The sequence below is a fragment of the Chenopodium quinoa genome, unplaced genomic scaffold (assembly GCF_001683475.1).
Source record: "Chenopodium quinoa cultivar QQ74 unplaced genomic scaffold, ASM168347v1, whole genome shotgun sequence".
In the NCBI taxonomy this organism is placed as follows: Eukaryota; Viridiplantae; Streptophyta; class Magnoliopsida; order Caryophyllales; family Amaranthaceae; genus Chenopodium; species Chenopodium quinoa.
The window spans coordinates 3,648,598-3,792,776 of NW_018745177.1; the positions used below are offsets into that span (position 1 = coordinate 3,648,598).

At 34.5% G+C, this 144,179-nt stretch overlaps 9 protein-coding genes and 1 long non-coding RNA gene across 14 annotated transcripts; 3 read left to right on the top strand and 7 right to left on the bottom strand.

Annotated features, from left to right (window-relative positions):
- Positions 1-10,194: 10,194 nt before the first annotated feature.
- On the bottom strand, positions 10,195-11,685 carry LOC110710694. Its single transcript, XM_021889025.1, has 4 exons — positions 11,152-11,685; positions 10,719-11,067; positions 10,391-10,616; positions 10,195-10,342 (listed from the first exon to the last, which is right to left on the bottom strand). Exons 1-4 carry the CDS (start codon positions 11,683-11,685, stop codon positions 10,195-10,197), a joined length of 1,257 nt encoding a protein of 418 aa, XP_021744717.1.
- Positions 11,686-11,694: 9 nt separating this feature from the next.
- On the bottom strand, positions 11,695-14,056 carry LOC110710695 (cell surface glycoprotein 1-like). The gene is made up of 4 exons (XM_021889026.1): positions 13,805-14,056; positions 13,104-13,762; positions 12,025-12,397; positions 11,695-11,937 (listed from the first exon to the last, which is right to left on the bottom strand). The coding sequence occupies exons 1-4, from the start codon at positions 14,054-14,056 to the stop codon at positions 11,695-11,697; spliced, it is 1,527 nt and encodes a 508-aa protein (XP_021744718.1).
- Positions 14,057-20,105: 6,049 nt separating this feature from the next.
- LOC110710880 (dehydration-responsive element-binding protein 2E-like) lies at positions 20,106-22,489 on the top strand. Its single transcript, XM_021889230.1, has 2 exons — positions 20,106-20,394; positions 21,409-22,489. The coding sequence occupies exons 1-2, from the start codon at positions 20,372-20,374 to the stop codon at positions 22,283-22,285; spliced, it is 900 nt and encodes a 299-aa protein (XP_021744922.1). The 5' UTR covers positions 20,106-20,371; the 3' UTR covers positions 22,286-22,489.
- Positions 22,400-34,023, bottom strand: LOC110710879. Of its 4 annotated transcripts, none has more exons than XM_021889228.1 (3): positions 33,017-34,023; positions 32,112-32,204; positions 22,400-22,773 (listed from the first exon to the last, which is right to left on the bottom strand). In XM_021889228.1, exons 1-2 carry the CDS (start codon positions 33,941-33,943, stop codon positions 32,157-32,159), a joined length of 975 nt encoding a protein of 324 aa, XP_021744920.1. In that variant the 5' UTR covers positions 33,944-34,023; the 3' UTR covers positions 22,400-22,773; positions 32,112-32,156. The 4 variants fall into 4 exon arrangements, with proteins under 4 accessions (XP_021744920.1, XP_021744919.1, XP_021744918.1 ...); XM_021889227.1 differs by having other exon boundaries at positions 22,400-22,813; XM_021889226.1 differs by lacking the exon at positions 22,400-22,773 and adding an exon at positions 22,843-23,359.
- A 4,706-nt stretch (positions 34,024-38,729) lies between these two features.
- On the bottom strand, positions 38,730-42,373 carry LOC110710722 (probably inactive leucine-rich repeat receptor-like protein kinase IMK2). The gene is made up of 2 exons (XM_021889061.1): positions 39,921-42,373; positions 38,730-39,569 (listed from the first exon to the last, which is right to left on the bottom strand). Exons 1-2 carry the CDS (start codon positions 41,632-41,634, stop codon positions 38,962-38,964), a joined length of 2,322 nt encoding a protein of 773 aa, XP_021744753.1. The 5' UTR covers positions 41,635-42,373; the 3' UTR covers positions 38,730-38,961.
- Positions 42,374-50,044: 7,671 nt separating this feature from the next.
- On the bottom strand, positions 50,045-51,116 carry LOC110710721 (PRA1 family protein B4-like). Its single transcript, XM_021889060.1, has one exon. The coding sequence runs from the start codon at positions 50,994-50,996 to the stop codon at positions 50,304-50,306; it is 693 nt and encodes a 230-aa protein (XP_021744752.1). The 5' UTR covers positions 50,997-51,116; the 3' UTR covers positions 50,045-50,303.
- A 1,669-nt stretch (positions 51,117-52,785) lies between these two features.
- LOC110710738 (macrophage migration inhibitory factor homolog) lies at positions 52,786-57,432 on the bottom strand. 2 transcript variants are annotated; one of them, XM_021889075.1, is made up of 3 exons: positions 57,202-57,421; positions 53,538-53,738; positions 52,786-53,154 (listed from the first exon to the last, which is right to left on the bottom strand). In XM_021889075.1, the coding sequence occupies exons 1-3, from the start codon at positions 57,310-57,312 to the stop codon at positions 53,119-53,121; spliced, it is 348 nt and encodes a 115-aa protein (XP_021744767.1). In that variant the 5' UTR covers positions 57,313-57,421; the 3' UTR covers positions 52,786-53,118. The 2 variants fall into 2 exon arrangements, with proteins under 2 accessions (XP_021744767.1, XP_021744768.1); XM_021889076.1 differs by lacking the exon at positions 52,786-53,154 and adding an exon at positions 53,386-53,451 and having other exon boundaries at positions 57,202-57,432.
- An 8,776-nt stretch (positions 57,433-66,208) lies between these two features.
- Positions 66,209-69,386, top strand: LOC110710778. Its single transcript, XR_002509210.1, has 2 exons — positions 66,209-66,564; positions 69,012-69,386. It is a non-coding gene; the product is annotated as an uncharacterized LOC110710778 (long non-coding RNA).
- A 16,704-nt stretch (positions 69,387-86,090) lies between these two features.
- On the top strand, positions 86,091-87,152 carry LOC110710696 (zinc finger BED domain-containing protein RICESLEEPER 2-like). The gene is made up of 2 exons (XM_021889027.1): positions 86,091-86,263; positions 86,453-87,152. Exons 1-2 carry the CDS (start codon positions 86,091-86,093, stop codon positions 87,150-87,152), a joined length of 873 nt encoding a protein of 290 aa, XP_021744719.1.
- Positions 87,153-94,684: 7,532 nt separating this feature from the next.
- LOC110710765 (macrophage migration inhibitory factor homolog) lies at positions 94,685-100,255 on the bottom strand. The gene is made up of 2 exons (XM_021889100.1): positions 99,894-100,255; positions 94,685-95,057 (listed from the first exon to the last, which is right to left on the bottom strand). Exons 1-2 carry the CDS (start codon positions 100,002-100,004, stop codon positions 94,830-94,832), a joined length of 339 nt encoding a protein of 112 aa, XP_021744792.1. The 5' UTR covers positions 100,005-100,255; the 3' UTR covers positions 94,685-94,829.
- Positions 100,256-144,179: the final 43,924 nt, after the last annotated feature.

Consider the following 144,179-nt stretch of genomic DNA (forward strand, 5'->3'; position numbering starts at 1 on the left):
ACTACACCACTATTGTACCCATACCATGGACCAACCAAACTGGATTGGCTGTTTTCTTAAAATAAAGTTTTCAAAAACAGAGAGAAGAGAAAAGAAATAAAAACTTTCCGCAACACTAGACCTTTCCACACTTTCGTTTCATTTGATTATGATTCGACGTGAAAGGTACTCATCACTGGGTTTGGTTTTGGGGAGACACAAATGGGTGTCTACAGTACCTATAAACTCCTACTGTGGTATCAGTTAGCCTATTGCATTTACGCATATTGACAATGAATCTTTGATGTCCACAAATTTTAATTCAATTAACTGGATGAATAATTTAATTGTGGGTCATATATTATTTTAAATGTGATTTAACATATAGTATCGTTAAATATGATTTTATTTCTCAATCTTCATTCTATGCCCTAGCCGAATTATTTAAAATTTAAAGCCCTAATTAATTTTCAAAATTTTGGTGTTATGAACCTTAATTTTTCGAATTTAAATGTGTTATTTTCATACAATTTGATTTAATTTTTCATACTTAAAATGTTTGGTGTGATTAATTAATCATGTAAAAATGTTTTATGTGATTTAAGGATTGAATTTTATGAAAGCCCCAAATTAATTGAAATAAAGATTTTGATTAATTTTGAGTAAGGCATAAAATTTTTATGTTTAATTTAATTTAATCACCAAATTAATTTTGCAAAAGTTGTAAATTTAATTTCATTTAAAAAAAAATTAATTAAAGGTTGAGTGGCAGAACCACCTGCTGGTGGGCCACGGTGGCTGCTCCGGTGGGCAGATAGGGCAAAGGGCAGCAGGGATGGCCGAGCTAAAGGAGGTGCAGTACGAAACTGCTGTTGGGGCTGGTGGCGTGGCTGGGCATTCTTCCTGGTTGTGCGACTGGTCGCGGCTTCGGCCTGGCTGCGGCTGAAGCTGCGTGTGGTTGGGCGGATTGCTCAGTCACAGAGAAGCAGCTCAGTGTTTTTGGGCTCCGTGGTGGCTAGAAGATGCAAGTGTTGCACGTCCTAGGTGATGCCTACTAGCAGTGTAGCTGGGCTTGTGGCCTGGCTGCGGCAGCAGGTGCTGTTGAGGCTGGGCTTCGGCCTGGTCTTGATGGCAGGGCTGCTGTTTTGGCTGTGCTGTGAGCTTGGCTGTGCAGCGGCAATAACCTGGATGGGCAGGCGGGCAGCTAGCTCAGCCACGGTTTAGCTTCTATTTTTCAAAAAAAAAAAAAGTTTACTTTAAAATTCAAAATTAAAATCAGATTTTATTTTGTAAGATATTATTGTAGGGAATATTTCAAGCATTAACCCAAACTTGAACCCCACTGTAATCATACACTAAAGTACGCTGGCGTCCAAAGGGAAGGAAGCTAGAGCAAAAGAGTCGCCAACAAGTTTTAGGAACTTGTAAACTGTTCACGAGGTGAAGGTTACACCCCTTAACGATCCAGGAGATCGTTAACTCCAATAGGTCTAGAACCATGACTGGTAGTTCGGGGATGAATGTACAAATCCAACCTAAAAGAGATTGAACCTGCCCTAATAATAGGCCTCTACTTGATTCTGATCGTATTCATGTGCGCTTTCTGACTAACATGCAATCAATAGGATTAACCCTAAACCTGTTTATCTATGTTGGTTGAATTTAATGCACAAATAAATCTATTATTGGCGATCACTTGAATTATAATCAAATTAACCCTAAAAAAGATTATTAATTATCTTATTAAGCGTGATTACAAGTACAAATTCCCTTTAAACATGCATAAAATGTGTGATCAAACAATTACAATAAAATCAAGCAACATAATAATCATAATCATAATAATAATAATTAAAATAATCATGTTAACAATAAAGCATAATAACAAGATCCTAGGCATGATACTAACAAGATTAATAACAAACTGTAGCATGTCACTAAACAATAAAAATCAAAGCTTTAACCCTAACATGATACTAACATGCTATTAGGAAAGAAAGTAGGAAACATCATAGAAATCATAATTGATTTATATTTGATATTAAAATTATAGTTGTTACCCTAAACATAATACTAGGAAGATCAAAACGCCCTAACATGACACTAGGAATCATAATAACAACCTAGACATGATTTCTATATCAAAATATCAATAAATCAATTAAAGCACTTACTTAGATGCCTCGTATCTATTTCTAATAACAAAATGCAGACGTTAGTAACTTCAAGGAAAATATAAAATCAAAGAATTAAATTAAATAATTGAAATAGAGAATTAAGAAAGTTTAGACTAGATTTGGGACCAAACCCTCATAAATATCAAACCTTTCACATCTAGGGCGAAGGCAACTTTGAACTTGGCTAGGTGTGTCTAGTGCTAATGTATGAGGAATTTTGTTTGTAAAAGGTTAGGCTAGAAAGAGAGAGAGAGAATCAAGAAATTATTAATGAGAGTTGGTTATTGAAAAAGGGGAGATTTGACCTCTATTTATAGAGAAAAAAGAGAGTCGAAGAATAAGAAAAGAATCATTCGAATCGAAATAAAACTCGATGGACATTAGTTTTTGCGGATTTTGTTTTTAATCATATATTTTGATCTAGAAGTCCAAATAAGGCATATTATATGTCGTTGGAAAGCTCTTGAAGTGTAACTTCCAACTAAATTAAAATTAGATTAAAATCTTTTGTAGATAAAAAGATAATGCCGAAATAATGGAAGGGTGTCAGTTTTGGATAGAGTTTCATATCTCATTCATATCTTTTTCGTTATAGCTCGGATTTAATATTATAATATATCATTGGAAAGATAATTTCAATATATATCCAACCATATAAAATTTTAATAAATATTATGAGGCACGAAAATAAAATTTGAATATATTCCACTTCGTACAAAACAAGGATTCTAAAAAGGAGTAGTTTTATTCAATTTTAAACTATTTAAAACATAATTATCAATCCTAACTCCATTAGAATTTAAAATAATCTTCTAGAGTATTCTAGAAGATTATAATCAATTCTAATTGCTTTAGGAATGATAATTAATAATAGGCCCTCCTCTAGATCATTGGGCCGCATCTAAAAACCAAACCGGGCCCAATTTAGTATTTTGGCCATAACTTCCTCATTATTCATCGAAATTCAGCTTATAATATATCGTTGGAAAGGTCTTTTCAATCCCCATCCAACTACACTATTATTGGACCGTTATCATGGATCAAACTAAATGGAATGCATGTTTTTCAAAAATATGGAAAGAAAAGAAATATTTTCAAAAACAGAAAGAAAAGATATTTTAATAAAAACATCCTCATCACTAGACTTTTCATTCTTTCGCTTTGTTCGATAATCAAAACACGTGAAAGGTATTCATCACTAGGTTTGGTTTTGGGGAGACACATTTGGGTGTCTACAATTATCTAATTTCAAAAGTTGTTATTTTGATAATTATCCTTAATTAAAGTTGTTGATTTTGGATAAGTTTGTTAAGATTTTGAGCAAAAGATTCTATATGGATAATAATTGATTAAATAGTAAGATTATCCCATAATTATTTTAGGATGTAATTGATTTAAAATTTTGTGATTGGCTAGTAATTAGGATAGAATTTCCTAAATTTGTTAGGATAATCTTTGAGGATAAATATGATTTATCTTTTAAGATTAAAATAAGGTTTGATTCTATCTCATGACTGTAGGAGTTTATAGGTACTACGCAGCGGAAATAATATGAATCATATTCAATTAAGCATCTAATCCCAAGAATCACATGCATAACACACAAGACACATAATCATACCTTTGAAGCGTGAATTCCACATAGCTATTCGACAGGCAAATCAGGGAGAGAATAGAGCCCGAAGTGTTGCTCCTCTACCTAGTCCACGAGATTCAAACGAGTCGTCTACCAATACTAGATTGGTTGAGTGATTGAGGAAAACCGCGATCACCACCTTTTTGAACAACCGACCACCGCACGAGCCACCACCACCACAAGACACCACCGTGCATCGAGGAGGAGGAGAGAGTCGTGTGAGAGAGGAGTATGAGAGGGGTTGGGTTTCGTGTTTGCTAATTAGGGTTTAATCAAAATGATTAGTTAATTGCTTACATACAAACCCTAGGAACCTAGTCTATTTATAATCCCATTATAATTAGACTAGGGCACGAAGCCCAAAAGCCCTCTTAATCCCCTACATGGTCGGCCACCTAGAGTGATGAGGCCCATGATGGGCCTCGTCCTCTAATGCTCGATCTAGCCCCTTTGTGTGACCTTATAGGATCCGTCCAATTGGGCTTTGGGCTATTTTACTAGTCCAAAGATCGTTAGTACCTCTAGCTATGGCAAAATGACGACCCAAATGTCCGGACTTAATTATCTCCATAATTTGATCCAATTATATATCTAGTAATTTCACACGACGAAGACATAACTCCTTCAATGACTAATTTAAAATATACGATATTTTATTGATAATCGTGAATAATATATGATATTATCTAATTGCATTAATTAAAATATCAGATATTAATATGTCATGTTTCCTTAATTGTGAACATTCGATGTTGTAGTTTAGGAAAGCATGATGAGTGATTTATTATGTGGCATTTTATAATATATGATGTTTATTGCTATATAATGACTAGTATGGCCTAGTAGATTACTAAATACGACCTGCGCATCGTGATATATTTTTGTAATCTTAGTACGGTCTACGTACCGATAAAGTATTTTTGTAATTTTATTTCATTTCATTTAAGTAGTAGATAGAATAGAGTAAAATTATAGGTTGCAGTTAATCCAAGAAGCTAATGGAGTGAAGGCTCAAAAGAGCAAGGTGGATGAGATCCATGAAGGTTCAAGTAGGAGCTTTTTGCTTTATTAGTTTAGGATTAAGGGGCCATACTATGTCATGTTTTTTTATTTATGCATCAGTAGATTATGCATGTTAGATTTTATTTATGTTGATTGATGATGCGCTAGAGTTCACTAAAATAATAACAACATAATAAATCTAGGTCCCGGTAATATTGAGGTAGCTTTTCCAATCAAAAATCTGATGAAACCTTTGATATTTATGATGGGTTATGCCAAAGCAGGGTGTCATATTATATCTTTGGAGAGTGGGGGTAAGACAAATTTTACAATTTTGATTGGTTATACTCAACAAGGTTACCTAAATAGTTTAGAACCTTGAAGCTAAGAGTAATAATTAAACATGTGATGGGTAATTATTCAACTAAGAATTACAAAGAGTTGTAATCAGTAAAGAGTTTACTCACCTTGAAAATGTAATACTTGATGGTAGGGCCAAAGTCCGGTCAATTATTGCATAAATAAAGGATCTTGGAATCATTTTATTCAATAGGGATCAATTAAAATTGAATAAATGTTTTAAAGTTAACAATTTAATTCGCTTATGGCACTTTAAATTTATATTAAACATAATTGAATTTTGCGTTTACTTATAAGTAACATGTCGTTCTGATTTAATTGTTATATATAATATCTCCTCGATTGAAAATATAGCTGAGAAACGTTCTCGAAAGGTTAAAAGATAATCCATAAACCTATATTCCAATTTTGCTAAGATGGTTCTAAAAGGCAAGTTTTAGAAAAACCATGTCACATGTCTAAGGTTGGTTTTATTCAAAATGTTTGAGTAAAATGCCAACACATCATCATTTTGAAAAGTGTATCAAGGATATGATGAGATAGGAGGTACAAACACTCTAAACGACGAGTATAGAAATCTAATAAAATCTCTTATCTTCAATATGATTTGATATAAGAAAATGATAGAAAATCTTTATGATCAAAAGTTGATCAAATGACGTTATTCTTCATCCATTTTATATAAAGAGTTAAATAGTTGATTAAACTCTAATATGAATAATGATTGAATATACTTAGCAAAATTATGAAAAGTGCTTAAACAAGTTAAGCAAAGCATCATTTTGAACCTAATAGAAATGTTCTAAATGGTTCAAATGGGAAAGGTTTAGGAATATATGAGGATTGCATTATGAAGTTATAGGCCAAGAAATGCAAATAAGTTACTACTTCTCAAACCTAGAACTACTTACATGCTAAAAGTTGTTATGAACAACAAATATTTCAAATTAAATGGACCAATTCCAATTAATTAGAAACTACCTCATATAGTTGGAAGGTAAAATAATGGAAAAGTTCCAATTTAAGAAGTATATTATAGAAATTGATTTAGCACATTGCTACTTTTTGGACATACGATGTCTTGTTTAGATCACTCATTGCACAATGTGGTTGAACTAAAGGAAACTTAGCTAAAGGAGGAATAAATCTACAAGTTTAGAAGCAAATTTTGCTACTTCACTAGTAGAATCTACAAGTCTGGAAGCAAAAGTTGCAACTTTACAAGTAGAACCTATATTTCAGCTTACCTTGTTATTGGCTATAATTAAGTAAATATTATTCATTCTTGCCAAATCAAAACACCATTCAATATTAGTAATGACTAAGCATCGGAGATTCAAAAACGGGGAATAAATGTTATTCTATGCTTTATTGAATCATAATATGTTTTGAATTGCTAAATAGGATTAAAGTTCTATATGATAGAAATAATTAAACCATTTCTATATATAAATTGTCTCTAATATGTCAATTAATTTGAATGAAAAATGAACATTGCATGCGGAAGATCCAAAGGGATGGACTTTCAAAATCATCAGATTATGAATCTATTGATTTATGTAAATATCATTCTAATTTGAAAGTTTTGACAAAGTCACCATTTAGAGAAATGATGATGTGAACTCAAGGTCGAATACATATCAATGTACAAAAACCAAAGGGTTCAAAGGCAAGAGACGGACAATGAAACTTCACTTGTGATATGATCAATACTTGTGCTTAGTTGAAGCATGGAAGTGAAGATTTTGAAAAGTTCAAAATATTCAATATGAAGTTCGCTATCAACTTGTCAAGATAATGATTACATTACAATATGATTGTAATTGTGAAAATTTAAGTCAAGACATGTACTTGGCAACACATTCAAAATATTGTGATATGATCGTAATAATGAGAATTTAAGCCAAGACATTGATAAACATCCAAGAGTTGTGAAATCGTTTTACAACAAACTCCGAAAGAAAAACCTTGTGAAGTGTTTATGAAAGGAGATATCAATCTATATGAGATACATTTTGATAATGGATGTAAATTACCTATCTTCCAACCATTGTTCAAGGGATATACTTTTAAGATAAGCTAAAAAACTAACCAAAAAACTACTTAGGTCAAATCAAAATGTAGCAAAGGTTTCATATGTGATATGGATAAGAAAAGTTCTTATTAAGTCTTTCTACAAAACAAGGAACACAAGTTGTATTAAATCGTTTGATGCACGTTTGATTCCTATATAGAGCACGGGGTACTACTACACAAACCATACTTAGGACAAAGTGTTTGTTGCTCAAGTAGGTGCCCTTATGGAAATTGTTCCAAAAGGTCAAGTGGGAGAAGTATAAATCTCGAAAGAGTTTGGGAATAGCAACAAACGAACATGGTTCAAACCATGATTGATTCACCCTATGCTAAAAGTACCTCCTCAAAAAGGCAAGTGGGAGTATAAGAATCTTGAAAAGTTCAAGAGCCTTGAAAGCAGTTTAAGAAAAGCTAATTCGAAAATCTTGAAGAAATTCGAGAATTATTTGAATTAAAGCAACAATATGAGCATGATTCACCTCATGTTACAAATGACAACACGTGGTCTCATTAAGTGTAATGGGAATAATAACCATGTGTCGAAGGTAGTACATTCCAAGTGCAAATCCTCTATTGTCGTTTCTCATTGAAAAATAAACAAAGTTGTTGTATGAGTTTCAATTGTTGCATAAAACCCACAATGATGACTAGAATATGTAAAACTTAGCCAAAGAAATATGATTTCATATTGACCAAGAGTTTTAAAATATTTATTTTGGAACATGACGATTATGCAAGTAATAAAGTTGATTTGACAAGTTATGACTGCAAGTGGTTTAAAACCATGAAATCTGAAATAGATTCTACGAAAATTTCACCAAATACCACTGAGTTTAAACAAAATTCACCAAATACCATCAACTTTTTTCAAATTCACCAATTACAACTCACACTATACAAAATTTCACAAAATGCCAAATTTGTTAATAGATGTTAGCATGTCGTTTGTGTTAGTTTACTAATTCACCATATACCATTACTTATAAACTTTAATTCACTATATACCACTCTGATAAAATTTATTTCACCATATACCCAAATGTAATAACGGCTTTTTTTTTTGAAAAAACTAGTCGTTGCCATTTTAACGGCTAGTTTGTGTATAAAAGAAGCATCCTACAGAGGTTTAAAGCACAACCACACCTTATTTAGTTTGCAAAGATGTTCACACACTCTAATTCTTCACCTTCTTGTTATGAATCTTCGTATGTGAGAGTGCCAAACAAAGTGTGCTCATGTGGAAGGAAATTTGCAATTAGGAGCTCCGATTCGGCAAAAAATCCTCAAAGATTGTATTACAAGTGTGATGTTTGTGATAAATTTAGATGGTGCAAGGGTCATATTGAGCAAAATGTTGTTTCGGTTTATGAATGTCAAAGTCGGCAAAGCATTGATGCACAATTTCATAGAGATGAGACTATGTTGAAGCAAGAGTTGAAACAAGTGAAGAGAAGACTAGTACAACAACAAAAACTAGTAAATGGAGAAATAAAAGTAGGAGTAATTATGTTTTTAATCATTGTATTTGTAGCGTTTAAATAAGTTTTTCTTGTACACAAAAAAAAAACTAGTGCTATATGCATCATCAATTCCTCTCATTTGTGCTTATCTAAGTTTGTTGTGCAAAAACAGATCAGATGTATGCCTAACAACCAAGCAATGTTTAACATAATTAGTTGTCCAAAAAAATAAAGGAAAATTTGTAAATATTAATCCCAACTTTGTTCCATTTTCTTTTAATAATCCCAACTTTGGATTATTCTAGAATAATCCCAACTTTAGGGGTTGTTTATTTTCTTCAATCCCAAACCGGTCAACAAAATTCAATGACCTGCTATCACATGTTACGTGACACGTGTCACATTGTGATTGGTCTAAAAAATTAAAAAAAATAAAAAAGAAAAAAAATTTAAAAAAAATGAAACCCCCACCCAGCCCCTCCACCACCGCCCACCGGTTTCCCAAACCCCAGCCGCCCCTATCCACCTTAACCCACCAGAAAACTTACCCAACCCCATTTACCCCACCGGCAAACCCAACCCAACCCTCCCATCGGCCAGCCGCCACCACCTGCCTTACCGTTCACCCCCTCTCTCTCCTCGAAACAACTAATAAAAACCTCCTTTGCGGCTTCAAATAGTTCAAAAGCCCACGAAACCCTTTCCCCCGCCCACGAAACACCTGTCTCAAGAGATTCGAGGGTTGAGGGAGGGGTTTCGTGGGCTTTTGGAGCGGCGGGGGAGGTTTTAAATGCTTGCATCAAGGAGAGAGTGGGGGTTTTCGGGGATGTGATTCAAGGGGAAGGAAGGGGAGGGGACGACGGGACAGGAGGAGTGGTGGCAAGGCGGCAACGGGAGGAGGGGATGTGGTTTTCCGGCGCGGGAAAGGATTGGGGTTGCTAGGGTTCCGGTGGACGGTGAGGGCTGGGGTGGTCAGGGAAAGGAAGAGGCTGGGATTTTTATTTTTTTAATTTTTTTTGCTTTTTTTTATTTTTTTGGCTAATTGGATCTCAACACGTGGAAATATAAAGAGAAAAAAAGAAAATAACCTTTTCAACCGGTAACCAGTAAAAGGGATTGAAGAAAATAAACAACCCCCAAAGTTGGGGTTATTCTAGAATAATCCAAAGTTGGGATTATTAAAAGAAAATGGAGCAAAGTTGGGATTAATATTTACAAATTTTCCAAAAATAAATTGTTAGGCAAAGACTTTCAAAAAAAGCAGCAGTAGTGAACTTCAAGGAGCTTGTGTGTAAGCCTTTCTCTTCCTCCCCCTTGTGTTAGGTTGCTCAGATCTGCAGTCAGCTTGTTGTTTCTTTTTTGCAGCTTCTTTCCTTGCGTTGCAGGTTAATGCATTATGTCCCAATTCCTTACATAGGCTGCACTTGTTGTTCTTATGCCTTTTTCCCTTCCTAGCTTCATTAGGGACCCTCCTTCTCTGTTTTGCTGGTCTCCCTGCACTTCTCTAGACTATAGGAGGAGCAATTTCTGAGACATCAAACCCTGGCCAGTGAGTAGGATCTGCCATGGGATGGATATGGTCTCCATAAGTCATTTTATATGCTGCCCCCTTGAAATATGCAGACACAAAATTAGTTGCTTGTAGTCTCTGGCTGTAAATCACCCTTAGACCATGTTTACAAGGTATCCCAGAACCTTACCATTTCCCACATCCACATGTCATGGTCTTAAGTGTGACAAGGAACTTCAGATGCCCATCCCTAACTTCAAACTCTCCACCCCCACAAGCTGTCACATGACAGAACCTAGAGTCTTCACTCCTTGACTCTAGAATACCTTTTGCATACTCTGTTAGTTGATTAAGCTCCATGTCAATAGCTTTGTCAAATCTAGCTCCAATCCTCTTCATACACCAGTTTCTCACAGCTGGTTTACACCACACATCAACACAAAAGCCAAACACCACAATTACTAACAAGCTACAGCATGCTATGTTGAGGAAATTAAAGCAGAGGAGAGGAAATTTACCTTCCAATAATGTCAAAACAGGCATATCTCTGTGTGGTTGTGTGCATGAATTGAATGATTCCACAAAGTTAGTTGTGTTATGATCACAACAAACCCTTCTGCCAAATGTATGGACTGACCATTGCTCCTCAATAGCTCTAAGGTACTTCTCTACTTCTTCATTATACTTCTTTATTTTGGACATTGCCTTTTCAAAGACATATTCATTGTAGGCATTGGCAGCAACCCAGAACAAGTTGTGAAAGGCATTCCCACTCCAGCCTTTGTTCTTGCAGTTTGAGTAAAGATGCTGGCAACAAATTCTCCTTGTTGCTCTTGGAAAAACCTCAAACACAGCTGAGTCAACACCCTTCCAAAAAAACATATTAAGTAGTTAGTTTTTGCTGGTAACATGTAAACAAAAAACAAGACAAAAGGATGTCTAGTTGCTTACCCTCATTCTGTCACTAATGAATGTCCAGTCATCTTTTTCACATCCATGTTGCTGAAACAAAATTTTGAGATTCCTGAAGAAATAGGCCCAGGTCTCTATGCTTTCTGTTGAAACCAAACCATATGCAATGACAAATATCTCATTGTTGCCATCAATTCCTACTGCAGTCAGCATTATGCCCTTATAATAGCCACTAAGATGTGCACCATCAATGCCTATTATGGGTCTATATCCACCCAAGAAACCCTTCACCTGAGCTGCAAATGAGATAAAACATGCCTTGAATCTAGATCCTTCATTACCATTGTCAGTCCAGGTAATTAGTGCATGGGATCCTATATTAGTTTCTTTAATCATCTCAACATACTTGGGTAAAAGTGCATATGATTCAGCAAAACCCCCATGAATTTGCACCCTAGCTAAGGCCTTGACTTTGTAGAATAACCTGAGCTTCACATTAATCCTGTATCTTTCCATGCAAACTCTTTGCAATGAATCCACTGGAATGTCAGGATTTGCTTCCAAGTCCTGCATCAAGTGTCTTCATAGCCATGCTGATGACACCATGGGATTTTCTTCAAGCCTCCCACAAGTGGTGTGCTCCTCTTCTAGCTTCTTGATAGCCCAACTGACTTTATCAGTCAGAACTGAGGCATGAATCCTCCATGTACAGGTATTAATCAGACAACTTGTTGTGTATCTTTGACTGTCAGCATAGTCAACTGAGACAGCAAAGCCCTCTTGTATACAATAGTCCCTAAACACCTCAAGGAACTGTTTTTTGCTCTAAAAAATCAGCCATGGCTCAAGGTGAATAGACCCAAATGGTAAATGAGACCATATTCTGCCATTCTTGTACATTTTGTCTAACACATGGCTGCCATCAAGATAATCCTCAAATGTCTTGGCTGGAATATTATCAGCAAGGTCTTCCTCTTCCACAATGAATTCATCATCATGGTCCAATTGCATATCCACTTCATCTTCTGTGTCTGATGCCACATAATCCTCATCTTCACTATCTTCTGAACCCATCCTATCAGAAGATTCATCACTCTCACAAACAGTCACCGGTTTCTTATTCCTAGTACCCACCACCCTCCCTGATCCAGCACCACTCCCCCCTTTCTTTTTCCCTACAAATGTACCATACTTATTGGTTGTACTCCTAGGCACCCTCCACTCACTTGGTTTAATTCTTGTATGGCCTTTGCTTGACCCACTCCCATCAGTAGGGATGGCAATTCTAAATGGATATCCGCAAATCCGATCCACCCGAAAAAAATAAATGGACGAAAATCCGCATTAAATGGATGAAGGGCGGGTGACGGATGAAGCGGGTGACGGATGAAGCGGGTGACGGATCGGGTCGGATTCGGGTGGGGCTCTATTTCATCCGTCACCCGATCCGTCATCCGTTTATCACCCGATCCGCAGTCTATTCGTATAAATATAAAAAAAAATCCCAATTTTCTTATATACTAGTATACTACACTATGTATGTACTGTATATTTCTAAAAAAAATAAAAAAAATATTCTAAAAATTCATTAATTTTTTTTAAAAAAAATATAAAACCTCCCTCAATTCCCAATTATGTAGTACCGAAATAAGTTCATGATTCCGTTAAAAAAAAAGTAAGTTCATGATTATTATTATTGCTATAGTTTTGAATGAAAATTTAATTAATGGTTTACTTTTTAAGTTTAAAATTGGCTAAAAGTTTTTTGTTTTTTTTTTATTCTAACGTATTAGATTTCATAGTTAGAGTAGGATTATAATTATCACCCGTTAAGCATCCGATCCACCCGTTTCATCCGCTAATGATGGATGGATCGGATGCGGGTGATGGGTTTTGCGGGTGACGGGTGGATCGGGTGGAGCGGATGATTAATTCGGGTGGATGCGGGTAGAGTTCCATCCGACTCGAATCCGGTCCGTTGTCATTCCTACCCATCAGTCCTGGGTGGATGTGAAGGTTGATGAGATGGGGTAGGTTCCCTGGGTTGAACTGAAGGTTGATGAGATGGGGTAGGTTCCCTGGTTGGAGAAGGTATTGGTGGGGTAGGTTCCCTGGTTGGAGAAGGTATTGGTGGTTTAGGATGTCTAACTGGAGTGCTTGGTGGATTTGGTATAAGGTTATTTGGTGAGTGAATAGGGGTTGGTGTTGGTGGTTGATATTGTTCTTGGTCAGGATTTGTAGGTGGTGGTGTAGGATCCCTAGGTGAAGAAGGTTGTTGTGGAGGCTGGGTAGACTTGTTCTTTTTCTTCCTAGGTGTCACTTTATTTCTCTTAGGAGTTTTTTTTGTTGGAGTTGGAGTAGGTTCTTTGGTTTTTTCAATTGGTGTTGGTGTAGGCTGTTTATGTGGGGGTAATTCTTTTTGTGATGGCTCAGGTTGTGATGCTCCAGGGAAGATCTCATCAGAGGCTGGAGTGTTAAAGATTCTAACATAATTAACCCTACTTTCCTCTACATCCAATACAGGAACTTCTACAGCTACAGTGAATTGCTCCTGTTCTCTAAGTTGTCTCTCAGCTTCTTCTTTCTCTGCCTCTCTCCTAAACCTATCAGCCTTTTCTTGTAACCTTTTTGCCAAATTAGCTTCATCAGACTTTAAAACCTATGATGGTTCATCTATTTCCTCAATAAAAACCTCAATCTCCTCTTTCCCTTCATTCCATTCCCACATTTTCAACATAGCCCCATCATCCACCAACTCTAGCCTACGGTTAGTTCTAGGTTTATTAACAACCATGGTGAATGATTTAGGAAGGTAAACATTGTGCTTAACTGATTCCTCTAACATGTACTCAAATAACTCCATCAAATTAGTCTTATCAGTGTCATCCACCCTAACATCAAAAGCATCACTCCTATAACGAGCTAACAGCCACAATGCACTCATCCTAAGAAACATAATAATCACATACAACAATTCGCATTAAATTACAGCAAAGCAAAACTAACACTATAGCAATTTCGCAAAATATACCCACCATCACATGCAAATACACACTTTCTAAAAAAACCCAAACCCTAAATCAATTTCGCAAAAAAAAAAAAACATAATCAGAACTCGAAATGAAGATAGAATAACAACATTTTACCTTATGTAAGCGAAATGTAACCCGCTTCCTGAGTTTGTTGGAGTTTCAGTCACAATCAACAAAAAAAAACTTCAGCCACCGACGCGATCTTGCGATTCTGGTTCAATCTCAAGCGCTCAAGTACTTTTCTCCGCCAATAACGCCTAAAATCTTCAAAAGATTGAAGCTTTTTTTTATCAATTTTAAGGGTTTAAGTGTAATGAATTACAGAGAGTGCGAGAATGGAGAAGATGAAGCTAAGGGTCAAGTTTTTCGAACTGTACTGTGCTTTTTTGGAAGAGTCAATGCTTTAAATGGCATCATTAAAGAAGTAAGGGCAATTTAGTAAACTAACACAAACGACATGCTAATGTCTGTTAAAAAAAATTTGGCATTTTGTGACATGATAAGTCGTATATTGAGCGTGTTTTTAGAGTTCATTTAGGTAGTTTTCAAGCTTAGATTAATTGTTCATAGCTTATTTTAGCTTGTTTTGATTTGGTTGTGTTCATGTTGTGCTTTTATGGGTAGTTTCGTTGTTTTTGATGTATTTCAGGATGAACGAGACTAATTTGGATGGTCACGAGAGTTTGTTAAGATGGAAGAGTGATGATACCCGTGTCCGCCCTGGCAGGGCAACATTGCCCTGGCAGCCAGGGCAAAGGAAGGAGAAGAGAAGAGCAAAGTAGTACATAGATGTATCTTACCCCCATCGCCTTGGAGGGCAACATTGCCCTGGAAGCCAGGGCGAAGAAGAAAAGGAGTGAAGAATTCAACTCCCATCCGCCCGGACCGGGCGGCATTGCCCTGGAAGACCGGGCGGGCAGAGTATTGTGCGAGGAGGCGAGTTTGTGTGTCGCGCCCGACCGGGCGGCTTTGCCCAGTCTGACCGGGTGGAGTTTCACGAGGCCCGTTTTCTTATTTTTCGGGATTTCTTAATTAAGGGATATAAATACCCATTGTAAACCCCGATAAAACATACTTAGTTATTATATTCTAGCTTTTAAACCTTCATTAGAACCCTAATATTCTCTCTAGATCTAGATTACATTTCACTTTCAAGTTTTAATCTTTATTCATCAACAATTGGTACTTTTCTTCATTCAAGCAATTAGTATTCATCTTTAATTCTTCTTTTACTTTTAATTGCTTATTAATCATGTTTTCTTCATTGAATATTGTTTTTTCTTTCGTTAATATGTGTGAGTAGTTTCTTTATTCCAAGATCTAGCGGATCCCGAATATGATTAATGCATGATTTAATTCTTTAAATTCTCTAATAATAATTGTAATTCATATGCTTAATTGATTATGCTTATGCCAATAATAGATTAGGGATAATTGGTATTGTTATTAATCCTTTGTTTTAATCGCAACGGGAGTTGGGTTTTGACGGATTTGGATAAATCAATTAAGGGTTTGAAGTTCATCACGGGAGCAGTTGAATGGATGATTAGGAAGTTAGAGTAATGTGCTCAAGTTCTTTAATTTACATGATTCCACGGAAGTAGGCATGATTGTGATTAGAGAAGCCATTGATAACTTGAGAGAGACCATTGGTATTATTCATGGATTACTTTTCCTCATTAATCAATTGAATTATGTGTTAGGGGTAGAACGACTATTGCATTAATTGTATTTGTGGTGAAGCTTGATCTTGGATGTTTTTAGCATTGATTTGTCATATTGTTTTGATTTAATCGTTTTAATTAGTTCTTTAGTTATTGATTCTCATTCATTTGATTTGGTTACTTGCTTAGTAATTGCTTGAGTCTATTTAATTAGTTGAACCATAGTCTCTTGGGATCCGACCCTTGCTTGCCTGTCTACATAGTAGTGGTCTAGTTAGGTTTATCTTTGTTAGGTAAGCGACACGCCTATCATGACATTTTGTATAAAGTGATTGGTAATTGGTGAATTTGAAAAAAGTTGATGGTATTTGGTGAATTTTGTTTAAACTTAGTGGTATTTGGTAAATTTCCGTAGATTCTAAGTCTGTAAGATAGTGTATGACACTTGATTAATTTGCCTAATTGGGTGAAACCCATTGTAAGCAAAACAGACAAGAAAGAAAAACGTTTTCTAACTAAAGTAAAGATTTGTTAGAGGATTCAACAAATTCATATTATGACTATGATTACGATAAAACCTTTACATTAGTCATGTTGCAAAGATCTATTAAAATACTCTAGTGATTTCTACCTTATAAGATTTGGTAGATGGATTTCAAAACGCTTTCTTGAAATTGTTCATGAAATAAGATTTGTATATGATACAATCAAAAGTTTGAAGATCCAATAATCCTAGGGATGCATGGCATCATGGAGTAGTGTTCTTAATTTTGTGATTTAATCAAATCGTTTGATGTTCTCGTAAAATGAAGGAAAGGTCTTGTATATACAAGTTGTTTAGTGGGAGCTATGAAATCTTCTTGGTTTAGTACAAAGAGCAATTATTCGTTGCTTGAATAGTCAAGTGATGGTTAATGCATTTTGTATGAAAAACCTTGGAGAGGATGATGAGTACATTAGGGTTTCAAGATCTATAGAGATAGATAGGTTTCGAAGGATGGTTGATCTTGGTTAAGAAGCTCATATTGATAATATTCTTATAAGGTTCAACATTATATTGAAAGGAGTTTCAATCCCGTAACATGGCATATTGATTAATGATTCAATGCTTTGAGAAAGGTTGGTGAAATTAAGGTTTTGAGTGATTCTCCTTATGAATTTTGCAAAGGATGCATCATGAATGTTGTGGACTATACTCGTCTATTTGATTCACGTGTTTTAAGAACAAGTGATTTCAATCGAAAACCAATGTGATGTTGGAATGCAAATTAGAAATTCCTAAGTTCTTTGCGAAAGAGGCAAAGGAAAATTCTTAGTGTATGGATGTGAATATTATTATAAATTTATAAATTGCAAAATTCATGTTTATGAGAATGTCTCATGAACTCTACTTACTAAACCCCTTCCATGACCAAGGTATGAGAGTCATACTAAGGTTCTTGGATTGAAGCAAGTTATGTAATTTAAGTTGTGTATGTTTTAAGAAAACATGTCACATAAATACATTAACTTGTAGAATTATATTTATCAATTGAAACAAAGTTTCAATCTTATTTAATTATGGTTTTGATATTAAATAAAATGTCCAAAATAATTATGAATTGATGGGCTCATCAGGTTGATGACCTGGTGAATGAAACCCCACAGGTGAACTAAATTCATACATTATTTAAGTTCCTAGTTCGGAATCATTAAAATGGACATAAATTATTTCTATTAATGGACTAGCATGTAAGATTGATTGGATAGCACAGTTTGATGGGCTAAAGGAGCGTAGTGATGCTCGGTTAATCACATGGATATGCATGAATGATGCATGATCGAACTATAGACCTACTTTGAAGTTCAAGTATAGAGCTTTCAGATATATTAGTGGATTCCTTTGACATGAATGGAACATTGATTTCATTCAATGGATGTTATGGCAGGTGCACTCAAACGTCTGCCCGTAACTGGATATTATAAAGGGTGTTTCCCGGTTATTTCAGAAGTTGAGTGGGAGCTCTGGTTGCCACAAGATTGGATTGAGTCTACCTATTTAATTAGGTGTGTCTTGGCCCCTTGAAGAGGGAGAATTCTGAAAAATGCATGGCCGTGCTCAAATGGATTACATAGTAATCATTTGTTTTGTGAATCTAACTCAGTTTTTCAAGAAAATATTTGTAGATTAATATGATCACGACATGAGATGCAATCATATTATCAAATCGACACACATTGACTTAAGGAAAATGAATATTGCGCACTTGTCTCAGACAAGTGAGCGATTGAAGGAATTGTGTATTCGATAAGTGCAATTACTAGATATATCAAGGATCCCTATTATGGAGATAATAAGTTCGTTCTCTTGGGTCGTCATCATCTGTTGCTAGACTATGAGCGATGATCTTTGGACTAGTCAAATAGTCCAAAGCCCGCTAGAATGGATCCTATCAGGTCACACACAAAGGTATTGGGTTAAGCAAATTAGAGGCCCATTAATGGGCCTCATGAGCAATTAACTAATCATGAAATGGGCTGGGCTAGCATAGTTAGATCAAAATTAGGTTTTGGGCTTTTGACATGGGCTCTTATTTAGAGATGAGATCTATAAATAAGACCCATGCCTAGGGTTGCAAAAAAGCAGTCATAATCAACTTACAGTAGATTTTGACATCAAGGCAACCAATCCCAAAACCCTAATTCTCTCTCTAACTTACGACCCTCACTCCCCTCTTCATCCGTACGGCCGTCCACCCCTAGATGGCGCGTATGGTGTTCGTGGTGGTTCATGGTTGGTTCGTTGCTCGCACTTCTCCATAGAAGGTCAATTGAAGGGTTCAATTGCAACTAACTAGCATTAGTGGAGGTCTTAATCCGTGACCGTGGACCAAGTAGAGGAATCACGCTTGAGGTTTTTTATCTCCCATTGTTCTTGCTCGATCGCACGTGAAATCACGCTTCAAAGGTATAATTACTTGTTCTTTATGTGTTGTGCATTAGATCTTTGGATTAGGTACTGTATGAGTATGATTCATGTTTTTCCGCAATTAGTACCTATAAACTCCTACATAAAGGTGGGATTATTAGATTTCATTTTTCCTAAAAGAAAACATAGGAATTATATTCCATTTAAATTACGAAGTATTTATCATGACTCAAATACCCATTATATTAAATCACCTTGTGCCCTTGTTCGTACATTTCACGCTTGATTTTTACTTGTTTAATTTTTTTTTACTAGGAATAGAAACAAAATTGATATTTTAGAATCTGTTAAACAATTAAGGCATGAGTCAGGACTTAGGCAGCATGCATATTCTTAATCCTTACATGAAATTGGTCCGCTTTGGCATGACTTTGTCGAAAGTCCGACACGACAAAAATTTGTCGATGAGTTTTGAGCCGTACATGAACATCATTTTTGACATATTACATAAACATACCACGAGTACATCGTTCCAATCCGCACCAGCCTAATTTTTAACTAATTAACAAAATGTCTAAAAACTGTCAAGGAATCTCATAGACACATTACTGGCTTACTGCACACAAACCAGGTTGTGCATTGGTCTTGTTTGTAAAAGATTGACATGACACAACTTTTTTCTTAACTCAGTTTCATTAAGAACAGGAAGAATCTAATTAAAAACATACCTCCCCCCCCCCCCCTCGCACAAAAGATGAGTGTTAGGCTGATGACAAACTTTGTAACAAACAACATCTACCCGATACCAAACGACACCTAACCCAAATCATACCGGAATCCAAAACTCTACAACCCTAATCCAACCCTAATATGACCAAGTCCATTGTTCGATTACGACAAAGCACCCTACAAGAAATTATTTTCCTCTTATAATTAGTTATGATAGACTCTAATAACGCTTTGTTAGCATTGATTTTTGCTTACATGATATCAAAATACTTTTTCATTAATACCGATAAAAGAAAACTGTTTTGTTCATATCATTAGATCTCTTTGGTGCCTTGCTGATATTAATAATACCATCTAAATAAAGTCTTACTTTAATTATTAGAGACTGAGAAATGCTCGTCATCATACACTCATCAACACCTTGAACTCGTTCACACACACACCCTAATTGGTGTATTGTCATTCGATCACTTAATTCTTTCATTCATTCATTACGAATACTAAAACCGAAAAAAGACGGCTTGGCCTTTCACAACAAGATTCTGACTAAAGAGGATTCTAGTCCAACAGAAGGACTCAGTGAAGAAATGAACACGTGAGGGTGGTGAGGTGTCGAAACAGGGATACGTTATAGTGTCCGATTAATCCTACAAACATGCCACGAATCATACCAGTTTTTTCAGAGGTTGTTAAAATCTTATACTTTTATGACATTTTTGCCCCTACACTATTTCTATAAATATCTTATTGCATTTCACCCTTTTCCTGCTGCCTTTTGCTTGCTATTCTAGGGACATCTCTTTGCATAAATAATATTTCTTATTTCTTGTGAGTAATTTAAATTAATTATTTTCAATTTAAAGGAAGATTTAGAAAAACAGGGAAATTTCAGATTTTTCCACCATTTCAATTCTTATCAGCTACAAATGGAGTCCCAACTTTCTGAAAGGTCAGTTTATCATCTTATATATGCACCCCATTTTTCTGTTATATATCTTCTTGTTTTTTTTTTAGTATATTGCTATATATCCATGTTGTTTAGTTCAAATTACAATATTAACATGACATGCTATTTAGCTATCTTCTTATAAAGATTGTCAAGGGTTTGGACATAGGTTAGAGAAGACTAAATTTGGTAATTTAGCAACAATATGTAAATTGTTCAATTCTTTAATGCAAAAAAAGTACCATTCAAGGTCAAATGGTCCTTTCCGTGAATATGATCCTGTTATAATTCAATTAGGATCAAATCTAAATTTTCTCCCCTTTTCTTTTGCGATTAAGTAGGTGAACCTGATCACATACTAGTTCTGTAGGGGTTAGTGGCGAATGCATGTAAGCAAGTAAGGTTCCTTGACCCCTGACCCCACTAGAACATGTAAAAAGAATTTATCACATTAATGTATTTTGACCCTGTTAAATATTTTTTTTTTTTTTTTTTTTTTTTTGGATCTGTTAGTAGTTGGATTCAATCTTAAATTTACTATTGTTAGGTGGATACCCTCTAGTGAATCTCGTCCCATACAACTTCAATTTGGATCCAATCTTTTTTTTTTTTTTTTTCTTATCATACGGGGCAACTCCTCACGCAAAGTTTTTTCCCATCTCCACGATAGTATACGTAGATATAGAAATTTTATTTGCTCAAAGTTGTTGCACTAAGTTGGTGCTTAGGAAAAATATGTAGCTTAATAAGTTTTGTGCTTGGATTTGAGCTAATGCTTGCTGTATAGGATAGAGTATTACTTTGCGTATTGTTAGAGTAACATAGTATTTGTACTACGTATTAAACTGAATCTTCATTTTCCTTTATCCGCAAATACTAGTATAATGGTATAAGTATGCTTCATACGAAACCCTTGAGCAGATTTCATGGAAAATTTTCTTTAAGAGTTTCATTTTTCATCAGTATGATTTGCCTTTTAAGATATGTGAATTGGTTGTTCTATATGGGTGCTTACAGGACATATATGAATGCACGAAGACGGCGCAATGGCTACAACTCTGTAGCAGAGATTATAGAAAAATGGAAAATCCAAAATCAACATTTTGGTTCAACCGTAGTAGAACTGAAGAAGAGCACCCGAAAGGGTCCAGCAAGAGGGTCAAGAAAAGGGTGTATGCCGGGGAAAGGCGGTCCTGAAAATTTGGGGTGTACATTCAGAGGAGTAAGACAGAGGACTTGGGGCAAATGGGTAGCAGAAATTCGTGAACCCATCAACAACAAATCTACAGGATATGGTAACAATCAACAAAGTAAGCGTAGTAAAAGGTTGTGGCTTGGTACTTTCTCTACCGCCGTAGAGGCAGCCTTGGCTTACGATGAAGCAGCCAAGGCTATGTATGGCCCTTCAGCGATCCTCAACTTTCCTCTTCAGAGTGAAGAGCATGAAGATCAAGTTTTGTACGGCTCAAATATGCAATCAACAGCTTCCGAGTCTACTGAAGGGTCAGAGCATTACAAAGGATTCAATGAAGAGCTCAAGTCGCCTTGTGTCTCCCAAGTGACAGATGGTGGTGGAGCTAAAGAAGAATCTGCGATGGGATCAAATTCGAGTGACGGGAGTTACTTGAATTTAGGGTTTGATTACACCCATGACTGGGTGATGGAGCCACTAGATGGGTTTGGGGGTGGTAATTATGGGCTGAAGCAAGAAGATGAGTATGAGTTTGGTCAGCAGGGATTATTTTTCAGCGACTTTTTGTTTCAACAAAGCAAGTCATCAGATGTAATGCCGAGCTACAAGATACAGCAGCCTTTGAGTGGACCTTTAGGAATTGATTTTATCAGTTCTTCAGATTTTTTAAGGCCTAATACCAATATTGATGGTCTACACTAGAAGGCAACAACACAGGCAAAATTGAGCTCATACCATGAGGAGCAACGTTCAATTACGGTTTTTTTCATGCTTAAGAGTTTTTTTGGGGCTGCTTCCCGCGATTGAGTAGAGGAGTTGACCAAAGTTTCACTTTTTAGGATCAATAGATTAAACTTGGTAATAAGGTTTGGTAATGCAAAGGATTGAAATGTGTTGGATTTTTACCCTTCTCTGAGTTGGAGAGGTTTTTTTACCACATAACTGGTCCTATTACATGAAGGGGTTATAACACCCGGCTTACTATTGTTCAACTATTCTCTTTAATTTCAAAGTTTGTATCTGATTTTGTAACATCAGCAACCTTTAGCGATTAGATCATGATAAACTTAAGTGTTGAATTAGCGATGTTTATAGAAGGCCACATTGAACATGAACAACGATAGCTAGAACTTGATCTCACGTCCTGATTCCTGAATACCACCACTGCCCGGAATTCCGAGCAGGCTGTTCTGCATCCACACACATTCTAATAAGTAATCTATATTATTCCTGAAACCAAAGACGACGAGGAGCATTAGTTACGAAGGAAGATGTGGCCATCTTAAATACGGCAATTAATTTTTTGAATGGATAGGACATAGGAGGTTAACCCACTAAAACGATGTACTGCATACATTAGCAGAACAGTATAATAGACATTAAAAGCATATATAACAAGTTGCATCTCAGTTCATATTTAGCAAATGGATAACCTACAAAAGCAGACCCCAAGAAGTGGATGTATCTGAGCTCGTCAACTGTACAATTGACCAAACCAAAATGTAATCTTCCACTTATACCCACAAAATATCAATGCTCTTTTCAATCCAATTGCAACTACAAAGTATCTGCCATTACTTTCGGCCAATCGAAGTACTGCTAGAATGCATCTGCACAAGCATTGGTAGAATGCTGGCGTTTCATTTACAACACGGTTGTCCTTCAACTGAAATAAGGGTGAAGAAATCAAATGCAGATCTCAATAATTACTGAACGGCACAAGGCAGCCATGATGGCTGCTGCCAAAACACAAATTGCCGCATATCCATGATTCATCTAGCATAAAAGATAAGGCACATCATCTTAACAGCTTGAAAGACGTACTTTGACCGATATATCTTTTTAAACATCCCAATGCTACACTCACATTAAGCATAAAGGACAATGTCCTGATTTCCAATGACCATTCAAACCTATTAGGGGAAAAGGGGGGAAGGGGAGGGGGGATAGACAAAAAAGGTACTGGCTGTAACTTGGTTATATGTAGGAATTATAAATTGCAAGACTTGTTCGGGTAGCATATAAAAGGAATTCTCAAATCCCAATGGAAGTTTCAATTATCTAAGGGGAGACTAGGTAAACGATATCCTCCATTTTGTGGAAAGTGGTTCCTGCGAAATTGCAAACCAAACAAATGCAAAAATACTACGTATTTACTTCCTTAAGTTGGGACTGTTAACTAACAATTAGCTTCTAGTGCAGTACAGGTGCATACATGCAGGTTATAAGTGTGGTTTGGACTACGGAGAATCCACTCATGATATACTGCTACTCTAAGCAATGATGACTACAAGTTTCCAGCATAGAGTGGAAAAGGCAGCCTGAAATCCTGAATACCAACTTACTTCAATAGTTTCAGCAACCCATCATTGCAGCACACTTAATTCAATTCTACAGCAAACAATGAGTTCCCAATCCGGAAGGATGTTACTAAATAAATAAATAAATAAAAAATAAAAAAATAAAAAAGAGAGAGAGAGAGAGAGAAGAGGATGTTCCCTTATCAGGAAGTCCGTAGCAACTTACAATCACTTTTGGCAATTTCCAAGTATCAAATACAAAGTTTATATGTTTAACTTTGGGATTATGATACATGTATGAATGATCATATGGAGATTGATGACTGCAAATAATCTAGTTTGGCCTACCCTCTTGATGCTTATTTCGTTAACTTCACTTACATTTAAATTCAATAGGGGTGTTTGGGAACCAGCTTTTCAGCAGGCTTTTGGCTTTTGGCTTCTTCAAATTGGTCAAACAGCCAAAAAACATGTTTGGTTAGTGGCTTTTTTAACTGGCTGAAAAGCTGGCTTTTAAGCCAAAAGCTAGTTGGAGCAGCTTTTGGCTTATGGCTTTTGGCTTGTTGACATATAATTAACTTTTGATAATTAATAATTAATAATTAGTAATTACTAATTAATAATTACTAATAATTAATAATTAATAATAATTAATATTTTTTTAAAACATAAATTATTAGTATTTAATAATTAATAATTAATTATTATCATTCAATAATTAGTTTTTAATAATTAGTATTAAAATGGAGTAATATAGAATTATTAGAATTTATAACCAATAATTAATTAATTTAAATTATAACTAATTATTATTAAATTATTGTAAACTTATTGTAACTAATTAATAATTAATTTACAATTATAATTACCAATAATTTATTATTTTAATTAATATTAAAGTACTATATTAGTTCATTAGTGTTGATATAGTTTAACAACAGCTAGACCCAACAGCCAATTTACCAAACACTACAACTCTAGTCAAACAGCCAACTCAAAAGCCAATCTAAACAGTCAGTCAAACCAGAAAACTAAAACAGCCAACAGCCAATTGCCAAACAGGGCCAATATCTACAAATTCTTGCTCACTTGACTAATTATATCTTCCCTTGCATATACCTTCAATCTCTCTAATCCTTTCTACCCTCTTGGACCTCAAATTCCCTTAAAATCAGCTAAATAGGACAAAAGCTCAGCTTTAAGAAACTGCCATGGAACTTTGCGAAGAACTACCATATAAATGACGAGTTTTGAGAACAACTAACATTTAAAACCTTTTTTTTTTTGAAAAAAACTACCACAAAAACATAAAAAGCTTGTGTAACACTACAAGGTTTTCGACTAAAATCTCCGATTATGGGGCCCTAATCTCTTCATTTCAATCAATTCAAGGTGAGCGAAGAAGAAAAATTGTTTGGCGAACTCGATTGAGATAATGTATATCTAATTTGCCTTGTAATTGACATAATTTCTCAAATGAATTTTCAAATTAGGGTTAATGGTAAAAAAATTGAAATTGGGGGTTTCTGAAATAGGGGATTTGAGACAGTTGTTCTTTATTATCTAATCTAGGGTTCATTACTCTTTTTTATTTTATGTATTCACAGCAATTAATTGACTTCAACCATGAGGAGATTAGGGTTTTAATTTTTTTTAACATTAGCAAAAAGGGAGAAACGAAGATTAGAAGTTATAAATAGAGGAGAGAAAAATAATTTTAGAAGGGAAATACTAATGGTGGGCCCCACAGCAGGAGATTCTAGCCGCAAAACTTAATAAGGGAGTGTTAATCAAACATTTTACTACCTCGGTTACATATTAGTTGCAACTTTCACCTTGGCACGGATTTTAAGACAAAATTTCATAATAGCTGATTAATGAATCAAACAATAGATAATTAAGGATAGGAGAGAGAAAGTGAAGGTAATTAAAAAATTAACCACCACCACCAACAACAGCCACCCCGCAACCGTCGCCCAACAGCAGCCACCCTGCCATCGTCGCCCAACGGCCTGAAAACACCTCCTCTCAGCCGGAACCACCCAGAAACCACCCACTCGCAACTTCTAACAACCTAGAAACCACCCACACGCACATTAAACAACCCAGAATCCATATTTAAGTGTAGATCTGAGGATTTTTTGAGGTTTTGAGAAGATTTCGTGACGAACTTGTGGGTTTTGTGAGGATTTCGTGGGTTTGAGAGCGATTGTGAGGAAATTCGTGACAAACTCGTGGGTTTTGTGAGGATTTCGTGGGTTTGAGAACAATTGTGATGAATTTCGTGGGTTAGATCAAAGTGCAATTGTAAGGAATTCGTGGGTTAGACGCTAGATTGAGGTATGAGAGTGAAATTCATGGAGGAAGGAAAGAGAAACTCTTGGAAGAAGAAGAACCACTCATGGAAGAAGAAGAACCCAGAAGAACTACGGTATTGAAATTTCACCAAATCTGGAAAATAGCAATGAATTGGTTTGATTCATTGAATGATGTTGGTTCCATTTTTTTTTTTTTTTTGAAGGGTGAATGAAGTTGGTTGGTGAATAATTAATTTGTTGAGAATCATTAATTTAATGACTTTGGGTTAATGGTTAAGGTGATCAGATTATAATAGGTAATTGAGATTATGATTTTTTTAGTAAGGGTAAAGTAGTAATTTTATATGAAAAAATTTACCAAAAAAAGAAAGAAATAGATAGTTGCAACTAATAGGTAGCACCCCTAAATGGCAAAAGTTGCAACTAATATGTAACGGAGGTAGTATGTTTTTTGTGGTAGTTTTTTCAGAAAAAAGTTTTAAATGGTAGTTGTTCTCAAAACTCGTCATTTAAATGGTAGTTCTTCGCAAAGTTTCCAAATTGCGGTCTACTCTAATGGTTTTTTCATATGTGGACTCCAGCTTCAGATGTCACATCAGAACTGGGCACGGGAATCTATTTCTGCAGAATGTTACAGAATTCTGTTACTACAGTTAAAAGCAGTACATCAAAAACTCCCTGTTCTGGAACATGAACAAAGTGGAACTAATTTGACAAAAAATGCAAGGTAATGTTGATAACTCCAACAGGCAACAGTAAAAGGTAGCAAGCCAGCAACAGAATGTCAGTCTCAGCAGAAGACGGTATAAAGAAACTTTAAAGAGATTTGGAAAACATGTTCATTAAGTAAACAAATTATCTTGGGCCTAAGTCATCCCTATTTGGTGGAACAATGCAAGTAGCAGAAGGCTATACTCAAAACTGTAATCAGGCAGATTAAGACATTCTGGTGAATGTCAGACAGAATCGGTATTTACACCTACAAAATACAAATGAGAAGCTAAATCCTCCTATTTGCCACATTCAGCGCCCATCATGGTCACAAAATAAATTCAAAAAAGAAAACTGCAAAAAAAAAAAAAAAAAAAAAAAAAAAAAAAAAAAAAAAACACTCACTAAGACTTTTTATACTTCCTCCGTTTTTTCTTTTATTGCACCATAAGGACTTTTACACTATTCATATAATCTTCTTTGACCATTTTTTGTCATTTATCTGTAAGGAAAAACATAATCATGTGGGAACTAGTGTGGTTCGTTTCGAAATCTACTTTTCATGTATCAATTTTTTTTATAAATTTTACAGAAGTATTATTAAAGATGTTAATAGGCAAAGTAATGCATTGGCAAGCCTGAAATCACTCATTGTCAAGTGAAATCCACGACACTTAACACGGGCAAAGACAATGAATTCTCTCAATGTTCAAAGACACTAATTTATATCCCACCAAAATACTGATTTCAACTTTATTTATTTTTTTTTTAAAAAATGATTAATAAAGAAAGGGGGTAAGGATCCAAGGATAAAAAAAGCCTTACCTTTATAGTTGGAGCCATTTTGCTCATAAAGTGTTTAATGAGATTTCCAAACTTCACATTCCAACCCTCCTTAATAACCTCGATGAGACTATGACCCCTTGCTTTCTATCTGCAACTAGGGGTGAGCAAAATATCGCGAGTATCCAATTTTGGAGATGGAACCGTTTTGGACCCAACAATTCCAAACCTAGAATTGGTTCTCTCGGATTTGGTTCTCGCTCCAAACCAGACCTTAGATTTTGGAACTGGTTACAAAAACGGTCTTTACTTTTTTACAAATACAATATATGAGCCCATGTTAAAAAAATAAAAAATAAATAAATAAAGGCCAATCTAATTCTATAAAGTTGTATCTTTAAAAAACCATATATATATATATATAATCCTTTAAAGTTGTATCTTTAAAAAAACCATTAAAAAAAAATCACTTTCAATCCCCAAGCCAGTTGTCACACATCACCCAACCCCCTCAAATTCTTTCTCTTCATTTTCGATACTCCACAATATACTTCATTTGTTCTTAACTCCAATTTGGAGAATTTTCTTCAAGAATCCTATACTTTTTTTCTTTTCCTTTTCAAAATTTAGATATAAAACTCACTTTTTTCCCTCATTTATTTACTTGTGCAATAAAATTGATGAACGAGATGAAAAAAAGGGAGAAAATATTGTTCATGAAGATGAATCTTTTTACTTTGAAGATAAGTCAAGCTCTCACACTTTTTTTTTTTAGATTTTGGTTTGATTTATTGCAATTTCGAGCTAATATATGTGCGAAATATGATTTTATGTATAATGTGAATCTTGTTTGCTAATTTTATGTTAAGATCTATCATTTTCCTTCTTAATTTTCTTCATTTTTTGTATAATATGTTCGGCCATAATGAGAACTGTCAAGATCTCGAAAAACCAATTTGGATTTATGCCGGGAAGAACAACTGACCGTGGAGGCAACCCATCATATAAGATAGCTAATGGAGATATATTGGGATAAGAAAAGGATTTACATATGGTTTTATTGATTTAGTGAAGGCTTATAATAAGGTACCAAGGGGGATTCTTTGGTAGGCTTTAACAAGGAAAGGTGTTTCACAAAAATATATTAACATCATTAAGGACATGTATGAGGGAGTTAGCACAAGTGTGCGGACCACCGTTGGGAAGACTGAAGAGTTCCCAATTACAATTGGAGTTTATCAAGGTTCAACTCTTAGTCCTTTTCTTTATGCTATAGTCATGAACTAATTCACGCCAATTACAATTCCTGGTCATGCCAATGTCTGCAAGGCGGGGTTCAAGGAAAAATAGCTAGGATGTATGATGTGAACGGCCTCCATTTTATATTTGTGTTCAAGATCCATACTAATTTTGGAGGAGGTAAATCAACTGGATTTGGTTTGATTTACAACTCAAGGAAAGGATGAAGATTCGTGGTGCTAAAAAGGTAAAAGCCATAGAAGCAGGAAAGAAGAAATAAGGATTTAGTGATGTTGAAGATGTTGTATACGTCGTTAGAGAAAATCCCTAGTTGGATTGAAATCAGTTTGTTACATTAAGTTGGCTGTCGGTTTGAAATTGATTTGTAACATAAAATCAGGAGCAACAAGTCAGTTTGTAACATTAAGTCATGTAATAATTCAACCTTTTTTTCACATACAAATTTTTTGTTTTAATTTGATGAGAAAATGTAGGTGAAATTAGGCTTGTTCAAGACATCACAGGTTTGTCAGGTTCCTATGAAGGTGGTGTTTGTTGCGAAGAATAAAATCAAGTGACATCAATATCAATACATTCCAAAAAGAAAAAGTACGGGCCATTCAGAATTTGTTATCCTAAGAAGTGTCCCACATACAAAATTTTACATATCAATTATGACCAAATAATCATTTTGCTGGATTTCATGGCAGTTTTCATGATGGAAACCTTGAATCTATTGGAGTTTATGTTAATTATGATTAAGTTGTGAGTTTATTCTTTTCCTTAATTAGTTTAATTGGATCAGTTAGTAAATGTGTTTAGAGGCAGTGAAGTTTCTAACTCGACCCTTTTGCTTATACATTTTGAAACACATTAAGTCGGCATTTTGCAATCAGTAGAAAGAAGTTGTTCAGGTTTGATTTTTATTTTAATTATTGTCATTTTTGTTAAACAAAAAAAGCTGATTTTCATTTTAAATAAGAGAACCGGATACCCAGTTTTAGAGCCGATTCTTGACGGTTCCGATTCCAATTCTAAAAACTGTGGACCCAACAAGTTCCAAAAGTTTGAACCCAGTACAAACTGCTTCTGGGACCGGTTCCTTAATTTAGACTGGTACTGGTTTTGCTCACCCCTATCTGCAACATTCTTTAATTCCTTAATGAAAGGCTGTCTCTTAAATGTAGGTAAACCTCCAAGCAAATATCAGTAGATATACAAAAAGCCATCACCCTTCTATTTCTCATTTTCTCCCTTGCTAAAAAAAATGACATTCCAACAATCCACAACTTCTAAGACCCCTCATGGTTTATTTGTACACTGTCTATATCATTAAATGTTAACACAGGCAACAATGGGTAGTATAAGTACAACAAGAACAGAGGACCTAGACTTATAGAGAATAGACACCAAGCTTCCTCACACATCATGTTTTACTACAATCTTAAATTAAGAGTATGAAAATAGCTGAAGCATATAATTTAATAATGACTGAAGTAATTAACATTGCATCACCTAAAATTCCAAAACCCATGCAACAAATGTGCCCACAATGCAAAATATATGATAAAGCAGCTACCACACAAAAAGATGGATCTGAGGTACAGGGTATTTTAAGGAATGAATAAGAGAATAACCAGCACTTTTCCGAAATACTAATTCCCCAAAAGTTCCTATAATCTAATCCCCATGATCCATATTCTTTGTAATATATGGTTAGAATATCTCAAAAAAATGACAATAAGGGAGAACTATTATGCAAGGGACTATCTAACACATTCATCAAGGTAAACCTTTCAAAAGTGATTCCAACTATTGATGGTTGACAGGATTTTGATTCTGGAAATCAGGCAGGGTACACAGACTGGAATCCAATTAATAAGGAAAACAAGAGGAAAGGAAAATAAAAATGACCCTGGTATCTGTTTTGGAAATGAAATGAACAACTCACCTATCCCCTTTGACTGTCAAATACAACACAGAAAATCAACTATGAATAGTGGTTGGAGATGGTCAGAGGGAACACAACAAAGTCTAGAAAAAGAAGGGCAGCTAATGGTGTTTTAGGATTTGAGAGGAAAGAGATAGAAGGGGTAATAGGGTGGGGAGAGAAAATGAAAATACCTAAGGGGGTTGGGGGTGGGGAAGTGGAAAAGAAGGTAAAAGGAATCACAAAAATGGTCGAATAAATAATACCACAGCGAATCAATTCAATTTATTTCTGACCTTAAATGAACATCCCAAACCAAACACCCCTGATAATTTCCTCTGCGTAATTTCCATAAACCAAGACCCTATAGTTTAATGTCTCTTTCAATTAAAGTCTGATTCACTACCTAAATTGTTATCTTGGGTCATTATTACCAATTTGCTGATATACTTCGCCTTCTGCGAGCTTCAAAAGAGGATGAGAGTGAATTAGGTTAGACTGATTAGAACTCAACATAGATGGTTTTTACATTCCCATCCATATAAAATGAAGGAGCAGATCAAGCTCTCTCTGAAATGTGTGTTCAAACATATCATCCTCGGGCCTGGTTTGATTGGATCCCTAACAACCAGTTTATGAAGAGGTATAGAGCCATAGAAACAATTTATAAAGTCTCAAAAGCAAAAATAGCTAATACTTCAGGCCTACTAGATCACTATTACAACTCCAATGTTTATTTGGTCATGATACTATCAAACAAAGAAAAATGCCAGACCCAAATTCAAAACCACCAAACTTAATTTTTTTTATTAAGAGTCTACAGCTTGAAATAAATGTTGTCATGTCTCCATAGCAGCCCTATAATGCAAATCAACTTTGGCTATGACTCTACTTTTCTTCGAAACTAATTGAAAGATACTTAGATATATAGAGTTGTCACAAAGAGCACCCCTGGAATTTTTAGCTATGATACTAGCATTAAAACTATTCCTCTTAGAAGGGCATCTGCAGTCAAAAGAGGAATTCTCATACCCTCCTATACTATCAATCAATTGTTATTGTATAAATTACCAAAACATAGATAGCACCACATGCAACACAAAACTCAAAAACATGTGATTATATTACCATAGAACTCAAACTGCTAGCATCACATAAGACTCTAAGCGTAAGATTGTGGGAAAATCAACTTATGTCAGGTTAATAAGCAATGATAAGGAAGTTAGAAGAAATTTTAAAAGCATTACCTGGTACCAGAACAAAAAATGCCCAATTATATCCACAATTCCCAATCATTCAAGGCCAGCAACTCTGTGCCGCAACTTCATGTTATGAATTTCCTATACAAACAGATAAGAGGAGTTAATAAGTTTCTTGGCTTCCAATTACACAGCAGAGTTAAATCCATGGTCTAAAATTTAAGTCCATTTTCATATTCAGTTTCCATTGCATTCAATAAATTATGTGTAAGACATCCATATTATCATATGATGAAATAGAGAGCAGTAATATAGGGTAATATATGCTGTAGTAGGTAGAATGTTGTTTGTCTGTTAGTGCTGATATAGGCTAGCAGTACTTTGTTTGTTTTGCTATGAGCTGTAAACTTCCTAGTGGTGCTATAAACCAAATCCCTAGTTTAGTATTTGGGGCTGTCATATATAAGGCAGCAAAGAATATAATAGCAGTCATTCAGAAAATCAATCACAGAAATGAGAAATGACAAAGATCCTATCTTGGATCATTTTACTGCTGCATATCCTAGCTTGAACAAAAAGATGTATCTCTCACCTTACTTGGTCAATACATACACGAAGCCATTTTAAAGAACACCTACTACAAAAATTCTAACACACTCAGCCTTTAAAAAACTTACATTAGTTCAAATTAAATAATTCTGATTCCAATGTCTGAAACAACATTTGCATGTTATTGACAACATGTAAATCCACATTTCTCAAAATTTCCTGCATTTAACATGATCCTAGTACATGCCAAACCAACAACAGTTAACAATACTTCAATTTCAATTAATTTATCTCAAGTTTAAATCATTCAAATGCAACTACCTTCAGCACGATTTCAAAATCGAAAAGCATAATCAACAATACAATCAAGAAATCAACACCGTAAGATATTTCACAAAGCTTACCATCTCAAGAACTTTAGAAGAAGACCCTTCAACTTGAGCAGCCAAGCAATCAAGCCTAGCAAGCATCTTCTCATACAATTCCTCAACTCCACTCACATAACTCACAGCATCTGATCCCACCAACCTACTCAAACTCCCCAACTCGTACCCGGCCGCGGCGTACGCTTCCAAATCCTTCTGATCCTTAGCAACCCTCTTCATCTCCTTCAAATTCATATTCTCATCATCCTTCATGGGGGACCCACCTTGAAAATTGCAGGGCAAAAAGGGAAGCTCCGAATTGGGGGAAAACGCACCATACTGCCCCCGAAACGCAGGTCCAATGTTAACCACATCCAAAGGCGTCGTTTCGAAGGAATTCTCCAATCGATTGAAATGATAAACTCTATACTCATGAGTATGAATTAGCAATTGGGGGTCATTAAACGGCGTCGTTAGGAGAAGAAAAACGCGAGGAGATTCAGAAGATATAGATTGCGAGACAGCGAACTCGTGAAGCGAAGGACGGAGCGGCGATCTCCGGCGACCGGAGAACCACCCGATGACGTGGCGGTGGTGGGTACGACGGAGGAGAGAAGATAAGTCATCGGAGGAGTTTCCGGAGGAGATGAACCCAGTAATGGTAGCGATGAGAGAGGAAGGAGAGGGAGAAGGAGAAGGGGAGTCGTCGGAGAGAGAAGAAGTGTGGAGAGAGAATTTGCCGAAGAGAAGGCCTTGAGTGTTTGATGGGGAAGAAGCGAAGCGGTTGATGAGGGAAGAAAGGGTTGGGCCTGAGATGGTTACCTTCAGCAATGGAAGGTCATCCATGGCGGACGAGGAAGAGGAGGAGGAGGAGAGAGAAAGAGAGGTGGTGAAATTGGGGAGTGGGAGTGGGTCAGAGACAGGGTGATGTTTGTTTTCTCCGCCGGGTCGTGGGATCGGGGCCATTTTGAAATTGTTGGAATGGTTTTGTTAATATTTGCCCCGTCTCTGAGAGTGGACTAATTCGCAACCAGTATTCCGTAGTATTTTTGGGTATTCAAAGGAAAATGATATAAACAACTCTTATGAAATTAAGATGGATGAGCAAGGAAGAAGACAACAATCAAATCATATCATATCATAACAATGATGGTTGATATACAAAAATAAAAGTTTTAATCAATTAATGAGATAGTGACACTTAGCATTTTAACTTTTTAATGAAGTACAAGTAACAAGATAGTGATACTTTTATAGTATCACAACTATTCACTCCTTCATTTAGTATTAAATGTAACGCGTTCTTTTTATATCCGTTTTATATTAATTGCAACACTTTTATAGTAGTATTTAAAAATGACCCACCATTATTTTATAATTTCTCTCTCCCACTAACCCCACTTTCACAAATAATTTCTCTATCCTACCGACCCCACTTACACTTTTTACGGAATATTATTTATCTCTTTTACTAATAATATTTTATATTATAAGTGTATAAGCAAGTCTAGTTTATAATTTTCTTAAACTTTGAGTCAACCTTAACATTACGATTAAGCGGAACGGAGGGAATATTCCAACTAGGCAACTAGTGTGTAGCTCGAGCGATATCTATGGTTATTAGTTTGTACTCCGTCTTTGTTTATTCACAAATTTTTATATGTGGCTAGGCACACGACCAGCTATCATTTGGGTTACTTCGTTAGTGTTATATGGGTTACTTGGTCAATGTTACATGGGTTACTTGGTGAGTGTTACAGGAGTTACTCATGCAATATTATCATATTAAGGGGTTACTCCATCAGTGTTATGATTTGTTCTTTTACAAGCGGTCACACGGTGTAGCCAGCTGCACCTAAGACAGGCTAATGTTTAATTTGATAATAATGTTTTTTTTCTTCCTACGTTACGTAATAATCACAACACTTTGATTTTTACACTATTCATCTTACTTTGATTACATTTTTACCAATATATTAAAAAATATGTGTTATGTATAATATTTTTGGATTAGTCTTTAACTATATTTTCATTACATTTACTTTTAATATTTGATCGACACATATGCCAATGCACAACTTTGACCATTAATATTTGTAATTTTAATATTAATACTTCTTAATAAAATTAAAATTACAAATATTAATGGTCAATGTTGTGCATTGGCATATGTGTCGATCAAAGTATTGTGATTATTTTTATACGGGAGAGTACTAAATTTCAGTTGTGCAATTTTCACTTTTTCTCTTTATTTCCGTGTGAATGACAGTCTAATAGAAAAATAGGGAGGAATCCTTGGACTATAACTATTAGAGTCATAAATGACTAACAATGATATAATCGTCCATTCACTTTTTACCGCACTTGAAAAATATAATGTCATAACACATGTTGGTATTTCATTATACTTTGCATAGTATCACCATGATACCAACCACCTTATTAAGTAATATCAACGAACGTAAAAATGTTTTGTTAATATCGATATGATTTGTTATTGGTATCATATGAAATATCAATGTGTGAAATATCAATGTGTGCTGTTAGAGTTATTTCTAAAAGTTAGAGTTCAAGAATTCCTTGAAATTAGGTAGGGTCCATACCACCTACCTCTCTCTTCCTTTCTTTCTCTTTCACGTGCGTTTACTATTTTTTGTAGTACTCCCTCCGTCCTTAAATTACATTCCTCCTTTCTATTTTTGGTATTCCAAAATTACATTCCTCCTTTCTATTTTTGGTAAGTTTTTTTTAGTAAATCAACTCTCTTTTTCTGTTTTATATTTAATGCTTTCTCACTCATCCTTACCTAATCTCACTCATAATCCTTGTGCCAAATTACAATGAATATGATTGGTTAAAAATTTTCAATTAGGAGCATGTGATTGGTCATTTTTTTTTTTGCAAAGGATTGATGACATGTCTTGAGTAATAACTAATCTATCTTTATACTTCACATTGCATTATCTAATTATTGTTATTTGTTTTATTCTTTCCTCCTTAATTCCCGTGTAAATTTCTAAAGAGGAATGTAATTTAGGGACGGGGGAGTATATGATATGCATATCAATATGCATTAACAGTTTTAACACTTCTAATATTTGAACTTCTTGTCAAGTGTTATGCCTCACAAAATACTCTCTCTATCTCTTTTTATCTGTCACTTTTTTCATTTTTGGTGCCCCTAAATGTTTGTCCTCATTATAAAAAAACTTTAATACCCCTCATTTTTTTGTCCTCATTATGTTACTTCCTATTTAACCCTAACATTTGCCATAAAAATTGTGCCAACTTTTGACTAATTTAATTACCCTCTTGAATCTCTCAATTTCTCTTTTCCATTTACTTTAATTACTTTTTTAATTGGAAATGTCTCTTTTCCTTGCACTTTTATTTTTTTATTGGTTGGGAATTTCACTTTCTCATATACTTTTATTACCTCACATTCTCCACCGTAATTCCCGTAATTTTTCTTCAAAATGACAAACAAAAGGGGGCGGAGGGAGTAACAACTAAGATATTGTTCACTTTACCTTATTTTTGTTGAAATGAACTTATTTTTAGCGAATTGAAATTATATTTTAGAGAACTTAAATTAATTTTAATGAATAAAAAATAATTTTACCGATTCCCTATAGTATATCTTCTTTAAAATTACTATTTTTACTATAATAAAACTACTTTTATTGAATGTAATTTTTCTAAAAAGAAATTATTTTTACTGAACATTTTTCTTAAAGTGAAGTGAACAGAACCAGAATGATACGGAGTCCAGTTAGTATTCCAACCTTTTGCAAGTATTATGTGTCACATACTCACACGACAACAATCTAATATATATATGTATAAAGGGGAGTTTTTTCCCGAGTTTTTAGAGAGCCACATAATATTTAATTTTTGCATCGCACCATGTAGGATAATAAAAATTTTAGTGGTAGCCAATTAAATACGAGATTATTAACTTATTTTAAAATTAAATAATTTAAATGACACGTAAGCAAAATCAGCGAATGAGATTTCCCACTTTAAATTAATTAAATATAAAATTTTATCTTTTGATAGCAGGAATTTTATCTAAATATATAACAAACTAGATGAAGCCCGTGCGATGCACAATTTGTTTGAATTTTTAAAAATAATTTTTTTATACATATATTTATGTGCTAAAATTTGTTATATGTTTAGATAAAATTCCTAATATGAAAAGATAATATTTTATATTTAATTAATTTAAATTGAAAAATCTCATTCGCCAATTTTGCTTACGTGGCATTTGAATTATTTAATTATAAAAGATTTTAATAATCTCCTATTTAATAAGTTACTACTAAAATTTATAATCCTACATGGCACACTATGAAAATTAGATCCTATGTGACTCTCTAAAAACTCGGGAAAAAACTCCCCTTTATATATATATATATTAGATTTTAGCACATAAATATATGTATAAAAAATCTATATCTATACTTTAGTATTTAAAAACACAAACCATAATTTTTCATATGACACATGTCATCACAAGTCACTCACTACCACATATGACACATGTTACCCCTTTTAATCTTTTTGTTTAAGTCTTTATACATTCTATAACTTGCAAATTCAATTGAGAAAATAAAATGTTTCATTTCCATCATAATAAAATAAAGTTGAACCAATTAATATACATCACATAAATATATGAATTGAATAATATTAAAATTGTCTTTTCAACTAATAGATTTAAAATATAACTTAAACCAATATGTCATTTCATATCCTATAATCTTCATGTATATATATGTAACTAAATTCCTTTATCTTTTTCCCCATTTCTACACTCATTCTTTTTTTCTTTTTAAGTTTTAGCAATGAAACAATTACTTCATATTTCGTATCAAAAGTTTCAACTACTGAAAAACATACCTACATATGAACCCGTGCATCGAACGGGCCAAAAGACTAGTTATTTTAAAAAATTCAAACAAACCGTGCATCGCACAAACTTCATCTAGAAAAAAACATTTATTTGGCAACATGATGCAAGGAAGTGAAATTCGGTAAGGTTTTTAGCATTAAACTCAAACTATGCTCCCTAATCTAATAGGATCACCGAATGCTAACTTGATTAGCACTTCAATTAAGCTTGATAAAAGTAACTAGCTATAGATTTGAAGTAAAACAAAATATGTTGATTACATTCATGAGCATGACAGCAAATATGTTATCAGATGATCCTTTAATTAGTTTAGCCCATGTCCCCTAATACTTCATCTTGTTAACAGAATTTGGTTTTATCTCGGATTTTAAATGCAAACCAACCTATGTATGTATATACTATGTGTAATTTCTGCTAACAAGCTCACAAGTATTATCTACCTTAATAGCATAATTAGCATTGGTCTGAAATTTTGTTATACTGTATGATGTTTCTGATGAGGGTATGTGCGTTTGCGACCATTCCCTCACCAAACTACCAAAGTTCACCAGCAAGTGAAATTTTTGTTCCTAATACGGAATAATAGTAAATTAGCACATTTTCAACTTTTTACACTGTTTACAGTAAGCAATTCATTGATTGATTGTATCTTCAAACCTTTTCCAGATACTGCCTGTGCTAACACTGCTCGCATAAGCACTGGTTTTAGCAATTTGCAATGTTGCCAGCATATAAGTTGAACAATTCATTTTAAGTACCTCTTCATTGATTGTCTTTTTACATAATCATAATAATACAAGTACTAAAACAGGAACTACTAAAACATAGAGAATATTTACCTGAAATACCTCAAATTCATTGATTTTGTGTATACTAAATATCTTACAGCATATCTTGCAGTGTGTTTCGACCTTTATTACCCATGTTCAAAGAATAAAAAATGCCATATCTATAACAAATACAACTATTAATCCTAAAACAGAAGGCCTATATACTAAAAAGAAAATGTATACAATATATCACAAGTATTTATATAGTTCAAAAAACCCAACTTTCAGAATTCAGATCAGTGATGGCTTTTCTCTGCAGATTCCTCAGGAGTTTCAGCAATGAGCTTAGGATTAATCTCCTCTAACTGCTGAAGAACCTGCTGAACATCCGGCCTCGCATCAGGTGAAGGATCAACCAAGTGCAAGGCTAATTTCAATGTGTTAAGCATTTCATCCCCTGTAGTTGAAACATCCCTCATCAGCTCCAAATCAAAAACCTCATTAGTCCACTCTTCCTTGACAGTTGATGCTACCCACTGCGGCAAATCTAAACCGTCCACTGACTCATTAGGAGACTTTCCTGTCAAGAGCTCTAATATGATCACCCCTAGACTGTAGATGTCGGTTTTTGTAGTCGCCTTCTTAGTCTTCGGAAGCTCAGGTGCACGGTAACCTGCTGAACCAGCTGTGGCAATCACATTGGTGTTTGCAGAGTCTATCATCAGCCTGTGAATCCCATAATCAGATATTCTGGGGTTGTTTTGCTCATCTAGGTATACGTCAGTTGCTGTGAGGCTTCCATGAACTAAGCTCTCTTGGCTATGAATATAGTTCAGTCCACGTGTTACTCCTATCGCGATCTTCATCCTCGTTGGCCAATCGATTGTTGTTTCAGGTCCTCGAGCTGCAAAAAACATCCCAAATTTTATGTACAAGATCACAATCAACGAAACTTGATCACCAAAATTAAATTTCAACATAAAAAGTAAAGTTCACCAAGTGTTAGACTAAAAAAGGATCAACCTTATATACCATCACCTTAATCTAGGGAGCTTGATCACCAAAATTAAGTTTTAACATGAAAAGTAAAGTTCACACTGAAGTATTAGCCTATGATAAATTAACCTTATATACTATCAACTTAATCATATAAAAAATAATCTTTAGTTACAACTAACAAGATTTCCTAGCATTCTAACATACTTCAAATCAGAAGGCATGAAAGATATATACAAGTATTAGACTTGCTGCTTACCATGAAGAAAGGAAGACAGACTACCCTTAGACATGTAGTCAAAAACCAGCAACTTCTCTCCTTTAGGTCCCAAGTAATAGGCCCTAAGGGGAAGAAGGTTCGGGTGGCGAATCCTTCCAAGTGCAGCAACCTCTATTTCAAACTCTTTCGGAGTCTTTGCAAGCTTCTCCCTGAGCCTCTTAACCGCGACTTGATTACCATCCTCGAGTGTGGCCTTGTACACGGTTCCGTAAGGACTCTTCCCCATGATCTCAGCAGTTGCACACAGCAAATCATCAGCTGTAAACACAAATGGTCCATCAAACAACACCAATTTACCGCCATTCCGTCCGGTTTCAGCACTTGCTCCTGCAGCACCTGCAGCAAAACCCTTCTCAACTCCAGCAGATTTGCCATTCCTAGCTTTAGCACCTGCTCTTTTCCTGAACAAACAAAACAGCAAAACACAGCAAAGTACAAACAATATTGCAAGAAGTGCTCCAACAATAATCAAGATTATATCCTTTGTGCTCAATCTTCTATGATGGTGCTTTGGTTTTTCACTAGATAATGGGCTCATTGATGGGGTTTCAGCTGGTGTTGCTGCAATACATGGAGTTGAAGGACTAAACCCACACAACTGAATGTTCCCTACAAATGAAGATGAATTAAATCGTTTCGAAAGGCGGTCTGGAACTTGGCCGGAGAAAGAGTTGTAAGAGACATTAAAAGAGGTCAAATTGGAAAGATTTTCTAGTGATGCAGGAATTTCTCCTGTGAAGTTGTTCTCTGACAAATCAAGAAGACTAATCCTAGAAAGATTACCAATTGCAAGAGGAATATCTCCTGTAAGATGGTTTTTCTTGAGATTAAGAGATGACAAATTCTTCAAACCAACCAATTCCTCAGGAAAACTACCATTAAACTTGTTATGACTCAAAGATAATTCCTCAAGACTACTCAACTTACCCAAAGAATGTGGGATACTCCCATTGAAAGAATTATGATCAAGGGTTAGTGACCTTAAATTTTGGGTACTCCAAGAAATTGGGATTGACCCAGAAAGATTATTACTCTGAAGGGCAAGATAAACCAAAGGAGAAGAAAGAGCAAAACCTCGAGGAATCGAACCCGAAATCGAATTAAAACTCAAATTAACCCTATGAATCCTAGGAGAATTAACAAGATTAACAGGAATAGACCCAACAAGCAAATTATTACTAAGATCAATAGCTTGAATTTGAGGAGAGTTCCCAATTGAAGGTGGGATTACCCCAGAAAATCGATTGTTGAACAAATAAAGACCTCTAAGATTAGGAAGAGACCCAATAGATGAAGGGATAGTACCCCCAATAAGATTATCATGAAGACTAAGCTTTCTAAGCTCTTTAAATTGACCAATTTTGTTAGAAATTCTTCCTCCTAAAACCTTGAATGGAAGTTGTATTGCTACCACTTGTCCCTTGACACACTTGATGCCGGCCCAGCTACCGGAGCAGGCTCCATTTCTAGTACCATTCCAGCTCTTAAGCGCACCGCGAAGATCGATGAGCTCACGCTTAAACGCTTGTAGTGCTTGAAAATCAGAAAGTGTGATAGTTACACCATCATTTTGTTGTCCTGTTACAAAATTGGGTGAAATGCATAGTAGATGAAAAATTGAGTATAGTAATGAGAGTTTAAGCAAATTTAAGGCTACCCCCTTATGTTTTCGTATAAAATAAAAATCACCCATTAATCAAAATGCAACAAAAATGCAATTTTATATGAAAACAATTTTGTTTTAAAAAGATGAATGTATGAATATATATAAATAAAAAGTGACTAATAAGATCGAATTGTTTTGTTGTCTTCTCTTTAAGTTGTTAGAAGAGAAGAGAAGAGAGGGAAAGACAGAGAAAGAGACAGTAGAAAGGTTTCATGGGAGAAGTGAGGAGTATGAAGGGGGAGTGATGGAGGATTTTGAGTAGATTACAACGGCTAGTTTTGTTGGTTTTTTTTTTAAGAATTGTAGAAAGAAATATAAAAAATGATGAAATGTTAGGGAGGTTCAGGAGAGAGTCAGTTTTTAACGGGTTGATGCGTTGAAAATTTGTCGTGGGGTTAAGTTTGGGAGGTCACGGGAGAATGGTATCACTTGATAACGGCTCTTTGTGAATGGGTCAGGAGTCAGGACTAGGGCTGTACACCGGTCCAAAACCGGACCGGACCTGGATCGGACCTGTTGGGACCGGGACCTGAATCAGGGAATTTTAAGGACCGGAGACCGGACCTGATTCAACAGGTCCGGTTCCGGATTAGACCTGAAAAATCAGGTCCGGTCCGGGTTCGGACCAGAATAGACCTGTTTTTTTTATTTATTTTTTGATTTTTTATTTAAAAAATAAAATAAATAATAACATAAAATCTGATATTATCAATCATGAATACTACATAAATTGTATAAATTGACTAAAGTCCCAATTCCCAAACACCAAAAATACTAGACAACAGCAACCACCAGATCTACCACCTTCAAAGTAGATGGTCGCAAAGGAAGGTCGGGGTAGATCGTGAAGAGAGTAAGAGGGCGATTGGTGTATGATTGGGTGGCTGCAGTCGCTGGAGTCGCGCGATCTGGTGGATGCGGTCGCCGGAGTCCCGCGTTCTGGTGGCTGCGTTCGCTGGAATCGCGCGATCTGGTGGTTGCGGCCTCTAGTGTCGCGTGTTCTGGTGGCTGCAGTCGCTGGAGTCGCGCGATCTGGTGGCTGCAGTCGCTGGAGTCGCGCGATCTGGTGGCTGCGGTCGCTAGAGTCGCGTGTTTTGGTGGCTGTGGTTGCTGGAGTCGCGCAATGTGGTGGTTGCGGTTGCTAGAGTCGCACGTTCTAGTGGCTGGGGTTGCTAGAGTCGCGCGATCCAGTGGTCGCTAGAGGAGTGTGCAGCGTGAGGGAGTGGGTTTGTAAGTGTGTTGTATGACTTGTGTCGGCTGAGTGGGTTAGGGAGTGAGTGATTAAGTTAGGGTTAGAAATGAACTGACTTCTTGTTTTGATATTTGGGAAAAAAAAGTATTTTTAAAAAAAAATACATTTTTACCGGGTTTCAGGTCCAGACCTGAAAACCCCGGGTTTGGACCTGATCCGGACCGGGACCGGGAACCTTGAATTTTAAGGACCGGGACCGGACCTGAATCTACAGGTCCGGGTCAGGTCCGGTCCCAACAGGTCCGGATCAGGTCGGTTTTCAGGTCCGGTCCTGTTTATGTACACCCCTAGTCAGGACTATAATTAACAACTTGAGGCCGATTAATTATTGAGTTATTCCAATACAGTAATTTGATTTATTTTTATTTTTTTTACTTTTTTTTATAATCATTTTTTAAAAGTTTCTGAAATTGTTGAAAGGTCTAGCTATTCTTTTAAAATTATCAGATTGTGTTGGATTTATTTATCCACATATTAGAATTTTTACAAAAATTCTACGGTAAATGACGTGTCGGCTACCGCTATGTATCACTAAAGTAATGTACCACTATTAAATTTAATTAAATTTATTATAATTTTTTGTATCTCTTTATCATAGTTTGACTCTAGCTTAGATGGTGAATTTCATTATTGTTTTGATTAGTGGTTTAAGGATCAAATCTTTGTGCTCACCATATTTATTTTTTTTCCCTTCTCACATATTTTTTTCCAAAATTGATAACTATATAATTAATGCAGTCCCTTCTCATTTTTTAAAATTTTTTTCCCTTCTCATATATTTTTTTTGAAAATTGATAACTATATAATTAATGTCGTCCCTTCTCATATTTTTAATTTTTTTCCCCTTCTCATATTTTTTAATTTTTTTCCCTTCTCATATTTTTAAATTTTTTCCCTCTAGACCACCTTCAAAAAGAAATATAAAATACATATTTTATTTATTTTACATCATACAACCTTTTTAAATTACTCGTTGGACTATATTAATTATAAACTTATCAATTTCGAATCCTTTGCAATTTATTAGATCCATTTTTTCCTCTCTAATTACCTTCAAAAAGCAATATCAAATACTTGTTTGATTTATTTTACATCATACAACCTATGCAGATTATTCGTAGGACTACTTATATTTTAAAACTCTTATCAATTTTAAATCCTTCTCACTGTATTAGATCCACCAAAGTTATTATTCACTACAAAAACGAGAGTATTTTAGCAACAAAGTTTGGCAACAAAATTATAAATTATTGCTGAATAGCGACAAAATATTTTAAATATAGACTTCTCTAAAATTTGAGTTTTAAACAATTTTAAATGAGCCAATAAAAAACACAAACTAATGGGCTTATAAACAATCACGAACGAATTGATGTTTGTGAGCCTAAGAAAATCGAATACCAAGTTGTTCTAGATGAGCTTGTTTATTAAATAACTTGAATTTTTGTTTATCAACTAACAAGCGGGTTTTGAATGAGTTGTTTAAGGAGTGCTTTGTTTAATAGACATCCCTTGATCCCTATTTGTTTCTTTGAATAGGTTACTACGAAGTATATTTTATGAAGATCTTTTCCTTGACTTATAAAAGATTAAAAAAAATTACTTCCTATGTTTTTTTTGGTACTCATTTATCTTTTCTCACTAATCAATTGCACTTTTTTTAAATCATCCGTATCTTTAATTTCGTATTGTAAAATTTATACAACGTTAGTCTTGTTAAGACCACACACAAACATGTTTTTTCTTACATAGTTATGACTAGTGAGTGGTCTAAATTTGAGTTCTTTTACTGAGACTAGTAATTGTGTCATTTTACATGTTTTATTTTTCGATAAACTATAAATTTCATCATATTTTCTTATTACGAAGTATATTTTTATACCTGACTCACATCTTACTTTTTTTTTTTTTTAGTTTAATTCTCAAATCTAGTTATTTATTGATCTAATGTAACTTCCACCAAAATTTGTACAATCTTCAAATTCGTTGGCAAAATTAGTTTTGGTGGTGTTTTAAATCATTGGCACACATACACCTTAAACTTTTTTACGAAAATTATTTTTTTTTTTAAAAAATAGAGAAATCAAAAAATCAAAAACACAAAGCCCTAGAAAAAAGCCTAACCGCCATCTCTAATCTCCACATTGCTCTGCTAGCTCTTAGTCACCGGCTACCGACTCCATGCTGCAATTCATCACTAGTCATGAAAATCTATGATTGATTTTGTTTTTTTTAAATCACCATCAATTGTATTAGAGAATACAATACAATTAATTTGTCGTATAATTTTTTTTTTTTTTTTTGAGCAATTATGCACATGACCATATATACAAAAAGTTTGTAATCATGGGATATAATTTTCTGCAAGTTATTCCTAATTTGATATTTTGGGCAATTTCGAACTCAGATTTTCAATTGAATCCTCAATTGGGTGTTAATTTGACAGAGGTTTGAATGAGAGAGCAGGGAACAATGGAAACTGAAAAAACGTGAGAAAAATAAAATTAAAGGGGTTAACTGTTTTTTATTGTTTTAAAATTTATTTGTCTATATATATATATAATTTAATAATACATAGCAGTACATAACATTTACAAAACATATCAATATTTGTCATGTACTGTAGACTCTAGAGACGATTTGAGGATGGAAATTTCCTTAGTCTATTACAGTATTATCCATTTCAAATGTGTCTTAAAAATTAAGTACAGAGTAATAATTTTCCTTTTTTGAGAAAGTTTGTACCAATACTTCTCTTAACGTCATTATTTGTTAAATTTTTACTTCTTAAATGTATTAAATACGCAACTTAATTATAACAATAACAAAGAAGCGTAAATTATGAAATATATCTGTTCAAAATAAAAGAAAATGTGAAAATAACCAATTATTGATGACGAATCTCAAAATAACCATAAAAGAATTGTTGAATATGTTTAGGAATTTGGCATATTAGCTACTCCCTCCATCACTAAAAAAATTGTTCCGTATACTAAGAAAAGAAAAAAAAATGCTAAATGCATTCCTTTAGAAAGCTTTAGAATTAATTACACTAATTTACGTGTATTTTTGTCATGAATTCCTAAATTTAAACTATTCTTTCTATATTTAAGAAGTATATTTAATGTTTATAAATAAAATTTACGGAGTATTAACGTCTCTAAAAGACTGTCGCATGCCTTAATTGATTATTTTTCACTTGCAACCTCATTTGCTTTTTTTTTTTTTTTTTTTAAATTTTTTAATTTTTTTTTATCTCCCCTTATCAATAATTGCGTCTACTCTTAAAATAAAATAAAATAAATAAAAAATTAGGAATTTGAGACACTTTTTTTTATTATAAAACATACTGTAGAAGAATACAAGGTTATATTTAAAAAATTTACAGTCTAAGAAACTTTACTAGGCTCCTTGGAGCTAAAACAAGGCATATGGATATCATATCATCAAACTTCATGAATGACCTCGATAAAACGAACCATTATTCCTAAGAATAGGACTATAGGAGTATCTAGCTTAATGGAATAATGGCTAGCACTAGCAAAAAGGAACAAAAAGGGATGCTATTTTTAAAAGTAAACACGACGCCTAAGATGTACTTGTAGTAAAAACATATGAGAAACAAAAGTAATTTCAGTAAAATCTGCTTAAAACATGCACTCATGACCAACTTTTTGGATAGATGCTAATATTCAAATTATAAGAATCTAGTCAAGGCTTAATGGCGCTTGCCTCGATACAATTAACGGTAGATTTTACTGCTTCAATTGGCTTTAAGCCTTCAACTAATTATTTTATAACTTTAATTGTTGCACATATTTTGGTAGTAACCTAATTTTAAAAGTAAAAAATGCGGCACCTAAACCATTTGTGCAATGTGTTTTGTTATAGTTATAGATGCTAATTGTGAAATTTTAAGCTCGGAGAAGTAACACTAATCGATATATGAGTTTGTTGTTTATTTTCAAATTGATAACACTAAAGAAATTACACATATAGTACGCTTTATTAAATTGATTGGTGGTAACATTGTATTGGTGCTTTAAAAAACTAATGTGATTACTTATCTTAATCTAATGCACAAGTAGGCTAAAAAATGAACATATTGATGTAGCTTAACTATTGCTACAATCTCTGTTCCTTGAAATTGATTCAATGTTTCATTAGGAGTTAGTTGTTTGAGAAGTTGTACTCTCTTGCTTTATATTCTTGCAATGCTCAATTTGACTAGGTATGTTATCCAATGCAAAACATTGATTTATATTAACATTAAGTATTAGTACATTGGTGAAAATAAAATACTAGTATGTAAAAAGTCAAACTAATGCACTAAAAAAAAATAGACTGAGAGAGTATGAGCCAGACGAGGCAATCAGCCTGATTGACGAAATTTGTACGGATTATATTTACGGATGGAAATTGCCCGTTAGTGACGGTGGCAAGTAACCCCTGAATCATCACTCTTATTTTCTCTCATAACTTGAAGCCTTCATCAATGGCGGAACCCGAATCTGAATACGAAGATATCTTCAAGAAAGGCACCATAGCTGAAGTCAGTTCTGAAGACGAAGGTCTTCGAGGTTCCTGGAACACCGCTACTGTTCTCCGCACAATTTCTCACCGCAAAATCTTCACTAAGTACCACAATCTCATGGAAGACGACGCTGGTTCCCAATTACATGGTCGGAAAAGTACCTTCCCAAATTCGTCGGATGGATCCCAATCTCATGGAAGACGACGCTGGTACCATAATTGGTCAGAAAAGTACCCAATTACATGACACGCATCAGAATTCGTCGAAGAAATAACCGAAATCACTCCTCAAATGAGATTCTTAATGTTCAAATGAGATTCACATATCACAATAAGAATAGTGTTGTAAATAGAATTCAAACGGCTGGCTTTAGGTACATCAACAAAGATCTTACCTGCTAAGTTATTTACTACAATATTTACAATTCTGTACTAACCATTGATACATACCAAGCGGCAAATTCCAATTACCAGTAGCACTCACCCACATCAGTTCAGTTGGCTTCAACATGTTACTAACATGACCTGTTTTGACTATACAACTCTAGCTAACGACTTGCCAAGAAAATGCTACTTGATAAGACCTGGATGTAAGGTTAAAGAGCACAGAAACCTGAAGCAGGAAGGAAAGACTTAATGTAAAGCAAGCTACCTAGCATATAGAACATTAGAACCTAGCATCAGTTGCAACTAGAAATGATCCAACCAATGCCTCCTCACTAAAGCACCTAAATAGCAGCCAGAAAAATGATCCAACCCACATAGGGGTGTCAATTCGGTTAAACAGTTCGGGTTTGGGTTGGGTTTACCAGTTTCGGGTTATAACGGGTCGGTTAATAACGGATTGAAATAATAAGCGGGTCGGTTTTGAAAATTATCGGGTCAGTTCGGTTTGGTTTTTTTAATTACAGTTTCTATTCGGATCGGGTCCTTATCGGGTCGGATTCTAGTCGGTTCGGGTCATAATCAATTTGGGTTGAACTGGGTCGGTTTGAAAACGGGTTTAGCCCATTTAATGTGGGTTTCGGTTAAAAACAGTTCGGGTCTTAATCAGAACGGGTCGTAATTGGTTCGGGTCATAACCAGTTTGGGTTTAACTGGGTCGGTTCGAAAATGAGTTTCGTTTCAAAATAGATCGGGTGAAATCGGGTCCAACCATTATTGTTTCGGTTATATCGGTTTAGATTGAACTAGGTTGGTTTGAAAACGAGTTTACCCAATTTGAAACGGGTTTTTAATCAAAATCATATCGGGTTAAAATTGAGTCGGATGATTATCGAGTCGAATTAGTCAGATAATGGGTAGGAACGAGTCATGTTATAATCAAGTCAAGTCATAAATAAGTTGGGTTTATCGAGTAGTGGGTTGAAACAGATTAGATCATAAACATATTGGGTAACAGGTTGTAAATGACTCAGTCATAACGGGTTACGGGTTTTAAACGGTTTGGTCATAACGGGCTACGGGTCGTAAACGGTTCGGTCACGACGGGTTACGGATTATAATCGGTTCGGTCACAACGGGTTACGGGTTGGAACGATTTAGGTTTATCGGATTTTTATCGGGTTTTAACGGTTTTCGGTTTAAAACGGGTCGGGTTACTATCGGGTTTAAACGTAATCGGTTTGGGTTGCTTTCAGTTTCGGGTTGTAACGGTTTGGCTTGATAATGGGTCGGGTTAGTAACGGTTTGCACAAATTCGGTTTAGTTCAGTTTCGGTTTGGAAAAAATTGGGTCGGGTCAGTTTTCGATTTCCAAAAAACGGGTTTTAAACAGTTCAGTTCCTTTTCAGATCGGTTCGAAACAGTCGGGTTTAACGGTTCGGGTCGGGTCAGAAACTGACAGCTCTAAACCCACATCATAACATCCTACTACACCCTGAGACCCTGAGTACCCAACAAAGCATCAACCTTAAACTGACATCAGCGTTACCCCTTTTGCCTTAATAAAGGGCCGCAATAGAAGCCAGAATGTCCAGAAATCATCCAACCAACATTAGAATATCATACTACAACCGAGGCTCAACAAGGCAACATCCTTTTATCAAACAACATCAATATTAAACCCCTATTCCTTACGAAAGCACCCCAATAGCAGCCAGAATTCATCCAACCAATATCATAGCATTGTCTTACAAACTGCGCTCAACAGCCCTCTATCAAAAGACATCAACATTACAACACCCCTATGCCTCACACAAACATCCCTAAGCCTCATAAAAACACCCAATAGCAGCCGGAAATCATCCAACCGACACTATAACACCACAATGCATCCTACACCCAAAACCAAGGCAAACTACCTTTCTACAAACAGCATTATCACTACCTCTATTGGCTCTATGCCTCACTAAAGCACCCTGAGACGAGGACATGATCAAGAACTAGATAGAGGCATTCTGATCCTACATTGTCCAATCTCATTGCTCACTTTCATATGTTTCATTCACTGCAGAGGAGAAAACTGCACCTTCAATTTGATTAATAAAAATACAAACTTGAGATTCCAAATTCCTAGTGCAATTTATCCCAATTCTCTCCTCTAACTCGAAATCTCGAATATGTTTCTATAATCTTCACAATTAACAATTCACACATGTAATCATTGCAATGGAAATCAATAATTTTATGAAATGAATAAAATCAAAATTAGTAAACAACTAAAAGTAAGAATATCATTCAACAAATTACTCAACCAGGTAATATGAACATCCAACAAAAAAATTCATATGTACTAATGTACTACTATAACAGATCCGTAATTTGATTGATACAAATTAAGGAAAATTTCCCTATTCTAAGATCTCAATTATAAAAACAAATAAAAAAACATAAAAGATAAAATTGATCTGATCTGAAATTCCCAAAGACGATCAAGAAATTACCCAAATTCAATCCGATTAGAACCCAGATCAAACACGGGAAGCGGCAACAGCAGGAGCAGCGGCAAACGCAGCATTCCTAGTAGTCGCACCAAGGAAAGACAAAAACCCAGTAGTTTCAGCACCAGAATCTTGATCATCAAGGAACAAATCTTCCGGCGCCCTAAAAGCACCATGAACACAAACAACCGCCGCACCAAGAACAAACGCATACATCAACACAGATCCAACATTCGTCAAGAAGATCAACACAATACTCATAATCACGAGAATCCCAAGCGTCTCACGATCAGAATAGGTGCGACCGAGGATGACGAGGGGTCGATCGGCGGGCTTGAAGAGGTAAGCGAAGGACCAAGCGGCGAGGAGGAAACCGAGGGTGAGGAGAGAGAAAGGGTGAGTAACGAGGGAGAAGCCGACGATGAGAGCGAGGAAGGCGAGGTAGTTGACGCGGAAGTAGGAGTAGTTTTTGCGGATTCGGGTGGTGGCTTCGGCGAGGGACTCGGGTTTGGAGAAGGCGGAGCGGTCGACGAGTTCGGTCCAGGGGCGGCCTTGGGAGTAGCCGTCTTTGACTTGGTCGGAGAGGCGGGTGATGAAGGAGCGGAATGCGGGGGTGGCGATGGGTGGGTCGGAGGATTGCACGGCCGTGTTGGTGGTGGAGATGGTGGCGGGAGTGGATTGTGGGGTTGAAATTGGGAGGATTGGTGGTGCTGAGGTTGCCATTTTTCGTTGAGTTTTTTTTAGAGAGAGAAAATTGTGGGGGAAGAGAGAGAAAGTAAATGGATGAAAGTGGGGTGATTTGGGGTTATATTAATTTTTTTTTTTTTTTTTGAATAGATTTGGGGTTATATTTTGTGGGTGAATTGGTAATTTCGTGGAGGGTGGGAGAGAGATCTGGGGGAAAAGGGAGAGGAAACTTGGAGGTTAAGGGTGGAGGTTTGATGTTGAGATGGCAGTTGATGAATGGATGGATTACCGATGCACCGACGAAAATTTGATATACGCGTTTTAGAGTTTGGGTTTAATTAAGAGTATTTTTCATTGACCTCAAAAAAAAAAAAAAAAAAAAAAAGTAATTTTCATTTATTTCTTTAGATTATTTTAGTATTGTTCCTACAAAAAAAAAATTAGTATTGTTTTTGTATTTCCTCCAATCCTATTAGGTTTAATACAATTTTTATTATACAATTGGATTTTTTTTTTAAATAATTGATTAAAATTAAGGATAATGTTATATGTAGCCCTAAGGCTTACAAATATGCATTAATTATATTTTCTAAATTAGTACTAATTGTATTAGTTTAGAAATGCATGACAAATCACGGAAGAACAACACACCACAACTCAAAACAGAGGAGTTTGCTAAATCAAGTAAACTTTAGCTTTTTCTTCTTCAAGGGTTTGTTCTCTTCACCTGAAACAAGGAGATCTTGTCTAAGTTTCAAAGGTTTGAACATATCTAATTTGAAATTTTATACCTGATCTGATTTAATAATTTGACTACATTTAGACCGCATTTTAATACTAATCTTAAAAAAAAAAATCATTTTCAAAAAAATCTTGTTAGATTCGTCTCATTATAAACTTTTCAAATATATAATTTTCATAATTTTTTGTAATACGCAATTAATGATATTTAGCGATTAGTAATTGATACTTCGTAGTGAAAAGTTCTGAAGTGAATGTTTCTAGTTTGGTTTGAATTTATTAACGAATAAGTAATAATTACCTGAAATAAGTTGAAAAAACATGTCCAAAATAATAAATACTTCCTCCGTTTTTTTAGTTGACACATTTTGACTTTTACACTATTCACATAACACACTTTGACTCGCTTTTATGGTTTATGGGTACGGTAAAACATATTCATGTGGGATCTTGGTTGAATCATTTCAATGAATCAATATCCACTTTTTATAATTTTACAATTTTAGCTTATGACAAGTCAACTGAAAAAAAACACAGGAAGTATAACTTTAGCTTATGACAAGTGTAATTTTTTTTTTTAAAAAAAAAAAAAACCTGATGGCAATTGTAATTTAGACCAGCTGCAAATATGCAGTTATTTATGCATGACACATAACCAGCCAGCAGATTGGGCCATGACACAGGCCTAGCCAGCCCTAAAGCACACACTACATGCTCTACATGAGGTACCTCCCACCTACAGTCTACAGCCCTTCTTTAGCACCAAAATCTCTAAAGGCCAATACACAAAATCGTGAGTGACACATATCTACGACTGGTTTTCTTTAAGCTGCTGTGCAAGATCATTTAAATGTAAATTCAACTCATATAATTTGTTAGATCTTGCTAACGAACGCTCCAGGGTATTAGATAAGGATAAATTATATTGGTTGAAATGGTATTAAGTTAGGAATTTATGACAAAGTCACATGTCGTTCAGTGTAATTAATGTTGATTTTACTCTAATATTTGCACTTTAGTTCTCCTATCTAACGCTCTGGGAGCGCTCATTAGCTTGCCTATTTTGTTTAGCCAGCACACTATCTAAAAAACATCGTATTTATGTCATCGACTAGTAGTACTAGTCCTTGGAAATTGGAGTAAAAGGTTTTACAGCATGGTTCCTGGGAAGAAGAGAAATGAGTACGCCTCCATCGTTATAGGACTTAAAAGAGTTAAAATACTACAGAGTAGCATACGCAACTCCATAATAGATGTTCTGATACAAAGGTAAGGTTAATTACATTGTCTTCATTAACTAAGCCACAGGGCTAGATAGTATCCTTCTAACAGGTAGATACAGAAATAATTCCATGATACGGCTTCAAATGGAAGGGGAGTTGTACATGTAGGCAATATCCTTCAACCATACATGCATTTAGAAGGTCGAACCATTCCAGCCAAAAAAGGAACCCTGCAAAAGTTGGGGAAAAAAGTGCATTCAATAAATATGCAATATGATGATATACGAAGTATTAGTTAGTGAAGTAAGGCAGTACTTCAGACTGCAAATTCTTTGCTCCCCTGCCTCTTAACTATGAAACATGAAATTTTGGGAAATAGCAATATGAAAAGTGGAGGAACAAAAATAAGGGAAATGTGAGCTTAGAGCTCTTAAGATAACTTTAGATGGTGAAATGTTTACATGTTCTATTGGCTAGCACTGGTGTAAAGCATGCAAACACTGTGCATGTTCTTGAATTGGATGGTCCTAAACAGCAGGAACAATGCAGTAATAAGATATGAGTGCATGATGGTCAGTCCACTAAGATGAACAAGACAATTAAGACAACTTGCCTTGGTGTCGTAGAATTTGAGGAAGAAACGATCCTTGGGAACAGACAACTTGGTCTCGAGGATTGAGGCAATGGCAGCACTCAATTTCTTGTTGGTATCAGGATTAAGGCCACCAATAGAGACAAGTTCACCATATGCTGCAGGCTGCTCAGTTCCACCAAATGCCATTGGCACTGATCCTTTGAGTACCACCATAACATACTGCACAGCATGTCATTGGCCAGGTTATATGTCAAAGACGCATAACTTGAAAGAAAGCAATACACAAGGTCATTTCAGGCAAATTAACAACCTTGATCATTTTCAGGTATTTAACAAAATATATTCAAATAAATAAAATGAAAAAAAAAAAAAAACTCAGGACATAAAGTCCCACACATCAGCCAATCAAACAGTTCCATATTAGAGCTTTCAAGACCAAAGATAGGCAGGAGCATCATTGACATTTCAGTATATGATAGTGATATTGCTAATGTCAGAGAGAGATTTAAATGTGCTAGTGTAGATAACCTTACACATGAAAAATTGTGGAGAATTTGTGTTCTTTTTGTTAAGGATTGGGGACGTGGGGGGATCTCCAGGGTGTGAAGAAAAATTGTGAGCAGAAAAGGGGGGACAATCCAGATAACCAACAAACTAATATCAGGTGCTGATTTACATTACAAAAGCAAACAACCACTGTCCTGTTCCCTTTTCTGCCAGCAAATTTAAGGACTGAGCATTTGGAGAATATATGCCTGTATTTTTGTAGAATCAATGGAAGAAACAGAAGATGTGTCAGTTTATATTATGAGCTTTCCTTGACAATGGAATGTCCACATCTAAGGAAAGTATTCTAAAATTACAGATAGCCGTAGGGGTCAGGACGACAGGTTTTCACAGTGAGATGTATTTCATGGATTTAGCTTAGTCGAAATAAGCCAAGCATATCAAATCTATGAGGCAGACCAGCTATGTTGATTACTCAAGAGTCACAAAGCATCAAGAAACCAGAGAAAATTAAATACACCTGAAATTCACGTCTTTCACTTTCCAATAAAATTTCCTTATCAGAATAAGAACAAGGGACAGATTAGGTTACAAAAGAGTACATTTTAGCATTGTTCCTCAAACAATTACATGGCAAGGAAACAAAAAAGTTCTTAAAGAAAGAGTGCTTCGATCACACTTCTTCATTGTTGCCACCTAATACACATGAATCACTTGCGTAATACAACAATTTATTACATCAGTGGCTCTTATTGAGCATAAGGAGCAACAGAACTTTGAAACATAATAACAAAGAGTACAAGGGGTGATAACATAACATAAAACAACTGAAACCTTAATCCCAAAGATGGGTTTCAATTGCATGAACCAAGACATTATCTCCCACACTTGCCAACAGTGATTCTCTCCTTTCTTTCTCTTCAATCGATGTCATATGCTCTAGCAAACCCAACTTTTTTATGTTCTTAACTCCTTCCATCTAAGCTATCTTTGGTCTTCCCCTTCATCTTTTAAAATCTCCTTGATCCTAACCCTCTCCTCTACTTTCCTTAGTGGCGCATCTTCTAAACTCTGCCTGACATGCCTAGACTAACACAACAGGTTCTCCCTTATTTTATCATCAGATGTCTGCAATTCTAGTTTCCTTCTAGTATCTTCATTTCTAATTGTATCCTTTACGGTGCTCCCACACATCCATCTCAACATATGCAACTCCTCAACTTTCTTATACTATCCTTTTTAAATGTCCAACATTCTAACCCATATAACAACATTGGTATGATAATCCTTCTATAAAATATTCCCTTTATTTTCAAACACGCTACAGTCACACAATACCCCACTTGCTGCTCTCCACATTAGCCAATGAGACCTAATATTCTGGGTTACTTCTTTGTTAATTCTCCATTCTTCTGCAAAAATGACCCAAGGTAAAAGACCTGCTCATAGGCACCTCCTTACCATCCAATGTTACTATATCCTCACTTGACTTCCTCATAGTGCTAAACAACATTCCATGTATTTAGTCCTACACCGGGATTCTAACTTTTGACTTCATTGCTCCAAAATGGCATTAACCCCAATTCTAGTCTTATCCACCAAAACAATATTATCTGCAAATGCAGCAGCATGGTATCTCACCTTAGATAGATCTTGTTATTTCATCTAATACCACTACAAAGAAGGACGGACTCAATGCCAACCCTTGGTGTAGTCCAATCATAAAAGTGAAACTCTTGGTGTAATAGTGATAACACGAACATGAGTAATTAACTTCAAAGATGAGGATGGTAAGAGTATGTAGCATTACACATTCTCCAATTCAAACCAACAAGCACATGAATAAAAATGAAGTAGAGCTAGTCACTATTGATAGTATTGCTAAAATCCTTAAAAATCCTCCAAACTTATTAGCTAGAAAATATATTTTCAAGAAATGAAGGTAGTAAAATAACATAATTAAATGGGTCTTTAGATACAAATGGACCAAATGAACAGGAGATTATAAATACCATATCAAACCCCATAGTGTATAAACAAGGAACAGAAGATACACTGTGCATTGGTATCCTTATGGGAAAGGATTTGATGAAAACGAAGGAATTCAGACAGGAAATTTCACAAGTCAAAAGTGACCATTGCAACAAAGGTGAAGACTGAAGATGTAATGTGAGATGAGAGAAAGAGGAGATGCGAAAGGTAGTAAAAGGGAAGCAGTGTCAATTTTATGGCAGCAAAAGGAGATTAATGCTTGCTCATCATTAATATTTTAAACCTCTAATATAAAAATGTATTAATCTCCCTCACCATTATTTTTGCTGATTTTCTACTGTATTATATTTCTTTTCAAAGTTCCTAATTTTTACTAAAATGAATAGATTTTTAGTAAACTAAATTTATTTTCACTAAATTGAAATAACTTTAATTTAATATTATTTTTATAAAGTGAAATGAACAAGGCCTTACTCATTGGCAAGTTCATTAATGCCGTACCACACGGCAACACCAACAAAGAAGTTATTACTGCTAATTAAGCACTTATTACTAAATTTAAGCCGATAAAAACAAGTTATTACCACGATACTCAATAAAGCTATTAGAACAAGCCTTCATAATTTAATCAATCACAGCTAATTTTGCACTCAAATAAAAAAAATAATAGAAAAAAAGCAGGAAAATATACACTTACCACTAAATATTGCAAAAATAATCTACCACAACACAAACTAAACTAAACTTCAATTCAAAAATTTATTCACATCTATCAATACATTCTATCAGCATAATGCTTGCGAACAACGCCACCAAACCACGTCCATAATCTCACTCCACAGTTCACCATAAACACAACAAACCAGGTCTAATTACAGAATTAAAAACATCAAAAAGAAAAAGGAAAAAAAAACTAACACTAAATGAAAAATTACAAATAATGACAAATTCCATTATTATTTGTAATCTTATCATTATTTAAAATCTCGCACAATCCTGAACAATGCAAATGACTACTGAACAAGACCAAAAATTAACCCCTCATTTATTATCCGACACAATCACACCACAAATTTGAGGTAAAAAAAAAAAACCGAAATTCAGGCTAAAATAAAAAAAAAAAATTAACTCAAAATTTGGAAGCTATCATAACAAAAAGGGAAATGGAGGAGAGAGAATATACAGCTTCAGGTTTTCCGATGAGTTTAGCGACGGCGGAAGTGGCTTCGGAGAGGACGGAGGAAGTGTCGACGCCGTCAAGGTTGGCGTTGGTAGAAATGTTAAGGCACGGCATTTTTCTTCTTCTTGAAATGGAAATGATAACCAGTTGTGAAGTGTATTATCAATGAATCAGCAAAAACCCTTGGTATTACACTGTTTTGGTGTTTTTTGATGGAGTTGAATCAACGCTATTATCGAAACTTCCAGAAAATTATCGTTGTTTTTGGACCATGTTTCTTGGGCTTTTTCATCACTTGTTTTTAAATCATACGGAGTACTTCTTCTTAGAATTGGGCTGTCTTGGCAGGGTATTGACATCATTTTCGAAATGGGGGTATGGATATCATTTAAAAGAAACACGATACGACATGACAAATTGACAAGTAGAATAAAACTGGCAAATATGAAGTATGTTGAGTTAAGACGATATTTGGTGATCAAGTTTTCTTATTTATTACCATTTGGTGATTAACTTTTTTGACATTGCAGTTTGGTGATTGAGGTCAAATTTCCGGTGGTTTTAATTAAATTGTGGGAAAAAACTTAATCACTTCTGGATAAAAACTTAGTCACCTAAGGTTAACCAATAGGAATTAAGGTGATTTTTTTTTTAATCGAGGACATCAGTTATCGAAATGACGTTTCTGCTCCTTTGTTCCCCAATTTCGCGCGCTCTCCCCCTCTTCTCTTCTTTGTGTACTATTTACCCAGTGAAGACAAAAAAAAAGGATATTCTCCTATTCCTTTTCATCTTCTATTCTCTGTTGGAGTGAAGTCATTTCTGGAAAAATTTTGCATGAACAGATCATAATTGCATTTTAAGGTAAAATTCTGATTTTTTACACTTTTTTTTGTAATTGCTTTTATTTGTTGTGTTTTGATGATGATTTGTTGATCGATTTAGGGTTTATAATGAAGTGTTTTTTTTAAAAAAAAACTCCTTTCATCTTCTAATTGTTGTGATTGTTAGGTTTAATCATAGAATTATGTTTATATTCTGTCGATTTTATGTTTTTTATTAGTATTGATCAAATTTGATGTTTGTTACTCAAGTAATTTGGTGCTTAGAAGTGAGTGATTTACATTGTTATTATTTTATAAAAACAGAGTATTTGTTTGCATGAATTATGTGTAATTGTGGTTGTGTTAACACCATGATTATTGGTTGTTTTGTTAGTGTAGATGGATCTAGTAGACGACCCTTATCATATGGCGGCTCTAAAGGATGCCCCACAATCCCACATGCGTTATCAATTCCAGAAATTTTATGCATGTACATCTTTCCTAAGTTGCCCCCCTAAAGCCCAAGGCATGTGCAATGGTGTGTGTAAGCACTGGAATGAACTATGGTATTTTAAAGTCTGGATTCCTAATTTTGTTAAAGCCACACAGAAAAGTGAAAGGTGGTGGGTGGCTAAAGATATAATGAGAAATAATGGGTATGACTTTCATAATGGGATGGTTTAGGATTGGGCTGAATTTTTGGATGGGTTGCGTTGGTTATTTAAGGATGAAGAAGCTATGTACAACAAGAAAGGGAAGAGGGAAGAAGCAACTCAACCAGGTGGGAAGCAGAAGAGGATTAAGCTAGAATAGTGTTGATAGTGGTAGGTGAATTGCCATGTGAGTTTTTTTTGGGTAACTAGAGGGCAGTCTTTTGGCTTTAAACTGACTTTAAGTAGTAGTTGTTGCTGTTAGCTTTTTAGAAGCAGTCAGTTTAAGTAGAACTTGTTGATCTAGGTAGGAATTAATGTATAGATTAATCTGATCTAGGTTCTTTTGCTCTTGTCATGGTTTAGTGTGACAGTGTACTTTTTGCAATTGTAAGGCAATGTCACAATTATGAAAAAGATATTGATGTACTTATTTGATTATAATTAATGAAATGATGATATTGAAGTACTAATTTGATACTAAATTTTTGTGCTGGTTTATATGCTCTGTCTTCTTATTGAATATCTTTATTTATTTGCCTTGATTACATTATTTGTAGACGGAGGACATACCTATGTCTCTTATTGTGCATTATGGTGGTGAATGGAAAAACATCCCTGTTTTGGACTATGTTGATGGTAAAATTAGATTTATTTGATGAACTTCCTTTCTGACTTTAATGTGGCTGGGTTGAAAAAGGGTCATTGCTAGCTTAGGATATGATGACATCATTAAGCTACATTATTGTGATCCTAGTAAGACACTGAATAATGGGGTCAGGTTTCTAAGTTATGATGATACTACATTTGTAAAATTTCTGAGCTTACTAGTAAAGTATAGAATAGTTGATCTGTACACTGAGCATGAGGTTGGTGAAAGTGATGTTGGCAGTGTGCTTAGGACTGCTAGGGGCATTGAAAGCTGGTTAACTAGGCAAAAAGAAATTGGAGATTGTAGTAACATAACATAATCTTTTTTGGGGCAACATGGGAGTGAATATGTAGAAAACCAAGTTGATGATGAAATCGACTATGATGATGAGGGTAGTGACCAGTCTGATGAGGAAGTTCAGAAGGCAAGAGAGGATTTGCTCCTCCATAATAAAAAGGAAAAGGAATTGGATAAAGAAGTGGCCTCCCTTAATGCAGGGGATCTTAGTGATGATGATATGTGTGAAGAAAGTGACAGTGACTGTCCTGACAGTCCTCATGAGTCAGATGAGGAAGATTATGGTCACTTACTTCCTAGCAACCCCAAACAGAAGAAGAGGAAGACATTGACTCATTCTGCTCATATGTTGACACTGAGGCCTGATGATGTGGGGCATTTCTTCTTAGGACAACAATTTGAGGGTGCTGTTGAGTTTAGGAAGGCATTAACCAACTATAGTGTAAGCATGGGAAGAGATTTAGTGTTTACTAGGAACACAAAAGATGCTTTGGGTTAAGGTGAGTCCCTGGTTGGCAGTTAAGGCAAGAAAAATAGGTCAGGAACTTATCTTAGGGGAGTACAAACAACATTACTCTCTTCTACACAGATATGCAGAAGAAATCAAAAGAGCAAATTCTTTGAACACAATCAAGTTTGGACTGAATCAAGGGCAATTTCAAAGGCTATATATTTGTTTTGATTCCATTAAAAAGGGCTTTTTGGTAGGTTGTAGACCTTTTTTTGGGATTGATGGTTGTTTTTTGAAAGGTCCATATGTGGCCAACTACTTGTGGCTATGGAGAAGGATGGAAACAATCAAATGTTTCCCATAGCTTGGGCATGTGTGAAGGTTGAAAACACTGATATAGTTGGGAATGGTTCCTAGAGCTACTAGTAGTTGACTTGGGGACAATGAATTGCTATGGCTACACAAACATGAGTAACCAACAAAAGGGACTTCTAAAGGCTATATCAAATGTTTGGCCTGATGTAGAGACAAGAGTTTGTGCAAGACATGTCTACTGCAATTTTAGGAGCAAATTTGGAGGGGGTCTTGAGTATGGGAAAGGTTTTTGGAAGATAGCAAAGAGAACTACAGAGAATGATTTCAATGCAAATATGGAAACATTCTCTAAGATAAATGCTGAAGCTGGAACAGATTTGCTGAACAGGAATTACAAGAAATGGGGAAGGACTTACCAAACAACACAACCAACTTGTGACAGCATAGACAACAACATGAATGAGGTATTCAATGCATACATTCTATCTTCTAGGCATAAACCTATAATCACCATGTTAGAGGACATAAGGGAGGGGATCATGGAAAGATTGCATAGGAAAAGAGACTTCATGATTAGAAAAGACATCCCCATTTGCCCTAGAATCCAAAAGGCATTAGAGAGATCAAAGGTGGCTGCAAGAGGGTGGGTGGCTTACTGGGATGGAAACTTCTCATATGGTGTTAGGGAGGGGGGGCACTCAACTTAGGTATGTGGTGAGTTTACTTGATAGAACATGCAGTTGCAATGCATGGCAACTTAGGGGGTATCCTTGCAAGCATGCTGTCACTGCAATATGGAAGGCTATGGAGGTCCCTAGACACTATGTTAGCCATTGGTATTGTAAGAACACCTATTTGAAGGCTTATGATTACCCCTTGAGCCTTTGAATAGTCCAAATAAATGGCCACAGTCAAATTACCCACCTATAATAGCTCCTCACTTCAAAAAAATTCAGCATAGACCAAAGCAAAAGAGGAGACAACCAGCTGGAGAGGCTCAAGGATAAAGGCTCACAAGACAAGGTCATCATCATAAATGCAGCATTTGTAGACAGACAGGCCACAACAAGAAGACCTGTCCTCAGGCAACTGCATCAGTTTCATCAAACACAAACAGGCAGGAAGGGCATGAGTATCACCAAGCAACAACTACTCAAATCACTCAACAGTCATAATAGTCACAGACCACTCAACATTCACATACCACCATATCAATGCACAATAGGGGGATTAGATAGGCTGTACACATACCCCAATGGTTATTAGAGAATGGGAGTGGTAAGCAAAATCAGTTAAATATACTCACAAATGCACCAGTTTAATAATACTAACATTTTTATTTCTTTGAAATTTAAGTACATGGATGCTACTCAAACACATAGTGGGACTACTTGATGAATCTGATCTACTGCATCACTTAAATAGAATTACAATAACCAAGGTAACTATTAAAAATAATATTACAGCACTTTGTATATTAAATTTCTTCCTGATTTCAGTTGCTTCTTCCTCCAATTCCATATTCCTTTTCAGCATAATAATCAATTCATATTCAATTTCTGCATCATGTTGGTTATCAATCCATTTGTAAAAATTGCAGCTATCAGTTTGGTTGTATTTGGGGCATATAAGAAATCTCATGAAAGAATATTTCACTGTCTTTGATACTCTTTGTACTGGCCTTCTATTGCAATCAAAAAAAATATTGGATCTTTCCATAACCAGTTTTGTTGAATGTTCTTCTTGCAGGATTAAAAAAAAAAAATTAAAAGGCTGTGATTTCCTGTGATTTTTGAAGCGCTGCAATGGACTATGGTGAAGTTGTTTTTTGATATTGTTCTGTTTCTGTTGTTAAGAAGAAGGCATTCAATTTGTATTGAGTAATGACTAGTTTTTTTTGGAAACACAAATTTTATAAATAAATCTAAACTTAATTCTGACAGGTGATTATGTTTTTAAATGAGGTGATCATGTTTTTTGGAGGTGATTAAGTTTTAGTATGGTTAAAGGTGAGTTAAACAATACTCAGGTGAGTTAAAACCATAAAAAATTTGACCTCAATCACCAAACCGCAATGTCAAAAAAGTTAATCACCAGGCCAAATGGTGATAAATGTGAAAACTTGATCACCAAATATTGTCTTAACTCATGTTATGTTGTGTTCATTCATGTTCGAAAATAAATGGGTTAAAAAACTTCTATAGTAACTTAAAACCGTTTAACTAAACAAAACGTGTCTTCATGTTAACCCACTTTATTAATCAAGTCATAAATCGTAGACGCTAACTCGCTCTTTTCATATCCGATTTATATCGCGTTGTAGTGTCGTGTCAGCTTTTGTCAGCTCTAATATTAGGTACAGTATGCATGACCTTTGAAGATGAATCATTCCTAAAAATATCTTCACTTCCTTTACTTTATGAAAATATTGTTTACCCTTTGAGCGCAAAGAGCAGTTTTAAATGCACACAATATTTTATTTTTGGTTGATTAATACAAGTACTTTACTTATTGAATATTTGAAGATGTACGTTTCTCACATTAACTAATACAAAGTATAGATCGAAAACAAATATAGATTGAAAAGAACACACTTTGGACTGAACAAAGGTCTATAACTCCTTTTTTCTTTGCATTATCAATCTTTCATACGAAAGTTTCAGTTGTGTCTCTTTTCATCAATCTCTTAGACACATGTATGTGATGTCAATTGGGCATCCAAAGAAGACAAATAACTGCATATTTAAAAGAGCATGACATTATGATAGACATGAAAATTGTAGCAGACCAGAAGCGTTAGTTAAATGAGTTCAAATATTGTTACAGTTAGTGTTGGAGCAGTGGAGCACAATTTTACATAAATAGAAAAAAGATTTCAATCTAGAATCCAATTGCTTCAATATGGCTCCTATACAGCATGGAATTGTTCTTAGATTATTAATTTAAAATATTTTTATATAGAAGTAATGATGAAGAAAAATACAATTTTTATATAAAAAAAAAAAGAAAGAAAAGTGTAGTATATACAATAATACAACATGTCATAACTCATAAGAGACCTGCATTTCTAAGTCAACATACCACATGTACTTTAAAATCATAACCACGAATTATACATTAATTGGGTTTTGGGTCCGGGTGATGCCCCATATTATTATTTGGAACTGATTATTAATTTGCAATGTAATTTATGATTTAATTTTCTTGTAATTAAATTTATTGTTCATATGACACTTGATATATATTAATATTTTGTATTCAATAAATTGCATAAAAAATCACATACCTTGTGGTAATGCACTTAGCTTTAGAATAGAGGTGAGTTGGATTGTTGAAGTATTTATAGCACCTCAATGCTTAGTGGATTAGTAGATTACAATTGTGCTACAATAATCGCACCTTGTAGTTTAGGCTTTTAGCACCAATGTGGACAATTGTGCCACAATACAATTAATTACAATTTTGGGACATCTATATCTATACTTGGTATTTAAAAACACAAACCCTAGTTGCCACATGTCTTTCATTCTTTCTATATTTTGTTAATAATTTGTCACATGTCATTTTCTTTTACATTATTTTTTTATAATCCTTTTATTTTATTAACCTTCATTATATGTCATTAGTTATTGACTTAATGTAAAACTTTTTCATCTTCCCCCATTTATGTACTAATAGCTCTTATAATTTTGTAACTTGCCCTAAATTCAACATGTTGAATTTTTTAATCTTTTCCTCTTCTCCATCCATCATTCAAATTCAATTAAATTAAATGTGTTATTTAAATCATTGACCCTTTATCATCTACCGATATTTCCTCTACTAATATCTAATTAAGCATTTTATACATCATCTAAACTCCCCTTATATAATTGACACAAAAATATCTCTAAAAACGTTGTACAAAAACTGTGCTACAATGAAAATGGTGATTGCAAGGATATAAATTAGATCTCAAAGTAAGAAATTTTGAATGAATAGAAACATAAAAGTGTAATTGTGTAACCATTTGGTGTTCAGTTATTTGATTTTATATAACTACCATTGTAGGTGTCTTTCGAAGTGCGCCTACGTTAAAGCATGTTGTGAATATGCTTGACACTCATAGGAAGTGGGAATTGACATAATACGATTAGGGACAAAGCAAAGTAAGGAGCCGCCAACAAGTTTATAAGGAACTTGTAAACCGTTCACAGATCATAAAAGGCAACCACGATTAAGGGACAACGAAAGGAAACAACGATTGACCCGTGAAGGTTACACCCCATTCATAATCCATGAGATTACTAACTCCATATGGTTTGGAACCATGAAAGTAGGATTGGGGATGATGGTACGAAGTGAGTCATGAAGTCACATTCGCCCGTATTGGCCTCTACTCGATTCTTATAGTGAAAAGTTATTCCTGCGATCTCAAAGGCATGCAAACAAAGATTTAATTTGCTCCAAACTATTATTATGCTACATTGGTTTAATATTAATGCAACACATAATTCTAATATATTAATGATCACTTGATTAACAATAAGATTAAAAAGGATCCTAAGTCGGCTGTCCAAATTATCTTATTAGGCGTGATTTTCAATTACATATTCCCTTTAAACATGCAATATGGTGATCAATAAGTATAATAAAATAAACATTAATATTGGAAGCAATTTAACAATAATAACGTTTGTCAATCAAATATAAATTAACCTAATCATGATACTAGCAACAAAAATAAAAATAAGAGTAATTAAGTGATTAATTACTCACTTTCCGCGTTTTCTTGAATTGCTACATCATGAATAAACTGTTAGTAACTTCAATAAAAATATAAATCAAATAAAAATTAAATTAAATTAATGTATATTTAATTCGGTCCAAACCCTCAGTTAATTATGCCTTTCACGCCTTGGTTTAAGGACGGAACCTCGGGTCAAGTATGGACTCCTTGGAGTGCTTAGGGGAAGTATTATGGAAGAATAATAAGGCTAGAAATTAGACTAAAGAGGGAGAAGAAAATGATTTTTGGTGTAGGGAGAGAGAGAATGATTTTTTGGTGTAAAAGAGAGGAAGAGAGAATGATTAAATACTCAAACCGACCGATAATGACGGTGAAAGGTTGTTCATCATCGGGTTTGGTTTTGGGGAGACATTTTTAGGTGTCTATAACCATGCATGCTTTTTTTAAAAAAAAAAAATTTAGACATGAACTACCATGCATGCTAATGTTCTTTATAGACTGTAAAAGTTAATTTTTTAAATGATTTTTGTATTAAAAATAATAACTTATACACATCCTGTGTGTAGAACGGTCCCAAAAGCAAGTTTTGTATAAAATACGTTACTTTTGTTGTAAAAAGTACATGCTATTATTGTATAAAGTATTTATTACACAAGTTAGCCTCTTTTTGTCAAAGTAAATGTTGGATAATGTTTTACATTGGAGTAGCAAGTAATGCATATATCTAACCTTTGGTCCTTTGGTGTTGGAACTTGGAAGAATTCTTGGGAATCACATATATAGAAACAATGCTTATCTTAGGAAGAAAATACTCATGCACTCTATTATTACACTAGTACAAAATTGGGCTTAAGTAACACCCTTTGGTAACACTTAAACAAATTCATGATTTTTTGATTTTTACGTAACACTTTTGTAACATTGTGGTATTAGGTCACATTTTTTGTAACACTTTAAAATTATGTAGCACTTTCTTGTACCACTTTGATATTATGTATCACTTGGTTGTAACACTTTGTGTTTTTTTTTTAATTTCTTTTTTCTTATCAAAACTTTTTACCTGCTTCAAAATAAAATAAAGTTTATTGAAAAAATAAAAGAGGAAAAGAAACAAGGCAAAACAAAATGCCAAAAACGAAACAAGGCAAAACCATAAAAAGCGAAGAGCGACAACGGAACAAAACCAAACGAAACTCAAAGTCTCAAGCGTCACAACCCTAACTCCCGCTTTGTCTCTCTCACATCATTTTGATCGGCGACCACCAAGCATCGTACCACTGCCGTAGTAAGCATCAGCCACCATCTACGACGATAACCAAGCACCAGCGCACCTTTTTGTTGTAGTCTGTAGATCTGTGACCACCAGACCACCAGTCCTCACTCTCCTTCATGCCGCGCCGCCTCACTGACCGGAGTGACCACCGATTGAAGCATAGCAACTGAGCAAGGTATTATTGTATTAAAATTTAAATTATGAACTATTTAATTTGTTATTTAGTTTTAATTTTAATTATGTATAATTTCAGTCATTTGATTGATTAAATTGAACTGAATTGTTGATTTATTGTTCATTATTGTGTTATTACTTAATTAATTATAATTTTAGTCTTTTATAATTTCATAATCTTCACAGTAATTTGACAAGGTTGTTCAATATGTTCATTGTGGTGTTGAAAAGTTGAATTGAATTGAACTTTATTTGGTAAAAATTGGTACTTTGTAGTCTTGATTAGTTGGTTATTGAACTTATTGTTTTGTACTCTGATGTAATGGGTAGAGCTATCACGTTTTGTGCTTTGTTGGAATCTGGTGATTTGGTTTATGCCCACCAACTGTTTGATAAAATGCCCCAACCAGATGCTTCTATATACAACACCTTAATCAGGGGTTATTACTTGTTTGCAATTCTATTTGGATAGGGAATGCTTGATTTTGTACTTACAAATGTTGTAGGACTCTGTTTTGCCTAACAATTTCACGTATCCTTCTCTTGTTAGAGCTCGTCGCATTAATAATTGGATTTTAGAAGGCAAGAAAATTCATGCTCAAATTGTTAAATGATGGGTTTTCTCATAACGATTTGCTTTACATGTATGTGAGTTTTGGGTTTTTAGAGAAATCTCGTCGGGTTTTTGATAAGATGCGACAAAGCTCCGAAATGATGGATTCAAAATTTTTAATGATGGATTCAAAATTTTACTTTTACATCCGCCACTACTGTTGTATCTACAACTTTGAATTTCCCTCTATTGGTACAGTGCTCAAACAAAAAACATTACTTTATCTTATGAAACTGCTCCTTTTCTTGAGTTTTACTAATAACTTAACCACTTAGATAGGTGTAATAGACTAACCTTGGGGTGGGAGGGATACTATTGGCATCATAGTGTATTTCAGTTATAAGGCAGCTTGGGAAATAGGTTGAGGAGCTTACATTGAGGGAGGAAATTTGTGGACAATGGACCAGACTGATCGAACACCACCAGGCAGAACTGTCATATTTCCAATTTGTGAGTGGTAGCTTCTTTTTACAAATTCCAACTGATCTTCTTCGACGAATTTATCAACTTTCCAAATTCCAAACCTAATATTATTTGAGCAAAGTCAATTTAGAATGGCGCATGATTTAAATTGGTCCAACCTTCTGAAAACAATTTTGAGCCTTAATTTTCACTGGACTTGAAAAATGACATACATCTACATACTTTTATAAATTTTAACTTTCATAAATGGGTTGTCCATACCCACTGTATATGATATGTACCATGAATAACATGCTTTAATTAATAAAGTAGAGCTAAAATAAACAAAGCTTGCTGCATTTTTTTTTCTGCTGTAATAACAAAAGTATCACCATGGTTTTATCAGTAAAATTACCTTGTTATATATGTTTTTCTTTTCTAATGTGCTTCGTTATCTCGGCTCAAAGTTACAACAACATAACCTTGGGCTCATCCCTTATTGTTGGGGATATCTCTTAGCCTTGGGTATCTCCCTCCAAAGACTTTGCTTTCGGGTTTCAGAAGATAGAGTCTAGAAGTTTTCTGTTAGCCATATGGTTCAATAGAATACCCGAAAGGACCATAACTTGGTCTTCCAACAGAGAAATTCCAGTACCCAGGGGTTCGAAAGTAGAACTTACTGCAAGAAGCTTGATACTTACTAACCCAAGTGGGCGCAAGGTATGGAGAGCTGGGCTGTTGGCTGGCAGCAGCAGAGGAGTGACACTTGCCTCTGCATCTATGCTCGACACTGGAAACTTCGTGCTGATGGATCGAGCTTCTGCTGTACTTTGGCAAAGCTTTGATGAGCCAACCGACACTCTTTTGCCTACCAGGCGCTGAATCAAGGCAACCGACTCATTGCAAGTTTTTTTTAGAAAGAATTACTCGAGTGGAAGGTTCTCATTCAACTTAGGATATAACGAAAATCTTGCATTATACACCACATATTTCCCCCTTTTCAACACACTGAACACCAACTATGAGACGTTCGCTGATCAGGGATTCGGAAGACTGGTGGTGTTTGATTAGTCTGGTTCACTGTACCTTGCTGCCTTATAACTAATTTGATGGTAACTAATTTGATGGGGTTTATGTTGTTTCATTGAATGGTTGACGTATCATTTTCTCTTTAATTTGAAGGATAATAATGCGGTTGTATCTATATTCAAGTTTTTATATATATATATGTGTGTGTGTGTGAATTATATAAGTAGTAGTTTATAAGAATGTGCTAATGTATCTATATTCTTGGCCTCAATACTAATTGTTAAAAACTCATGTGATACTTTTAATGATTTTCATGAATGCTTTATTTTTGGTTCTTTGATATTTGATGCTTTCTCACATATATAGGATCAATAGTAACACTGACACATTTGCATATTTTGTAGCTGCTGATGTTTGGGGAGATCGATAGATACTGCGGAGTACAAGATTAACTTAGATAAATGTTTTTTTTCAAGATTGAAAAGTCGGAGCTCTCTGCATTACTGCTGTTGCTGCTGTCAGTGTTACTGTTGTCACTATTTCTGCTGAATGCTGCTATCGTTTGCTGCTATCGCTATTTGTTGACCTGCTAGCTGGCTAGCTGTTGTTGCTGTCTACTATTAATAATGTTGTGTGTTGTAACTACGTTGACTGCTATTTTGCTCTTTCTGTTTTTGAATTTGGTGGTCTAGAAACAAAGTCGGCTTTTCGTTTAGTTTGGATTATTTGATTGTATATGGATTTTTTTACAAGAAAATATGAAATTATATCCATTCAAATTATTGTCTATCGTAAATATTAATTTCACAATCATGGTTAATTGTTTTCAATTTTAATATTATATTTATACATTTTTAAAAAAACCGCATTTTTAAATAATAATAATAATAATAATAATAATAATAATAATAATAATAATAATAATAATAATAATAATAATAATAATAATAATAATAATAATAATAATAATAATAATAATAATAATAATAATAATAATAATAATAATAATAATAAGAAGAAGAAGAAGAAGAAGAAGAAGAAGAAGAAGAAGTTTGCATAAGAAGAAGTTTGCATAAAGTGTTATATAATGTCGAATAAAGTGCTACTATATATGTCAAAAGATGATTGAAAAATGTTACTTAATAATCAACATTGTGTTCCATTAGTTCAAAAAGTGATACATAATGTCGGATAAATTGATACTATATGATGTTAAAATGTTACTAAAGATAAGTAAGTGTTACATAAGAAATAAAAAGTAACACTTCAAAAATGATACTAGTAATATAAAAAGTGTTACATAAGAGGGTTTATAGTATCACTATTGAAAGTGTTACCATACATTACCCAAAGTGTTACAAAAGACCTTAGGGAACATGGGCGGAAGTATCACCCAATAAAGTGTTACCTATTGTCTATAATAACACTTTTACTACTTTATGTAACACTTTTTGGATGTTACCTAAGGTTAGTTTTGTACTAGTGTTAGTTTGATTTGTATAACATTGTTCATCTTCAACGCGCATAATAATTAAACTTTATTATGATATGAAGTATATAATACAATCATACATATATATAGCTGTGGGGAATATTTCAAGCGTTAATCCCCTAGCTTGAACCCCACTGTGATCATACACTAAAATACGGTGGCGTCCAAAGGGAAAGAAGATAGAGCAAAAGAGTCGCCAACAAGTTTTTTTAGGAACTTGTAAAGCGTTCACGAGGTGAAGGTTACACCCCTTAACGATTCAAGAGATCGTCAACTCCATAAGGTCTAGAACCAAATAGGGTTCGGGGATGAAAGTACAAATCCAACCTAAAAGAGATTGGACCTGCCCTAATAATAGGCCTCTACTTTATTCTGATTGTATTCATGTGCGCTTTCTGACTAACATTACAATCAATAGGATTAACCCTAAACCTGTTTATCTATGTTGGTTGAATATTAATGCACAAATATATCTATTATTGACGATCACTTGAATTATAATCAAATTAACCCTAACAAGATTATCAATTATCTTATTAAGCATGATTACAAGTACAAATTCCCTTTAAACATGCATAAAAGGCGTGATCAAGCAATACAAATAAATATATCAAGCAATATAATAAATAATCATCATAATAATAATTATAACAATCATAAAATTATAATCATAATCAAAACAATTATAAAAATAATCATGAATCATGTTAAAGCATAATAATAATAAGATCCTAGGCATGATACTAACAAGATTAATAACAAACCCTAGCATGTCACTAAACATTAAAGATCAAAACTTTAACCCTAACATGATACTAGCAATCAAAAATATTAGGAAGAATATAAAAGGCATCATACTTTTAATCATGCTTGATATTACAGTTACCCTAGACATGATACTAGAAATTTATTGTTGTCACCCTAAACATCAAATTAAGGAAAACATCCTAACATGATACTAGGAATCAAAATAACAATCTAAGCATGATTTCTATATCATAATATCAATTATATCATAATATCAATTAAACAATTAAAGCACTTACTTTGATGCCTCGTACCTCTTTCTAATAACAAAATACACACGTTAGTAACTTCAAGGAAAATAATAATCAAACAATTAAATTAAATAATAATTGAAAGAGAGATTTGAGACCAAACCCTCAGAAATTAAACCTTTCACGTCTAGGGCGAAGACAACTTCGAATATGGCTAGGTGTATCTAGATCTAATGAATGCGAAATTTTTATATTTGAGAAAAGGCTAGTCTAGAAAAGAGAGAGAGAGAGAGTAATCAAGAGAGTCTTAATGAGAGTTGTGAGAATTGATTAATCAAAACGGAGTTTTTACGACGCTATAAATAAAGAAAATCAGCCAAAAAGATAAAATATCAAAAACAGAAATCTGACGCAAAAAACCGAGTTGGCGCCAGACGCTGACCTTAGTGCCAGACGCTAAGGTTGGCACCAGTCGCCAAGTCTAGCGTCAGGCGCTACAGCTGGCGTTTGGCGCTGACTCAGAAATCCACGCGTTTTCTTAAAATCAGATAAAAATTGCCGTACAGGAGGATAAATTCGTATTTTCCTTAAACAATGTTCTTTGATTCTAATTAAAACTCTAAAAAGTCAACAAAAGTCAATTTATCAATGCTAATTGAATTAGGAATGAAAAGCACTTTCTAGAAGAATCTAGAAGACTAAAACCATTCCTAATTGCATTAGGAATGATAAATCTATATTAGGCCCTCCCCTAGATTATTGGGCCGCATATAAGGCTCAAACCGGGCACAGTTCAGTAAATTGACCATAACTTCCTCAATATTTATCGGAATTGGGCTTATAATATATCGTTGGAAAGCCCTTGTCAAGCCCCATCCAACTACACTAATATTGGACCCATATCATGGACCAACCAAACTGGATTGGCTGTTTTCTTAAAATGAGTTTTCAAAAACAGAGAGAAGAGAAAAGAAATTAAAACTATCCGCAACACTAGACTTTCCACACTTTCACTTCATTCGATTATGATTCGATGTGAAAGGTACTCATCACTGGGTTTGGTTTTGGGGAGACACAAATGGGTGTCTACTGAAGCCCCCACTTTGACTGAGTTTGGAGAAACACAAGTTTCGAAAACAAAAGTCAAAGTATCGACATGGACGGAGAATGATTCAGAACGTTCTGCGATCCTGAATCACTCTTGTAACGCCAATGCCTACAAACTAGCGTTAGTTAAACAGATAAAAGAGTTAAGAAACGCGTATCTTGCACCGTCGAGCATACGTCTCTGAAGGTAACCGATTTGTTGCCGCATTGCTGTTATTTTGACGACCTCCTGCCAAGAGAATGTCATCCCGCTTGAAAACCGTTATGCTTGTAACTGCTTCCAATATTGAAGATTTCTTCGCTTGAAACGATCCTCTTTCTCTTTGTGTCCATCTTCCACGTCTAAGGGAACATGATCGAAGACAAATTCGCTTGAAATCACCTTTAGTTGTTTGTGGCAACTCTCCACAATCTAGGGAACGCCATCTTGCTGTTCCGATGTTCACTCCACTCTGAACAAAGAGCTTTTTTTTAGATATGTTCACGTGCCTCTGAACAAAGAGCTTCTCTTTTTTTTTATATGTCCACGCGTCTCTGGAGCAAAAGAGCTTGAAAGAAATGTCCACGCGTCTCTGAACAAAGAGCTTTAATGATAAGAATCCGAAGAAAAATTTCTGAAGACCAACGCTTGTCGATCTCTAAAGCTCGCTTGAACTTTGCTTCCGTTATGCCAGTACATCGGCGGTTTGCTGCTTGCGAACCATTATGTCGGTGTCTCCGTGATGAGCCAACACTTAGGCGCTTTAAGCTAAGTGAGACGATATTTCGTCAGGTTGATCATTTATTGCGATTGTAATCAAACCGACTACTTAATCATGTCAAATTGCTCATAGGGGCTAACTGGCGTACCAAGGAACCCGAAATTGCTGTAGGAGGTTGAAATCACCTTTCTGAGAGGCTTCGAGCTCTTTCGCTGCTGAAATATCTCTGGCGCCAAGAATTGGCTCTGTCGCCAGACGCTGGGATCCAGCGCCAGGCGCTAAAACCTGCTGCCAGACGCCAGATGTTGTCATCTGGCGCTGGAGTAGGGTCTTCCCTATTCTGCTGCACCTGCATTTATTTTTAAGTATAGAATTTTGCTAATCTCTTTAATTATCTTAGGGTTGACCTAAGGTTTAACGTCGCTTGACTCATTGACTTGTCGTGACTCAAGGTATGAACTTGACTCGTTCTAATAGACTTGAGGTTGACTCGACTCGAAGTGAAATGACACGTGTGACTCATGACCCGTGTGTGCATTGTATTATGATTGTGTGACTCAAAAATGCAAAAAAAAAAAGCAAAAATTTTCCGTAATTTTTGTGGAGGGTACCGACTTTCTCCCGAAAAAGAATCGAAGTGAATTTTTTGAAGGTGCATGTTGAATGAGCTTAGTCAAATGTTTTTTCTCACAGTACAAGGATTGTAACATCTTAGACTATCCTAGTTGACTCGATAATGAAAGTATTTAGGTAACTTAGGCGCGGAGGCTAAGCACTTCATACTTCGATGCAATGATGATTATGATTGATGAGTGATTTTGATATGACAATACATGCTTCAACGTTGTGTTAAGATTTCATGACAAAGGGTTCCTAAGGGAAAGTATATTTGGTCATGTATCTGTGTAGTGTGTGAAAGTGACACTAAAGTTAGGCCGCAAGGGCTAAGTGTGTGGAAAGATAATATTTTTTAAAAGAGTCAAATGGTGGTGACTCTTAGGCTAGGTAAGCTAATGATGTAGGGATCAAGCCCCCAAGTCTAGCTCTAAGTGAATAGGGATGAGCACAGGGGATCCCTTGATATGATCAATTGTGAATGTAAATATGAATGCATGTTTATTACGGCCGCACCTCGATGTGAGGTTGCCTACGTATCCGTTAGGAATCAGGCCGAACGTAGCTCTAGCCGAACCTCGCACAAGTATGTGTATACCTCAAAAAGGTCTTTTTAAGGGTTGTAACGTGGTTAGGCTAAAGGTTATAGAAGAAGGGGATAAAAGCTCAAGACCCTCTATAAGCCCCCAAGGTGTGCAACCTTGCTTTTGAATCTCTATATTTTTATGCTTGAGGCTTGCTTCTCTTTTTTTAGCTCTTTTTTCTCCTTTTTTTTTTTTTGCTTTAGAATTTATTTTATTTTTATAAGTTTGGGCAATCCCGATCATGCGGTCTATCACTCACTTGACATTCATGTTTCTCAGGCACGGTACCGAGCACTCGATAAGAGACGCAATCTGAGACGTGATCATATCGGAGACATGTTCTTGTCAAAGACATTGGAACACTTGCCCTTTTGTACACTTTATTATATTTTTTTTCTTATTTTATTTATTTTGATCTTTTGAAGTCACTCAATTTTTTTTTTTTTGAAAATTGCATAAGTTGCACACAATCCCATCCCAAAGTTAGGTAGATATGGGTTGAAAAAATAAAGGGTCTATCGTTAGACGAGGCTCAAAGTGGTTTACCAAAAAAGGATGTATAATTGAAGGGTGAAAGGTAACATGATGTGGCTACAAGGGGTGCCTCAAATCATTGGTATACCTTGTGCTTAGTTTGACATGGTTTTTTTTTTTTTTTTTTTTTTTTTTTTTTTTTTTTTTTTGCAATGCAATGTGATGATCATATGTAAGAGAATAAAATGCTCATTTTATTAAAAGGGAAAAAAGAAAGAATCTACAAAATTAATCTAAGAGAAAAAAAAGGTGTCTATGCTAGACTTATTGGGGAAAGGAAAAAATAAAAAGAAAAGAAAAAAGATGTCATGGAATCTCGTCGTTGAAGCTCGCCTCTTGTCTTGTGTTGTTTGCTTTATCATCACTCGCTCTTCTTGTTAACTGGAGGTATGGGAAGCTCGTTATTATCAATCAAATGCTGGATAGCCTCCTTTAGCTTCCAACAGCTCTCAGTGGCATGACCCCTACCTTGATGGTACTTACAGCGCATATTTGGATTCCAACTAGGAAACCTCTTCTCCAGAGGGGGATCTTGAAGAGGTCCAATAGGCGTAATGAGTCCTTTGGCATGGAGTCGATCGAAAGCGTCATCGTAGCTAATTCCAATAGGGGTAAAAATCCTTTTTTTGTTGCTTTCTAAATCCTCGATTTTCCATGGCTAAGATCTCATTAAGGTCGAAAGTACCAACACTGTTACTAGAGTAGGTGTTTTAGGAAGAAGAAGGATAGTCGTTCTTCTTCCCTTTGCAGCCACTGTTATTATCGTTACTAATCTTGGCCACTGTTATTATGCAGCCAAATTCATGCTTTAAATATGATTTTCGGGCAGTTTTTGATTTTAACGAAGTTTTTTTTATACTTAAAATATTATCCTTGGGTTTGATTAATAAAATTTATTATGTTTAAAGTTAATTAAGCATAAATATATGTTTTTATTGAATTTTTAAGTGTTGGAAATAGTTTCTAAGTACTACTTTTGATGTTTTATAAAGAGGGTTTAATCACCCATTAAAAAGGGAGATTATTAGGGGTTTTTAAATAATTTTCAGATTTTTATTAGACTTTTAACTTGCTGTAATTTCATGTATAGGAGTGTATTTTAAGGTTTTTATGAAGAAAATTTAAAGAACTATATATAAGCCTTTAATTTTAACTAAAGGGAAGGTTTTAAAGTGTTGTTTGATTTGGATTTTGAAGGTTTTAAAGTAAGTTAGTATTGCTGTAAATTTGATTGATTGGGTATTGATTGAGATGTTATTATTTGGTTTAGGAGAGGAGTTTATTGAAGGTGATTTCTAGTTAGTAAAGTGGCACAAAGGATTGTTTACACGAGGTACGTACATGTGTACTTCGTTGTAAGTAGTATCATGTTTAGGTACCAAAGAAAAGAACTTAGTTTCATGATTAGAGAACACTTGGATGAAAATTGTTTGGTTATACATTTAATTAATTCATGTGCTCATTTTTATGAGACATGTTTTGGTGAATTGATTATGTTTGTATGGAATTATGGATGCAAACATGTTGAATTATATTGGATTAATTGTTTGTATGGAATGTTGATACAAGCATATTTTTATTGGATCGGTTAGTTAACCACATTTGGATTATTAAAGGATTGAAATTGAATGGTTTAAGTGGATGAATTTATTAATTATTCCACAAGGTTGTTATTTATTTTATTACTCAATCATGAATTGTTAGTATGTTGAGTAAAGGTGGATTAAGCCGAAATGGCTAGGTGAGTTGACTATGTTCAACAATTTGGATAATTTGGAAGTTTAATGAAATTAAAAGTCAATTTGTGATGTGATCACCCTTGTCCTAAATAAGATTAAAAGTAAATTGATGTATGATTTTTATGTATGGTCTATTTGATTGAGTCGGCTATTAATTAAAATTGTAATCACGTAAAGTGAAACATGGATGAGCAATAAAACTCTAGAAAGCGTGCACTTCTAGAGTATTGACAATTATGGGTTGGGGTACACGGTGGTAGCCCGTGGCTTTCCGAGGCTTGTTTGATCAACATGTCCTCTTTTCTTTTGATATTTACATTTTATTTTATAATGAAAGTTAGATGGGATCCTAGACTAACTTTGTGAGAATGGAGTCGCGCCCATTCTTGCATCGCGCTAAACTTTTATTTTAAATGGTCATTTGGGACCAAAATTATTTGGTGATTAGACAACCTCGTCTATTTCTTACTCCAAACTAAATTAATTAAATTAAATATAAAGAGTCAAGTGTTTGAAATTGATTAGCAAGTATGTTGAGTTGAGTGAATTGTTTAAGTGTGGAGTCTTGATTTGAATTCGTGTTGTATGTTTATTTACTTTAAGTTGTTGAGCATGCCAGGTTTTGTGCGTTGTAGCTTGTATGTACTCAGCTTCGCTGATTGCGTGCTTTTGTGTGTTTACTTTTGGTCATGACCTTCGCCTTTCAATGACCCTGTGATGATCCAATTATTACACTTGTATTATTGGGGAGCAATATTGCACAGGTTAGCTTGATGATGTGAAGTTTGGGGATTTGACATACGCATTGTCAAGGGATTGGTGTGATTGAGAGTATTCGTTCTTTGTGTTGAACTTATTTATGTTTTACTACTTTAATTATGTTTTGGGACTTTGATTATTGGTTTGGTTTTAATAAGGGCCTTTATGGTTCTAATTTTTAAGCTTTGACTTATTGGTTTTCTAAATTATATTATTTTAAGATTTAAGTTGGATTTCCGCTGCAATACTTTGATAAAGCCTTAACATTTTAACACGTGGCGGTAACTGTAGACACCCATTTGTGTCTCCCCAAAACCAAACCCAGTGATGAGTGTCTTTCACGTCGAATCATGATTGAATGAAACGAAAGTGTGGAAAGGTCTAGTGTTGCGGAAAGTTTTAATTCTTTTCTCTTCTCTCTGTGTTTGAAAACTTTATTTTAAGAAAACAGCTAATCCACTTTGGTTGGTCCATGATATGGGTCCAATAGTGGTGTAGTTGGATGGGGCTTGTAAAGACCTTTCCAACGATATATTATAAGCCCAATTCCGATGAATATTGAGGAAGTTATGGCCAATTTACTAAACTGGGCCGGTTTGAGCTTTAAGTACGGCCCATTGATCTAGGGGAGGGCCTAATATGATTTATCATTCCTAATGCAATTAGGAATGGTTTTGGTCTTCTAGAACATTCTAGAAGGTTTTATCATTCTTAATTCAATTAGGACTCTTTAGAGTTTTAATTGGATCAAATAGCATTTTCGACTGAAATTATATTATTTTATCTTCCAGTACAGGAATTTTATCAGAATTTCGAAAACGCGTTAAAAGCCGATTTGGCGTCCAACCCCAGGCCTTGGCGCCTGGAATCAGGATTGGCGCCAGACGCCAGCCATTGGCGCCTGGCGCTAGCCACTGGTTCTGGCGCCAATGTGTTTTTGCGGTCTTCAGACTCTGTTTTGATAAATTATCTTTTTTGGATGATTTTCTCTATAAATATCGTATCAAAAACTCCGTTTTCAAGGATCATCTACATCTATCGTTCACCAATTCTCTTTATTCTGAAGTCTTCACCAATTATCTTCATCATTCACCAATTAGCATTCATCTACATCATTCATTCATCAATTTTCATTAACATTCTTTAGCATTCTTTCTTCCTTGCTTTTTTTTATACAAAATTCCGCATTCACAAGATCTAGATACGCCTAACCATATTCGAAGTTGCCTTCGCCCTAGACGTGAAAGGTTTTAATTTCTGATGGTTTGGTCCCAAATCTCTCTTTCAATTATTTAATTTAATTATTTTGATTATTATTTTCCTTGAAGTTACTAACGTGTGGATTCTGTTATTAGAAAGAGATACGAGGCATCCAAGTAAGTACTTATTTGATTAATTGATATTATGATGTAGAAATCATGTTTATATTGTTATTATGATTCCTAGTATCATGTCTAGGGTAACTTTAATATTAAATATGATTGTTGCGATGCCTTTTATTCTCTTCCCTAATATTTATTCATGTTAGTATCATGTTAGGGCTAAAGATTTGATTTTTATTGTTTAGTGACATGCTAGGGTTTGTTATTAATCTTGTTAGTATCATGCCTAGGATCTTGCTATGCTTTAACATGATTATTATTAATGATGTTGATTATTTATTATGTTGCTTGATATGTATTATTTTATGTTGTTATTGCTTGATCAGCTTTTATTGCATGTTAAAGGGAATCGGTACTTGCAATCACGCTTAATAAGATAATTAATAATCTTGTTAGGTTAATTATGATTATAATTCAAGTGATCGTCAATAATAGTTTATTTGTGAATTAAATTCAACCAACATAGATTAAACAGGTTTAGGGTTAACCTATTGATTGTATGTTAGTCAGAAAGCGCACATGAATACGAGCAGAATAAAGTAGAGGCCTATTATTAGGGCAGGTTCAATCTCTTTTAGGTTGGATTTGTACCATCATCCCCGAACCCTTATTTGGTTCATGACCTTATGGAGTTGACGATCTCTTGGATCGTTAAGGGGTGTAACCTTCATCCTATGAACGGTTTACAAGTTCCTTAAAAACTTGTTGGCGACTCTTTCGCTCTATTTTCTTCCCTTTTGGACGCCACCGTACTTTAGTGTATGATCACAGTGGGGTTCAAGCTAGTGGGATTTTAAAGGCTTGAAAATATTCCCTACAGTAACATGCCAATGGTTCTCCTCTATTTTTATTTAAAGTAAGTGGTTGAAAAAGGAAGAATTATTGGGGTGTTACAGTAATAACCTTCAACTTTTTTTTATTAGACTCTATAATATTTAATTGGCACTGCCTAATTTGATTAATTTTAAGAACCTTCAAATATTCTTATTAGGACTCTACAATAATACTTCGTTGGGACTGCCTAATTTGATTGTAATAATCTTCAATTATTTTTTATTAGACTCTATAATACTTAATTGGGACTGCCTAATCTGATTATAATAACCTTCAAATATTCTTATTAGAATTCTACAATACTTAGTTGGGACTTCCTAATTTGATTTTAACAACCTTCAAATATTCTATTAGGACTCTATAATACTTAGTTGAGACAACCTAATTTGATTTTAACAACCTTCAACTATATTATATTGGACTCTATAATACCTATTTGGGATTGCCTATTGATTGTAATAAACTTCAACTATATTTAGTTGGTAACCTATCTATAATACTTAATTGAGACGACTTAATTTAATTGTAATAACTTTCAAATATTCTAGATTGAGACTAAACTAACAATACTTATTGGGACTAGGCAATAATATGATTATTATAATATACTCCCTCCGTTCCTAAATTACATTCCTACTTTTCTCTATTATGTGAGGAATAAATACCAGAATTAGGAATGTAATTTAGGAACGCAGGGAGTAATCCATCAATATAGTTTTTCTAAATCATGTGTCTTTGGAATTTAAAATAAATCACATGTTATACTTAATTTGGTTTGTAGATGACTAATCTTACCTTTTGTTTAAGTATATGCGTGCTTGAACCTCACAAAAAAAAAAAATTTAAAAAAAAAACAAATAATGTGCTTGCTTGAATTTTGACAGCTATTAAATAGTCTTCGAGGATAAAAACATACAAATTTTTGGAAAGGATTTTAATGGCTACATAGAATTATATCTAATCTAGTAATCTTGTACATTTTTTTTTATTTTTTTTTTGAAAGATGTACATTTAATTTTATCATGACTAGATAAATATGTGAAACTATACGGAAAAAAAAAAAAAAAAAAAAGCAAACTTTGAAAAATTTCGTTAATTTATATCAAAATAAATTTCCTTCAAAAAAATAAATAAATTTTGACAGCTATTAAATAGTCTTTGAGGATAAAAACATGCAAATTTTTGGAAAGGATTTTATTGGCTACATAAAATTATAGCTAATCTAGTAATCTTGTACATTTAATTTTATGATGACTAGATAAATATGTGAAACTGTACTATTAAAAAAAAAAAAGCAAACTTTGAAAAATTATGTTAGTTTATATTAAAATAAATTTCCTTCAAAAAAAATATATCAAAATAAAAAAATTATAAATCTTAATTTTCAAAACTCAACTAGAGTGCATCTGTTATAAAAGTTATACGATTGCAACCAAATAAAACAAAAAGAAAAAGCAGACTTTGAAAAATTACATTAGTTTGTAGCAAAATAATATAAATTATAAATTGTCTAGAGCTTTCGAACCGCTGATTACACTACCGCACCAGTGGCACCACTAGAGCAACACATATAACGCCTAATATTTTAACTAGGAATAACCAAATAATATATATACAAAATAAATGCTATAGCATTTTTGAACATTTTGCCATTTTTTTTTTATTATTTAAGGGTACGTAATTTTTTAACATAACTGCTATAGCTTTTGATTTGATTAAAAAATTTATACTACTACTTAATATCAGAAATTGACATTCTCTTAATTAAATTTGTGGAGAAGAACGATTAAGAAGGACATACAGATATGCTTAATGGGAAAAAAATTATTGAATTATTTTATTTAAAAATAAATCATAAAGATATGGAGTCTATATATATATATATATGCATATTTAAGAGAATAAATCAAGGTAAATGATGGTGAAGTAATATCAATTAGTCAATGATATTATTTAATAATAATATCCCTTTATATTCTGATTTTATAGCTATTCATTAACATAATTAAAAGTTTTTAGTTAGTTTTTATTTATTTATTTTTCACCGTCTTCAACCTAAAATAATGTCCATAGCTTCAACATTCAACAATGGTGGATGATCATTCACAAATTCATATGACTAATAATCAAAGTTAAACAAAAAAGCATATGACTACTTTCAAAATTATAAGATAATATAACCAGAAAATAAATTCTAAACATTCAATGATGGCTTATTAATCTTTCAATCATACGCCTGATCATAAGTTAACACAAAATCGTAATTATGAGGTTGAACATGAGGGTTTTAGGATGAAGATGATCGATATAAGTTAAAGAGGAAGTTAAAATTTATACATTTAATTTAAATAAGGTTTATATACTGCATTTTTGGTTGAAGATGGGATGTTTAATTTGAGGATGATAAATTTTTGGTTGACGATGGAATGTTTAAGGATGAAGACGACGACATAAGTTGAAAATCAAGATCAAGTTCTATTTTAATGTCAATGATGATTTAAGGTTGAAGATAATATATTAAATTTACTTTTTTTTTTTTTAGTAAAAAACAATTTAATTTGGGTAAAAAGAATTATCTAGTAAACAAACAAGTTTTTAATGACTGTGTAGCATAGGTGTTAAATTGGATGGCTAGGATTAGATAAATAAATATCGAACGGTCTAGATTTAATCTCTTAGCATAGTCGTCCATAGTCGACGACTACGCTAGAGTTTTTATCTACTTTAATACTTCAATTTAGTTAATTTTATTAATTGATAATTGTTGTTTTGCTAATTGGAAATTTATAACTGAAAAATTGATTCAATATTATTGATTGTGAATTTGTGGTGTTGGATATTTGGCTGTTTGGGTTTTTAATTGATGATTGATGTAAAATTGATTTGATGTCTTGATTGCCATTTCTTGAGAGAGAATCATTTGTTAGAGTTAGTGATAATTACATATTAACACGCTTTCAAGGTATGAAAACTTGAAGAATGCTTTTGTAGGTTTTTTTTTTTTTTTTTTTTTTTTTTTCAAAGTGCGATTCATTTGTAATCCAAAATTTGAACTTATGTATTGAATCTTTAATTGATACATTATCATTCTTTTTTTTTTCGATTTTGAACCCACAAAATTGGATGGTGACCTACCATCTCGGAAATCCTGAATCCGTCACTGATCCATATCAATATATAGTCAACTTTTGTGAATCGCTAAACATCGCCCGCAAATTACCATATAAAGCCCACAAATATGACTTGGTGTGACCATTATGCCCATTTTCTAAAATTGAAATAATCTCGGTGTAAAAAATGTGGAGCCGTACTGGCTCGCCGGGGGAGACCGGAGGGCAGGCCGAAGATGCGGGGGACGCCGGAGGTACGTCGTCGTCGACGGAAAACGAGGTAAGTCACCGTTAAAATTCACGGTTTACCGTCGGAGTGGCTCCGGCGCCTAGGATGGACGCCCAAACCGTAGCCTGGACGTCCAAGGCAGACGCCAGAACCACCACAGTGGCGTCCAGCCCAGACGCCCAGACCACCGGACTGGCGTCCTGGCCAGGCGCCACTCTACTGGCTGAGGCGGCCCTGCCAGGCGCCAGTCTAGTGGTTGTGGCAGCCCTGGCAGACGCCACCTTTATATATTAATTTTTTTTTTCTTTTTTGATTTTGTTGTTGTTTTTTATTTTTTTATTTATTTTTTAAAAAAAAAAATCGAAAATGATTTTTTAAAAAAATTCAAAATGGGTTTTTTTAAAATTAATTTTGAAAATTCGAAATAGGTTTTTTTAAAATTAAGTTTGAAAATTCGAAATGGTATATTTTTAAATTTAGTTTGAAAATTCGAATTGGGTTTTTATAAAAATTAAGTTTGATTATACATAATTATGCTTTTTTTTGTGTTAATTCTGTGTAAATATAGAAATTAAATGTATTATCCGTTAAATGTATTTATTATAATATATAATTGATGCAAGATTATGGTGGAGACGGAAATGATTACAGTGGGATATTTGGACATGATGGTCCATTCGAAAAAGCTCAACAGGCGATTGATTGGGAAAAACAGGTTGCAATTGCAGCTGGATTTTGCTTGGTAGTAGTAACTCATAAATCTCAACGGGATGGTAGAATGGATCGCATTTTGAGATGTGACCGTTATCGCAAAAGAGAAGAAAGAGATTTTCATACAACCACTCGGTTTGATACAAAGCGGAAAGGTTGTGGGTGTGAGTTCAGAGTAAAGGTTCGATAACTACAGAGTCGTGACGGTTGGGAAGTGATTGGTTACTCTAAATGGGGGTATCACAACCATGAGATGATAGTATATGAAGAGGGCCATCGACAGCTGAGCGGCTTAAGTCCTGCTGCGAAACTAGTTGTGAAAGAAATGAGTGATGCTGAAGTCAAGCCTGCTAAAATATTAGCATCTGTGTTAGAGAAATTTCCAGAAGACCATCCAAACCGAAGACACATCTACAACGTCAGACAGCAACTCAGGTTTGAACGGTCAGAGGGAAGGAACCCTATACAGCAGCTGCTACACCAGGCACAATCACGTGGTTACCTGTTCTGGTTTGATTCTGATGAAGATACAGCGGAGGTGACTCATCTTTTCCTTGTGCATCCTGATTAGGGATGTCACTGGGGCGGGTCTAGTAGGAGACCCGCCCCATCCCCGCCCCGATGGGGCGGGGATGGGTCTAGCTTTGGCGGGTCGCGGGGCGGGGATGGGTCTAAAATCCATACCCGCCATGGGTGATGGGGCGGGGATGGTTGTTATGTAATACCCGCCCCGCCCCGCCCCGCCTGACCCACCCCGTACCCGCCCCGCCCCGCCTGACCCACTCCATACCCGACCCATACCCGCTTTATACCCACCCCATACCCGCATAAGACCCGACTAGCCATAGCATAATACGATTAAAAAAAAAAAAATACTACACCTAATGAAATCTAACCCAGTAACCCACTTACCCAATACCCACCCTCATTCAGTCATTCACTCATTCTCAAAACAAAAACCCTAGCCTCACTGCCTTACTCTCTCCTCTCACAGTCTCACTGCCTCACTGTCTCAAGCGCTGAATCTCTTCCTCAAGCCTCAAACCCCTCTCTTCGATCCTTCTTCTTCAACCTCGTGGTCCTCGTCTGCAATCAAATCTCTTCGATCCTTCTTCTTCAACCTCGATCTTGCAAGGCTGCAACTCATTCAATTTAGGTAAACGTTTTCGCATTATTATCTTTGAATTTTCTTAATTCAATATGTTCAATTAAGAATTTCTTAATTGGGTTTTCGATTGAAAGTATGTGATTCGTCTTTTATTTATGATTTGTTCGATTGCGGTTTTCAATATTTCATTTGATTGAGCTAGGGTTTCGTGTTATATTTGTATGATACTTTCAATCTAATGCAATGTAGTTGATTACTGTTATTTTTTGTATGATAATGTATGAATATGATGACCTCCAAATTTTTTAGTTTATTAGGGTTTTAATCTAGAATTTTCATTACTTGTTTTTTTATATTTAATTTCACAAAATAGATATAATAAAGTCGAAATATGTATAGATTGTAATTAGTTTTTCTCATTAATTTCAGACTTATAAGTTTATGTTTATTATTTTAGCTTATGTGTGATAACTAAATTCGGATTATGTCATTTGACCACTTATTCGATCATTATAGATTTAGTTACTTTTTTTTTTATTTAATTCATTTACTAAGATCAATCTCTGTAGTACACACTAACTTAACACACTTTGTATATAATTAAGTGGGGATGAATTTTGATTGTATTGTAGTTCAAAATATATATACTGATTTTTTACTAAATTTGAATTGAAAATGACTGGCTATTAGCCTATGAATGATGCATGGTGTGTGTGAGCGTTTGTGTTTGTATCTATGTGGCTCAGTGGCTATAAATTTGTGTTGTAGCCTGTATGTAGTGGTTAGTGACTTAGTGTGATAGGTGGTTAACTGGTTATGCAGCAGCAACAATATATTAACATAGCAGTTACAGTATGACATTATGCATTGATAGGCCTTTCAACATGATATCTTCCGATAGCTGTGCTAGAAGCATGATCTGCCTTTGCTGCTGTGCATTGCTAATTTGCTATTATTAATTTATTATTGCTGTTTCTGAGATGTCAAATGTGTTCAATACTGTAGTCAATATGTCTAGTGCATTAATTGTCTTTATTTAATTTTTACAGGGGAGAATGACATCTAAAAATGAGAATAACGCTAGTGTTCCCACTTCCGCTAGTAATACTCCAATTGCAATAGATGATGATGAAAGTCCTCTAGAGACTAATTCCGATCCTTCTCTCCTACCAATTACTAGTAGGCATACTTCGGCAGTGTGGTCTGATTTTAAGAGAAAGAGAGTTGGGGATGTGATAAAAGCTGAGTGCAACCATTGCTCCAAGCTACTTGCTGGTGGGTCAAAAGCAGGAACTACTCATTTGAAAGATCATATAAAAATATGTCCAAAGAGAGTATGTCAAGATCTTCGACAAACAAGAATGTTTGGTACAAAAAAAAACTTGAATGATAAGAATGACACGATGACATTGGCTCCTTACGAATTCCACCAAGAAGATGGAAGAAGAGACTTGGCAGAGATGATTATTTTGCATGAGTATCCAATTAGCATGGTTGAGCATATTGGTTTTAGAAAATATAGCAAGACACTCCAACCTGGATTTAAAGTGTCGTCTCGCAACACAACTAGAAAAAATATTATGAAAAGATATGAGCTTGAGAAGGAGAATGTTGCAACCTTGTTGAGGAAAGCAAAGGGTAAGATTGCCTTAACTACTGACATGTGGACAGCTGACAACCAGAGAAAAGGTTATATGGCGGTCACCTCACATTTTATTGATAATACATGGAAGTTGCAAAGTCGGATCATAAGGTATTGTTTTCTGGTTACTTATAACTTGTTTATTTTTTTTGGTTGTCTTTGTATTGCTATAGTTTTTTGTGTGAATTTTAAAATCATAAGAATTATTAGTTGTGATGATGGATGATAATAATGAGCCCATATATCCACAATAGTATTGAATAGACAAATAATATATGTTATTTTCATTGGTTTTGGTAGGTTTTTATATGTCCCCGCCCCTCATACTGCTGAGGTTCTTGCTGATGCTTTGAAAGAAAGCATTCAATCATGGAATCTTGATCTTAGGTTGTCTTCTATAACCGTGGATAATTGTTCAACTAATGATGCAATGATGGAAATTTTGAAAGGAGTGTTTCCATATGGCTCACTTTTATTGCGAGGTGATTTTTTTCATATGCGTTGTTGTGCTCACATATTAAATTTGATTGTTCAAGATGGTTTAAGTGCTGTGGTATCAAATGGTGTTCAAAGAATTAGGGATAGTGTTGTGTTTTGGACTGCTTCTGATAAGAGAGTACAAAGGTTTGAACAAGTGGCTAAGCAAATAACTCCTGAGTGTAGTAGAAAGTTAGCACTTGATTGCAAAACCCGGTGGAATTCTACTTATGAAATGCTTTCTATTGCTACTAGTTATAAAGAAGTGTTTGTTGTTTTAAGTGCTCGTAATAATTTATATAAGAATCCACCGACCCCTGAAGATTGGGAAAAAGTTGAGAAAATATGTGAACATTTGGAAGTGTTTAGTAAAACTACCCTTAATTTTTCAGGAACAAATTACCCTACGGCCAATCTTTATTTTCCTAAAATTTGTGCTTTGAGAATTGCTATTTCTGGTTGGCTTTTATCTCCTCATGATTATGTAAGGAAAATGGCCGACATTATGTTACAAAAAATATAACAAGTATTGGGCTAGTGTGAATGGCTTAATGGGAGTGGCAACAATACTAGATCCTAGATACAAAATGGCTCTTATTCGCTTTTATTTTGCAAAAATTTTTGATGGGCATGACTTTGAAATTGAGGTTAGTAGAATTAGTGATCTTCTACGAAGATTGGTTGATGAATATGGGTCTAAGATGGGTAAAACTCAAGGTAGTAGCAACCAACAAGCTTTTGATTTGGGTAGTAGTAGCAAATCCAATGAAGAGACCTTTATGCAAGAATTTGCTGAATTTTTACAACAAGATAAGGACTCAAGTCATGATATATCAGATTTGGATAAGTATTTAGATGCTGCTAATGTGCCTCTAGTCCAAGATTTTGATATTCTTAACTGGTGGAAGACAAATGGAGGCACATATCCCATTCTTCAGCAAATAGCACGAGATATATTGAGCATTCCTGTTTCTACTGTTGCATCAGAGTCCGCATTTAGCACAAGTGGTCGGGTTCTTAATCCTTATCGTAGTCGGCTTTTACCGGAAGTTGTAGAAGCTTTGATGTGTACTCAAAATTGGATATGGGCTGCTTCTAAAAGTAAATAGCTAAAATAAAATTTTATTTAATTAATAATATTATTTATTTATTTATTTTAATTAATTCACGTTGTATTTGCAGATTGTGGAGAATTTAAGGATGATGAATATGCTAAATTAGTGGGAGAATTAGAGGAAGGATTTGAAACATGTGATATCGATTCTTGAACAAGTGGACTTTGCACCGAATAATTCAAGGCCTAATGAATTTCTTGTTATGTATTTGAATATTTGTAGACTTGTAGTTATTTTTAATATTTGGACTTTGGACAATTTGGAGTTAGTGTTTTTTTTTTTCTCTTATGTACTACTAATTTTAAGTTTTTTAATATGTAGTAATGTAGTATGTATGCCTAAGGTGTTGCACTTTATGAAAATGGTTGATCTTGCAGTGGTTTTTGTTGGATTTGAGTTAATGGGATTTGTATGCACTGCTACTTTTTCATTAGTCTACTATGAAGTCTGCAGGGTTTCAGTTGACACTTGAAACTTGAAAGACAGTTGCTTTTCTCAATACTAAGTTGGCGGGTATGGGGCGGGGAATTGGCGGGGATGGGGCGGGGGTTTGGCGGGTATGGGGTGGGGGTTTGGCGGGTATGGGGCGGGGACGGGGATGGGGCGGGGGTGGTTTTAGAGTTGGACCCGCCGGGGCGGGGACGGGGATTATTTTCAGACCCGACATGGGGATGGGGATGGGGATGAAAATGTGAGGCGGGGATGGGGATGGGAATGCCAAAATCCGCCCCGCCCCGTTGACACCCCTAATCCTGATTGTGCTGATATGATCAAGTCTTGGCCATTTGTGATTTTGATCGACTCAACGTACAAGACAAACAAGTACAAGTTCCCACTGGTTGAGATCATGGGGATGACTCCAACGAACCAGAACTTTCTGATTGGTCATGCAATCATCAAGGATGAGACGGCTCCAAGTTATTATTGGGCCTAATGTTCATCCAGCAACCATCGTCAGCGACTGTGAGGGAGGTCTCTTTGCCCCCATAGCAGAGCTGTTTCCAGAATCGAACCACTTATTGTGCACATGGCACATCAACAACTGCGTGAAAGTGAAAGCCTACAACCTTTTCAACAAGAATTTGGAAATGGAAGAGAGATTGGTGAATGGTAAGTGGCGGAAGATCCTACAGGCTACCACAGAGGAAGCGTATGAGCGAGCATTGGCTAACTTCAGGGATTCGTACCAGTGGTGTCCGGCACTGGTGGACTATGTGATGCAGCAATGGGTCCCTCACAGGGAAAAGTTGTCAAATATTGGACAAACCAGGTACTTCATTTCGGGAACACTACAACATGTAGAGTTGAGAGCGCTCATAGAGCTACCAAGGACTGGATTGATTCATCGACCGCTGCTTTGGATACACTGTTCGATAGACTTAACAAGTCAATTGAAACTCAGAAGAACGGCATCAGGAACTCTCTAGAGGACTCCAGACGACGACATGGTACGATGTATAGCCATTTTATATTTAAGATTCTCCATGGTCGTGTGTCGCACTACTGCTTGGGGTTGATTCTCACTGAGCTGAACAGGATGAGGGACTTGGCTGACGAAGTGTATGCTCAGTGTGGGTGTGCTATTTCAGTAACTCATGGATTACCTTGCTCATGCACCATTCACCGCGTTATTACAGAAGAAAGGGCGTCGTTACATGTTGATCAGGTTCATTCATTCTGGAGGACGCTCGTTATTGGTGAGCATGCAGACACTCAAACGGCCGACCGTGAACAGGAGGAGTTGGAGCAGTTTCGTTCGATGTACGACCGAGTGTCCTCCAGCCATCCTTCTATTATTCGTGAAGCTACTCATGTACTTCATAACATGTTCCACACGTCTACCTTAGATTATGAGGAACCCGAAGGAGTTGACCGTCCTCGAGGTCGACAACGGCGGAACAGGAGTGCGTTTGAGTATATCTGTGGTCTTGGTCGTGGTCGTGCTCGTGGTCGGACATCGTCATCTAGTCGTAGTCAATCTTCATCGTCTGTGAATATGCCCCTGAGAACTGGTACGTTTTGGTTGTTTACATTGCACATAGTTTTAAAGTGTTACTCCTGCCTTCTTAACTGTCTATAATTATATGGTGAATAGGAAGAAACGATGTTGATCAGTTTCCGTACAAGGAAAGGATACCTGCGATCATCATGCCGTACTTGGAAGGGTGGAATGATGTAGTCGGAGATGGTAACTGCGGATTCCGGGTCGTGGCTGATGTTTTTCAAATGGGCGAAGACAACTACGGTTTGGTGCGTCAGTTGATGTACAGCGAAATTGCCTCTAACCGAAATGTTTATCGTCATGTGTACCAGGATGACTTGGATGGCGCTCTGCGGCGTATCCGGTGGGGAGGTGGACCTTGCGGCCAAAATCATTATTTTGACGCGCCCCTAGATCTGTTTGCCGTTGCAAACATTTACAAATGCGCAGTCATGCATTTCGGCCTGGGAGTGCATAGTCAATCTTATTATCCTTGTACCACGGTTCTCCCTTGGCGGTCGCGTGAGACTGTCACCACACCGGTCAGAGAGGTAGCTATTGCGTTTCTTGGGTCGTCATACAAACATTTCATCCGACTAGACATGTCATCCGATTTTCCAGTGCCACCGATTATACCTCGGTGGTACACCATTCGCATAGCGAGCGTAGAGGGTTGGGATGCGCTATATCATGACCGGGTCCACGAATGGAACACCCTAGCTGCATTTTAGTTTTTCATGTTTACATTCTTCCTATGTAATCTTATTTGTACGTTGCTCTTTTAATGAGAACATTAATCTTTTATATTGTATTGCTTACTGCATTCTATATATTGCATGGGTAAGTTGCGCGGATCCACGAACGGTTATATCAAAATTTAAAAACAGCAATGATAATATGTTTAAGTTGGAAGCTAAAAGAACAATCTAAAATGTTACAAACTTACAACATAATGTCCAATTTAATAAATTAAAACGATAATATTTAAAGTGCTCTATAAATAAAATGACAAAACCATCAGTAATCCCTCCTCGACGACGACTCCCACTGCGCAAGGGTCTGTTCCAGACTATCAACAACAGCTCTCACTGTTGCACTCATGCTGTCCTTCTCAAGAGAGAGTTTCTGTACGTCCTGCATTATCTTTCCCATCCACTGCATACAACAAAAAATAAAATATGAAATACAATAACAACATATAAAACTTAATTAAAAGACAACGATAAATATAATATGAGACATACCGCTTCCATGGCAGTAGGCGGTGGCACATAATCATCATCGTTGTGGTCGAGATCTGCGATCAACCTCGGGTGCAAATACCGGTTGAACCATTCCATGTAGTAATGGTCACACATGGGAGGAACCCCAGATGGCGGCCGCTGCAACTCCGCAGTCCATAAGCGGGCCACCATCGGAAACTGGTCCCACGTCCCGGTCATGATATCCGGCCATTGCACGACGTAGTCCCTCAACGATGCAGGTCGGACCGCCTTCATCAGGCATGCCGAGGGAGGAGGGACAACTTGGACAAATCCAAGTTGGCGAAGACAACGCTGGGGCATGTACGCCTCGACGATCTCATGATACTGAATGAGTCCCGTGTACAGGGTCCTGGGTACCCTAACACTAGGGTTCGGGCCGAAAGGTATCCAGTTCACCTGCACATAGTTTTAAAATTTAATAACATGAATATAATATGTGCAAATAATAAAATGTAAAAACAATTTATAAACGTTACCTCTAAGGGGGACAGCCTGTCCAGCAATAACCGTATCGATCGGAGGCGGTCAACGGACTTCTTCTCCGAGCGCGGACTCCACGCACAAGCACGCGACATCCCCTCATCAATAGGAACCGGGTCACGATGTGGTCGCAATGCAGGAAAGTACTCGTATATCCAGGTCTGCAATAGAGTCAGACACCCAGTGATACCTGCCGCGTCAGCCCGACTCGCAAATCCTAGTTGGCGATACAAATACGCCAACGTAGCCGATCCCCAGGAAAACTGGCCTACACTGTCGGGGTCACACGCCTCTACTATGTCGCGTGGCCTGAGCTTGTTTCCGCCGCTCTTATCCGGAAACAAGGTACATCCGAGGAGTAGAAAAACATAAGCACTCAGCTGTGCGTCGTGCGTCCTACGTGCACTGGGGTACAAACACCGCTGCAACACGGATGCGATCTTCACACCGCCGTGTTCCCAAACACCAAGCGCCTCGGTGTACAGTGCAGCCCTGTCCACCGCCAACAACTCCGCCAGCAAATCTGCCTGATCCGCATCAGCCACAGCACAAAGTCGTTTACCCTCAACACAAATCCCCAGAATGGCCTCGACGTCATGTAACATGATCGTCATCTCACCGAACGGAAGGTGGAAAGAGTTTGTATCCGGCTGCCATCGCTCAATGAAAGTCGTGATCAGCGTAATGTCAATCTTATCGTGCATGGTGGCAGGAACGTGATTCACCCCAGTGCCCTCCAGTCGCTCGAACATCTCGCTCTCCGCCGGCCAAGCCTCAGCCCATGTACGCAAAAAGCTACAAGTCTTTTCCCGGGTATGACATTTCAACAACCCCGTAACTGAAGGCCTCTCCTGGTCCTCCCAAATACGGGCAGCTATGTGTCCTAGAAAGCTAGGAATCACACTCCCGTCAACAGGCCCACCGGGCACCTCACTCCTAACAACCCAAGAATCATTAACGACCCTCGACCGTTTCCTGCTTGCCCCATATACAGTGGACGCAGATGATGTGCCAGATCTACTAACAAACCTACCACCCCTACCCTTACGCACCTCCACCATATGTGTCTCGTACATGTCATCAACCCTCTGACTGAATGGATCGTAATCATCATACGGTCCACTGCCATCGTCCACATACTCATCCTCATCCGCGCCCTCCTCCTGCTCCTCCTCTTGGTCACCCTCTTCAGCATCATCATCGTCATCCTCATCCCGACGGTGGATCCGTTCTCTACGAGCCGAGGCCGAAATACCACGGGATCTAACATGTCTATGCCCCGACCTCTCCACTGAATAACTTCTACTAAGAAGCTCTACATTCTTCCCCGCACCATGACGACGCAGTGAATTCTACAAAAAATTTAAAAATATATAAACATACAAAAAATTATACGAAAAATAGCTACCACTACCCAAATCAAATAAACTAAAAACATACTAACAAATTAACATAATAAAGAAATTAACAAAACACTTAAATAAAAATAATAGAATAAAAAATACAAGAAAGGAAATAAAACCAACACATAAGAATATATATAAACATAAATAATTCATTCCCAATTAAAATAAATTAACTAACCAAAAACAATATCAATAATAAAAATTAAAATAAATTAACTAACCAAAAACAATATCAAATGAACAAAAAAATGTACTAACAAATTGAAATTGAGAATAAAAATAAAAATGTACAAATAAAACAAACAAATAATTGTAAACAAAATATAAACATAGAAAAAATATAAACATAGAAAAAATAGTTGTATTTTTAAAATGTACAAATAAAACAAACAAATAATTGTAAACAAAATATAAACATAGAAAAAATACAACAAAATTGATAAAATTTATAAAAATAAACAACAAAATATAAAAACAATTGAAAAAGATATTAAACAAAAAAAAAACAACATTTTAATACAAATATATATAAAAAAAAGGGGGGGGGGGCGCCTTGGCTGGACGCCCAGCCAGCGGTGGTGGCGCCAGCTGCAGACGCCGGAACCAGTGGGCTGGCGCCTGGGCTGGACGCCATAGCCACGACTGCGGCGCTTTGAATAAACGCCACAACCGTGGCTATGGCGTCCAGCCCAGGCGCCAGCCTACTGGTTGCGGCGTCTGCAGTTGGCGCCACCACCGCTGGCTGGGCGTCCGGCCAAGGCGCCCCTCCTCCGTCACGGCGGTTTTCCCTTTTTTTTTAACAAATTGTACCTTGCCTCCTTGAGACCTCCTTCCCTCCGCCGCCGCCGCCAATTCCTTGCCTTACCGCCTCGACATTGCCGTTGTTTGAATATTTTTTTTTTTTTTTGAGATGTTGAAAGAAGATGAGCGATGAGAGTGTGAGTGATGAGAGTGTGAGTGTTTTTTTTTAGGTCAAGGGCAATATTGTCAAATCAAGTGAATTTTGTGGGCTTTATGTGGAGATTTGCGGGCGATGTTTAACAAATCCCCAACTTTTATATGTTTCGGTTGGGCTGGGATATCATCATACTAGCTAGTATATCAACTATATACTCATATGCTTTAAAAAAAAAATATAAAAAACTATATACACATATGCATTACTATAAAAGGGCAAAAACTCATATTTGTAGATTTCTAGTAATCATATAAGCAATTCAAAGGATTAAGAATTACATTAACTCTCGTTTCTAATTCAATGTTTTATTTGCTTTTTACACAGTTTTTAAAACAACATTGTAACTAAAATATCTCAAATTATGTATTTCAAAAACTATATACTACCTCCGGTCCAAATTACTCGCACCTTCGGGGTATTATTTGTGAGATATAAAATATTTCAAAGTTGCGAGGAATTTAGATTGAAGGTGGTAAATAATTAAGTATTTAGAAAGCAACAATCGAAACAAATCAAACGTGGCCAAGTTTATATATTTATCCTTAAAATATTAATTTCCATTTGCATGAACAAAATCTTGAGTCAACCAATCAATAAAGAATGTAGGGATCGGAGTAGAAAAGAGGAAGCCCCAATTAATCTCTAGGATGAACAAAATTTGTTTATCACATGACATTTTGGTAAATAAATTAACAACTTTATCCAGTCATCGTCACTGTAGGACCCACTTTTATGGAAAAAGTGGTTGATTTATTTACAAAATTACCATGTGATAAACAAATTTTGTGAATCTCAGATATTAACTTGTATTTATCTAGTAGAAAATCTTCAAATTAATCCTAACTAGAACCATCATAATAATAATTTATTTTCAAAAATATTCAATATAACCATTTGCCACAAAAATTTATTCCAATTGATACATCAATTTTAATTGGGTTTACACAAGGGAAAACCAAATTAAATTAAAATAATTTAATCAAGATTACAAGAAATTAAAGCTTAGATTGTGGGCGACCAGCAGTAGTATCAATAACATGGCAGAAAAATCTAGCAGGAGGAATAGTTAAATGATTCTGAAGAATAGCACCAAGACTTGTTATTAAATTTTTCTTGACAACTTTATTAATACCACCCATTGATATTAATTGTGCAAATGCTGCTGGATCTTTTGTTCCTGTAAATGATATTGGTACTGATCCTTTCACTACCACCATCACCAACTGAAATAATAAATGCAATCATATTATAAATATATAATACATAAATAAAATTAGGAAAATGTTGTACATATCCCTTAGAGTTACATATAAGCATAATAAACACTCTTCAATATTGTATAAATTTAGAAAATCGCGTCAAAAATACACTAATTACACTGATTTACTCGTGAATTTCTAATTTTATATAATTTCCAGGAATGTTTTTAATGTTATACATAGCCCTTATTATAATAAGTGATTATAATTAATTGTACAATCATTTTCAGTTAGCTCAGCTTGCAACTACTTCTAAGGGTAATTAAAAAAAAAAAAGGAACTAACAATAATTATGGAATAATGCTAATTATTTTCATTTTTGGGACTAATAATTCAATTAAAGTTGACCAAAAATGTCTTAGTCCCTATTGAGTGGTTGTTGTTATAAGATATATGCATATGATTCGGACTATTGATTAAAGGAAACATAGCATGTAGGAGACATTGAAAACAACTATTGAAAATGTATAAAGGGCTAAAGTAAATTGATCTTTCTTTGTTAAAGAAACACTAACTAGATGAGTCTGATTCAGACTAAATCTATTAAATTCATAATACAATTCATTTCTAATTGGATTGGGATAATAATTAGATTCATATTCGAGTTTCATTATTTCTCTCAAATTTAAATCATGTGATGTCAACTTGAGAAGGATTCGGATAACATTATCAATCAATTACGATAACAATTTAAATCAAAATTGAATTGCTCCTAACCTTGGATTTAACTTTAAGGCGAAAAATTTAAATCAAAATACCAAGAAATTATATTAATTCTCTTCCTTTTTACTACCTGTATTTTGTAATAATCGCAACACTTTCTTTTTATGTCCATTTTATAATAATTACTACACTTTCTTATTTGGTAAGAACTTATTATTATTTTTATTAATTATCACTTTACAAATATTTTATTATTTATCTCTCCTACTAACTCTATCTACTACACTACGGAGTACTATTTTATTATTTCTCTATATTATTTTATTAAAGCCTACAAATCTATATATTTTTTCTTATACTATATGCATTCTATATCATTGCGATTATTATGCAATGGAATGAGTACTTGTTTTTATCACTATCCACATTTGGGGAGTATCAAACATTGCACTAGCCCTATTGACAACAAAGTGACAAACTTGTTGTTCGTTCTTCTCTCTCTGAAAACTAGCCAAGTAAAGTGGTGTTAATTATGCCAAATTAGGGTCCTCCATATGGGACTTTTTACCAAATTGAGCTTTGTTGGCAAATTATTTACCAAATTGGTCTCGTGGCAAAAGTATTTCCCAAACTAAGCTTGTGGGATAAAACGCTGTCTCAGACAGCGTTTTATACCCAGATTTAAAAAAAAAATCCAAGAAGTGAAACGCTGCCTCATACAGCGTTTTACCCGTTTGACTTTTTTCTCAAACTTCGTATTTCATATTTTATATAAAAAAAGCCCTCAATAAACGCTGCCTGAGGCAGCGTTTATTGTACAGAATAAAACGCAGCCTGAGGCAGCGTTTTCCTATTGAGATAATACTTTTTCCGTTTAATTCTTTAAGTAAAACGCTGCCTTAGGCAACGTTTTACTTTTTACATACACAAAATACGTGTATACCAATATATTTTAGCAAAATACATACAAAAAAGTCAATTAACCATAAAACGTTGTCTGAGACAGAGTTTTATGTTTTGAATTTTTTTTTTAAAAAAACTGGATGTAAAATGCTGCCGAGACAACGTTTTACCCTAAAAGCTTAGTTTAAGAAATACTTTTGCCACGAGACCAATTTGGTAAATACTTTGCCAAAAAAGCTCAATTTAGTAAAAAGTCCCTCCATATGACTAAAATCACACTCCAATTTATACAGCATAGTCTATGATTTTTGATTTTAGTAATACAAGTCACTTGTGTACTATGTTTATTACAGTAGTGGAGACGACACTTTGATTTTCCATTTTGGACATATGTTGGAGTAACACCACTTACACGACGCAAATACAGTTATACAGTGAACCACTAACGTTAGTAACTAGCTATGACGCATAGACCCACAAGCACTTTATATAGATGCGTTTGGGTCTATTTACTTTGTTGCCTTTGGTACGGAGTAACATATATACCAATGTGACAAAATATCAATTAATTAATCAGGCAATCAATCAATCAAAACTTTAATCCCATACATGGAATCGGCAATGTGACAATATACCATAGCTAATAGCCACCTCGATCTACACTATATTTTTTTCGAACACACCTATAATCATTGCTCAAATTAATTACACTATACGACTACATATAACAAATTATTAAGTCCCTAAAATTCATCATTTCGTCTTAATTTATCCGTCTCATTTAAATTTATATTAAAATTAATAACATATGGAAGGTAAACAATCCATTTTGAGCATTTACTTCCTATGCACCCCCAAATGGACGTGAGTACATGACAATTCAGTGTTTTAAAGTTGAACAACTTGCCCAAACAAATGAACTTGCCTAGCCAATATGTTTTTTTGGTGTTTAGGGACCACAAAGGACGGGGGTGTCAATCGGTCTCAAGATCTCCTAAAACTTGAAGGAAAACTCTAACCATTTGAGCTATCTCTCACTCTCTGCCTATCCATAATATGTAGTTTTAGCCTATATATGATTATATGGTACAAGGACCTCCATAAATAAATCACTATACACAACCTCTATCGTTCTATCACCAATCAATGCTTTTAAAGTTGAACTTGCCCAACTACATAGGGACCAATTACTTATCCATCCGATTCCTTTTGTACACAACCTTTATCACTCAGCTATCTGACTCCCTCCATCTCTCCAACATACAAGATGCGCCACTACAATCCAACTTATTTTAAATTCTAATGCTCAAAGTTATGCAGAAATGTAAAAAATCAAGATATATTATATTAAGGATCTGTTTTATTTACCTTATTTTCATTTATTTTAGATTTAATAAGTTCTGTTAAGTTAAGTTCATATAAGTTCAGTCTAAGAAAAATAAGGTAAGATAAGTTCAATTTAGGAATAGGAACAATAATTTTTGATAAGGGTTACCTAAGTACAAATTATAACTAAAATAAATTTTAATAAATTTAATTTAAGTTTAAATAATTAAGTTCAAATAAGTGAAAATCGGTTGAATAAAACACGCCCTAAAACATTAAGGGTGTGTTCTATTCATCTGATTTTCACTGATCTGAACTTATTTGAACTTGTCTGAACTTACCAAAAAAATACATTTTACTCCGTATTATGTAGTAATTGTTTGGATGATATTTCCTAAAAACTTCTATTTCCCACAAAATGGATAAAAACATTGACATAACATCTTAATCCCCATATAAGATAGAATTTTCTATATTGAACTAATAAATGTGTTGCCATTGCTTAGGAAGAGATATACTTTCCACGTCTAAGCAAGCAAACAGGCATGAACACAAAATAATGCACAACCATTGGATGTTTTTCAATATTAATTTTAATTTTTTAAAGCTCACCAACTTTTTTGAAGATAAGGTAGTTAAAATTTAAGTCAATAGCTTTTGTTTATTCCCTATCTCACAAGCTATTTTAAAAAGCACGGCAATATTTGAACCAACGCTTACTTAGTCAACTTCTAATTGAAAATGCCGTAAACAGACATTCATTTGAATCAGTTTTTTTTTTTTTTTTTTTTTTTTTTTTGGTTGGTTGTTGTTAATCTTGTTTTGTTATTCTAAACATGCTTATACCGAAGTATCTTCAATATATATATATGTTTTGTGCTTTTATAGACGTATTAATGATCAAGTTTTTGTGTTGATGAATGTATTCACGCAGCACAAAATGAGACAATATAACAAAAATTATCTCCTAAGTTTACTTTTACTCTAAAATACATGCATAAGGTTCGATTTTCCTACGCTAATGCATTAAGTCTACCTTGTGCAAATGAAGAAAATGGAATTTTTTTGAATTCAAACTAAGGATTAGTTAAGGACATAATAATAATCTCTACTACTTGGTACACATTCTATCATGTAAATATTACTTTTTCTGTTCTAGAATAATTAACGTGTCAGTTATTCGATTTGGGAGGGAAGGAGTATTCTATAAAGATATTTGTAATTGATTTTAAGAGCATCCACAATGACTAGTTATATGTATATGTAGATGTAGTTTGGGATTGTCAAATCATTAATCCTCAAGCTACATAACTTAAGCTACTACAATGATAAGCTACATCCTCTTGTAATAAACAAATAATATAAAAAATAAAATAATAAACAAATACATAAAAAAAAATATTAAACAAATCAATATATGTTTGTTGGGTGGAGTGTAGTTTGGTTTAGTTACAAGAGGTTGGCTAGCATATAGCTAGCAATTATTTAGAAATTGTTATCAGGTTCTTATGCACAATCATTGTGTATGTTCTAAGTATACGAATACCATGATACCATGATAGTTGCATAAATCTTTCCATTTTTTAGTGGATTTAGTTAGAAGTGAAATTTAATACTCCGCAATACAGTAGATGTCTGAATTCTCGTGCAAATTTAAGCTATTACTAATGAGACACAATAAAAAAAAAAAAGAACTAATGACATAGACACCTATGATGATAGTCAAGGAATTGAGGAACTATAAAAATAAAATATCACAAAAATTCAAACAACCTCCCTCGCCCATTTGTAATTTATAATGCCCTTGTGATTCATATACACCGTAAGAAAACAAACTCCGACCCAAATAAATGAATGAATGATCGATCGATAGCTAGTAGTACAGAGAAGGGATTAGGGTGTACTTACATGTTGAGGGCGGCCGATAATGGAAGCAATAGCAGCACTAGCTTCAGAGAAGATAGGTTCAACATCAACACCTTCCAAATTTACATTTGTTGTTATATATAGTGCTGGCATTTTTTCTTAGATCTTGTTTTCTTGGTTTTTTTCTTGTTTTTTTTTTAACTCTATTTTCTCTCTCTTTGATATTGAGTGAGTCAAGATGGTAGAATGGATGAAGGTGTAAATGGTCCTTAAATACTAATTGAGTACGCGGATTTACGATTTAAAAAATAAAAAATAAAAAAATTAATATATGATTTTTGATTTAAAAGTAAAAGAGTCCGAAACGGCGGTAAGTCGGTAAGTTGAACTCATATTTAGATATGGTATGAAATATGAATTGATGATAGATGCGTGAAAGAAAATGACGGATTTTAACTTTTAAGTGGATTATATTATTAAGTCTTCTTTCGATCTTATTATTCAATTATTGTTTGTTTATTACCACATGTAGGGAAAGTTTAAACGGGCAAGCAAGCACAATTTTGTACTTTCTCTATTTTAGAATATATAACGCGTTTTCAGTGTGACTAGTCACACCGTATGGTCGGTTAATACATATTAAAATACTTATTGGATAACCTTTGACTGATCAAATGATTCCTGGCCAACCGAGTAACTCTTGAATAAGTAACTACGGTCATACAGGTGTGACCAGTCAATATATGAAATCTTGTGATTTTCGAATAACTGACACAATTAAACTTTTTACACAAGTCAATATACTACTTTGATACCGAGTGATTAGGGGATTTTTATCCACCAATCACCGTCTGACAAGTGGACCAACCAGGTTCCGCCACGTGTCCTTCACGAAGGCCAACAGGAGCTTGCCACGTGTCAGTCACAGATACGTCCTCCACGGACCACTTAAGACACGCCACGTGTCCACCCATGCCAAGTGGGACAACCGGCCATCAAGGCCCATTTCAGTCTAGAGGCCCGATCAGCCCTAGGTTTACCTTAAGCCTAGAGAGTTGCACGCTTCCCAAGGCTATAAATACTCGATTAATCCTCATTAATCAGGGAACAAAAAAACAACCGAATAATTAAGAGATCAAGCAGAGAAGAACAGACTTATTAACAACCGGCTAATCTCGCTAACGACGCAGATTACCAACACTAAGCACTCTCACCTAGAGAGATCTCATTACTTTACTTTCTGTATTGATTACTCCTTAATCAGGTACTAACTTGACCGTTGGAGGCGGAGCTCTCAGGAGTCTCCGTTATTTTGCAGGTACAGACGTCCGGTTCCAGTCTCGGAATTGTAACTCTCCCGCAGGACATCAGAAAACCCCGAAACATTTGGCGCCGTCTGTGGGGAGAGTACTTCAGAGATGGCATCCAAGTCTGTACCGACTCCAGAAGAGAGGCGTCCCCTAGACGACCCTCAAGTTCAGTCGGACCATGATACCGAAAGTGAATTTGAAGTTGAAACTCATACAGCTCCAGACGGGACCCTAAGGGCCCGCCGTACCCGTCATACTGAAATAAGGGAACGGGAGTATCTTCAAACAGGAAGCGAGCCAGCAGGCGCACCGCTTGCTCGGCAACAGCCGACTGATGGGTCTGCTCCCATCACAAGGAACGAACTCATGACCTTCATGAGGGACTTCAAGGGAGAGATCCAAGAGTTGATCAACAAAAAACCGCCTGCTTCAGTCAAAGAGCAGTCGGCCAAGAAACCTTCCACTTCACTGAGGAGGAAGCCAGTTCAAGGGCGAGAGGCGACTCCCCATCCTAAATCCAAGAAGCGGGAACCGTCTGCTCTTGATTTCACAAAATTCCGTTACCCTACGGGAAATAGGAAACCGGTTCGTCATATTCAGGCGGACGGGTCAAAGCAAACGTTCACAGATGCTCGGCACCTGCTAGAGCAGAAGAAGAGTGACCGATTATCAGAGTCGGCTTCTACTTCAAATTTTCAGGACAGTTTGCGAAACGCCTCGATGAGGCCAACTCAGTCGTACCATGAGAGTCAGTCAGGCGGCACCTCCCGTCAGTCCGACTTTCATAGTGCCCAGGCGGTACCAAACTTACCATTTGTGCCGCAACAACAGTATTTTATGCAGCCACCTCCATTTGGTGGACCTGCAGCAAAAAACGTCCAACCTATGGACTGGCAGCTACGGCTGCTTAGACTTGGTGAACAGCCGTCGGCCTTCTCCAAGGAAATTACTGAAGCCGCTCAGCCGGCCAAAGTAAAAAATGTTTTAGTAGGCGCCTATGATGGCACTACTAACCCGGAAGACCATCTGATGGCATTCACCAACCTGATGTACCTTCAAGGGTTGGATGATCCCACTTGGTGCAAGTGTTTCCCAGCGACTCTCAAGGGAATTGCACAGCAATGGTTCGGCAACCTGCCGACTGGTTGTGTAAACAGCTTCAGGACGCTTGCTTACTTATTTGCCTCCAACTTCGCAATGAACATCCCTGCGAAGAAAACGACCCTTGATTTGGGAACAATTCAGCAGGGTGAAAAGGAGGGGCTTCGTTCCTACATCAGGCGGTTCAACCTGATGAGAATACAGATTCAAGGGTTACCGGATGAGGTAGCTTATACTGACTTTTTTAGAGGTCTCAAAGACGGGTCTACCTTCAAATTTGATTTAGTTCGAAAAAGGGTGGCGACTCTTCAAGAGGCCTTGATTGAAGCAGAAGCCTATATACAGGCGACTGATCTGTGTACGATGAAACAGTCGGACGGGAAGAGGTTCGACAATAGAGAGGGACGACAGAAACAGTCGTCCAACAAGGATGAAAAAAGAAAAGGGGTCTGGGCGGCTGATTCCTCTAAACAGCCGGCCCAGAAAAAGAAAAAAGAATTCAAACCATACTCCCCAAAATATGTGTTTAACAAGGATAACCAGTTTATCCTAAAAGAAATAAAGGGACGGCTCTCAATTGAGAAGCCGCTCCCCATGAAGGGTTCTGCGAGCAACCGGAACCAAGACAAAATCTGTGCTTATCATGATGACATTGGTCATCACACCAATGACTGCATCAGTCTCATGCGGTACCTAGACCGATTGGCTGATCAAGGTGATCTTGACACTTATGTCAAGAAATCTGCGGGAAACACTTCCTCAAAAAAGCAGTCGGCCAAAAAGAATCAGCAGGCCGACAGTTCTGATACAGATGATGCAGTCGTCTACACCATTGCAGGCGGCTTCTCAGGAGGCGGCCCCTCTATTAGGGGCAACAAAGATAATATAAGGCGGTTAGATGTAAATTCCGTTCACCAAGAACGACCGTCCAAATATACATTTCCTGAGATTGTCATCACTGAAGAGGATCTAGGAGGAATAAGGGGGCCGCATGACGACCCTCTCGTTATTGAATGTAAAGTGGCCAACCAGAGAGTTGGTCGAATCCTCATAGATACCGGGAGCTCTTCAGATCTCATCAGCAGCAAATGTCTATCAAAACTGAAATATCAGACGGACTGCATACATCCGGCCTCCCACCCTTTAATAGGGTTTGGGGGAGGAGTCGTCCACCCACTGGGACGAGTAGATCTACCCATCCGCCTGGGCGAAAAAGGGGAAGGACGACACATGGTAGTCCGGTTCCTAGTGGTAGAGGAACTCTCTGCCTACAACATGATTCTGGGTCGACCAACCCTGAATAATTCCAAGGCTGTTATAATCCCGTCACTTATGCTGCTTAAGTTTGAAAGGGACAATGGAACAGTCGGCTCCCTTAGGGGAGATCAGAGGATGGCCCGAGAGTGCTATCTCTCGGATGTCAAGCCCACTGTTATGGCCACTGGGTCAAGTGGAGAAAAAACAGACCTTGACAATGTCAAGGAAAGTGCGCCTGTTCAAGAAACAGGCGACAAAAAGAGAAAGGCACTCCAGACTGAGTCCGCAAGAAAAGCAAGAAAATAGCAATCATTGGCAGAGGACCGGCCGGATGAGTTCCGCCCTCAGCCGGCTGGTGAGCATGCGGACCTGATATTAGACGACTCCCATCCTGACCGAACAGTCAAAGTAGGGACGGCTGCTCTAAGAAACCTTGGTGCCGACTTTCACAACTTGTTGAAAGAATACAAGGACATCTTTGCATTTGAAGTCCATGAAATGCCAGGCATTAGTCCTGATCTGGCAGTACACAAACTCGCTGTGGATCCGAAAAAGAAGCCGGTACGGCAAAAGAAGCGGAACCATGGTGAAGAGAGAGGTCAGGCGGCAGCCGCCGAAGTCAAAAAATTACTTGATGCAGGGTTCATTCGGCAATGTTACTTCCCAGATTGGGTTGCAAATGTGGTACTTGTTAAAAAGCCGAATGGCACCTGGCGAATGTGTGTAGACTACACAGACTTGAACAAGGCGTGCCCCAAAGACAGTTACCCTCTGCCTAAAATTGATAACCTGGTCGACTCAACAGCCGGCCATGCCTTGATGAGTTTTATGGACGCCTATTCTGGTTTTCATCAAATTCCTTTGTGGAAGAAAGATCAGGAGAAGACGGCCTTCGTCACTGATCAGGGATTATACTGTTACACGGTCATGCCGTTTGGTCTTAAGAATGCTCCGGCTACCTTCCAACGAATGATAAACACAGTGTTCTTTGATCAGATTGGGAGAAACGTCGAGGCATACATTGATGATATGATTGTCAAGACTAAACTTCAGAAAGATCATCTGACGGACCTCCGAGAGACTTTCGCCACACTCAGGCGGCACCATGTCATGCTCAATCCCAAGAAATGTGTATTTGGAGTTGAGTCTGGGAAATTTCTCGGATTCCTTATCAACCAGAGAGGAATAGAGGCGAACCCCGAGAAGGTACAGGCGGTCATTGACATGCAGTCGCCTCGTACCGTTCGAGAGGTTCAGAAGTTAACAGGTTGTCTGGCGGCCTTGGGAAGATTCCTAAGCCGATCAGGCGACAAATGCCTATACTTTTTCCAGGCAATTAAGAAGAAGGCAAGGTTTGAATGGGGGCCGGATGCTGAGGCCGCCTTCCAGAAATTAAAGGTTCACTTGCATTCCTTGCCGAGGCTGGTTAGCCCTTTGCCCAAAGAAAATCTCTACATGTACCTGGCCGTCTCTGATCATGCGTTAAGCGCGGTGCTCCTTGCTGAAAGGGACGGCTGTCAACTCCCGGTCTACTTTGTCAGTCACGTACTGAAAAATGCCGAGTTGAGGTATCCCCTAGTGGAGAAATTTGGTCTTGCACTCTTCATGGCTGTTAAAAAATTGAAGCCCTACTTTCTGGCACATGCAGTCGTCGTGTATACCGACCAACCGATCAAGCGGCCCCTTACCACCATGGAGTCCTCCGGACGAATGATCAAATGGGCCATAGAAATGCAGAGTCTCGAAGTTACTTTCGAGCCTAGAAAAGCAGTGAAGGGGCAAGCCTTTGCTGACTTTATCGTAGAGATGACTCGTCCTCCTGACTCTCAAGTTCCAGACCAAGTCTGGAAGGTATATGTGGACGGAAGCTCTACTTCAAACGGTTGTGGAGCAGGCGTCGTATGTCAATCTCCAGAGGGCGACAGGTTCGAGTATGCTCTACGCTTCAGTTTCCAGGCTTCAAACAATGAGGCAGAATATGAAGCTTTACTAGCCGGGATCCGCATGTGTAAGGCGGCAGGGGCAAGGAAAATAGACGCCTGTTCTGATTCACAACTGATAGTGAGTCAGTACAATGGCGAATACGAAGCAACACATCCGGCCATGATCAAGTATTTACAGGCGGTCCGACAAGCAGTCGGCTCCCTTGAGGATTTCCATCTGATCCAAGTGCCGAGATCAGAAAACAACCAGGCAGATGCACTTTCGAAATTAGCATCATCCGCCTCCTCCGATACTCCTCGGACTGTGTTTTGGGAAGTAATGGAGAAGAGAAGCATCGAGGAAAATCCTATTGGAATTCTAGACAGAAGCTCAACCTGGATGGATTCAATCAGGGCATATCTGAAAAACGGTACACTGCCGGATGATCCTCAACAGGCGGCAGCACTGAAAAAACGAGCCTCCTGTTTTGAAATTATACAGGGAGAACTTCACAAGAGGGGGCACCTTCAACCCTTCTTAAAGTGTGTTACTCCTGAAAAGGGACGAGAGATACTAGATGATCTTCACTCTGGTTTCTGTGCTTCCCACATAGGTGGTAGGATGCTTGCTCAAAGGACAAGGCGGCAGGGTTACTTTTGGCCTACTTTGGAAGCAGATGCAATGGAGATGGTGAAAAAATGTGACAAGTGCCAAAGGTTTGGCAAATTAATTCACCGTCCGGCTACTGACCTCACTACCATTCACAGCCCACTACCGTTTGCTAAGTGGGGCATGGACATTCTGGGGCCATATACGCCTGCTACAGGCGGCAGAAGGTACATACTTGTTGCCGTTGACTACTTCACTAAATGGGTAGAGGCGGAGGCTGTAAAGGGAATCAAGACGAAAGATGTAATTTCATTCATTTGGAAAAACGTCATCACTCGGTTCGGGGTTCCCATGTCTATGGTTTTTGATAATGGCCCCCAATTTGAGACGCCTGTTCTCAAAAGCTGGTTGGGAGACCAAGGAATTGCACATTACTTTGCATCTGTCGGCCGTCCACAAGCAAACGGCCAGGTAGAAGCCTTTAATAAAATCATCTCAGACGGTCTCAAGAAAAAGATTGAACGAGCAGGCGGCCTATGGGCAGATGAACTACCACATGTTCTTTGGGCCATTAGGACGACTGAAAAAGGGGCGACTGGAGAAACTCCCTTCCTCCTAACTTATGGTGCAGAAGCTGTTCTTCCAATAGAACACTACGAGCCGACTCTTCGAGTAATGCTATATGATGAAGAGGCAAACTGGGAAGCTATGCGCCTGGCATTAGACTCACTTCCTGAAAAAAGGGGCAATGCTGTTTTGCGCCATGAGATCTATCGCCTAAGAATGACTAGATCATACAACAAGAAAGTACACAGGCGTCCACTCAAAGTAGGGGACTTTGTACTTAGAAAAATGGAAGCAGTTGGTAGGGCCAATGAGTCTGGAAAACTAACTCCCAACTGGGAAGGACCCTACCGAATCTATGCGGAAGTCAGGGACGGTACCTACCGTCTGGAAACACCAGACGGACAACCGTTGCCTCGAACCTGGAATGTAGATAACCTTAAAAAATATTTCTTCTGAATGATGTAAAGTAAAGAGCTACTTAATAAAGTTTGCACTTACTATTCAATATTGTATTACGAGGGGCATGCCGTCTGTACCTTTACAGTCGGCTACTCTCCATTGAGTTTCACTATCTTTAGAGGGGCATGCCGTCTGTTCCTTTACAGTCGGCTACTCTCCATCGAGTATTTTACTCACAATACTTAGCTAAAAAGATAAGGGCCTGGCCGATCCTGTACCTTACAGGCGGCTACCCTTCTTTTACTTAGCACCTACGTTCACCAAGAACTTACCAAGGCCATCGGCCGAATGATCAGACCAGGCGCCAATCCACCTGATCAAAACTAAAAAACTAATTCGACCTGTCCCAACATCATAGCAGGCGTCCGACGGCATCCCTCCGGATGAAATTCGTCGCAGAGAGCAGCTCCCTTTTGGGTGGAACATTGTTCTATAAACTAATTACACGGCACCTATACGACTGTCCCAAAGGGCAACCACGTAGCCGTTTTTGAGACAAGGATAACTCTATCACTAACCAAACCAGTGGTAGCAGTTGACATCTGAGTCAGATGACCGCCTGTATTACTTGGGATAAATGCAGGGGGTACCTATTGAGTTAATAGCCAACAAACATTGGCGAATCAAGGGGTCTAGCCGGCCTACGCCGCCTGGTACCTCTTCTTCTCAAACAAAAGTGACGGCGACTGAGTAACTCCAAAGTTAACTCATAGTCACTCCTTCAAATTTGGTATGGAACCTAAAAAGGTTTGAGTCGTCCGCCTGTTTTAAACAAACAAGGGCACTCGAACCCCTATTCCTACTGGATAACCTATTAAGTTAATAGCCTTACATTGGTGAATCAAGGGGTCTAGCCGGCCTACGCCGCCTGATACCTCTACTACTCAATCAAGATTGTGACAAAGACTAAGTAACTCCTATGTTAACTTAATAGTCACTCAAACTTAGTATGAAGCCTAAAAGGTATGAGTCGTCCACTTGTTTTTAATAAACAAAGGCTCTCAACCAATACTCTTGCTAGGTTAAAAAATAACGAGTTTAAAGCCAACATTGGCAATAAAGGGAAACAACCGGTACCCGCCGCTTGTTTTCCTACTTAAAATTCCTTGGCTACTAGGTAATTCTATTTACTTGGTCAAATTGAATAAAGAGTTCGAATACCGATTGATTAAATGGCCGACTGATCATCTATCCTGGAAACAGACAACCAGTCGTCCAGGGGCATAGGCGGCATACTTACTATTTGTACTTGTCTTAACGTTCGGCCATACACAACAGTCGGTCAAGTGAGCAAATTTCAAATACTTAGACAAATTTGAACAAAAACAAAAAATTTGATTAAAATGAGCCGGCCATAAAAGACCAGCAGAATATTCAAAACCCCGGCCCCCTGGCCGGGTAATTACAAAGCAAACGGCACGCAGGCCGTGAAAAGAAAAAAAATACTTAAAGCTTAAGAAGGGGGCAGTTCAGTATCAGCAGCAGCCGCCTGGTCAGCACTCTTCTTGCTGGACTCGGCCTTAGCTGCATCATCTTTTGATGCCTTACCCCCAAGTGGCACAAGCGCCACAACCGGCTCTTCCTCCTCCAACGCAACGTCCAACGCCTCTTCTTCAGCAGCCGCCAGGATCTGTTGATTATATATTTCCGAACACTGGCGGTACGTTCTTTCCCATGAGGCAAAGTCGGCACTGGGGAACAGTCGTTCCCAGGTCATGCGTTGGATTTGGGCGGAGTCTTCCACCATCTCCCGGACGAGCTCTTGTTTCTCCTGCTCGGCCTTGTCCGAGAGCTCTTGGGTAAGACTCTTCTCCTGGTTCACCAGGCGTTCTTTTACGTTAGCCAAAGATTTCTCCATGGCTTCGTAAGAGTGCATTTTCTGGCGAAGGGGTTTCAGCTCGGCTTTAAGTTTGGTGACGGTCCCCTCCAGCTCGTCAACCTTCTTTTGGGCCGCCTCTAGCTGAGCCCGAACAGCGGCGGTCGCCTGCGCCTGATAATAAAGAAGATCAATGGTCAGTACTTCATTTTGGGCAATTTGAAACATTGCCTTATCACAGCTGGAGGCGGCCATAGCCTTTGCGGCCTTTACCTCTTTGTTTTTCCGATCAATCGGCTTGCGAAGGCTGTTGACTCGGAGCAGGGCCTAAGTACAAAGAAAAACAGGCGTCAGTTTCCAATCAAAAGAGTTAACAGGCGTCCTGGAACTCAAAAGCTCAAAAAGGTGCTAAGTATACCTCAGCTAGGATCCCTGAAATTCCATCGAGGTCAAGGGTGCCGGCACCCTTGACCGCCTCCCTGTCAGATGGAGGAACTACTTTAACCATTGACTTGGCTACCTCAACCAAGTCAAGTCCCTGGGGGCCGGCTGCATTAAGCAAAAGGAAAAAACAAGTTAGACCTACTCAAGAAGGAAGCAAGGGTGAGTTTTTACAAGCAAATGTCCATACATCTAGGCGGCCCCGCCTGGGTTTTTGAAGAAGTGGCCGGCTGCTTCTCAGCCGCCACTGTTTTCCTGGAAGACCCAGGAGAGCTTGCAACAGTCGTCCTCCGGGCCTTGGGGTCCGGCTGTTGCGAGGAAGAAGCCCTTGGAGTGCCAGACTGAAGACAAAAAGAGTTAGTATATGCATAATACAACTAAAAGGAGAAGAGTTTTCAAAGCTTACCAAGGGTGCCTCCTTGCTGGGGGAGTCGCATACGACTGCTTCATTAGCGAGACCCGCAGCATGGCCGCCGCAGTCTTAGATGCTGTTATTTTACTCATGGCGTCGGCTGAAAGAAATAAACAGCAAAGTTAGTAAAAATCCCAAGTAAACAAGGCGTGAAAAAACAGAATATTCGTCAGGCCGGCTACCTCTAGAGCACCGACTGCCGAGGCCACAGGCGGCCAAGAAGTACTCGTCATAGAGCCACTTGAAGCTCGGGACGCAATTTAGGGGTACTTGCTCTCGTACCCCTGAAGTAGAGTTCACCCTAGTCTCTACTTTGAAGAGTCCTTTGTCTAGGATCTCTTTTTTAGCCTTTGGGGGAACAGGCGGCATGCTGCGGCCGCCTGCAAGAAGAGGCGGATCCCTGTTCCACTTGTTAAAACGTTTGTTCAGCTCCGTGTCTGAACTCTCGATAATAAGGAAGGTGTTCCGCCAATCCTTCCATTTGTTTGCCTTACCTCTCGTCATGAGGTAACCCCTATGGCTTGTTAGTTGATACCAGCCGGTACCTCCCGACTTAGGGGTCCGGCTGAGATAGTTCATGTGGGCGAAAGCCTCAAAACTTGGCTCCACCCCGTTCAGTTCGCACCCGGCCACATAGCCGAGTACGTTTACCCAAGAGTTGGGGGCTAACTGCCATAACCCCAGATCATACCCATCTAAAATCCGCTGAACAGCCGGATGTAATGGGAAGCGCAGTCCAGCTTTGATGGCCGCCACATAGCAGCCAAAGCAGCCGTCACCATAGCTGGTACCAGCCGGCCAGACGACAGTATCTTCTGGATCCGGCACAAACAGTAAATACTCTGGGCCCATTTTGTGGTTAGCAATAAAGCTCGCCACGTTGTCTCGCATTGTTGCGATCCGGCCCCGGGGTACCCTGCAGTAGTAGGGGGCGTTTTCCTCTCTGTAAGAGGCGGACGGCTCTGCCCAATTATCCCCCTTCTCCACTGCATGAGAACTTCTCGCCTCTTGTAGGCGGCTATGTTTTTCTTCTGAGCCAGAAGAACTATGGTCAGAAGAGCTGGATTCGGACTCGTCCCCTGACGAGTCCGAAGAGGACGACTCCTCCCCTCTCCTAGAGGGGCCCGCCTCCTCTCCCTTAGAAGGAGCAGAAGGAAAATTAGACATGTCCACGGTAAGATGAGAAGGGAACACCTTGGTCCCTCTCTCAGAACTGTCAGCTTGACAGTCGCCTCGTTCTACATCTGGCGCCTGGTCAGATGTTTCGCTAAGGAGCACCCTTTGGGAGGAGCCGTCTGAGTTTGATATCATAGCAGTCTTTTTTGTTCTGGCCATCACGTTCTGCATAGACACAGATTCAGTCGGACTTTGTATAAAGGGCAAAGATGGGTCCAGAAAAGGGCAGGCGGCACTCCTAGTCCTAGATTCAGCCGTCCCCGGTGACCGGCTGATCACTAACTTAGGGCGTGTCGTGTGCTTCCATGGTGCCATTTCAAAAAATAAAAAGAAAATTAAGAGTAAGAGAACTGAGTTACCTGAACGGGTGACGGTTGATGAAGTCCTGGAAGTTCGGGTCAGTCGGCTTGTCAGAACAGGCGGTAGGCAGAAAAAGTCCGAAATGTCAGAGCAAGTTCAGGGGTCCGAATGTTCTCGCAAAAGTTCTCAAATGTGAAAATGACCGAAGTCAGCACTTCCTTTTATAGGCAAAATGAGAAGGCGAAGGGTCGCTTCCGAATTCAAATTTGGGCGGGAAAGTCTCTCGGCCGTCTGCAAGGTGACACCTGTAACGGGCCGTCGCCTGTCACCGTGCGACACCTGTCACAGGCGACACGTGACCAGTCGCGTGCCACCTGTGAGGGGCAAATGATTAGGGGATTTTTATCCACCAATCACCGTCTGACAAGTGGACCAACCAGGTTCCGCCACGTGTCCTTCACGAAGGCCAACAGGAGCTTGCCACGTGTCAGTCACAGATACGTCCTCCACGGACCACTTAAGACACGCCACGTGTCCACCCATGCCAAATGGGACAACCGGCCATCAAGGCCCAATTCAGTCTAGAGGCCCGATCAGCCCTAGGTTTACCTTAAACCTAGAGAGTTGCACGCTTCCCAAGGCTATAAATACCCGATTAATCCTCATTAATCACAGAACCGAATAATTAAGAGATCAAGCAGAGAAGAACAGACTTATTAACAACCGGCTAATCTCGCTAACAACGCAGATTACCAACACTAAGCACTCTCACCTAGAGAGATCTGATTACTTTAATTTCTGTATTGATTACTCCTTAATCAGGTACTAACTTGACCGTTGGAGGCGGAGCTCTCAGGAGTCTCCGTTATTTTGCAGGTACAGGCGTCCGGTTCCAGTCTCGGAATTGTAACTCTCCCGCAGGACATCAGAAAACCCCGAAACAAAACACATTCAAACAAAGATTTTGAATCAAATGAAAGTCAAATACATTCTACAAAGCTAATTGAATCAAATGAAAGTCAAACATATTCAAATAAAGCTATTTGAATCAAATGAAAGTCAAATACATTCTACAAAGCTAATTGAATCAAATGAAAGTCAAACACATTTAAACAAAGCTATTTGAATCAAAGGAGAGTCAAATAAATTCAAATAAAGCTAATTAAATCAAATAAAAGTAAAATTTATTCTACAAAGCTAATTGAATCAAATGAAAGTCAAACACAATCAAACAAAGCTATATAAATCAAATGAAAGTGAAATGCATTCTACAAAGCAAATTGATCTAAATAATTTCAAACACATTCAAACAAAGCTATTTGAATCAAATGACAGTCAAACACATTCTACAAAGCTAATTGAATCAATTGAAAGTCAAACACATTCAAACAAAGCTATTTGAATCAAATGAAAGTCAAATACATTCTACAAAGCTAATTGAATCAAATGAAAGTCAAACACATTCAAACAAAGCTAATTGAATCAAATGAAAGTCAAACACATTCAAACAAAGCTATTTTAATTAATTGAATGTCAAATACATTCTACAAAGCTAATTGAATCAAATGAAAGTCAAACACATTCAAACAAAGCTATTTGAAGAAAACGAAAGTCAAATACATTCTACAAAGCAAATTGAATCAAATGAAAGTCAAACACAGTCAAACAAAGTTATTTGATTCAAATGAAAGTCAAATACATTCTACAAAGCTAATTGAATCAAATGAAAGTCAAACACATTCAAACAAAGCTAATTCAATCAAATAAAAGTCAAATACATTCTACAAAGCTAATTGAATCAAATGAAAGTCAAACACATTCAAATAAAGCTATTTGAATCAAATGAAAGTCAAATACGTTCTACAAAGCTAATTGTATCAAATGAAAGTCAAATACATTCTACTAAGCTAATTGAATCAAATGAAAGTCAAATTAATTCAAACAAAGCTATTTGAATTAAATGACAGTCAAATACGTTTTACAAAGCTAATTGTATCAAATGAAAGTCAAACACATTCAAACAAAGCTAATTAAATCAAATGAAAGTCAAACACATTCAAACAAAGCTAATCGAATCAAATGAAAGTCAAACACATTCAAACAAAGCTATTTTAATTAAATGAATGTCAAATACATCTACAAAGCTAATTGAATCAAATGAAAGTCAAACACATTCAAACAAAGCTATTTGAATCAAATGAAAGACAAATACATTCTACAAAGCTAATTAAATCAAATGAAAGTCAAACACATTCAAATAAAGCTATTTGAATCAAATGAAAGTCAAATACGTTCTACAAAGCTAATTGTATCAAATGAAAGTCAAACGCAATCAAATAAAGCTATTTGAGTCAAATGAAAGTCAAACACATTCAAACAAAGTTGTTTAAATTAAATGAAAGTGAAATGTATTCTACAAAGCTAATTGAATCAAATGAAAGTTAAACGCATTCAAACAAAGCTATTTGAATCAAATGAGAGTCAAATACATTCTACAAAGCTAATTGAATCAAATGAAAGTCAAACACATTCAAACAAAGCTATTTGTAGAAAATGAAAGTCAAATACATTCTACAAAGCAAATTGAAACAAATGAAAGTCAGACACAGTCAAACTAAGTTATTTGACTCAAATGAAAGTCAAATACATTCTACAAAGCTAATTGAATCAAATGAAAGTCAAACACATTCAAACAAAGCTATTTGAATCAAATGAAAGTCAAACACATTCAAACAAAGATTTTGAATCAAATGAAAGTCAAATACATTCTACAAAGCTAATTGAATCAAATGAAAGTCAAACACATTTAAATAAAGCTATTTGAATCAAATGAAAGTCAAATACATTCTACAAAGCTAATTGAATCAAATGAAAGTCAAACTCATTTAAACAAAGCTATTTGAATCAAAGGAGAGTCAAATAAATTCAAATAAAGCTAATTAAATCAAATAAAAGTAAAATACATTCTACAAAGCTAATTGAATCAAATGAAAGTCAAACACAATCAAACAAAGCTATATAAATCAAATGAAAGTGAAATGCATTCTACAAAGCAAATTGATCTAAATAATTTAAAACACATTCAAACAAAGTTATTTGAATCAAATGACAGTCAAACATATTCTACAAAGCTAATTGAATCAATTGAAAGTCAAACACATTCAAACAAAGCTATTTGAATCAAATGAAAGTCAAATACATTCTACAAAGCTAATTGAATCAAATGAAAGTCAAACACATTCAAACAAAGCTAATTGAATCAAATGAAAGTCAAACACATTCAAACAAAGCTATTTTAATTAATTGAATGTCAAATACATTCTACAAAGCTAATTGAATCAAATGAAAGTCAAACACATTCAAACAAAGCTATTTGAAGAAAATGAAAGTCAAATACATTCTACAAAGCTAATTGAATCAAATGAAAGTCAAACACAGTCAAACAAAGTTATTTGATTCAAATGAAAGTCAAATACATTCTACAAAGCTAATTGAATCAAATGAAAGTCAAACACATTCAAACAAAGCTGTTTGAATCAAATGAGAGTCAAATAAACTCAATCAAAGCTAATTAAATAAAATAAAAATAAAATACATTCTACAAAGCTAATTGAATCAAATGAAAGTCAAACACATTCAAACAAAGTCTTTTAAATCAAATGAAAGTCAAACACATTCAAAAAAAGCTTTTTTAATTTAAATGGAAGTCAAACACATTCAAACAAAGCTATATAAATCAAATGAAAGTGAAATGCATTCTACAAAGCAAATTGATCTAAATGAAATTCAAACACATTCAAACAAAGCTATTTGAATCAAATGACAGTCAAACACATTCTACAAGGCTAATTGAATCAATTGAAAGTCAAACACATTCAAACAAAACTATTTGAATCAAATGAAAGTCAAATACATTCTACAAAGCTAATTGAATCAAATGAAAGTCAAACATAGTCAAACAAAGTTATTTGATTCAAATGAAAGTCAAATACATTCTACAAAGCTAATTGAATCAAATGAAAGTCAAACACATTCAAACAAAGCTATTTGAATCAAATGAGAGTCAAATAAATTCAATCAAAGCTAATTAAATAAAATAAAAATAAAATACATTCTACAAAGCTAATTGAATCAAATGAGAGTCAAACACATTCAAACAAAGTCTTTTAAATCAAATGAAAGTCAAACACATTCAAAAAAAGCTTTATTTTTTAAAATGAAAGTCAAACACATTCAAACAAAGCTATATAAATCAAATGAAAGTGAAATGCATTCTACAAAGCAAATTGATCTAAATGAAATTCAAACACATTCAAACAAAGCTATTTGAATCAAATGACAGTCAAACACATTCTACAAAGCTAATTGAATCAATTGAAAGTCAAACACATTCAAACAAAGCTATTTGAATCAAATGAAAGTCAAATACATTCTACAAAGCTAATAGAATCAAATGAAAGTCAAACACATTCAAACAAAGCTAATTGAATCAAATGAAAGTCAAACACATTCAAACAAAGCTATTTTAATTAAATGAATGTCAAATACATTCTACAAAGCTAATTGAATCAAATGAAAGTCAAACACATTCAAACAAAGCTATTTGAAGAAAACGAAAGTCAAATACATTCTACAAAGCAAATTGAATCAAATGAAAGTCAAACACAGTCAAACAAAGTTATTTGATTCAAATGAAAGTCAAATACATTCTACAAAGCTAATTGAATCAAATGAAAGTCAAACACATTCAAACAAAGCTAATTCAATCAAATAAAAGTCAAATACATTCTACAAAGCTAATTGAATCATATAAAAGTCAAACACATTCAAACAAAGCTAATTGAATCAAATGGAAGTCAAATACATTCTACAAAGCTAATTGAATTAAATTAAAGTCGAACACATTCAAAATAAGCTAATTGAATTTAATGAAAGTCAAACACATTCAAACAAAGCTTTCGAATCAAGTGAAAGTCAAATACATTCTACAAAGTTAATTGAATCAAATGAAAGTCAAACACAATCAAACAAAGCTATTTGAAGCTTTATTTGAAGCTATTTTAAAAAAAGCTTTATTTTTTAAATGAAAGTCAAACTCATTCAAACAAAGCTATATAAATCAAATGAAAGTGAAATACATTCTACAAAGCAAATTGATCTAAATGAAATTCAAACACATTCAAACAAAGCTATTTGAATCAAATGACAGTCAAACACATTCTACAAGGCTAATTGAATCAATTGAAAGTCAAACACATTCAAACAAAGCTATTTGAATCAAATGAAAGTCAAATACATTCTACAAAGCTAATTGAATCAAATGAAAGTCAAACACATTCAAACAAAGCTAATTGATTCAAATGAAAGTCAAACACATTCAAACAAAGCTATTTAAAGAAAATGACAGTCAAATACATTCTACAAAGCTAATTGAATCAAATGAAAGTCAAACACATTCAAAAAAAACCTGTTTGAATCAAATGAGAGTCAAATAAATTCAATCAAAGCTAATTAAATAAAATAAAAATAAAATACATTCTACAAAGCTAATTGAATCAAATGAAAGTCAAACACATTCAAACAAAGTCTTTTAAATCAAATGAAAGTCAAACACATTCAAAAATAGCTTTTTTAATTTAAATGAAAGTCAAACACATTCAAACAAAGCTATATAAATCAAATGAAAGCGAAATGCATTCTACAAAGCAAATTGAATTAAATTAAATTCAAACACATTCAAACTAAGTTATTTAACTCAAATGAAAGTCAAATACATTCTACAAAGCTAATTGAATCAAATGAAAGTCAAACACATTCAAATAAAGCTATTTGAATCAAATGAAAGTCAAACACATTCAAACAAAGCTATTTGAAGCAAATGAAAGTCAAATACATTCTACTAAGCTAATTGAATCAAATGAAAGTCAAATAAATTCAAACAAAGCTATTTGAATGAAATGACAGTCAAATACGTTCTACAAAGCTAATTGTATCAAATGAAAGTCAAACACATTCAAACAAAGCTAATTGAATAAAATGAAAGTCAAACACATTCAAACAAAGCTATCTTAATTAAATGAATGTCAAATACATTCTACAAAGCTAATTGAATCAAATGAAAGTCAAACACATTCAAACAAAGCTATTTGAATCAAATGAAAGACAAATACATTCTAGAAAGCTAATTAAATCAAATGAAAGTCAAACACATTCAAATAAAGCTATTTGAATCAAATGAAAGTCAAATACGTTCTACAAAGCTAATTGTATCAAATGAAAGTCAAACGCAATCAAATAAAGCTATTTGAGTCAAATGAAAGTCAAACACATTCAAACAAAGTTGTTTAAATTAAATGAAAGTGAAATGTATTCTACAAAGCTAATTGAATCAAATCAAAGTTAAACGCATTCAAACAAAGCTATTTGAATCAAATGACAGTAACATACATTCTACAAAGCTAATTGAATCAAATGAAAGTCAAACACATTCAAACAAAGCTATTTGAAGAAAATGAAAGTCAAATACATTCAAACAAAGCTAATTGAATCAAATGAAAGTCAAACACATTCAAACAAAGCTATTTTAATTAAATGAATGTCAAATACATTCTACAAAGCTAATTGAATCAAATGAAAGTCAAACACATTCAAACAAAGGTATTTGAAGAAAATGAAAGTCAAATACATTCTACAAAGCAAATTGAAACAAATGAAAGTCAAACACAGTCAAACAAAGTTATTTAACTCAAATGAAAGTCAAATACATTCTACAAAGCTAATTGAATCAAATGAAAGTCAAACACATTCAGACAAAGCTATTTGAATCAAATGAAAGTCAAACACATTCAAACAAAGATTTTGAATCAAATGAAAGTCAAATACATTCTACAAAGCTAATTGAATCAAATGAAAGTCAAACACATTCAAATAAAGCTATTTGAATCAAATGAAAATCAAATACATTCTACAAAGCTAATTGAATCAAATGAAAGTCTAACACATTCAAACAAAGCTATTAGAATCAAAGGAGAGTCAAATAAATTCAAACAAAGCTAATTAAATCAAATAAAAGTAAAATACATTCTACAAAGCTAATTGAATCAAATTAAAGTCAAACACATTCAAACAAAGCTATTTAAAGAAAATGAAAGTCAAATACATTCTACAAAGCAAATTGAATCAAATGAAAGTCAAACACAGCCAAACAAAGTTATTTGATTCAAATGAAAGTCAAATACATTCTACAAAGCTAATTGAATCAAATGAGAGTCAAACACATTCAAACAAAGCTGTTTGAATCAAATGAGAGTCAAATAAATTCAATCAAAGCTAATTAAATAAAATAAAAATAAAATACATTCTACAAAGCTAATTGAATCAAATGAAAGTCAAACACATTCAAACAAAGTCTTTTTAAATCAAATGAAAGTCAAACACATTCAAAAAAAGCTTTTTAATTTAAATGAAAGTCAAACACATTCAAACAAAGCTATATAAATCAAATGAAAGTGAAATGCATTCTACAAAGCAAATTGAATTAAATGAAATTCAAACACATTCAAACTAAGTTATTTAACTCAAATGAAAGTCAAATACATTCTACAAAGCTAATTGAATCAAATGAAAGTCAAACACATTCAAATAAAGCTATGTGAATCAAATGAAAGTCAAATACGTTCTACAAAGCTAATTGAATCAAATGAAAGTCAAATACATTCTACTAAGATAATTGAATCAAATGTAAGTCAAATAAATTCAAACAAAGCTATTTGAATCAAATGACAGTCAAATACGTTCTACAAAGCTAATTGTATCAAATGAAAGTCAAACACATTCAAACAAAGCTAATTGAATAAAATGAAAGTCAAACACATTCAAACAAAGCTATTTTAATTAAATGAATGTCAAATACATTCTACAAAGCTAATTGAATCAAATGAAAGTCAAACACATTCAAACAAAGCTATTTGAATCAAATGAAAGACAAATACATTCTACAAAGCTAATTAAATCAAATGAAAGTCAAACACATTCAAATAAAGCTATTTGAATCAAATGAAAGTCAAATACGTTCTACAAAGCTAATTGTATCAAATGAAAGTCAAACGCAATCAAATAAAGCTATTTGAGTCAAATGAAAGTCAAACACATTCAAACAAAGTTGTTTAAATTAAACGAAAGTGAAATGTATTCTACAAAGTTAATTGAATCAAATCAAAGTTAAACGCATTCAAACAAAGCTATTTGAATCAAATGACAGTAACATACATTCTACAAAGCTAATTGAATCAAATGAAAGTCAAACACATTCAAACAAAGCTATTTGAAGAAAATGAAAGTCAAATACATTCTACGAAGCTAATTGAATCAAATGAAAGTCAAACACATTCAAACAAAGCTAATTGAATCAAATGAAAGTCAAACACATTCAAACAAAGCTATTTTAATTAAATGAATGTCACATACATTCTACAAGGCTAATTGAATCAAATGAAAGTCAAACACATTCAAACAAAGCTATTTGAAGAAAATGAAAGTCAAATACATTCTACAAAGCAAATTGAAACAAATGAAAGTCAAACACAGTCAAACAAAGTTATTTAACTCAAATGAAAGTCAAATACATTCTACAAAGCTAATTGAATCAAATGAAAGTCAAACACATTCAGACAAAGCTATTTGAATCAATTGAAAGTCAAACACATTCAAACAAAACTATTTGAATCAAATGAAAGTCAAATACATTCTACAAAGCTAATTGAATCAAATGAAAGTCAAACATAGTCAAACAAAGTTATTTGATTCAAATGAAAGTCAAATACATTCTACAAAGCTAATTGAATCAAATGAAAGTCAAACACATTCAAACAAAGCTGTTTGAATCAAATGAGAGTCAAATAAATTCAATCAAAGCTAATTAAATAAAATAAAAATAAAATACATTCTACAAAGCTAATTGAATCAAATGAAAGTCAAACACATTCATACAAAGTCTTTTAAATCAAATGAAAGTCAAACACATTCAAAAAAAGCTTTATTTTTTAAATGAAAGTCAAACACATTCAAACAAAGCTACATAAATCAAATGAAAGTGAAATGCATTCTACAAAGCAAATTGATCTAAATGAAATTCAAAAACATTCAAACAAAGCTACTTGAATCAAACGACAGTCAAACACATTCTACAAAGCTAATTGTATCAATTGAAAGTCAATAACATTCAAACAAAGCTATTTGAATCAAATGAAAGTCAAACACATTCAAACAAAGCTATTTTAATTAAATGAATGTCAAATACATTCTACAAAGCTAATTGAATCAAATGAAAGTCAAACACATTCAATTTAAGCTATTTGAAGAAAATGAAAGTCAAATACATTCTACAAAGCAAATTGAATCAAATGAAAGTCAAACACAGTCAAACAAAGTTATTTGATTCAAATGAAAGTCAAATACATTCTACAAAGCTAATTGAATCAAATGAAAGTCAAACACATTCAAACAAAGCTAATTCAATCAAATAAAAGTCAAATACATTCTACAAAGCTAATTGAATCATATAAAAGTCAAACACATTCAAACAAAGCAAATTGAATCAAATGGAAGTCAAATACATTCTACAAAGCTAATTGAATTAAATTAAAGTCGAACACATTCAAAATAAGCTAATTGAATTTAATTAAAGTCAAACACATTCAAACAAAGCTTTCGAATCAAGTGAAAGTCAAATACATTCTACAAAGCTAATTGAATCAAATGAAAGTCAAACACAATCAAACAAAGCTATTTGAAGAAAATGAAAGTCAAATACATTCTACAATGCAAATTGAAACAAATGAAAGTCAAACACAGTCAAACAAAGTTATTTAACTCAAATGAAAGTCAAATACATTCTACAAAGCTAATTGAATCAAATGAAAGTCAAACACAATCAAACAAAGCTATTTGAAGAAAATGAAAGTCAAATACATTCTACAATGCAAATTGAAACAAATGAAAGTCAAACACAGTCAAACAAAGTTATTTAACTCAAATGAAAGTCAAATACATTCTACAAAGCTAATTGAATCAAATGAAAGTCAAACACATTCAAACAAAGCTATTTGAATCAAATGAAAGACAAATACATTCTACAAAGCTAATTAAATCAAATTAAAGTCAAACACATTCAAATAAAGCTATTTGAATTAAATGAAAGTCAAATATGTTCTACAAAGCTAATTGTATCAAATGAAAGTCAAACGCAATCAAATAAAGCTATTTGAGTCAAATGAAAGTCAAACACATTCAAACAAAGTTGTTTAAATTAAATGAAAGTGAAATGTATTCTACAAAGCTAATTGAGTCAAATGAAAGTTAAACGCATTCAAACAAAGCTATTTGAATCAAATGAGAGTCAAATACATTCTACAAAGCTAATTGAATCAAATGAAAGTCAAACACATTCAAACAAAGCTATTTGAAGAAAATGAAAGTCAAATACATTCTACAAAGCAAATTGAAACAAATGAAAGTCAGACACAGTCAAACAAAGTTATTTGTCTCAAATGAAAGTCAAATACATTCTACAAAGCTAATTGAATCAAATGAAAGTCAAACACATTCAAACAAAGCTATTTGAATCAAATGAAAGTCAAACACATTCAAACAAAGATTTTGAATCAAATGAAAGTCAAATACATTCTACAAAGCTAATTGAATCAAATGAAAGTCAAACACATTCAAATAAAGCTATTTGAATCAAATGAAAGTCAAATACATTTAAACAAAGCTATTTGAATCAAAGGAGAGTCAAATAAATTCAAATAAAGCTAATTAAATCAAATAAAAGTAAAATACATTCTACAAAGCTAATTGAATCAAATGAAAGTCAAACACTTTCAAACAAAGCCTTTTAAATCAAATGAAAGTCAAACACAATTAAAAAAAGCGTTTTAATTTAAATGAAAGTCAAACACAATCAAACAAAGCTATATAAATCAAATGAAAGTCAAATACATTCTACAAAGCAAATTGAATCAAATGAAAGTCAAACACAGTCAAACAAAGTTATTTGATTCAAATGAAAGTCAAATACATTCTACAAAGCTAATTGAATCAAATGAAAGTCAAATACATTCTACAAAGCTAATTGAATCAAATGAAAGTCAAACACATTAAAACAAAGCTGTTTGAATCAAATGAGAGTCAAATAAATTCAATCAAAGCTAATTAAATAAAATAAAAATAAAATACATTCTACAAAGCTAATTGAATCAAATGAAAGTCAAACACATTCAAACAAAGTCTTTTAAATCAAATGAAAGTCAAACACATTCAAAAAAAGCTTTTTAATTTAAATGAAATTCAAACACATTCAAACAAAGCTATATAAATCAAATGAAAGTGAAATGCATTCTTCAAAGCAAATTGATTTAAATGAAATTCAAACACATTCAAACAAAGCTATTTGAATCAAATGACAGTAAAATACATTCTACAAAGCTAATTGAATCAATTGAAAGTCAAACACATTCAAACAAAGCTATTTGAATCAAATGAAAGTCAAATACATTCTACAAAGCTAATTGAATCAAATGAAAGTCAAACACATTCAAACAAAGCTAATTGAATAAAATGAAAGTCAAACACATTCAAATAAAGCTATTTTAATTAAATGAATGTCAAATACATTCTACAAAGCTAATTGAATCAAATGAAAGTCAAACACATTCAAACAAAGCTATTTGTAGAAATTGAAAGTCAAATACATTCTACAAAGCAAATTGAATCAAATGAAAGTCAAACACAGTCAAACAAAGTTATTTAATTCAAATGAAAGTCAAATACATTCTACAAAGCAAATTGAATCAAATGAAAGTCAAACACATTCAAATAAAGCTATTTGAATCAAATGAAAGTCAAATACATTTAAACAAAGCTATTTGAATCAAAGGAGAGTCAAATAAATTCAAATAAAGCTAATTAAATCAAATAAAAGTAAAATACATTCTACAAAGCTAATTGAATCAAATGAAAGTCAAACACTTTCAAACAAAGCCTTTTAAATCAAATGAAAGTCAAACACAATTAAAAAAAGCGTTTTAATTTAAATGAAAGTCAAACACAATCAAACAAAGCTATATAAATCAATTGAAAGTGAAATGCATTCTACAAAGCAAATTGATCTAAATAAATTCAAACACATTCAAACAAAGCTATTTGAATCCAATGACAGTCAAACACATTCTACAAAGCTAATTGAATCAATTGAAAGTCAAACACATTCAAACAAAGCTATTTGAATCAAATGAAAGTCAAATACAATCTACAATGCTAATTGAATCAAATGAAAGTCAAACACATTCAAACAAAGCTAATTGAATCAAATGAAAGTCAAACACATTCAAACAAAGCAATTTTAATTAATTGAATGTCAAATACATTCTACAAAGCTAATTGAATCAAATGAAAGTCAAACACATTCAAACAAAGCTATTTGAAGAAAATAAAAGTCAAATACATTCTACAAAGCAAATTGAATCAAATGAAAGTCAAACACAGTCAAACAAAGTTATTTGATTCAAATGAAAGTCAAACACATTCTACAAAGCTAATTGAATAAAATGAAAGTCAAACACATTCAAACAAAGCTGTTTGAATCAAATGAGAGTCAAATAAACTCAATCAAAGCTAATTAAATAAAATATAAATAAAATACATTCTACAAAGCTAATTGAATCAAATGAAAGTCAAACACATTCATACAAAGTCTTTTAAATCAAATGAAAGTCAAACACATTAAAAAAAAGCTTTTTAATTTAAATGGAAGTCAAACACATTCAAACAAAGCTATATAAATCAAATGAAAGTGAAATGCATTCTACAAAGCAAATTGATCTAAATGAAATTCAAACACATTCAAACAAAGCTATTTGAATCAAATGACAGTCAAACACATTCTACAAGGCTAATTGAATCAATTGAAAGTCAAACACATTCAAACAAAGCTATTTGAATCAAATGAAAGTCAAATACATTCTACAAAGCTAATTGAATCAAATGAAAGTCAAACATAGTCAAACAAAGTTATTTGATTCAAATGAAAGTCAAATACATTCTACAAAGCTAATTGAATCAAATGAAAGTCAAACACATTCAAACAAAGCTGTTTGAATCAAATGAGAGTCAAATAAATTCAATCAAAGCTAATTAAATAAAATAAAAATAAAATACATTCTACAAAGCTAATTGAATCAAATGAAAGTCAAACACATTCATACAAAGTCTTTTAAATCAAATGAAAGTCAAACACATTCAAAAAAAGCTTTATTTTTTAAATGAAAGTCAAACACATTCAAACAAAGCTATATAAATCAAATGAAAGTGAAATGCATTCTACAAAGCAAATTGATCTAAATGAAATTCAAACACATTCAAAGAAAGCTATTTGAATCAAATGACAGTCAAACACATTCTACAAAGCTAATTGAATCAATTGAAAGTCAAACACATTCAAACAAAGCTATTTGAATCAAAAGAAAGTCAAATACATTCTACAAAGCTAATTGAATCAAATGAAAGTCAAACACATTCAAACAAAGCTAATTGAATCAAATGAAAGTCAAACACATTCAAACAAAGCTATTTAAAGAAAATGAAAGTCAAATACATTCTACAAAGCAAATTGAATCAAATGAAAGTCAAACACAGTCAAACAAAGTTATTTAATTCAAATGAAAGTCAAATACATTCTACAAAGCTAATTGAATCAAATGAAAGTCAAACACATTAAAACAAAGCTGTTTGAATCAAATGAGAGTCAAATAAATTCAATCAAAGCTAATTAAATAAAATAAAAATAAAATACATTCTACAAAGCTAATTGAATCAAATGAAAGTCAAACACATTCAAACAAAGTCTTTTAAATCAAATGAAAGTCAAACACATTCAAAAAAAGCTTTTTAATTTAAATGAAATTCAAACACATTCAAACAAAGCTATATAAATCAAATGAAAGTGAAATGCATTCTTCAAAGCAAATTGAATTAAATGAAATTCAAACACATTCAAACAAAGCTATTTGAATCAAATGACAGTAAAATACATTCTACAAAGCTAATTGAATCAATTGAAAGTCAAATACATTCAAACAAAGCTATTTGAATCAAATGAAAGTCAAATACATTCTACAAAGCTAATTGAATCAAATGAAAGTCAAACACATTCAAACAAAGCTAATTGAATAAAATGAAAGTCAAACACATTCAAATAAAGCTATTTTAATTAAATGAATGTCAAATACATTCTACAAAGCTAATTGAATCAAATGAAAGTCAAACACATTCAAACAAAGCTATTTGTAGAAATTGAAAGTCAAATACATTCTACAAAGCAAATTGAATCAAATGAAAGTCAAACACAGTCAAACAAAGTTATTTAATTCAAATGAAAGTCAAATACATTCTACAAAGCAAATTGAATCAAATGAAAGTCAAACACATTCAAATAAAGCTATTTGAATCAAATGAAAGTCAAATACATTTAAACAAAGCTATTTGAATCAAAGGAGAGTCAAATAAATTCAAATAAAGCTAATTAAATCAAATAAAAGTAAAATACATTCTACAAAGCTAATTGAATCAAATGAAAGTCAAACACTTTCAAACAAAGCCTTTTAAATCAAATGAAAGTCAAACACAATTAAAAAAAGCGTTTTAATTTAAATGAAAGTCAAACACAATCAAACAAAGCTATATAAATCAATTGAAAGTGAAATGCATTCTACAAAGCAAATTGATCTAAATAAATTCAAACACATTCAAACAAAGCTATTTGAATCCAATGACAGTCAAACACATTCTACAAAGCTAATTGAATCAATTGAAAGTCAAACACATTCAAACAAAGCTATTTGAATCAAATGAAAGTCAAATACATTCTACAATGCTAATTGAATCAAATGAAAGTCAAACACATTCAAACAAAGCTAATTGAATCAAATGAAAGTCAAACACATTCAAACAAAGCAATTTTAATTAATTGAATGTCAAATACATTCTACAAAGCTAATTGAATCAAATGAAAGTCAAACACATTCAAACAAAGCTATTTGAAGAAAATAAAAGTCAAATACATTCTACAAAGCAAATTGAATCAAATGAAAGTCAAACACAGTCAAACAAAGTTATTTGATTCAAATGAAAGTCAAACACATTCTACAAAGCTAATTGAATAAAATGAAAGTCAAACACATTCAAACAAAGCTGTTTGAATCAAATGAGAGTCAAATAAACTCAATCAAAGCTAATTAAATAAAATATAAATAAAATACATTCTACAAAGCTAATTGAATCAAATGAAAGTCAAACACATTCAAACAAAGTCTTTTAAATCAAATGAAAGTCAAACACATTCAAAAAAAGCTTTTTAATTTAAATGGAAGTCAAACACATTCAAACAAAGCTATATAAATCAAATGAAAGTGAAATGCATTCTACAAAGCAAATTGATCTAAATGAAATTCAAACACATTCAAACAAAGCTATTTGAATCAAATGACAGTCAAACACATTCTACAAGGCTAATTGAATCAATTGAAAGTCAAACACATTCAAACAAAACTATTTGAATCAAATGAAAGTCAAATACATTCTACAAAGCTAATTGAATCAAATGAAAGTCAAACATAGTCAAACAAAGTTATTTGATTCAAATGAAAGTCAAATACATTCTACAAAGCTAATTGAATCAATTGAAAGTCAAACACATTCAAACAAAGCTATTTGAATCAAATGAAAGTCAAATACATTCTACAAAGCTAATTGAATCAAATGAAAGTCAAACATAGTCAAACAAAGTTATTTGATTCAAATGAAAGTCAAATACATTCTACAAAGCTAATTGAATCAAATGAAAGTCAAACACATTCAAACAAAGCTGTTTGAATCAAATGAGAGTCAAATAAATTCAATCAAAGCTAATTAAATAAAATAAAAATAAAATACATTCTACAAAGCTAATTGAATCAAATGAAAGTCAAACACATTCATACAAAGTCTTTTAAATCAAATGAAAGTCAAACACATTCAAAAAAAGCTTTATTTTTTAAATGAAAGTCAAACACATTCAAACAAAGCTATATAAATCAAATGAAAGTGAAATGCATTCTACAAATGTTGTAGCCAAGCCTAACAACTTGGTTATGGACATTTCTTTGGTTCAAGACGTAGCATCATGTATTGGTGCTATGCATTCTATCCTTGGGCAGCAAGATATTCAACCCCTTGAATTTCTTGTTGTTCTTATTAACTAGTTTATTCTAGTTCATTTTATGCTTTGAATAAATTGTAAACTTTAGTCTTATTTTAAGTTTGCAAATTAGCTATATTTTTCTTAGTTATTTTTAGCTGATTTTAGTTCGAAAATTATTGTCACATTCACACAAAAGTACAAGTGCAAAAATACATCAAAATGGCAGCCATTTAAGCTTGGAATCCGAAATTCTTTTACAAGGAATTTCAAAGCTTTAACTTGGGTGTTACAATCAGCATCAATAAGGAGTTACAAGCTTTCAATTGAGTCTTCAAGTGGCCGTCTTCAAGTGGCCGTTTACTTCAGCCAGCAACTGGTACATTCAAGAGGCGTCCAAGTACATCCTTGACCACATACATTCAAGCTTAATTCAAGGCTTGAAACAAGGAGGAGTTACACTTCACTTGCTGCTTGAATTGGGCGTGAAAAGGGGAGCTGTTACACCTCCAAGTTGCTGCTTGTTGGGCGTGAATCAAGGGGGAGTTATACTCTCTTATTTCAGATTTTATTTGGAGGTTACAAACCACCATTTTCTCTTTGATGTATCTAGTTAAGTAAGGCTTCTTTTATTAATGTATCTAGACAACAAAAGCTGAATTGTACTTAGCTTTAGGCGTGTAACAAGTGAGCTGAAAAGTCACTTAAGTTAGCTTGTACTTAAGGATGCTTGTTCACTATAAATAGCAAGCAAATGTGAATGGAAAAATCAGATTATTGCAAACAAAAAAAAGACTTGTCTTACATTCGTTTCTTGGATTAGAAACAAAACCTGAAATTCTTGGATTTGGAATTTCGTTTCCTTTGCTTAGTTAGCTAGTTTAGGCTACTAGTTGACTTGTGATCTTAGGAACCCAAAACGTTTCTTAGTGGTGTGACTTTATCTGAGAAGCTTTTGGTTCTTTAGCCTTATCTATCCCTTGGTTTATCCCTTGTGTATTTCGAGTGTTACTCCAAATATACAACATTTGGCGCTAGAAGGAGGGGAGTCTAGCAAACAAATACCCAAACACAATACCCCAAACACATACCCAAACACAAACCATGGCCGACATCCCACCCCCTAATTGGCAAGAATATGTCAATAAGGTTGCACAAGAGAAAGAAGATATGGAGCAACGAATGCAATATTTGCAAGGTCAGTTAAGAGACCTTTCTATTAAGTTGCGCCATCAAAAAGAGGGTTTTACCAATCAAAGTGATGAAGAAGTGAGTGAATCTAATTTCAATCACAATGATAGACCTTATCATGAAAGAGAAAGGTCACGGCCTAACAATGACATTAAGGCTGACATTCCGGAGTATGATGGCAAACTCGATGCTGATGAGTTTGTAGAATGGCTTAGAACGGTGGAGAGAGTGTTTGAATACAAGCAAACACCGGAAGAAAAGAAGGTGAAAATTGTAGCCTTGAAGTTGAGAAAATATGCCTCAACTTGGTGGGCTAGCGTGTGTGCCAAAAGGGAAAGGCAAGACAAAGAGAAAGTGAGATCGTGGATCAAGATGAAGAAGTTGCTGAAACAAAAGTTTCTTCCCACATACTATGTGCAAGAAAACTTTTCCAAGTTCCACAACCTCGAACAAGGTACAAAATCAGTAGAAGAATATGCTAGGGAGTTTGAAGGGTTTGTCATGAAATGTGGAGTAGAGGAAGATGAACCTCAAACATTGGTGCGCTTTTTGGGAGGGCTTGACCCAAAAATAGCCAATGTGGCCGAACTACATCCTTACTCTACCCTTGAAGAGCTCATTATCTTAGCACATAAGATTGAGCAGCAACAAAAAGCAAGAGGCAAAAGTGAATCATCACGTTTTGCATCTCAAACCTCATTTCCCCAAAAAAAGCAAACATCCAATTTCCCACCTTTCAAACCCACGTCCAATCAGCCTACTTCTAAACCACCTTCACAAAACACCCAAGATTCCAACCCAAAACCAGCCCCAAGAAGATGTTTTCGGTGTCAAGGCCTTGGACATTTGGCTAGTGATTGTCCAAATAAAAGGATTGTCACTTTGATTGAGCATGAAGAGGAGGATGAATTAGAAAATGAAGTGGACAGCAACCTTGAGGAGAATGATGAGTATGCGTGTCTTGGACCAGACGAAGGAGAATGCTTGGTGGTTCGACGCACACTTAGCAATATGGTTGGCAAAGAAGGAAGTTTGCAACGTGAGTCAATCTTTCACACTCGTTGCACCATTGGTGGAAAGGTATGTACAATGATTATTGATGGAGGTAGTTGTACCAATGTAGCTTCACAAGTAATGATAGACAAGCTGAAACTTAAAACCGTTCCTCACCCTAAACCTTATGCGATTCAATGGTTAAATCATGGTAAAGGGATTCAAGTAACACAACAAGTCTTGTTATCATTTAGCATTGGTAAAACTTATGAAGAAGAATTGTGGTGTGATGTTATACCTATGGATGCATGTCATATTTTACTTGGTAGACCTTGGTTATTTGATAGGCGTGTGATGCATGATGGGTATAAAAACACATATTCCTTCACTAAGGATGGACGGAAAATACTTCTTACCCCCCTAAACCTCAAAAACGATCACCCCAAATCCACACCCCCTACTTCTCTTACCACTCTCATAAAATCAGAATTGCATGAGTATAAAGCTCACAAACAATTCATTGCCCCTTCCAAACCGTCACAAGAAGAGCCACACCCACTCCTCACCCCTCTTCTCAAAACCTTTTCCTATGTTTTCCCCGAAGACATTCCCCATGGCTTACCCCCAAAACGTGACATACAACACAAAATTGATCTTGTTCCCGGATCAATGCTCCCAAACAAACCAGCCTATGCAGCTTATGGCGTTACTCATGTTGCTAACTTGTTTTTCAATGAGATTGTTCGTTTACATGGTGTACCTAAATCCATGGTGAGTGATCGTGATCCGAAATTTCTAAGTCATTTTTGGCTTACATTATGGAGGAAGATGGGCACGAAATTGAACTTTAGCACTTCAAGTCATCCTCAAACAGATGGTCAAACCGAAGTGACTAATAGAACTTTGGGATCCTTGCTGCGGTCTTTGGCTACTAAACGTCCCAAGCAATGGGAAGAGATGCTTTACTATGATGAGTTTGAAGAGTTGCCGAGTTTGAGGGCAAACTCTTTTCAAGAAGGGGGGAATGTTGTAGCCAAGCCTAACAACTTGGTTATGGACATTTCTTTGGTTCAAGACGTAGCATCATGTATTGGTGCTATGCATTCTATCCTTGGGCAGCAAGATATTCAACCCCTTGAATTTCTTGTTGTTCTTATTAACTAGTTTATTCTAGTTCATTTTATGCTTTGAATAAATTGTAAACTTTAGTCTTATTTTAAGTTTGCAAATTAGCTATATTTTTCTTAGTTATTTTTAGCTGATTTTAGTTCGAAAATTATTGTCACATTCACACAAAAGTACAAGTGCAAAAATACATCAAAATGGCAGCCATTTAAGCTTGGAATCCGAAATTCTTTTACAAGGAATTTCAAAGCTTTAACTTGGGTGTTACAATCAGCATCAATAAGGAGTTACAAGCTTTCAATTGAGTCTTCAAGTGGCCGTCTTCAAGTGGCCGTTTACTTCAGCCAGCAACTGGTACATTCAAGAGGCGTCCAAGTACATCCTTGACCACATACATTCAAGCTTAATTCAAGGCTTGAAACAAGGAGGAGTTACACTTCACTTGCTGCTTGAATTGGGCGTGAAAAGGGGAGCTGTTACACCTCCAAGTTGCTGCTTGTTGGGCGTGAATCAAGGGGGAGTTATACTCTCTTATTTCAGATTTTATTTGGAGGTTACAAACCACCATTTTCTCTTTGATGTATCTAGTTAAGTAAGGCTTCTTTTATTAATGTATCTAGACAACAAAAGCTGAATTGTACTTAGCTTTAGGCGTGTAACAAGTGAGCTGAAAAGTCACTTAAGTTAGCTTGTACTTAAGGATGCTTGTTCACTATAAATAGCAAGCAAATGTGAATGGAAAAATCAGATTATTGCAAACAAAAAAAAGACTTGTCTTACATTCGTTTCTTGGATTAGAAACAAAACCTGAAATTCTTGGATTTGGAATTTCGTTTCCTTTGCTTAGTTAGCTAGTTTAGGCTACTAGTTGACTTGTGATCTTAGGAACCCAAAACGTTTCTTAGTGGTGTGACTTTATCTGAGAAGCTTTTGGTTCTTTAGCCTTATCTATCCCTTGGTTTATCCCTTGTGTATTTCGAGTGTTACTCCAAATATACAACACAAAGCAAATTGATCTAAATGAAATTCAAACACATTCAAAGAAAGCTATTTGAATCAAATGACAGTCAAACACATTCTACAAAGCTAATTGAATCAATTGAAAGTCAAACACATTCAAACAAAGCTATTTGAATCAAAAGAAAGTCAAATACATTCTACAAAGCTAATTGAATCAAATGAAAGTCAAACACATTCAAACAAAGCTAATTGAATCAAATGAAAGTCAAACACATTCAAACAAAGCTATTTAAAGAAAATGAAAGTCAAATACATTCTACAAAGCAAATTGAATCAAATGAAAGTCAAACACAGTCAAACAAAGTTATTTGATTCAAATGAAAGTCAAATACATTCTACAAAGCTAATTGAATCAAATGAAAGTCAAACACATTAAAACAAAGCTGTTTGAATCAAATGAGAGTCAAATAAATTCAATCAAAGCTAATTAAATAAAATAAAAATAAAATACATTCTACAAAGCTAATTGAATCAAATGAAAGTCAAACACATTCAAACAAAGTCTTTTAAATCAAATGAAAGTCAAACACATTCAAAAAAAGCTTTTTAATTTAAATGAAATTCAAACACATTCAAACAAAGCTATATAAATCAAATGAAAGTGAAATGCATTCTTCAAAGCAAATTGAATTAAATGAAATTCAAACACATTCAAACAAAGCTATTTGAATCAAATGACAGTAAAATACATTCTACAAAGCTATTTGAATCAAATGACAGTAAAATACATTCTACAAAGCTAATTGAATCAATTGAAAGTCAAACACATTCAAACAAAGCTATTTGAATCAAATGAAAGTCAAATACATTCTACAAAGCTAATTGAATCAAATGAAAGTCAAACACATTCAAACAAAGCTAATTGAATAAAATGAAAGTCAAACACATTCAAACAAAGCTATTTTAATTAAATGAATGTCAAATACATTCAAACAAAGCTAATTGAATCAAATGAAAGTCAAACACATTCAAACAAAGCTATTTGAATCAAATGACAGTCAAACACATTCTACAAGGCTAATTGAATCAATTGAAAGTCAAACACATTCAAACAAAACTATTTGAATCAAATGAAAGTCAAATACATTCTACAAAGCTAATTGAATCAAATGAAAGTCAAACATAGTCAAACAAAGTTATTTGATTCAAATGAAAGTCAAATACATTCTACAAAGCTAATTGAATCAATTGAAAGTCAAACACATTCAAACAAAGCTATTTGAATCAAATGAAAGTCAAATACATTCTACAAAGCTAATTGAATCAAATGAAAGTCAAACATAGTCAAACAATGTTATTTGATTCAAATGAAAGTCAAATACATTCTACAAAGCTAATTGAATCAAATGAAAGTCAAACACATTCTGATGCGGATGCATTCAACGTTTCCTTTCTTGGTCCGTTTCTTTAATGTTTCTTAGATTAGATTTTGGCTTACAAGTTTTTACCTTTCACTTGAAAGGGTTTTTCTTGTTTTAAGCATTAGGATTTCTATTTTGATTAGGAATTGTTTTGGTCTAGTGAGTTCCTATTTGAATTAGGACTTGTCTTTAGCAAAAGAGATTCCTAATTGGATTAGGACTTGTTTTTAGCAAAGTAAATTCCTAAGTGGATTAGGACTTGACTTTGGTTTTTAGGCGTGTCTAGGTGTTTTAGGAGGATTGAATAACCTAATCTAAGTTGAATTAAACTTAGTTAGTTTAGTCATATCCGAATTAGGAACTTGGGGATCAAGTTTCGGTTTTCTTAGGTTTTCTAGGTCAAATGGATTCTAATTTAATTAGGATTAGACTCAAAACTAATCCTAAACCTAATCAAATTAGAAGACTAATCCTAATTAAATTAGAATCCCATTTGACCTAGAAAACCTAAGAAAACCGAAACTTGATCCCCAAGTTCCTAATTCGGATATGACTAAACTAACTAAGTTTAATTCAACTTAGATTAGGTTATTCAATCCTCCTAAAACACCTAGACACGCCTAAAAACCAAAGTCAAGTCCTAATCCACTTAGGAATTTACTTTGCTAAAAACAAGTCCTAATCCAATTAGGAATCTCTTTTGCTAAAGACAAGTCCTAATTCAAATAGGAACTCACTAGACCAAAACAATTCCTAATCAAAATAGAAATCCTAATGCTTAAAACAAGAAAAACCCTTTCAAGTGAAAGGTAAAAACTTGTAAGCCAAAATCTAATCTAAGAAACATTAAAGAAACGGACCAAGAAAGGAAACGTTGAATGCATCCGCATCATACTCCCCCTCTTGAAAACGAACTTGTCCTCAAGTTACATCATAACAAGGAACGAGATCTTTTGCACTAAGAGAAGCACAAACGCCTTCACCAAGTAGCACTTGAGATGTATCATAATGATCCCCTTCAAGACCTTTCATATGATTCATAAAAGTAATGTTTTGTTCCATCAAAGAAGCCATCTTTTCAAGCAAGTGAGTTTCCGTTGATTTGCTCACCATATTTGCGCACAATCAATAATCTTCTCTTGAATGTTTGTTGCTGTAGATTTTGCGTCACTTATCCAATGACCACGAAATTTTACAGGCTATAATTCTAGTCCAATAGGAATCCAACCAAAAAAGAATCACCGAAAAATACCAAGTATATAGTTCGCAGTAACCTAAAACTTCCAACTGGTCCAGATCTGCGCCGAGAAGAACAAGAACCAAGAAACTAGCACGAATTGATTCTTGATTGCTCAAGAACAAGGATATAACGACTCAATAATCACACCAAAAGCTCTGATACCATTTGATGCGTTTCTTGATTCGTTTGGTCTTAGGTTTAAACAAGCTTCACTCGTTTGTTTTCGCCTAAGGGTTCTAAATCTGATTTCAAGGCTTCACTCACCTTAATCTCGTGATTTAGGGGTTTTTTTGAGGATAGTTTGAATTAGCTTCACTCACTAATTAATCTAACCTCTCTTAAATCAGGTTTCACTCGCCTAATCTAAGGGTTTTTATGTTTAACTTCACTCGTCAAACACAAAGAAAACTTGGAAAGAAACGTTCCAAATTAACAAGCAATAAAGCTTTAATCAACAAAACAAACTTCTTCTTAATTTGAAGTTTACAACCTTTATTTATAGACTCAAAACTAATCCTAAACCTAATCAAATTAGAAGACTAATCCTAATTAAATTAGAATCCCATTTGACCTAGAAAACCTAAGAAAACCGAAACTTGATCCCCAAGTTCCTAATTCGGATATGACTAAACTAACTAAGTTTAATTCAACTTAGATTAGGTTATTCAATCCTCCTAAAACACCTAGACACGCCTAAAAACCAAAGTCAAGTCCTAATCCACTTAGGAATTTACTTTGCTAAAAACAAGTCCTAATCCAATTAGGAATCTCTTTTGCTAAAGACAAGTCCTAATTCAAATAGGAACTCACTAGACCAAAACAATTCCTAATCAAAATAGAAATCCTAATGCTTAAAACAAGAAAAACCCTTTCAAGTGAAAGGTAAAAACTTGTAAGCCAAAATCTAATCTAAGAAACATTAAAGAAACGGACCAAGAAAGGAAACGTTGAATGCATCCGCATCACATTCAAACAAAGCTGTTTGAATCAAATGAGAGTCAAATAAATTCAATCAAAGCTAATTAAATAAAATAAAAATAAAATACATTCTACAAAGCTAATTGAATCAAATGAAAGTCAAACACATTCATACAAAGTCTTTTAAATCAAATGAAAGTCAAACACATTCAAAAAAAAGCTTTATTTTTTAAATGAAAGTCAAACACATTCAAACAAAGCTATATAAATCAAATGAAAGTGAAATGCATTCTACAAAGCAAATTGATCTAAATGAAATTCAAACACATTCAAAGAAAGCTATTTGAATCAAATGACAGTCAAACACATTCTACAAAGCTAATTGAATCAATTGAAAGTCAAACACATTCAAACAAAGCTATTTGAATCAAAAGAAAGTCAAATACATTCTACAAAGCTAATTGAATCAAATGAAAGTCAAACACATTCAAACAAAGCTAATTGAATCAAATGAAAGTCAAACACATTCAAACAAAGCTATTTAAAGAAAATGAAAGTCAAATACATTCTACAAAGCAAATTGAATCAAATGAAAGTCAAACACAGTCAAACAAAGTTATTTGATTCAAATGAAAGTCAAATACATTCTACAAAGCTAATTGAATCAAATGAAAGTCAAACACATTAAAACAAAGCTGTTTGAATCAAATGAGAGTCAAATAAATTCAATCAAAGCTAATTAAATAAAATAAAAATAAAATACATTCTACAAAGCTAATTGAATCAAATGAAAGTCAAACACATTCAAACAAAGTCTTTTAAATCAAATGAAAGTCAAAAACATTCAAAAAAAACTTTTTAATTTAAATGAAATTCAAACACATTCAAACAAAGCTATATAAATCAAATGAAAGTGAAATGCATTCTTCAAAGCAAATTGAATTAAATGAAATTCAAACACATTCAAACAAAGCTATTTGAATCAAATGACAGTAAAATACATTCTACAAAGCTAATTGAATCAATTGAAAGTCAAACACATTCAAACAAAGCTATTTGAATCAAATGAAAGTCAAATACATTCTACAAAGCTAATTGAATCAAATGAAAGTCAAACACATTCAAACAAAGCTAATTGAATAAAATGAAAGTCAAACACATTCAAACAAAGCTATTTTAATTAAATGAATGTCAAATACATTCAAACAAAGCTAATTGAATCAAATGAAAGTCAAACACATTCAAACAAAGCTATTTGTAGAAATTGAAAGTCAAATACATTCTACAAAGCAAATTGAATCAAATGAAAGTTAAACACAGTCAAACAAAGTTATTTGATTCAAATGAAAGTCAAATACATTCTACTAAGCTAATTGAATCAAATGAAAGTTAAATAAATTCAAACAAAGCTATTTGTATCAAATGACAAACAAATACATTCTACAAAGCTAATTGAATCAAATGAAAGTCAAACACATTCAAACAAAGCTAATTGAATCAAATGAAAGTCAAACACATTCAAACAAAGCTATTTGAAGAAAATGAAAGTCAAATACATTCTACAAAGCAAATTGAATCAAATGAAAGTCAAACACAGTCAAACAAAGTTATTTGATTCAAATGAAAGTCAAATACATTCTACAAAGCTAATTGAATCAAATGAAAGTCAAACACATTCAAACAAAGCTAATTGAATCAAATGAAACTCAAACACATTCAAACAAAGCTATTTTAATTAAATGAATGTCAAATACATTCTACAAAGCTAATTGAATTAAATGAAAGTCAAACACATTCAAACAAAGCTATTTGAAGTAAATGAAAGTCCAATACATTCTACAAAGCAAATTGAAACAAATGAAAGTCAAACACAGTCAAACAAAGTTATTTAACTCAAATGAAAGTCAAATACATTCTACAAAGCTAATTGAATCAAATGAAAGTCAAACACATTCAAACAAAGCTATTTGAATCAAATGAAAGTCAAACACATTCAAACAAAGATTTTGAATCAAATGAAAGTCAAATACATTCTACAAAGCTAATTGAATCAAATGAAAGTCAAACTCATTCAAATAAAGCTATTTGAATCAAATGAAAGTCAAATACATTCTACAAAGCTAATTCAATCAAATGAAAGTCAAACACATTCAAACAAAGCTATTTGAATCAAAGGAGAGTCAAATAAATTCAAACAAAGCTAATTAAATTAAATAAAAGTAAAATACATTCTACTAAGCTAATTGAATCAAATGAAAGTCAAATAAATTCAAACAAAGCTATTTGAATCAAATGACAGTCAAATACATTCTACAAAGCTAATTGAATCAAATGAAAGTCAAACACATTCAAACAAAGCTAATTGAATCAAATGAAAGTCAAACACATTCAAACAAAGCTATTTAAAGAAAATGAAAGTCAAATACATTCTACCAAGCAAATTGAATCAAATGAAAGTCAAACACAGTCAAACAAAGTTATTTGATTCAAATAAAAGTCAAATACATTCTACAAAGCTAATTGAATCAAATGAAAGTCAAACACATTAAAACAAAGCTGTTTGAATCAAATGAGAGTCAAATAAATTCAATCAAAGCTAATTAAATAAAATAAAAATAAAATACATTCTACAAAGCTAATTGAATCTAATGAAAGTCAAACACATTCATACAAAGTCTTTTAAATCAAATGAAAGTCAAACACATTCAAAAAAAGCTTTTTAATTTAAATGAAAGTCAAACACATTCAAACAAAGCTATATAAATCAAATGAAAGTGAAATGCATTCTACAAAGCAAATTGAATTAAATGAAATTCAAACACATTCAAACAAAGCTATTTGAATCAAATGATAGTGAAATACATTCTACAAAGCTAATTGAATCAATTGAAAGTCAAACACATTCAAACAAAGCTATTTAAATCAAATGAAAGTCAAATACATTCTACAAAGCTAATTGAATCAAATGAAAGTCAAACACATTCAAACAAAGCTAATTGAATAAAATGAAAGTCAAACACATTCAAACAAAGCTATTTTAATTAAATGAATGTCAAATACATTCTACAAAGCTAATTGAATCAAATGAAAGTCAAACACATTCAAACAAAGCTATTTGCAGAAATTGAAAGTCAAATACATTCTACAAAGCAAATTGAATCAAATGAAAGTCAAACACAGTCAAACAAAGTTATTTGATTCAAATGAAAGTCAAATACATTCTACAAAGCTAATTGAATCAAATGAAAGTCAAACACATTCAAACAAAGCTAATTAAATCAAATAAAAGTCAAATACATTCTACAGAGCTAATTGAATCAAATGAAAGTGAAACACATTCAAACAAAGCTGTTTGAATCAAATGAGAGTCAAATAAATTCAAACAAAGCTAATTAAAAAAAATAAAAGTAAAATACATTCAACAAAGCTAATTGAATCAAATGAAAGTCAAACACATTCAAACAAAGTCTTTTAAATCAAATGAAAGTCAAACACATTCAAAAAAGCTTTTTAATTTAAATGAAAGTCAAACACAATCAAACAAAGCTATATAAATCAAATGAAAGTGAAATGCATTCTACAAAGCAAATTGAATTAAAAGAAATTCAAACACATTCAAACAAAGCTATTTGAATCAAATGACAGTAACATACATTCTACAAAGCTAATTGAATCAATTGAAAGTCAAACACATTCAAACAAAGCTATTTGAAGAAAATGAAAGTCAAATACATTCTACCAAGCAAATTGAATCAAATGAAAGTCAAACACAGTCAAACACAGTTATTTGATTCAAATGAAAGTCAAATACATTCTACAAAGCTAATTGAATCAAATGAAAGTCAAACACATTCAAACAAAGCTAATTGAATCAAATGAAAGTCAAACACATTCAAACAAAGCTATTTTAATTAAATGAATGTCAAATACATTCTACAAAGCTAATTGAATCAAATGAAAGTCAAACACATTCAAACAAAGCTATATGAAGAAAATGAAAGTCCAATACATTCTACAAAGCAAATTGAAACAAATGAAAGTCAAACACAGTCAAACAAAGTTATTTAACTCAAATGAAAGTCAAATACATTCTACAAAGCTAATTGAATTAAATGAAAGTCAAACACATTCAAACAAAGCTATTTGAATCAAATGAAAGTCAAACACATTCAAACAAAGATTTTGAATCAAATGAAAGTAAAATACATTCTACAAAGCTAATTGAATCAAATGAAAGTCAAACTCTTTCAAATAAAGCTATTTGAATCAAATGAAAGTCAAATACATTCTACAAAGCTAATTCAATCAAATGAAAGTCAAACACATTCAAACAAAGCTATTTGAATCAAAGGAGAGTCAAATAAATTCAAACAAAGCTAATTAAATCAAATAAAAGTAAAATACATTCTACAAAGCTAATTGAATCAAATGAATGTCAAACACATTCAAACAAAGCCTTTTAAATCAATTGAAAGTCAGACACATTAAAAAAAAGCTTTTTAATTTAAATGAAAGTCAAACACATTCAAACAATGCTATATAAATCAAATGAAAGTGAAATGCATTCTACAAAGCAAATTGATCTAAATGAAATTCAAACACATTCAAACAAAGCTATTTGAATCAAATGAAAGTCAAACACATTCTACAAAGCTAATTGAATCAATTGAAAGTCAAACACATTCAAACAAAGCTATTTGAATCAAATGAAAGTCAAATACATTCTACAAAGCTAATTGAATCAAGTGAAAGTCAAACCACATTCAAACAAAGCTAATTGAATCAAATGAAAGTCAAACACATTCAAACAAAGCTATTTTAATTAAATGAATGTCAAATACATTCTACAAAGCTAATTGAATTAAATGAAAGTCAAACACATTCAAACAAAGCTATTTGAAGAAAACGAAAGTCAAACACATTCTACAAAGCAAATTGAATCAAATGAAAGTCAAACACAGTTAAACAAAGTTATTTGATTTAAATGAAAGTCAAATACATTCTACAAAGCTAATATAATCAAATGAAAGTCAAACACATTCAAACAAAGCTAATTAAATCAAATAAAAGTCAAATACATTCTACAAAGCTAATTGAATCATATAAAACTCAAACACATTCAAACAAAGCTAATTGAATTAAATGGAAGTCAAATACATTCTACAAAGCTAATTGAATTATATTAAAGTCGAACACATTCAAAATAAGCTAATAGAATTTAATGAAAGTCAAACACATTCAAACAAAGCTTTCGAATCAAGTGAAAGTCAAATACATTCTACAAAGCTAATTGAATCAAATGAAAGTCAAACACAATCAAATAAAGCTATTTGTAGAAAATGAAAGTCAAATACATTTTACAAAGCTAATTGAATGAAATGAAAGTAAAACACATTCAAATAAAGCTATTTGAATCAAATGAAAGTCAAATACGTTCTACAAAGCTAATTGTATCAAATGAAAGTCAAATACATTCTACTAAGCTAATTGAATAAAATGAAAGTCAAATAAATTCAAACAAAGCTATTTGAATCAAATGACAGTCAAATACGTTCTACAAAGCTAATTGTATCAAATGAAAGTCAAACATATTCAAACAAAGCTATTTGAATAAAATGAAAGTGAAATGCATTCTACAAAGCTAATTGAACCAAATGAAAGTGAAACACATTCAAACAAAGCTATTTGAATCAAATGAGAGTCAAATAAATTCAAACAAAGCTAATTAAATCAAATAAAAGTAAAATACATTCTACAAAGCTAATTGCATCAAATGAAAGTCAAACACATTCAAACAAAGCCTTCTAAATCAAATGAAAGTCAATCACATTCAAAAAAAGCTTTTTAATTTAAGTGAAAGTCAAATACATTCAAACAAAGTTATATAAATCAAATGAAAGTGAAATGCATTCTACAAAGCAAATTGATCTAAATGAAATTCAAACACATTCAAACAAAGCTATTTGAATCAAATTGAAAGTCAAACACATTCAAACAAAGCTATTTGAATCAAATGAAAGTCAAATAAATTCTACAAAGCTAATTGAATCAAATGAAAGTCAATCACATTCAAACAAAGCTAATTGAATCAAATGAAAGTCAAACACATTCAAACAAAGCTATTTTAATTAAATGAATGTCAAATACATTCTACAAAGCTAATTGAATCAAATGAAAGTCAAACACATTTTAACAAAGCTATTTGAAGAAAATGAAAGTCAAATACATTCTACAAAGCAAATTGAATCAAATGAAAGTCAAACACAGTCAAACAAAGTTATTTGATTCAAATGAAAGTCAAATACATTCTACAAAGCTAATTGAATCAAATGAAAGTCAAACACATTCAAACAAAGCTAATTAAATCAAATAAAAGTCAAATACATTCTACAAAGCTAATTGAATCATATAAAAATCAAACACATTCAAACAACGCTAATTGAATCAAATGGAAGTCAAATACATTCTACAAAGCTAATTGAATTAAATTAAAGTCAAACACATTCAAAATAAGCTAATTGAATTTTATGAAAGTGAAACACATTCAAACAAAGCTTTCGAATCAAGTGAAAGTCAAATACATTCTACAAAGCTAATTGAATGAAATGAAAGTCAAAGACATTCAAACAAAGCTATGTGAATCAAATGAAAGTCAAATACATTCTACTAAGCTAATTGAATCAAATGAAAGTGAAATACATACAAACAAAGCTATTTGAATCAAATGACAGTCAAATACGTTCTACAAAGCTAATTGTATCAAATGAAAGTCAAACACATTCAATCAAAGCTATTTGAATAAAATGAAAGTGAAATGCATTCTACAAAGCTAATTGAATCAAATGAAAGTGAAACACATTCAAACAAAGCTATTTGAATCAAATGAGAGTCAAATACATTCAAACAAAGCTAATTAAATCAAATAAAAGTCAAGTACATTCTACAAAGCTGATTGAATCAAATGAAAGTCAAACACATTCAAACAAAGCTAATTGTATTAACTGAAAGTCAAATACATTCAACAAAGCGAATTAAATCAAATGAAAGAAAAACACATTCAAACAAAGCTAATTGAATCAAATGAAAGTCAAACACATTCAAACAAAGATTTCGTATTCAATGAAAGTCAAATACATTCTACAAAGCAAATTGAATCAAATGAAAGTCAAACACAGTCAAACAAAGTTATTTGATTCAAATGAAAGTCAAATACATTCTACAAAGCTAATTGAATCAAATGAAAGTCAAACACATTCAAACAAAGCTATTTGAATCAAATGACAGTCAAATACGTTCTACAAAGCTAATTGTATCAAATGAAAGTACAACACATTCAAACAAAGCTATTTGAACAAAACGAAAGTCTAATACATTCTACAAAGCTAATTGAATCAAATGAAAGTCAAACACATTCAAACAAAGCTATTTGAAGCAAATGAGAGTCAAATAAATTCAAACAAAGCTAATTAAATCAAATAAAAGTAAAATACATTCTACAAAGCTAATTGCATCAAATGAAAGTCAAACACATTCAAACAAAGCCTTTTAAATCAAATGAAAGTCAATCACATTCAAAAAAAGCTTTTTAATTTAAACGAAAGTCAAACACATTCAAACAAAGCTATATAAATCAAATGAAAGTGAAATGCATTCTACAAAGCAAATTGAATTAATGAAATTCAAACACATTCAAACAAAGCTATTTGAATCAAATGACAGTCAAATACATTCTACAAAGCTAATTGAATCAATTGAAAGTCAAACACATTCAAATAAATCTATTTGAATCAAATGAAAGTCAAATACATTCTACAAAACTAATTGAATCAAATGAAAGTAAAACACATTCAAACAAAGCTAATTGAATCAAATGAAAGTCAAACACATTCAAACAAAGCTATTTTAATTAAATGAATGTCAAATACATTCTACAAAGCTAATTGAATCAAATGAAAGTCAAACACATTCAAACAAAGCTATTTGAAGAAAATGAAAGGCACATACATTCTACAAAGCAAATTGAAACAAATGAAAATCAAACACAGTCAAACAAAGTTATTTGACTCAAATGAATGTCAAATACATTCTACAAAGGTAATTGAATCAAATGAAAGTCAAACACATTCAAACAAAGCTAATTGAATCAAATGAAAGTCAAATACATTCAACAAAGCTAATTGAATCAAATGAAAGTCAAAAACATTCAAACAAAGCTAATTGAATCAAATGAAAGTCAAGCACATTCAAACAAAGCTATTTTAATCGAATGAAAGTAAATTACATTCTACAAAGCTAATTGAATCAAATGAAAGTCAAACACATTCAAACAAAGCTATTTGAATCAAATGAGAGTCAAATACATTCAAACAAAGCTAATTAAATCAAATAAAAGTCTAATACATTCTACAAAGCTAATTGAATTAAAATAAAGTCAAACACATTCAAACAAAGCTAATTGAATCAAATGAAAGTCAAACACATTCAAACAAAGATTTCGAATCAAATGAAAGTCAAATACATTCTACAAAGCTAATTGAATCAAATGAAAGTCAAACACATTCAAATAAAGCTATTTGAATCAAATGAAAGTCAAATACATTCTACAAAGCTAATTGAATCAAATGAAAATCAAACACATTCAAACAAAGCTGTTTCAATCAAATGAGAGTCAAATAAATTCAAACAAAGCTAATTAAATAAAATAAAAGTAAAATACATTCTACAAAGCTAATTGAATCAAATGAAAGTCAAACACATTCAAACAAAGCTATTTGAATCAAATGACAGTCAAATACGTTCTACAAAGCTAATTGTATCAAATGAAAGTACAACACATTCAAACAAAGCTATTTGAACAAAACGAAAGTCTAATACATTC

What these genes read in the sequence shown, in the direction of transcription:
- LOC110710694 (XM_021889025.1), bottom strand. Translation starts at nt 11,685, where the DNA reads ATGCAGGACTTGGAAGCAAATCCTGACATTCCAGTGGATTCATTGCAA. An exon ending in TGTTTTGACATTATTGGAAG is followed by an intron (nt 10,617 to 10,718) that starts GTAAATTTCCTC and finishes GGTGTAAACCAG; the next exon opens with CTGTGAGAAACTGGTGTATG. An exon ending in ACATGTGGATGTGGGAAATG is followed by an intron (nt 10,343 to 10,390) that starts GTAAGGTTCTGG and finishes GGTGATTTACAG; the next exon opens with CCAGAGACTACAAGCAACTA.
- LOC110710695 (XM_021889026.1), bottom strand. Translation starts at nt 14,056, where the DNA reads ATGAGTGCATTGTGGCTGTTAGCTCGTTATAGGAGTGATGCTTTTGAT. An exon ending in CATCCACCCAGGACTGATGG is followed by an intron (nt 12,398 to 13,103) that starts GTAGGAATGACA and finishes ATATCCATTTAG; the next exon opens with AATTGCCATCCCTACTGATG. An exon ending in ATTATCTTGATGGCAGCCAT is followed by an intron (nt 11,938 to 12,024) that starts GTGTTAGACAAA and finishes CTGATTTTTTAG; the next exon opens with AGCAAAAAACAGTTCCTTGA.
- LOC110710880 (XM_021889230.1), top strand. Translation starts at nt 20,372, where the DNA reads ATGGAGTCCCAACTTTCTGAAAG. An exon ending in GAGTCCCAACTTTCTGAAAG is followed by an intron (nt 20,395 to 21,408) that starts GTCAGTTTATCA and finishes GGGTGCTTACAG; the next exon opens with GACATATATGAATGCACGAA.
- LOC110710879 (XM_021889228.1), bottom strand. Translation starts at nt 33,943, where the DNA reads ATGGCCCCGATCCCACGACCCGGCGGAGAAAACAAACATCACCCTGTC. An exon ending in CTTCTAAAGTTCTTGAGATG is followed by an intron (nt 32,205 to 33,016) that starts GTAAGCTTTGTG and finishes CTGTTTGTATAG; the next exon opens with GAAATTCATAACATGAAGTT.
- LOC110710722 (XM_021889061.1), bottom strand. Translation starts at nt 41,634, where the DNA reads ATGGGTGATTTTTATTTTATACGAAAACATAAGGGGGTAGCCTTAAAT. An exon ending in TCTGTCTTCCTTTCTTCATG is followed by an intron (nt 39,570 to 39,920) that starts GTAAGCAGCAAG and finishes TGTTTTTTGCAG; the next exon opens with CTCGAGGACCTGAAACAACA.
- LOC110710721 (XM_021889060.1), bottom strand. Translation starts at nt 50,996, where the DNA reads ATGGCAACCTCAGCACCACCAATCCTCCCAATTTCAACCCCACAATCC.
- LOC110710738 (XM_021889076.1), bottom strand. Translation starts at nt 57,312, where the DNA reads ATGCCGTGCCTTAACATTTCTACCAACGCCAACCTTGACGGCGTCGAC. An exon ending in TCATCGGAAAACCTGAAGCT is followed by an intron (nt 53,739 to 57,201) that starts GTATATTCTCTC and finishes CATGCTGTGCAG; the next exon opens with TATGTTATGGTGGTACTCAA. An exon ending in TCAAATTCTACGACACCAAG is followed by an intron (nt 53,452 to 53,537) that starts GCAAGTTGTCTT and finishes CCTGCTGTTTAG; the next exon opens with GACCATCCAATTCAAGAACA.
- LOC110710696 (XM_021889027.1), top strand. Translation starts at nt 86,091, where the DNA reads ATGAAAAGATATGAGCTTGAGAAGGAGAATGTTGCAACCTTGTTGAGG. An exon ending in TTGCAAAGTCGGATCATAAG is followed by an intron (nt 86,264 to 86,452) that starts GTATTGTTTTCT and finishes TGGTTTTGGTAG; the next exon opens with GTTTTTATATGTCCCCGCCC.
- LOC110710765 (XM_021889100.1), bottom strand. Translation starts at nt 100,004, where the DNA reads ATGCCAGCACTATATATAACAACAAATGTAAATTTGGAAGGTGTTGAT. An exon ending in TTATCGGCCGCCCTCAACAT is followed by an intron (nt 95,058 to 99,893) that starts GTAAGTACACCC and finishes TTATTATTTCAG; the next exon opens with TTGGTGATGGTGGTAGTGAA.